This window comes from Pinus tabuliformis, chromosome X (assembly GCF_031772625.1).
Source record: "Pinus tabuliformis cultivar Carrire ecotype Pingquan chromosome X, CPIR1, whole genome shotgun sequence".
Taxonomy (NCBI): Eukaryota; Viridiplantae; Streptophyta; class Pinopsida; order Pinales; family Pinaceae; genus Pinus; species Pinus tabuliformis.
Genome location: NC_142308.1, coordinates 1,025,304,523 through 1,025,448,701, shown reverse-complemented (window position 1 = coordinate 1,025,448,701; position 144,179 = coordinate 1,025,304,523). Strand labels below are relative to the sequence as shown.

At 38.7% G+C, this 144,179-nt stretch overlaps 4 protein-coding genes across 4 annotated transcripts; 3 read left to right on the top strand and 1 right to left on the bottom strand.

Moving 5' to 3' along the window:
• Positions 1-20,045: 20,045 nt before the first annotated feature.
• Positions 20,046-22,924, top strand: LOC149143244 (glyceraldehyde-3-phosphate dehydrogenase A, chloroplastic-like). The gene is made up of 8 exons (XM_089451737.1): positions 20,046-20,180; positions 20,274-20,435; positions 20,556-20,741; positions 20,849-21,009; positions 21,335-21,399; positions 21,645-21,694; positions 21,912-22,333; positions 22,584-22,924. Exons 1-8 carry the CDS (start codon positions 20,046-20,048, stop codon positions 22,717-22,719), a joined length of 1,317 nt encoding a protein of 438 aa, XP_089307863.1. The 3' UTR covers positions 22,720-22,924.
• A 23,564-nt stretch (positions 22,925-46,488) lies between these two features.
• LOC149143243 (uncharacterized) lies at positions 46,489-89,248 on the top strand. Its single transcript, XM_089451736.1, has 14 exons — positions 46,489-46,602; positions 46,991-47,113; positions 47,214-47,294; positions 47,427-47,612; positions 47,721-47,808; positions 63,808-64,226; positions 65,321-65,593; positions 83,667-83,781; positions 86,732-86,916; positions 87,024-87,184; positions 87,515-87,579; positions 87,826-87,875; positions 88,093-88,514; positions 88,765-89,248. Exons 1-14 carry the CDS (start codon positions 46,489-46,491, stop codon positions 88,898-88,900), a joined length of 2,418 nt encoding a protein of 805 aa, XP_089307862.1. The 3' UTR covers positions 88,901-89,248.
• Positions 89,249-109,374: 20,126 nt separating this feature from the next.
• Positions 109,375-111,188, bottom strand: LOC149143242 (cyclin-B2-1-like). The gene is made up of 5 exons (XM_089451735.1): positions 111,111-111,188; positions 110,823-110,960; positions 110,372-110,461; positions 109,660-109,758; positions 109,375-109,470 (listed from the first exon to the last, which is right to left on the bottom strand). Exons 1-5 carry the CDS (start codon positions 111,186-111,188, stop codon positions 109,375-109,377), a joined length of 501 nt encoding a protein of 166 aa, XP_089307861.1.
• Positions 111,189-111,261: 73 nt separating this feature from the next.
• LOC149143241 (glyceraldehyde-3-phosphate dehydrogenase A, chloroplastic-like) lies at positions 111,262-120,792 on the top strand. The gene is made up of 9 exons (XM_089451734.1): positions 111,262-111,519; positions 118,192-118,314; positions 118,411-118,572; positions 118,654-118,829; positions 118,942-119,103; positions 119,429-119,493; positions 119,716-119,765; positions 119,959-120,380; positions 120,657-120,792. Exons 1-9 carry the CDS (start codon positions 111,262-111,264, stop codon positions 120,790-120,792), a joined length of 1,554 nt encoding a protein of 517 aa, XP_089307860.1.
• Positions 120,793-144,179: the final 23,387 nt, after the last annotated feature.

The window sequence follows — 144,179 nt, the reverse complement described above, 5'->3', positions numbered from 1 at the left end:
TGTTGATTCTCCTTTATTTTGGTCTTTGTATTTTGATGGTTGTAAGTCTAGTGAGGGATCAGGAGCAGGTTGCATTTTGGTTAGTCCGCAAGGCGAAAAAACAATGCTATCCTGTCGATTAGAATTTGAATGCACCAATAACACGGCCGAATACGAAGCTCTAGTGCAAGGACTATATAAGGCAATTGACCTTAAAGTCCAATATATAAAAGTATTCGGCGATAGTGAGATCATTGTTAAACAGGTAAGAAATGCAATTCATTGCCTTTCAAGCCACCTTAAGCATTATCAATCGCTAGTGCAAGATCTTACTTTACATTTCTCAGCATTCAACACTTCTTCAATTCCAAGATCACAAAACTCAGCAGCTGATTTGCTAGCCAACGTAGCTTCCAAACTCCTCCCTTCCGAAGACTATAGCCTTGATAGATTTTCTATAGAATTAATTTTTAGACCTTCAGTTCCTGATAACATCACTAAATGGAGGGTTTTCAACCATGACGAAGACATCTTGCAATTCTTAACCTCTGAAAAGTCTTATGACAATCAAATCATTGAAGAGCATGACCATGATTCTCAAATGAAAGAAACATCTCAAGATAACTCGATTCCTAAGCCTGTAGTAAAGCTCGAAGACCTTTATGACATTAAAGATAGGTTCAAACCTGTAATTAATGCAAAACTCCAAAGCTCTACTCTTAGGTTTGAATCGATCAATTTGGGAACAGATCAAGCTCCTCAAAATATCAACTTAGGACTAGGACTTTCTATAGAAGAGAAGGAAGCATTCATCAAACTCTTAAGGAAAAACAAGCAAGTTTTTGCTTGGAAGTATGACGACCTCAAGACATATGATACATCTATCATACAACATACTATTCCTATGCTTCCCCATCAAAAACCTATTCAGCAGAAGTTAAGAAAAATACACCCGAATTTGGAGAGCCAAATAAAGTCGGAACTTAATAAGCTCCTAAAAGCTAAGATTATCTTCCCTGTCCGACACTCAAACTGGGTCTCCAATATGGTACCAGTCAGGAAGAAAAATGGCGACATTCGAATCTGTATTGATTTCAGAAACTTGAATAAGGCAAGCTTGAAAGATAATTTCCCACTGCCTACCATGGAACAAATCCTCCAATCGGTAGCAGGATCTGAATTGATGTCCTTTCTTGACGGTTTCTCAGGATATAATCAAGTGCTGGTACATCCTGATGACCAACTAAAAACTACATTCAGAACAAAATGGGGGACTTACGCATATCAAAAGATGCCTTTTGGACTCATAAATGCAGGAGCGACATTCCAAAGAGCCATGGATACAGCCTTTAGAGGGTTAATTAACCGGACAGTAGTCGTCTACCTCGATGATATTACTGTGTATTCTAAAAAGAGATATAACCACTTGCATGATTTAAAACAGATTTTTCAACGATGCAAAACATATGGTATCTCTCTCAACCCGAAAAAGTCTTTCTTTGCTCTCAACCAGGGTAAGCTTCTAGGGTTTATTGTATCTAAGGATGGCATTTATGTAGATCCTGATCGAATTAAGGAAATTTCTGAAATTCCTTTTCCGCACAACAAAAAATCGATGCAGTCGTTTCTAGGGAAGATTAATTTCGTTAAACGATTTGTTCCAGATTTTTCACAGATTGTACTACCACTACAAACGATGATTAAAAAGAGTTCAACCTTCAGATGGGGATTAGAGGAAAAGCAAGCTTTTAATGATATTAAGCAATCAATAATCAATGTCCCAGCTCTGAATACTCCAAATCTGTCTAATCATTTTACATTATATACCATTGCATCCGACTTATCTTACGCAGCAGTGCTTACCCAGTTGAATGATCACAATTTGGAAGCGCCCATCTCGTTCTTCAGTTCAAACTTTCAAGGCGCCGAATTAAACTATTCCAATATTGAGAAACAAGCTTTTGCTGTCTTTAAAGCAGTCAAACATTATCGACCCTTTCTTTTGAAAACCCATACTAAAGTGATAGTTCCTTTCTCAGCAGTTAGGCAACTATTAATCCAAAAGGAATTGGGGGAAAAGAGGGCAAATTGGGTCGCAGCTCTCCAAGAATATGATCTAGAAATAAAGCCAGCAAAGTTTGTTAAAGGTCAAGGTTTTTGCAGGATATTAGCAGGAGCATCAAACATTCCGGAATCAAGTGATACAGAGCAAACCCAAGAAGTTAATCAGCTAAGTATTCCTGATTCCGAATCTCAATATGCAGATCTGATCTTTTATTTAAAGAATGGTTATTCACCTACCAATTTGTCCTACAAAAACAAAAGAGCCATTAGATTGAAAGCTGAGAGTTTTTCCATTATTGGCGATGTGCTCTTCAGAAGAAACTATGATTCTGTCCTATTAAGATGCCTTGAGAAACCTGAAGCTCAAAAGGTTTTGCAGGAGCTACACGACGGACCAGCAGGAGGACATTTCGGAGCTGATACAACAGCTCATAAAATCATTCATGCTGGATACTATTGGCCTACTTTGTTTAAGGACGCTCACGAATATGTAAGGAAATGCATCAAATGCCAAACTGCCAGTGGAAGACAACAAAAACCAGCTTTCCCTTTGCAACCAATCAACATTGAACAACCTTTTGAACAATGGGGATTGGACATCATTGGAGAAATTAATCCTTCTTCTTCCAAGCAGCACAAATATATTCTTACAGCAACTGATTACTTTACAAAGTGGGTAGAAGCAGTTTCGTTAAAAACAACAAACTCTGAGGCGATCATTGAATTTATAGATCAGTTCATCATTACCAGGTTTGGTGTTCCAAACGCTCTTGTCTTTGATAATGCTTCTTACTTCTCAGGTAATGCAATGATTGATTTCGCTATCAAAAGGGGATTTAAATTAAAGTATTCTGCTAATTACTATCCTCAGGGTAATGGCCTAGCAGAATCAACTAATAAAAACCTAATCAAAATCATTAAGCGAACAATCGAAGAGAATCATAAGAACTGGCACAAATCCTTGGTATTTGCATTATGGGCTGATAGGATAACACAGAAAGCTTCCATAGGGACCTCTCCGTTTAATCTTGTCTATGGAAAAGAAGCAATCGTACCAACCAATCTTCTTCTTCCATCTCTAGCCCTAGTGCAATTTATTGACGAAACTCCTTCTTCCTCTATCCAGTTTAGATATGATCAAATTCTTAAACTTGAAGAAGAAAGGGAAAAAGCCAAGGTTACACACGCTAAACATCAGCAAGTCATTAAAGCAGCTTTTGATCTAGCCTCATCTAGTCCTAAACAATTCCAAGTCGGAGATCTAGTCCTGAAATGGGACAAAGCCCATGAAGACAAAGGTAAACATTCCAAATTTCAAAAATTGTGGCTCGGACCATTTCAGATCTGTGAAAAAGTAGGCCATTCCACTTTTATACTGCAAAATCTATCCGGGGTGAGGGATTCTCTCCCTGTCAATGGTCTGATCTTGAAGAAATTCTTTAGTTGAGGAGGTAACCCCTTCTCTTTCTAGTTTGATAATTTTTATATAGTTTGTAGGATTTGTAGAAATAAGGACGTGGGACATCTTCCATTGACCTTTCGCTGCAATTAAAAGTTGTCTCGCCACCGCACTATTAATATTTACTTTTGGATAATAGCGTCTTAAACCAAGAAAGATCATTTCTAGGAAATTAGATATCTTTTTATTCTGAACATCACAGTCTAACTTTTGTAAACTTCACTCTGAATGAAGTTCTATGAGTCATCTTGGGTTTTCAAAATAAGTCTCCAAAGGTTATCTATATTAAAAGAGGAGCTAATCCATCTTCAGCATCTTTAACTCTTAAACCTGTCATCAATTTACTCTTAAGAAGATAGTTGTTCATCCCATTCACTAAAAGTTTATGATTTCTCAGAGTGTAATTCTAAAATATAAAAGATCAAAGATAAGAGGTCTTATTACAAGCCTGCTTACCATGTTCATAGGAAAATAATTTAACTGACATTACCAAAACTGCATACCAAACAGGGTAATGGCTTGAAATTTCAAGACAAGGGGTCTCATCACGAGCCAGCTTGTTCAGTTTGATTACTACCCGTGAATGGCATTGTCGTTATCTGGCCACCAAACCAGGACAATGGCTTTTATCTTAAGCAAAGAAGAAAGTGAAATTCAAAAAATACAAAAATATCTTTTGAATTCATTCTGTTTAGTCACACTCTTAAGTGAATGGAACAATGGACAATGACATGGTTAAAAGGTAACCCTGCCGAGACTATGAATGTTTGCTGGCAGCAGAGGCTCTACCTGTGACAGAGGAGTTTATTTTTAAAAAGTTGATATGGAGAAGTTTTCTATTTTACTTTTTATGAACCAATAAGGACTTGTTTTAAAACTCAAAGTGTGTTTATAAAAAGAGGAAGTCAAATGAAGAAACCTATTTTATTCAGAATCAATAGACATCTAGTTATATTAGAAGTTTCTTTTCTTTATAGAGATTCTATTTGAAAAGGTGTAAGTATATTTATTTGTCCAGAGATAACTGGTTCTACCAGCGAATCGCCAATTGTTGTGCCCTACAACAACCCCCCATTTCATAACATTTTTATCACAAACAATTAACATATGAAATGGGTCCCTTTTAAAAAATTTAATTGGCATTAATGAATTTGTTCGAAAAAGGTATGATAATCAAATGAATTTGTTAACAAAAGCCTTTTTGAACAAATAAATAAGCAATTTTTGGTTAAGTCCGAAAAAGCAATCACAAGATCGTTTGCTACCTTGGTTCTTTCCGATGCGATATCGCTATCGGCCATCGGCGATAGCCAATGCACACACAGAAAAAAGCAAATATCTTTTCCCCGATGCGACATGATATCGGTGATCAAATATCGGCGCTGCCTCTTATGAAAAGTCTTTTGAGCCTCGACCCGATGCGATATCGCTATCGGTAGTCGGCAGAATCCCATACATCTTCATAAGACGTTCAGATCTTTTTCCCGATGCGATGTGATATCGCTATCGGTAGTCGGTAAATCAATTGATATGCATTTAGGGATTAAGTTCGCGCGCTAATATGATACAATGTCGCATTCGGCATTCGCCAAGATCTCTCCCAAATGATAATGTCACTCACACTCCCGATGCGATGCGATGACGCTTAATGATGACCTGAATTCCTCAAAGGTGATTATTTCAAAGCATTAAAGTTATATTTAAATCCGATTTGACAAAAGCACAAATTTCAAAATGCCGTTAAGTAAAGGGATAAGGTAATGCATGCGTATTTAAAGCTTTGCCCCTTCGAATTAACGAGCAATTACGATTAGACCTTTGAAGAAATCTATTGCACGCTTTAAGGGGTCATTCGGTTTAATAACTTAAGTAATGGTCATTTATGGATCTGCAGGCTGTAAAATCACCATCATTGCATCTGCGGTGCCTTCTCAAATCATTAGATCCGCAGCCACTTTTAGAATTAATTTCACCACGCTTCAAGTTATATATCTATCCCGTTATGGATCGTCATTGTTATTTCTTCGATTACGATTTCTCTTGCATTTGTGTAGAATTCAACCGAGAGAAGTCTGAATATGATGGGAAAGAAGTTCAAAAAGGTGGCAGGTTCTACTCCGACACCTGTCTCAGGCCAAGTTGCTATGGTTTCAAAGAAAGGCTTAATCTCAGATACTACATGCACTGGTCTTCCTGGTACTACATGGCAAGGTACATACAATTTGCTAGAAGCAGAACAACCAGAAAAGACAGTAACGGAGGCTAGTGTGGATGAACTTAGAAAGTCTGAGGCAACTCTTAAAGATTTGGCTGATTCCTTTCTGCACAGAATAGCAGCCAGAGAACAAGTCTTGCCTTATACTAATGTGGTACGTTGGGCAATTGAAGAAATTACTCTTACTGATAGAACCTTCCATACTAAGGATGGAAGGATTTTCGGTTCCTTCAAGCCTGACGACTTGAGACGGATGTATCATTTGCCTCAACCCGAGCTAGTTTATAATAGAGCCTTTTTAGAGAAATTCGCGAAGGAGAATGAATCGCCATCCGAACCTCTCCGAGATTGGAGGCAGAATCCAGCTAAACACAAGCATGATATGTTGGGTAAGTACTCCAATGCTTCTTTGGCTTCACCTTATTGCTACGCCGGGATTATGATGTGTAGATTGTGGGGATTTCATGACTCTGCAAATATTCATATTGATATGGTTCCTTTAATGGAAGCGGCCGTCAATAGTATAATCATGGATTGGGCCACTATTTTGTCTGATAAATCGGTCATAGCTATTCGTGAGTTTAGGGCCAAAACCAGAGTCACTGAGAGAAAAATCCCACCCTTCTATTACTCTGCTTACATTATGGATACCCTTTGTTTTAATTCTGAGTTTCCTGTCCTTGGTTGGAGATGGACAACCCATGACCCAACACCCATTCACTTGTACCATCGGAAATTGTGGAAACCTTCCCACAAAGACCATCTGTATCAAATTTGCAATGGTTTTATGATTCCCGTTCACTATTCTATTTTTGACAGACCTATCCCTAGAATTTCCTATGAAGCTTCTTTTGACCTCCCAGCCGTAGCCCATTGGTTCGGCGAAGAGCATTTTACTTATATTAGAGTTTTTGGAAGCAAGGCTAGGCCACATGTCCTTCCCCTGTACGTCCCAGATAAACTGTTAGCCCGGGAAATCTCCTACCAGATTATGTCCGAGAGTGTCACACAAACTCTCAAGGAGGAGAAGAAGAGAGGATGGCCCTCTTTTCCTTTAAGAATTGGAGTATATACGCTGCTAAATTACAAACATGCAGAAACGGAAGCAGCAAAACTCCAATTGATATCTCTAGCTTCTATTCCAAATAGACTCTATGATCCAAAAAAGACTGCTTTTATTGCCTTAGAACAAGCCAAGCTGTCAAAGGTTGTTCATCAAGAAGACCAGTTTGACGACCTGTTCATGAGTGCCGATTCAATAAGCCAAGTCAGACAACTTGCTTCACTGAGATATGAAGATGTGGAGTTAACTGAATTTAATAAACTTAGAAAGCAAAGGTTGCAAACTTTGCCTCTAAATTTATTATCCACAACCCCAACATCATCCTCAAGGGAGCCAGATCAACAGGAAATAAATTCACCTCCTGTTACGATTAAAGAACAGGAGGAAAGACAAAACAAGCTGCAGGCAGAAAGGCATAGAAGGGAACAGATAGAAAGACAGCAAAAAGCACAAATTGAACAAGAGCAAAGAAGGCAGAAGGAGTTAGAAGAACAGAGGAAAAGAGAAGAAGAAGAGAAAGCAAAGAAAGAACTTGAAGATAGGCAGAAAAGGGAATTGGAGGAACAGCAGCAAAGAGCACAAGAGGAGCAACAGCGAAAGGCATTGGAGGAACAGCAGAGGATTCAACGGGAGAAAGAACAGAGTAAAGCTCACACAGAACAAAGTGAGCAAATCTCTACTGATTCTGAATTAATTAAAGAATGGAACCAATTCGATTCCATTATAAGTGGTAAGGAAGCTTCCAAAGACTCAGACGCCTCTAAGACTCCCGATACTACTTCTTCTCCGGTTCTAGAAGGAACCAACGGCCCACCCATGGTACAGAATGTAGAGGTAATCACTCAAGACCCATCCAATCAAATTGATCTTCAGGTGGAGGAAATTCCTCCTCTAGACATTTTCTACAGCCCAAAGCATAGAGCCGTTGTAAGGCGCTCGAGGAAAAGGCGAAGGCTTGATCAACCTTCGGTTTCATCTGAGCAAATAGTCACGGGCAATGTCGTCTGGAAGAGAGAATTGGATCCCTCTGAAGATTTGACAAAGCTATCGCAATTTGCGGGAGCTTATTCAGCGACAACTATTGACAAAGCATCCGAAGTAAGTCTTCTTTTGAAGACTAAAGAACATGAGATATACGCATTACAAGCAGAAGTGATAGAGGCAAGGAATAAGGCAGCGCAGGCAGAGGAACAATTGCTGGCCCAACAACAAGAGAATCATTTGTTAACCCAGCAAGTTGAACAACTGAGGATAGACCAAAGTGACATTCAGAAAGCAAAAGAATTGTCAGAGGCATTATCCCAGTTGAGGGCATCGAATGAGCTGGTGATACAAGCTAAAGATGAGCAAATAATTCAGCTATCAGCTCAGCTTGAAGGTATTAAGAGCACCAAGAGTATCAATGATTTCAGAGCAGAGGCAACTCGAATAAACAGTGCACTGATATCTCAAATCAGGATCTTATGCCAACAACTTGTTGAAGCTGAATCACTGTGTGAAACATCTACAGCAGTGTGTGAACAAATCGAGAAAGCCAGAAGTAAGTTGGATCAGGCTGAAGACGATATAACAGAGTATATTGAATGGCAAGACACTCCAGAAGGGCAAGCCGCAAATTTCTCCCGAATCTGTGTAACATACAAGGACATACTTTTCATGGAATGGAACACACAGATGATGAAAGCAGAAAGAGCAGCCTCCAGATGCAAAATGATTGCCAGTAACATAATCAATCTAGTCAATGATACATTGTATCTGGCAAACATGATTTCACAATGCACACCTGGAAACATAACAACGACAAACATGCTGGAGCACAGGAATTACCCTGATCTGGAGAAACAAGGGCAGTTAATTACTGGAGTAAATACCTTGACCGCCGATGCATACTGGCTTTTCCTGATTAAACCACATTCTCAAAGGTCGGCTCTTAATTGTCTAACAGATGCTCTCCGATACCTGATTGCCGATATTCGAGATGCCACATATGATGCACAGCTGACTTCATGCCTCAATACTCCACCAGAAGTAGAGCCAATGCTGGCGATATGTCAGCAAAGGAGTAAAGGCAAAGAGACTTCTGACTGAAGCATCGCCGCCGACTGCCGAATCACCCAAATGCAAAAATGATATTTGTTAATGCCGATTTATTAGTTTTCAGTTTTAGATATTTAGATATTTAGATTAGCATAGTATTTATAGACCCTTTCATTGTTTTGGAAAGGGTTGTAAAATTTTGTAAAAGACTTAAAGGCTGAAGTTTGCACTATTGTGCTTCAGTCTATATTCTTTTTGAAACTCGACCACTGGTTCTTAATTTTACTTGGAAGGCTGTTTTAAGTAAATTGTGCACTATTGTCGTTTGCTTGGAATGCTTTCTGGTCTGAAGGAATAACCGCGACATAGCGATTAATATATTGGATTGATCAAACAGCTTGCATGGTACTATTATCTGTATCTGTTCTCTTTCCTATTATATGAATTGCTGTGTTATTACTTTTGCTATTGTTGATTACATGTATGCAATATAACAGCAAGTCTGCATTTCATATCACTATTGAATGTTTTGTGATTTGTTATCTCTTTTAATCATGCGCGTAACAATGATATAAAGGACTGAGTGCAGTAATTCGCTATTATCGCTCTGCATAACTACTTATGCAGAGCAATCTTAAATGATTTAAACATTTATGCTTATTGTTAGTGTCATCTATATGCCTGCCAGTAAGCCTAAATTATCAAACGCTGTATTCAAATGAATCGATAAGTCCCGGGATTAGCTTATAGTTATTATATTTCTTTTGTAGTTTAGTTATTTATTTATTATCACCTTATATCGTAAATCATTCATCCATCCCGTTTACTTATAATCTTTGGGAAACTGGTCCCATTATCCCCAGTCGGAGCCACTATTCCAAACGGAAAAGGAGCTGCACTAAGTTCCGGACCGGGTGGTTTCCCCGATGTTGTTGCAACGAATTTCGGGGCATCAACACTCCTCTTTTGGACTCTTTGAACCTTCCTACTCATCTTGTCCTTCACTAACTTCTTGTTTAATTTCTAGTTAAATTCAACCTTCTTGTTCTTTGATGGTAGTTGAACCACTAAATTCTTCTCCTCTTTTGGTTGCTCAACTATGGGAGAAGGGACCACTTCTCCAAAAATGACATTTTTCTATACAAAAATTTTCTAACCAAAGGATCCCAAAGCTTGTACCCTTTCACACCAATACCATAGCCATTGACGACACATTTCACTGTGTTGTTATCCAATTTATATTGTTTCTCCTTAGCTACAAGAGAATAGGCCTCACAAGAAAAGACAAAAGATGTCGAAGATAGTGTTTCTTTCCCATTGAAGCATCCATATGGCTCTTATCCACATTAGCTAATGTGGGAGAACTATTAATAAAGTAACATGCAATAAAAAATGCTTCAACCAAAAACTTCTTCTCTAGGACAAATCCATTAAGCATACTCATTTCTCTCTCCAACAACTTCTGTTCATTTGTTTTGCAACTAAATTTTTCTAAGGTTTACATGAAGGTCTTATGTATTTCAATGCCACTCTCCTTGAAATAATGATCAAACTCTACAGAACAAAGTTCACTGCCATTAGCAGTCCTCAACACGTTAATCTTCATACGTATTTTAGTTTCCAACAAATATTTAAGTTCCTTAAATTGACTAGAAACCTCATATTTAGTTCTAAGGAAGTATACATGTGTCCATTTAGAATAATCATCAACAAATGACACGTAATATAAAGCCTTAGAAAACTAAAGGAAATTTAACTAGAATAAAACATTTAAATGAATTAAGTGCAATAACACATAAGATTTATGAGAACTAGAATAAAACTAAAAGTGGTTATGTTTTACATATATACAATGCCTGGTAGAAATCAAATTCAAAATAATAATCATTCAATCCATCAATAATATTTTTCTTTCAAGGACCATGGAACATTCTCACTTATATAACCGATATGTTTCACGATAACATTGTCTTCTTTGGAATTAATTTGATTTCTAAATTAAGAATTTTCTTAGGAGGTTTTGATTGTAAAAAAGTAGATCCTATACATTTATTTGCTACAAAAAAAATTACTCTTAATAGTGCATTCATTAAGATGAAACAATCTATCCACAAGAACATCCTTAGTGAATACCATAGCTCCATGAATTATTTTCACCCTTTGTTAGAGAAAACAATTTTCAACCTACATGATTAAGTGTTCTTATTGATACTATATTTCATGCTAAATACAAAAAAGTGCATAACTCCATTGATCCCCTTCACTTGGCCATCATGGAATCTAATGAAGACTTTACCACATCCAACTGCGCTGATAGGAGAGTCATTAATAATGTATACAAATTTGACATCATGTTTTTCATATGCTCAAAACCAATATTGATGAGAATTCGTATCAAAGGAAGTTCTAGACTTTATCGCCCATTCAATATGGCATGCACAAGTTGCCAAAGTTGTAAAAAATACATCTCCATCATCTTCTTGAGAATATTTTCTTGAATCATTATCAAAATCATTATTTTTCTTTATCTTTTCCTTCTTTTCTTCTTTGCAGTCCCTTTTAAAGTGACAAAATTTGTTGCAATTCCAACATTTTTCCTTTGAATTTCTATGAGACTTTCATCTCCCACATAATTTGGATATACTCCTTTCTCTTCTTTCTTTTATCCTTTTATCTTCAATGAATGGTGATCCAGGAGTATCTCTAAAACAAATTAAAATTGATGGAAACAATTTGTAATGTAAATTTACTCTTATCAAAGAGCTTCTCGAGATATTTCCAATTATGCTTAAATAGAGTTAAAATAGTGTCATAAGAGAAAGTTATGGCCTGTTGAAGCCTTGGAAAAACATGAAATAAAGATGTGCATGTGGGACAGATGGAATCACTAGGAGATGTCATGTTTATGTACCGACATTGTATGGATGCTGATACGGAAATATGATAGGATGACATGTGGAAGTATGATATTGAGGTGGACTGTACAGATATTGACATGACAGTACATATGGTGATGATGTGGCAATTTTGATCCAGGTGGATACTGGTGGCCACCCACCTATTCCACCTAGACCCCCTAATCAGTTTCATCTGTTTCCTGGTTCATTTTAGCATTTACTATTTTTAGCAGTTTTTCAGGTCCTAAACTTCCGGAGTAGTTTTGACCCCCTAAATGATATTTTTTTGGGGTCTGTGGCGAAACCTATAGTACTCGGTCAGACCTTTCCAGAAAAGTATTATACACGCCAAACGAAGATAATTTTACCAAGTTACGACCTCAGGAAGTGGAATGCCCCACTAACCCCAACAGCGCCCACAAAATCTTGGTGTTACATCTCCCGAGGTTAGGGTTTTGGTTGTTTAGGGTTTTCTCATTTTTTCCAATAATAAATAGGCCCTTGAGCCTCATTGTAACATAGTTCAGAGGCATGTAGTTGCCACATCTCTTCTTAGACATAAGCTACCATTGCCTGAGCTATCTTATTTCCATTCTGTTTGTAAGCATAGTTTAGTATTTTTCTATTAATGAAATGAACTGTTTTTCTACTGCATCTTTGTGTTTATGATTATATCTCTAAGTTGTTGCATTCCTATATAAGTTTAGATTAGTGGAATTAGAGCAGCCTTCTCTTTCTTTGTTTTTCTTTGCATGTCCCCATTGAGGTCAAGGTATAAGGAGTTAGGGCTTGATCTACTTGAACTATTGCAAGATCAACCTTGCAAAACCCGACGAACTCCCATGGTGGAAGAAAAGAAAGACGAGGGGTAGGAGATCCTTTCAAAATGTTGCTCGAGGAAGCCCTCGAGCGATAGAGGGACTCGATGATGGATAACTTTTCCCAGATCCTTCGAGAGCTACCCACAGGCGATGCATCTTCATCCAACAGCCACTCTGGAGGCACCACTCCTTTTAAGGTATAATTTAACTTTGATATTCCCATATTTGAAGGCCTGATAGATGTAGACACCATAGATAAATGGTTAAATCTGTTGGAAGGATATTTTTAATTTCACAACTTTTCCAATCGGGAAAAGATTACTTTTGCACTTCTCAAAGTTGCCCCACATGTCAAGGACTAGGGGGAAAGCTACTGTGAGCAAAAGGATGAGGGTGAACCCTTGTTGCTTTCAGCCGCACCCACTTGGCATTCTTTTTGAGACGCCATCAAGGAACAATATTACCCTGTCAAGAGCTATGAAGACAAATACATAAAGTGGACCATGCTACGATAGGGAAGGGACCAAGAAGTGCCAGAGTTAACAAATATTTTCCATACCCTTTGCACAGAGCTGGGTATCAAGGATACTGAGCAGAATTTGGTGCTCAAGTACCACAACTGTCTACATAAGTACATCTAGGATGAGATGGAGTTCCTGGACATTTCCTCACTTGACAGTATCGATACACTGTCAATATTGAGTAGAAGTTTAGAAAAAATAAGCGGGACTTTGGATCTACAAATCTAAAGCATGAAAAATGTGCCCCCAAACCATAGAACAAAGGACCAAGCCAAGGCAGGGCTACCCATGACAGTCCACCAAAGCCGTAAGCAAAGAACAATGCCACAAAGACAAAGGACACGGGAAAATCGTCTGAGTCCCATAAGAGCTCCACTCACAATACAAGTGGGTGTCGGGCCAAGTAGTCTTTGGTGGCCAAGCTAAAGGATTCTGAATAAGACACAAATTTCGACTCTAAATCAAAACTCCATAAGAGAAATGAAAAATGGAAACAGATCACTGATGTGGAGCTGAGTGCCACTGTGACCACCACAAAGATCGAAAATATTGAGCCTGAAGATCCAAAGGAGGGGGAATGCCTCTTCCAATCACAGATGTGGGTGAAGGGTTCTCTGTTGCAGTTCATTATTGACAGTGGGAGCCAAAAGAACCTCATTTCAGTAGAGGTTGTGAAGTGGTTGGGCCTAAAGACTACAATAGATACATAGCCGTACACCATCAGATGGCTTCAGCAAGGACGAGATCTTCGCGTCAGCCAACAATGTCGTTGTCCCTATAGCATCAAGCCCTTCACAAATGAGGTACTGTGTGATGTTGCTCCTCTTGAAGTTTGTGATGTATTGTTAGGAAAACCATACTTCTAGAAGCGACATGCTGTATATGAGTCTAGACCTCGCTCTGTGATTATTACTTTGGCTAATAAGTTGTACCAGATACTGGAGGTAGCCCCACCTACCGCTATCTCTTTGATCACTGCAAAGCAGTGCAGTGAAATAATTTCCTAGACGAGGAATTTTTTTTTCCTTATGATTCGCCCCTAGGGCAAGAAGAAGGTTGTGGCCATGGAATCCAGGCAGGGCTCCTTTGCATAGCAACAACAGATGGACAAGGTCATGGAGGAGTACAAGGATATTTTTTCCTCACCCATAGGGGTAACTCTACATTGTCACGCCAAGCATTCCATCGATCTGAGCTCGAGTATCAATGCCCAATGGACTGATCTATCGATGCTCTGTTCTGGAGAATGATGAGATCAAGGGGTCGATTCAGGAACTATTGTAGAAAGGGCACATCAGGCCAATCTCGCCACCTTATGGGAGCCTGATTGTAATGGTACAGAAGAAGGATGGGACTTGGAGGCTCTGTATTGACTATCGGGTTCTGAACAAGATCACTATCCGAAATAGGTACCTGCTCCCACGGATTAATGACCTTATGGACTAACTTAAAGGGGCAAAATATTTTAGCGAGATTGACTTGAATTCAGGTTATCACAAGGTGCCTATCAAACCCTCCGATGTGTGGAAGGTTGCCTTCAAATCCAAGGAGGGCCTTTTCGAATGGTTGGTCATGTCGTTCAGATTGACGAATGCCCCTCCAACCTTCATGAGACTAATGGAGGACATCTTGCGACCCTTCACCAATGCATTCGTGGTGGTGTATTTAGATGACATCTTGATATTCAGCCAAAGTTGGGAAGAGCACCTCCACCATATTCGGAGGTCCTTCAAACCCTGTGACAACACAAGTTGTGTGCTAACATGGAGAAATGCAACTCTGGCCTGACCTAGGTTAAATATTTGGGATACATCATTGATGAGCAAGGTGTACATGTGGACCCATCCAAGATATGAGTCATTCAGGATTTCCTAGCCCTAACCACTTTAACAGAGCTCCGCAGCTTTTTTGGTCTTGCCTATTTCTACACTAGGTTCCTGTTGGGGTTCTCTCATATCACTTGGACTTTAAGCCAATTCACCAAGGGAGGAGCGAAAACAAAGTTTTTTTGGTTAGAAACCCAACAAAAAGTGTTATCCTCCTTGAAGAATCGCCTCTATTTTGCACCAGTGCTCACATTACCAGACCTACAACAACCATTTGAGATTGAGATGGATGCCTCTGACTATGCTATTGGTGTGGTTATTACTGAGCATGGGCATCCAGTGGCTTACCACAGTGAGACACTTTCAGACACAGTCCGAAAGTACCCCACCTACGAAAAATAAATTTTTTCCGTTATGCGGGCCTATTATTAATGGAAGCATTAAATTATAGGGAAGGAAATGGTCATCCACATAGACCACCGACCTCTATAGTTCATACAGACACAAGGGAAGTTGTAGAATAATCGCCATCAGAAATGGTCCACCTATTTGCAACACTTCCATTTCAACATTAAGTATAAGAAGGGTAGCACCAATAACGTCGCTACTTGCCTCAACCGACCATCAGTCATTGTGCTAATCACTGTGGGCATGAGACATCGGGGTGGCAACATCTTTACAAGAGTGATCCAATATTCGACAACATATACCAGACACTTCTGGAAGGGAAGAAAGTTCCAAATTTTCACCTTAAGGATGCATTGTTATGACACCTAGGACACATCTATGTTCCTTCAAGTGAGCGTGCCACGATAATTTTGGAGGTGCACTACAATAGGGTCGCTGGACATTTAAGAGTAGAGAAAATAGTGGCGGTATTACAGAAGCGTTTTTATTGGCTGAAACTTCATCAGGATGTTGGGAACTACATTAGGTCCTACACCGCCTGTGCCATTTCCAAATCAACCATCAAGAAGAAAGGCCCGTATACTCCTCTACCTACTCCTAACTGACCTTGGGAATCTATCTCCATGGATTACATGTCGGGCCTTCCTTCTACTAAGCACAGTAATGATTGTGTTTTCATGGTCGAAGATAGATTCTCTAAGATGGCCATCATGACGGCCTACAAGAAGAGTATCACAGTAGAGGCCACTGCTAAACTCTTCTTTGAGAGAGTGTGGGTACACTCTGGGATCCCATAGTCCATTGTCTCAGATCAAGTCAACAGATTCCTGAGTGCATTGAGGTCATGTCTCTCGTCAATTCCTGATACAAAACTTACTAAGTCCATGACTTTCCATCCCAAAAATGACGGCCACATAGAGGTTGTCAACAAGATGATTATACACATTCTGTGCATTTACAACTCAAAGCATCCCCGCACGTGGGATGAAAGTCCCTCCTATGTCCAACACTGCTATAACAAAGCTCTCCATAACTCAACAAGCCACATCCCTTTTTAAGTAGGGCTAGGATTTCAACCATTATGCTCGATTGATGTGGCTATACCATTTGCAGCCACTCAAGTAGATTCGACTCACGTTCAATCCGAGGATGAAAGGGCTAACAACTTCATTGAGTTCATTCAACACATCTGCCAACAGGTCCATGATATATTGGACAGAGCCAATGCTAAGTAAAAGCAGCACCATGATTAACATCGAGTGTTGCACAAGTTCCAATTGGGTGACAAAGTTTGGCTACATTTGCAAAAGGAGAGCCTTGCTGTACCCCATCGTAAGCTTCGCCCATTCCGATATGGTCCATACACCATCACCAAGGTCGTTGGTGACAATGACTTCAAGATCAACATCCCACCATTCCTTGGTTTGCACCTAGTTTTCAATGCAGATCATCTTCGGCCATACTTTCCACCATTGTTGGACATGTGACATTACAAAATAGCTCACAAAAACATAGCTCAACCCGGACTGCATGGAACAGGCCACAACTGATCGGATCATGGACACACAGATGAAGAACACTCCCAAACAGAGGATACAGTTATACCAAGTTATCAAAGTAGGCTAAGTCCTTCACTAGGGCAAGTGGTTCACCAGCGACCGGGTTCAATAGAAATTTCCTCACCTCATGGAGGCTCTGCATGCAATGGGGACCATTGCTTCCTAAGGGGGGAGGAATGATCTAGGTAGATATTGGTGGCCACCCACCTATTCCACCTAGACCCCCCAGTCAGTTTCATCTATTTCTTGGTTCATTTCAAAATTTACTATTTTTAGTAGTTTTTCAGGTCCTAAACTTCTGGAGCAGTTTTGACCCCCTAAACGATGTTTCTGAGGTTCACGGCAAGTCCATAGCCATACGCAGGGGCTTGCGGTGAAACCTGCAGTACTGAGCGAGACCTTTCAAAAAAGGTATTGTATGCGCCAAACGAAGATAATATGACCAAGTTATGACCCCAAGAAGTTGGCTGCCCAACTAACCCCAACGGGGCCCAAAACCCTTGGTGTTACATCTCCTGGGGTTAGGGTTTTGGTTGTTTACGGTTTTCTGATGTTTTCCAATAATAAATAGTCCCTTGAGCCTCATTGTAACACAGTTCATAAGCATGTAGTCGCCACATCTCTTCTCAAAGATAAGCTACCATCGCTCGAGCTATCTTATTTCCATTCTGTTTGTAAGCATAATTCAATATTTTTCTATTAATGAAATGAAGTGTTTTTCTGTTGCATCTCTATATTTATGATTATATCTATAAGTTGTTGCGTTCCTATTTAAGTTCAGATCAAATGGAATGATTACTGGATTGCACATATGATGATGTGACATGACAGGTGGAAAAATTAGAGTGTGACACATGGGAAGGCGTGTTGACATGACTAATAGGTGGAAGCACCAGAACATGACACATGACAGAGCTAATGTGGAAAGGTAATGTGGAGAGTGAGTGGGCTAATTATGTGGCATACACATGGTCCAATTGAATACTCACATGTGATCCAATCATTCATTGCAATGTGTTAGCTTGAATTGAACAAAAAGGGCCTTATTGACCATGGAAGGACCATGTAGGAAGATCAAACCCTCGACCTAATTGGTACAAGTCAAACAATTTACCACAACAAAAATTGTTGTCTATTACAAGCATTATGGAACAAAATTTTATTTAATGTTGGTGAAACTATATTGTATTAAAAATGGCATTGGGCGAGATCGACCCCACGATGTTGACCTAATAGCCCAAACCAATTTACCAATGAATCAATGGTTGCAATTGGGTAGTGAGATGAAAAGTTATATATTTAAAGTTTATTGTTACCTAATTTCCCAAAATGGACCAACCTCAGGGTTGACCCTGTGACCTCCCCACCGACAGTTCAGTGACTTAACCAACATGCTACTAAACTACTTGAAATAACAAGTGTTGGTAATTTATATTTGAAGTTAAAATCTTACCAAAGCCCACAAAATTACCAAAGTCAACAGGTTCAACCTTGCAACTTGGTGTATATATAATAGGATTTTTTTGGCATTCCACCAAGGAGGCCGCAGGTTAATACGTTGTTGAGGATTTTTTTGCATTCCTCCAAGGATGTCCGAGGTTAAAAGTTATTGCAGGGGTATTCTTTTAGGCAAAGTTTAAATACCAAAGACCGAACAATCGGAAGGTTTGGATTTAACCCAAGACCTTTTGTTCAACAAATCTGTGCTTTTACCAATGCACAAGAAAGTGTGTTTTGTGGAAATGTTTTTTACCAAGAGTTTTTGGGCTATTAGTTCTCTGTGTAATTTTGAAGGAAATGAAATGATTCACATTATAATAATGGATCAAATGCATAAATGAGCGGGCCCAAAGATGTAGCCCAAATTGGGTGAACTATGTTATGAAGATGTGTCTCTCTGTCTTTCTTCTTACTATTCATTTCTGAATTCTACTTTTTAATTGCTCAATAACATTTTGAATTTATGATAAATGCATTCACACTTAAGTTATTGTGAATTAGTGAGTGTAATTTTAAGAAAAAATGGTCAAAGCTTCATTCATGGATTCAAAGGATTTTCACCTAACCTCCTATGATAATAAGGCAATTACCACCTCATCAACCACTAATTTTTCATAGTACTCTGAATGGTCATTACCAAGTTATCCCTTTAATATGTTAAAGACCAAAAAATAATCATAGATAGATCCTCCTCGTTTATCTCCACTCTAATTAAGATAAAGTAGGTCACAATAGTATTAAATGCATTCAGGTGCATAACCATAAAATTTATCTAGTGCTACAAAAGTTCTCTTTAATATTATAAGATTCTCATTAGCACTACATAAGTTATTCGCAAGATTATAGAATTCTTATAGGTGCTACAAAAGTTCTCTAACACTATAATATTTTCTCTACAATGTTGCATAAATACTCCACAATATTGTATTGAGATAATTTCTCCAAACCATTACAAGATATAAGCACTTTTCCTAACAATTAATGTTACTTTTTAAAACAAAAATATTATACTAATTAAATAACATTATTTAAAATATATATATGTTTATCTTGATGCTATACATCCATTATCACTTTAGCATGTATCAGATCAACTATTTAATCCACCTTGGTCACCATTGAGATAAAATTGTAGCCAAAACTCCTTATTTAATCCACCTTGGTCACCATTGAGATAAAATTGTAGCCAGAACTCCTTTGTAAAGTTCTTATTTTAATTGAAATTTTATTATTTATTAAACACTAACCTTCAAACAAAATATTAATAAAACATTAAACTTTATTTTAATATTTTATTATTAATTTTTAAATTTAAAATAATTTTCCAAATTTAAAAAATAAAATTAAAAATTTCCGTTACTTTTATTTTATATAAGTGTTTTTTAAAATCATTTTATTTTGATAATAAATTTATATAAACTAATATCTAAAAAGAATCCACGATAATACACTTTTTCTACCTACCATCGACTTCCATTGAAATTCTAACGTAATTTAAATATGATTGGTAATTATTATAGAATATTTTATTACACCATTATCTCAATGAAAACCCTTAGTGATAAAGTTATATATTTTCTTTATTCATTTTCCTTACAAAAATAATACACTTTTACTTTCACCTCCCACCTTAAGACTGAAAGCATGCTTTCGGTTTGATGTCCGACCTTCATTATGATAACATAATTTTAATTTAATGTCCCTGCAGAGAGCTGAAATATCAGAGTTTGCGGGGCTGAAAACGACATCTGGTTGTATCACATATGGAAGACAAGCACGGGAGAACAACCTCAGCCTCTTTGATGCGGTTGCCTCACAGGTTGTAGCTAAGGTGAGTCAATACTATTCCCAATCTTATCCACTCATCACAGCTCGCGCCGCCAATATTTGCTGATGCATTTTATTTGGTAACTGAAATAATCAGGCTGGAAACTCAGGAGCCGTGAGAGGAGAAACCGTTGCAAAGATGAAAGTCGCTATCAACGGATTCGGACGCATTGGCCGCAATTTTATGCGTTCCTGGCATGGCCACAAGCGCTCGCCTCTTGAAATCGTCGCCATCAATGATATTACTGGTGTTGAAAATGTATGTTATAATAGGGGAGGGGAGGCCGTTCATATATATATTCTCCATATGTTTAGATGGCATTTCTTTTCCATATTTATGAAACTGAGCGTATAGTTTTACTTTGAATTGTGAATGCAGGCTGCTCACCTTCTGAAGTATGACTCAATTCTGGGTAAATTTGATGCTGATGTGGAGGGCGTATTTAAAGCTGATGGGAGTGGCTACAGAAGCATGCACGTGGGTGGGAAGCCAATCTATGTTCTTTCTGAGAAAGACCCCTCGCAATTGCCATGGGCGAACCTCGGTGTTGACCTTGTCATCGAGGTAAGGGCTTATATATCTTGAAATACATATATTATGCTTCGAATACGTAGTAACTATAGTTGACATAGATATAGTTGAGCCTGAATTAATGCAATCCAATGATGCAGGCGACCGGAAAGTTTACAGAGAGAACCCAAGCTGAGAAGCACATTGGAGCGGGGGCTAAAAAGGTGATCATTACAGCACCTGGGAGGGGCGACGATATTCCCACATATGTTGTGGGAATCAATGACAGCGAATACTCTCACGACGAGCACAACATCATTAGGTTAAAAAAGCAAACCATCATTTCATTCCTTTCTCAGAGTCATGTCACTTTCATCAATCTTTATAATCTTTTGACCATTGAGTTTTACCAGGGCAAAACGAGAAAGATCTACAGGTTGCCCGAATGTGTTCCAATAATATTCGTCATAGATAGTTCCGATTCAAATTTTAGTGCTGTAGAATTATTTTGTGTGTGTGTTAAAGAAGATATTTGATTTCTGGTTTCTCACCGAAGTCTTTTTCTCTTTTCCAATCTTTACAAACACTAAAAGGTAATAATATCAATCCTTACTTGATTTTGACATAACATAACTTACGTTTTGCAGTAATGGCTCTGGCATAGTAAATTGCCTTGCTCCCTTAATCAAAATACTGAACGACGAGTTCGGTGGTAAGTAATTGCTTCCTGATTTATGGTATTTGTTTTAGGAGATTAATTCTGTTAGGGTGGCTACAAATATTTCGCTAAGGGCTTCATAGATCTATCTAAGTGCTTAATTGAATAAAACAAGAAAAAAATCGGCCCAGCTATATTGCAGGTATCCATGCAAATTTTGCATGGTTATAATTGTATGTCGTGGAAATCGGTCGAAGTGACCAATATAACATAAGAATGTTGTCATGTCGATGTTGCAGGTATAGCGAAAGGGAGTGTGACTGCAACACTTTCATACACCAGCGATCAGGTGATTGGATTCTGTAAAACCTTTTGAAAGAAAACTAGTGGCAAATTTTGAATAGATGGATTCCACAGTTCTTCATCACATTTTAATAAATCTAGTTCCACTAAATTGATGTTATTAACGTTAATAAAGAATTCGAACCAGACAACTCTTATTGTTTCATATAATTAGATGAACGGTTATGGAAAGGTTTCATTTAAATTTGGATGTCTCAATGCAGAGCCTGTTGGATGCAATACACTGTGACAAGAGAAGATCAAGGGCGGCGGCGCTAAACATAGTTCCAACAAACATCGATATATCCATTAATACACTCTCTCGAGTGCTGCCCAGCACTCTCAATCTCAACGATAAGTTCAACGGCATTGCTATGCGCGTGCCCACCCCCAACGTTTCTGTCGTGGACTTGGTGGTCACCGTGGGGAATAAGGGGTTTACTGTAGATGATGTGAAGAAAGCCTTCAAGAAGGCTGCTTCGGATGGACCCCTCCAAGGTATTGTTGCAGTGTGTGAAAATCCCTTGGTGTCCATGGACTTTCTCGGTTCCCACGCTTCGGCCACTGTAGATACTACACTCACCATGGTCATGGGAGAGGACATGATCAAAGTGGTCGCTTGGTTTGACAATGAATGGGCTTACAGGTATTCATCTCATAACACAAATATTATGCTTTTAGCAGCAGTGTATTAAATAAATATTGCTCATTTATCATTTTAAACGACTGAAAGTTTCAAACTGGTCAAGAATTAAACCATTAGATATATACACAAACATATATAGATAATCTGTTGATGCATTGCCTTCTCAGTCTATATTTTTTATTTACCCAACTTTTAGATTAAATAAATGGTTACTTAACTTTGATTATATGTTTCGTTTTGTAATAAACAGCCAAAGAGTTGTAGAGTTTGCACACACGGTGCATGCAAAATATGCAGCGACCTTGGGCGAAGTTCTTGTTCTTGAGGAAGAGGAAATGTGCAGGGTCGATATAGAGGACGTTGAATGCAAAATATACGACATTTAATTCTAGCGTTGGCTACTCCCTCTTTCGACCCTCCCCTTCCCTCATCTTTTAGTCACAGTGCATAATAAGAAGGAAAGAGGAAGAAAATAAAATTAATTTATGTTTTGGTGTTGTTTCGGTGTGATGTTAAAGATATTTGTGATACTCATTCCTTTCCATTGTTATTAATGTTCCCTCATTTTTGTAGTCACTCTGCGAAAGTAGAAATAAGTACATGTGGGAGGAAGGAAAAAACTGGTAATAAAGCTGTTATTTGAAGTCCCAGTTTATTCTGACATTTTCTACACCCTTGGATCGTTTTAGTTTTATGGTTTTGATACGGTGGAAAGACATGTTTCTCTAGTGTCACGCAGCGTCGATATAGATTTGTAATAATATATTTTCATATAAATAATAAATTTTTTATTTAAAAATCTGAGAACTTTATGAAGGATGGTATTATGACTGTTTATTGTAAAACCTTATTTTAAATAATGGATGACTTTAAAAAGCATTATTATGGTGTGTAGCTTCTCTTTATCAAGGATGGTATTATCACTGTTTATTGTAAAACTCTATTTTAATAATGGATGAATTTAAAAAGCAAGATTATGGTGTGTAGTTTTTTTTTTCAATTTAATTAAAAAAATAACAAAAATATATTAAAATAAAATATAAAAAATATTTTGATTGATATTGATATTTTTTCAATCTTAATTTAAGATTTTAATTTTTAATTTAATTAAAAAAAAAACAAAAATAAAATAAAAAAAATATAAAAAAAATAAAAATATTTTGATTGATATTGATAAGGGATGTATTGATTTCCTAATAACATTTATTTATACATTAAAAATGTCAACAGTAAAATGAGGTGAATCTTCATTGTTAAAAATATTCTTACATTTTTTAATATATATCTTTTATTCATATGTTCATTCTTTTATAATTAATAAAAATAATAATAATTTAAAATAAAATTTTAATTTTGTTAGTATTTATGATTTTTTTAACTTTGACAATATGGGATGTATGATGAGATGTTTTAATCTTGATTATAAATTGAGGTTTATCAACTCATTTAGTTAATATGATCGTGCTATTATATTTTTAAATTCAAGATTGAATATTTTTAATTAACTCTTTTATTATATTGTTTTCTTTTATTTTTATTTATTACAGCAAGAATGAGTATATAGATTATATTAAAAATCAACACCTCCATGGGGCAAGTACATCAAGAGATACATTGTTTTTGCCTCATAAAATTCTAGAAAGGCTAAAAATCAATATTCTCCCAATAAGAAAATGGGGGCCAAATTCCAAATACTAAATCTTCAAATGTTTATTCCTATAGAAAGTGTTTACAGAAAATGCAGAAGCAAGGAATTTCTATAAATTGCTAGAAGATGGTCCATAGTTGGACCCACAAGGAGCAAGATAGGGCTTAGAACCCAAGTTCTTTATCCTATAATCTTTCTTGCTTCTTGTGACTAGTGGGGAAGAACATTGACTTGTAAGCACATTGAAATAGGAAGGGGGAGAAGAACAAGTTTTATATTTCTTCTTGACCACCTTACCAACTTCTTCATCATTCAATGTAGGAGGAACCTATGGAGAAAACTTGTCCACCAGAAAAGTTTTCTTTGGAGAGTTTTAATTTGGATTTTCTTCATCTTTCGTTAGGATGGACCTTTGGAACATGAGTATTCTTTAAAGATACATGATCTGGTACTGGTTGATATGCTTGGACCTCAAGATTCTCACCTTCTTCCTCAAGGACCTTTAAGACTTCAAAGCTATTATTATGAAGGGGCTAATGCGGAGATTCAACCATACATCTTTGTTGCTTCTTATTTCCATGTTTATTATGTTTCCTTTTAACTAGAATGAATCCTTGCTTATTTTTTCGTTGCTCTTCTTTAGGAGGGGGCAATGGATTTGGAGAACTTCAATAAAATGAAGCTTTTGTATAATTTTTCTCAAAGCGTCCATACTCATGACAGATATTACACTTGAAACAAACCTGTTTATGAGACCAACCATCTAGATTTAGTTGAATCGCCTCAAGGAGGCCTTTTGAGAAAACCATTTCAACACAAATTACAACACATGTAAAGTTGTTCCCATGTCTCACATCACTAGTAATATATTGACCTAGTTTATCTCCTATATCCTTAAAAATATCTTCTCCCCAACAAAGAAGAAGGAGAAATCACATTCTGATCCACACAAGTGCAGATGAAATTTCCATCACATAATCAAATTCCATAGACCAATGAATGAGAAAAAAACCTCTGTTACCCATGAAATAAGGCCCTGACTTATAGATATGGTCCCTATCTCCCTACTTTTCAAAAAGGAATGTGTAATACCAATTTCCAAAATAGAAAACACCCAAGGGTTCATGATTTTCCCAATTGACAAAAATTCATTATACATGCATTAAACCAAACAACAAACCCAACACCCACGTGATATCCTTTAAACCTTATCCATGAGCAATGATGAACTAGATATCAATAGTGAAGTTTCCCTAAGAGTCTCCATGGAAGCTCAACATCGAGGTTTCAAGCAGCTATGGAAACCCTAGCCATGACATAACAGACCCACAGAGATCCAATTTGAATAATATTGGACATTTTGAGAAACCGGAAAAATACATACAAAACATAGGGACTTAACAAAAGGCTTTAAAAATGCAAAAAACCATCGCTAAAGAATTAGGAAAACAAGGTTTGTAAGTCATTTCATTTGTAGAGGATATCTATGAAACAAGGGAAAACAAATTTTCATGACGAGTTCCTGAATCTCTACGGAACCTCAGTGCCAAGCGTAGATGATTAGAGAAACCCTAGACAAAAGTTTTCTTTGGAGAGTTTTAATTTGGATCTTCTTCATCTTTTGTTAGGATGGACCTTTGGAACACAAGTATTCTTTAAAGATACATGATCTGGTGCTAGTTGATATGCTTGGACATCAAGATTCTCACTTTCTTCCTCAAGGACCTTTAAGAATTCAAAGCTATTATTATGAAGGGGCTAATGTGGAGATTCAACCATACATCTTGGTTGCTTCTTATCTCCATGTTTCTTATATTTCCTTTTAACTAGAATGAATCCTTGCTTATTTTTTCATTGCTCTTCTTTAGGAGGGGGCAATGGATTTGTAGAACTTCAATAAAATGAAGCTTTTGTATATTTTTTCTCAAAGCGTCCATACTCGTGATAGATATTACACTTGAAACGAACCTATTTATGAGACCAACCATCTAGATTTAGTTGAATTGCCTCAAGGAGGCCTTTTGAGAAAACCATTTCAACACAAATTACAACACATGTAAAGTTGTTCCCATGTCTCACATCACTAGTAATATATTGACCTAGTTCATCTCCTATATCCTTAAAAATATGTTCTCCTCAACAAAGAAGAGGGAGAAACCACATTCTGATCCACACAAGTGCAGATGAAATTTCCATCATAGAATCGAATTCCATAGACCAATGAATGAGAAACAAACCTCTGTTACCCATGAAATAAGCCCCTGACTTATAGATATGGTCTCTATCTCCCTGCTTTTCAAAAAGGAATGTGTAATGCCAATTTCCATAATAGAAAACACCCAAGGGTTCATGATTTTCCCAATTGACAAAAAGTCATTATGCATTAAACCAAACAACAAACCCAACAACCACGTGATATCCTTTAAACCTTATCCATGAGCAATGACGAACTAGATATCGATAGTGAAGTTTCCCTAAGAGTCTCCATGGAAGCTCAACATCGAGGTTTCAAGCAGCTATGGAAACCTTGGCCATGACATAACAAACCCACAGAGATCCAATTTGGATAATATTGGACATTCTGAGAAACAAAAAAAAATACATATAAAACATAGGGACTTAATAAAAGGCTTTAAAATGCAAAAAACATCGCTAAAGAATCATGAAAACAAGGATTGTAAGTCATTTCATTTGTAGAGGATAGCTACGAAACAAGGGGAAACAAATTTTCATGATGCGAGTTCCCGAATCTCTACGGAAGCTCAGTGCCAAGCATAAACGATTAGAGAAACCCTAGCCGCATTGGAGCAAGAACTCCATAAAAATAACCCAAACAACAAAACTACTTAAACTCTTTTATCATAAACACAATTATTTTGTTGAATTATGAAAATCTTAAAATAATGAAGTTATTTTAGGAATATTGAATAATTCTAAGTTTTTAATGTAGTGTGGTGAGAAGTTAATTAAATTTTAGCCATATTTTTTTTTTAAGTAATTGAGTTATATATATATATATATATATATAATTAATAAAAATTTTATTATTAAAATATATATTTAAAATTTTTATAAATATTTAATAATAATTAAGATAAATATGATTTCAACTCATCATTTAAATAATTTTATTTTAAATTATTAAAATTTCTTTATAATTTTATTTCTCTAAAACAAAAGTGTTTCAAAATTATATATATATATATATCCAATTATATTATAAAATGAGACAAATTCAAATTTATTATCTTCTCAACATTAAGTTTTTTCCTTTAATAAAATAATAATTTTAATATTTTTTTAAAATATAAAATTAATTAATTGTTTATAAATACTATTTTTTTCTTTATTTCTTATAATATATATATATATATATTTAAATTTAATATAATTAAACGCAATATATTTATTTTATATATAATACCAAATTCATATATATATATAAAATATAAAATTGGATTAATACTATTTTTCTAAAATGATATTTAATTGATTAAACCGCGTTTCAAATATGGTTTCTAACCATATAATTTTTCTTAAATAAGATTTGTAAGTATGTTAGGAAAAAAACACTCATTAATAATAATATATTAAAAGAAAATTATTTTGTTTTATTTTTATAAAAATAAAATGTAATTATTAAAATTATATTAATAAAACTTGAGTAATATTGCAATTAAAAATTGTATGCTATTATTATTTCACAGTTTTAAAAATGTTTCATTACAACTCCAAATCAATGTTTGGATTTAATCTTAATCTTATATATATTTTTAATAGGGCATGCCTAGGGATTTTTTAATCCTGAAACTACAGTAATTAACAATTGATCTATTTTAATAATTATATTGAGAGCACAATAATTAACAATAAATATAGTGATGATCTATTTTAATAATTATATTGAGAGCTTTATGATCTTAGTTTACGACCTTTATTTCCTCGTTAAGTTGGTGCATCGTTTCATTCTCATTTGGTTCCCCACATGTTATATCTAGGATGATTTTTTTTTTAAAGAATATAAACTGATGTCTTCTAATCAACTTGAATACCAAATTGCATAGGAGATTGTGTTATGCTTCAAAAAAAAATACTAACTACTACTTCAATTATGTAAGAGACCCCATGATTCTATTTATGGTGTGATTTGATGTTTTATATTCCCTTTCCGATGTGAAAATGTGAATTGAATTATTTTGTAATGGATATGTTCCTCATGATTTCGAAGGTCTTAGTAATTTTTTTTTTTGGGAGTTTTCTAAAACTCAACAAATACCCAATATCTTTAACTCTTTCTACTATAAATTCTTATAGTCCAATTCCAACTTTATGTTTCATATTTTCTATTTCTTGATTGTTTTCTAATGTCTCAGTTTCAAGAGCTAGAAACACTTCCTTGAAATTAAAGGATAGAAGATTCTCAAGATGAAAAAGTTTGCAAAAGCCCTATGTTTGGGTGTTAAAGTTCACACCATATTGAAGCCACCAATATATTTACATACAAACATAGTTCCAAGGGAGGGGGCAGGGGTTTCCTTGAAAACTTCCAACCAACCAACAAGAAAAAAAATACAAGCTAGAAGAAGCCTTTGAATATTCTTGCCACGAAACAAGAATCACATTTCTCTTGATGCATTTTAAGCAACAATGCCAATATCTAATCATAAATTAGAGCGATATGGAAGCACTAGACATAAGCATGTGCATCCATATCTTGGTGCATGTAAATCATGGGGGCGTTGCTCACTGAACCTATGACATAGTACGTGCATTCGTGGCATACTAAACAATACCCTTAATTTGACTACATATTGGAAAATACCTCTAAAAATCTCATTATTTAACCCCCTACCAATATAAATCCAATACACCTTCCCAATTTAAAAAACCCTTATTTTCACTAAATATTTTATGTATCCATTTTTTATTCACATTTTTTATACCCTTTTATTTTTATATCCCTGGTATAGTGACATGATGCCTCTCTTATGACCCCACATGCATTCTACAATGCACCTTTCTTCTTTTGATATACATTTTAAATTCATATTAGTTGCACCTTTCTTCTTTTGATATACATTGCAAATGCATATTAGTTCTCCCACAATGCAATTAATTAACCCACACTCAAGCACATCTCACTATGATTTGTGGCATTTGATGGTCTAAGGCACACAAAGATCAACCATGTTTTAGGAAGATTGAGTATGTGCATGCATATAAAATGAAATATAAATTGATCTATAAGATGATGAAAAATCAATTGATGAATCTTTATGAATAGGTTTGTGCCAAATAAGGTGTTCAAGCACAAGTCTAGACCCTCTAGATGCAAGACAACTATCTACAACCAAGGTTGGGGCCCCAAATCTCAAATCAAGGGTGCAATCCCAACCTAGACATGCTTAGAACAAGAGGATGGACAAGTCCCAACGCATGCGCTCTTAAGAGAAAAACACGAAAGTATGAAATCACATTTTGATTCACTGTCATCCCACCAATGAGATATGGGGTGTCACTCATAGACTATGTAAAATGCAACAATGGATTGGAGATAACACATAGGCATTAAATGAATGGAATACAACTAGAACATAAGACAATATTTTGGCTGTAGAGGTGATCTACTCCATTTGGCTAGCTCAAAATAGTGATGTATTCCAAAATAAACCTCCAAACTCTTACAAGATTTTCTACATGTTGAAGACAAGCATTATCTTATCATGCACCTCACTAAAGACAAGGCTTCCTTGCACTCTCATACCTTTAAAATACAATTCTAAAATTTCTGGAGGATATTTTGATTATCCAATTTTAAGGTCACAACCAAGCCAAACACCACATTGGTGTATGAGACCCCCTTACTTTTGTGACAAGGGACCCACCTCCACACAGTGATTTGAATGCTAAGTCAATGAAGGCATACATACTCTACCCCCTCTGGTTTTGAACCTGTGACCTCTTAGGAGGAAACACATGTTCTTAACCATTAGGCCCACTCAAGCTAGATATAGTGGATTTCTCCTTAAGGTCTCTTTTAAATAATGAGCGATTACATTAGAACTAACATTATATAGGAAATAGAAATGACCCTAGAAACAATATTAAGAACTAATATCACTTCCTTGAAATAGGAATGACCTTGGAATTTCTATAATCAAAGAATCACTTGAAAATTTAAGCTAAACAATATTAAAGTAGTGTCTTGAACACCAATAACCAAGATCCTTATCGCCCTATAACGAACCAACCTATGCAAGATCAAATTTACAAAAAATACCTGCCAGAGAACATCCATGTACACAATTCTGCTAGAGAAAACATCTATAATTTTAAATAATTCGAAAATCAGTTGAAAAGCATGATATGGGATTTTCAAATTCAAAAACCAGTTGAGAGGCATGAGATAAAACTTCCATGTTTTTATATAACGATTACATGAACTGAGGTGCTCACAAGATGGACTTAAATATCCAAGGAGGAAATGATAGGAGAAAAGCTTTGCCAAAAATTGAAAATAATCCTTTCACTGTTCTTTCCCAGGGGATTAAGCCAGTTGTTTATATAAACACTTTAGTTAATATTGTTGCATAGCACTTCAATTAATATTGTCTTCTCAGTGTCAAGATTAGAATAGAGAAAAATCATTTTCACTATATACAACCATGATTACAAATATCCCAAAGCTTCTATGGAAAACCTGTAGACCAGAGGTTATAAGAGGCCAATGAGGTTTGAGGACTTCTAAAAGAACAAGTGTAGGAATCTTCTTATTACTTTGGAAGCTCAAGTTGGGTAGGACTAGTAGGACTCACATCACCTTCCATGACATATATTATAGAATCTTCAAAGCTAAACCAGTTGTCCTTGATTTTGCTACATGAAATTGTTAAACTACTGACATGTCCAAAGATAATTTTGCGGCAGCTAGCGATTCTAAAAACACAAATTATTTATCAGAATAATGATCATTTTACCAATATGTCAGAATAAGTTGCAATAAATGGCTATGGCAGAATCAGTTGAAGAGAAGGCACACAATTTTCTTTCAGTACCTCTGAACTTAGTCTGAGACAAGAGAAATATGTTGCGTTTGATCAAACTTTGTTGTATCTAAAAAAAATAGAAGTTGGAAGAAAAATTCCACACTAAAAAGGTTTTGAACAACTCGAGTATAACTTATTTGCCTATAAAACACAGGATTTAGTCCAACTTAGTTTCCTCTAATTTAAGCAAAAGTTGAAAACATAATTCCGAGCTAATAGATTCTGACAACTCTAATTTAATTTCGTTGTAACTGTAAAATAGACCCCTAGAGCATGGGAGAATAAGCATAGACCTTTTGATGTAGTCCTAAGTCGTAGGTGACTAGCCATAATACATAATATCCATTCTTTGAACAATAAAGAGAGTGGAAAAGCCTAAAGAGACAAGCCCATCTGTATCAATATTCCATCTTACTAGCCTTGGTCCAAAAACTAGCTTTAAGAAAGTATCCATTGGAGTGAAGATATTCTTAAGAAACTGTAGAGTTCAAGCCCTATGAACTTCCTTTCTTAAGGGCTCTGAGCTTAGTCTATAGAAAGACCTCCATTTTCATCAATACCTTCTTGGGAACACCTTCTTTATCTTATTGCAGAGTTATTTAATATTCTATGATAGTTTGGTTCTTAGCATAGATTTATAACTGCTTATTGAGTATTGAGTTATAGAGTATTGAGTATTAAGAGAGAGAGAGAGAGGATGACAAAGGCTACTGGGGTTGACTGCTGTTAGACTGAAAACTTGTAGGTCTGTTGTACTGAAAAACTCCAAAATATGTTAACGACTGAAATATGAGTTTTGCGTTTACTAAGATCATGTCCTTAGTCTCCTCTCAAAGACCTTCTATTTACTCTGAAAATGTGTGTCTTTCACTGTGTTCACAACAAAGCTTCACAAACTTCAATTTCTCCCTAAATTATGCTCCAAATCTATGTTACCCTTCTCCACACAACTGACTCTCTTTTGTTGTCCATTCTAGACCTTCCCACTCACTGTTTTAGTGTTTGGAAACCTACACAAGGCACCCTACAACCCATGGTTTTGCTACAACAAGAGCTCCAAACTTTGTTCAAGGGTTAACACCCTTTTGTCCACCTGCGCTAGTATTTGTGCACCTGCAACTTGAAGAGAAGGCCCTACAATAGGTCTCTCAGCCCTCAAACAGTCCTCCATGTAGTGTTGCACCTGTGGCCCTGAAACCTTACCTCAGACCTATTATCACATATAGATTTTTGTTAAAAATGATTTATATGGGAAAAAAAATTGGTGTTTAAGGTTGCACTTTCTCTCAGTATTTTACACATGATTATTATTATGATGGTTTTCAAATTTGCAATTATCTCCCATGTCTACTAGTTCTCGGCCACACTCCAAATCACAACATAGATCATCAAAGAGACCATCGATTCTTTCTACTTCTCATGGTTTAGTTTATCCTGTTAACTTCAACCCAATGAAACTCTTGCATTGGGTGAGCTCTATTGTTTCCACAATTTTGGGCTTTTGAACCAGATTCGAGGTGTTGCGAAGAAATTATATGGTGAAAGGAATATTTCATCCAGATTCAGAGGAAATAGGAGGCTAAATCGAGGCATCACACATTTTTGAGAAACATTCCACTTCTTCAAATCGGGGTAATTTTGTTTCAAGGAACTATTCATGCATTTCAGATCCTATAATGGTGCCATCACATGATCATTGTACTCTAGGTTTACAATGAATTATTAAACATGACGTTGGATGGTGGGCTTGTTTGGCAGAGGGTGCAAATGATCCATATGACATAACCGTCCATATTGATTCTCAACATGAGAGATTTTTTGCCAAGGGTTACAATGCAAGGGAGCTGGCTGCAGGAGCTCCAGGCGTTCCTTTGTTTGAATTTTTTTTTAACAAAAGACAGTGATCAAAAATACAAGGAGCAGGTGGTCTACTTGCAGTGGAATGGACAATCTGCAGATGCTTCCTTTTTAGTATCACCTAAAGCTACCGAAGACTCAGATACCAACACAGAGAAAAATGATGATGCAGATGTGGGAGATGAGGGATTGAGATGAGTTCTTAAATTTATTAAAGCTGGGATGCCTGGCCTAAAATTCAAGGTGTTGAAAGTTGTGACTCTAGAACAGGAAAACACAGATATAATCTCAGGGGTTTTTGAGCAGTTAATCCAAGATGTCAATGAAGAGAAGGATGATGAAACTACTGGTGAAGATAAAACTGGAGGTGATCTACATAATGATAAAGCAACTGTAAGAGGCAATAGTGATTTTATGCAGCTTATCAAAATTGTTGTTGTGAAAGTTGCCAATTGTACTCTTTTACAGAGTATTGCAAAAGATGCACCTCCAATCCTTCTTGTATGCGTACTAGCAAAAATAGAGAGAAGGGGTCATGATTCGTTTTGTTTTCACATTAAGGATGATGGCTCTCGAGAATTTGTAAGAGGAAAGCAACTGAAACCTGCTTGGAAAGTTGCAACAGTTGCAAAACAGACATAGATAGATGACCATGTTGGCACTCAACATAGTGATGATGATTTTTTTCTCGCTCATTTCTCTCAGCTGCAATCTCTTTTAAGGAAGTTCCTAAGCTCTAAGATCTAGCATTGTCCAATGTGGGCTCCATTGAAAAACGTAAAGAAATTTGTAAGAGGCTTTTTGTTTTGTCTGGAGAATAACTTAAGGATGTTGTCTGTAATAAGCTTAAATTTCTTAAGGACACTGATCCATGTGTTGAAAGAATGGATTTCATTACCGAGGCAATGGTTTCTACTTTTGAGAAATGACAGTCTCAAAACAAAGCAATAAATTCTCTCCCTCTTTATCCAAATGAATAAGTCATGTGTGATGAAAGCATTGTACCCAGCATTAATTACACTGGTGAAGGATGCTTGCCTCTTCCAAAATGTAATCTACAATTTCTAACTCTCCATGACTACCTCCTAAGAATTTCAATCCTTTTCGCTTCGAATCAACATATGAAATTCAAGAAGATATCCAAGACGTGTTTCCTCGACTAGAAGAATATATTAATAATGAGGGAGAAACTCCCTTTCGAGGATGGTCTAGGATGGATGTTCCAATCAAGGAGTTAAAAATCACCGAAGTAAAGCAACCAAACATTGGAGAGGTGAAACCATCTGCTGTTACTGTAGAGGTTACATACAGTGTTTCAAGATACACATCACAGATAAGGTTTGAATGGAATGAACTGACCGAACATGATGTTCTCTTTTTGTTATATGTATGTCCTTTTTTAGAGTCGCTTAGTGGTGAGGAAGCATCAAAATTAAGTGTCCCATAAAGGTTTAGACTCCAGTATGTACGTGGATGTGAAGTCATTGAGATTCGGGATGAGGATGGAAACCTTATGAATGACTTTACAGGAAGGATAGAAAAATCCAAATGCATGAATTAAAGAATTACGAAAAAACGTGACAGAGCATTTGGAGGCAGGGGGAAACAGAGTTTTCATCAAATTCTACATATTTGTAAATGGGAGAAAGAGCAAGTCTAGCACAAATTTTTACCAGTTTGAAATAGTATAATAAGTCACAAGTAAATAGATTCCAAAATTCTAAGGGAGAAGAGTTTCGAGGCATAAAATTTGTAGCTCCAGATTTCAAATCAACAAATCATGCACCACTAAATCAAAAGCATTCAAGGTTAAACACAAAAAAAAAATAGCTTTAGGTCCCGCTCCAATAGTAAAACAGATATCAAAAATGCGGGAATTGTTTATTTTTAATTTTTAAGATGCTTTAAGGGTTCCCAATAAAATTCCTATAGATCAGCTATGTCATTAGAACAAAGAACATGATCCAACAACTTAAAACTGATACTAAAACAAATATAATGAAGCCTATCTTTGTAGAATAAGAAAGACAAATGAACCATGATCAAGAAGGTATTAGCAACACATAAATCCCAGAAAGACTCACCCCAAATAGATTATGCATCAGTGTTACATTTGAGATTTGCTCCTGAATCCTGCTCTATTTAGGTCTCAAACTTCATGAGATGCAACAAGATAGAGACCTCGTCTAGATTAAAAAGCTAAAATCAAAAAAATCTTGAACAAGAAAATTAGAATATTGGGGGTACACACAAGCACCTCTATGCTTTCAAAGCTATAGATATAATGGACTCTGAGAAATAACATTTTGCATCTCCTTGCTTGAGAGAATGCATAATAGGCAATAAAAACTACAAAGCATCTAAACCTAACCATTTTCCATACTACTGATAAATTGAATATATTGAGAACTAAATATAGCTACATAACAATTCATGGATAATTTGTTACAACATAAAGAAAAGATTAATAAAATCATATGCAAGAAGCTAAAAACTGTAGTGAACATTTATAAAAGGAACTAGATAAGTTAAATTTACAAAAAGTAAATTGATAAGAAATGCAAGTCAAAGAACCAAAACCATGGAAACTAATCGGTGACTATGCAACTGTAGCAAGAGTCTTTGTGAAAACCAGGTTCCATTTTCGCTATGATATGTAGGATAGCTATCATTGCAATATTAAAGAAACACTCCTAGTGTTTTCCTCCTCTCTTCAAAATCTAAACCTGGGGTAGAACTCCTAATAAATAATGTGTAGTTAATAAGCTAACCTCCAACAATGCACAAATTTAAACCATAGAAGTTCAACTAGATGCATTAAGTGGGGGATCAGGGGTCTGTTTTACTGCAGTGTGGTTGGAAAGTGAACCAATCTCGTCTGCCATTTGTCCTTCTTGACCTTCAAGTATTTTTTCCATCGAGTCATGCACTTCCTTCACTGGCTCTGCATGTTTGACCTTGGAACATTTCTCCAATGTACTTATACCATCAAAACCCTAGCACTGGATCTTTCTTTATGGCACCTTCTGCCCCTTGTGGTGCCATCTCTTCTACCTTCCCATCCATTTTATTTATTTCTTCAGTTTTGGACCCATGTATTTTTTCTTTGTTTCCTATTTCCCTTTTGTCATCACTCTCTTCTTCTGCTTCCTACTTCTTATCAAGATCATCTTCTCCCTTCCCTTCTTCTTCATTTTTGTGATTAGCATCTTCCCCTGTTTCAGCCATATCTTCCCCATGATGGGTATCATGCATTTCCTCTTCCTTACTAGATTCTACCTGTGATTCTCGTTTCTCTGCATCTTCTGAATCTCCTTTTGATTTTCTAGATCTCTTTGGTTTTTTCTTCGATTCACTTTCTGGTGTTTTGACTGGTGATTTCTTTACTTTTTCACTTATCCTTGAAGATCTCCTTGTTGGTGATACCTCACCTATGTTATAAATAAAATGTCAAATTATATTTTCTAAAAGATACATGTCAATATCCTCACATGCCAATATACATGCCAATACCCTCTTCTGCATTCTTATGGAATCCTGCAATCATATTAGCACATTCCCTGCACAAAGAAAAGCAAACGTTCAAACCCTCTTTCATATACGAGAGAATCAAATCATATAAAAAACAAATGACAAGAAATTCAAAAACTTTCTGCATAAAAATAAAGCATGTAATTCTAGCGTGTTTGCATGCACCATAAACTATTACAGACCCTGTACTTGAATAAAATCAAGTAGGAAATACTAGGATGTAAAAGACAATGGGTATTCAAGATTTACTTGAGTTCTGATTCTCTATAGTGTGCATGTTTCTGAAGCAGTCTTGTCCAAGCTGGCATCCTTTGCAGGATGTGTTGTGCCATGTATATAGCTGAGGCTGCCAGCATAGATGGTTTCCATTTCAATGCTTCATACTCAACCAGGCATAGTTCAAGAAGTTAGAATGCCAGCTTCTCAAGTTGATCCATGGAAACAAACCCAAAAGAACATTAAATTTATAAAGATCCCATTTATGGAAGACTATAGTTAGAACAAAATAGTGCATGATGTCTCTCATGCAACACATCGAAAATACAATGCATTTCATTACATAAGTGAGGCTCAATGCCATTTGAATATTCATCAAAATTTCAAGCAAAGTAGAATACTTGTTTATCAGCCTGAGCAGCCTTTAGAAACATTTTCATGAAAACAAAGGGAGTTGGTACAGCCAAATTGAATCTTGATTTGTTGAGCATCAATTTCTCCTGAAGAAAAATAAGCATACCATAAACATGAGAAAAGATAACAATTCCAAATATGAATTATTTAAACAATTAGAAATGTAAAGCTCAAAATATGGGAGACAAGTATGACATAATAATGTGAGAAAACAAAATCTCACCATGGATAGAAATTCACCACATGTGTAAAAATTGTTTGAGATTGTAATCAGTTCCTTAACTTGTAAAGCTCTTAAGGAAAATGAGTAAGAATGTGAAGCCTTATTCTAGATGCCAAATCAAGGGCACAGGAAACAAGTTTTTAGTCAAAACAAATCAATACAAAATTTCATCTTAACAACGAACTTTCCCTCTTGCCATTGTTTACCACCTTGGGAGCCCAAATTTCTTTATATTTGGTAGCGACTAGCATGGCAGTCAACCCCACTAGTTGAATATCCTTTCTTGTAATAGTGTACACCACAAAAACAAATCTATCAATAAGGTTAATCATGAGAAAAGTGTCTCATCCATTAAGTCAAGTTTTAGATGCACCTGTAACTGCAAATTGTTTATGTTAGAAAATTATCAACGGAAAGGTACAAAAAAAAATATTATTAGAAGAACGGGTAGATATCAATATGTATTAATCAAGTACATCAATCAGCCAGTCAATAAGTATTTTTCGCATCTTCTGGTTGATATCAACTTGGCTTGACATGTAGTTTGATGAGAGATTGTTGCATGCCTGCAATACAACAAACAAAATAGACCAAAATAGAAACAAATTAGACATAAAACTATTTATTCAGATTTGAATTTAAGCTATAGACATGGATCAAGGCTTGCATCAATGCTTGATCTAATGTCTTCATTCATAAAATATAACCTTCCATGATGCTTAAGTGGGCACTTTAATTCTCCAGTGGAGATATTCACGTATGGCATAGACACACGCTGCTCACATGTAATCACTGCATACTATATGCAATGAAAAGCTAGTGTCTGATTAAATTGTTTAAATGAAGTGTATTTTTCCAAGACAAGATGTTGTTATTTCGAATAGAACAAAAACAATTTGCAAGGCTCCCATGACAAAAGGGACATACCTCTGTATACCAATAGAAATGGTAAATGTCTTGAACATATTCAACTACAACAAGTTGATTTTCATTATCTCCTTTGTCAATGTTAAGAAGGTCCCCTTCCTCTTCCATGACATCCCGCTTAATGGCTCCAAATGTAAGCTATTTAAAAGAAACCATTGGATGGAAATTGGAGTTATGGCTTAGATAAACCCTTCACTTGTTTTTGCAAAATAACAGAGTAAAAATCTGTGAATAAAAAGCACCATCTACACATGATAAAATAAGGGCAGTGGACCAAATGCTCCTAACCTCACTTCTAGTAGTCAGTGTTGATGTAAAAGCTCGTGGAAGCCTTGTTTTCCTTTTTGATGCATCAGGAAATGGCATTCTTCTTGAGACACCTTTAGCTACAAGTGGGTAGAACCTAGACTTGGATGCATTTGAAGCATCTTTGCCTGAGATGTCAACATTTGAAGGCCTTGGTGGTCTCCCTGAAGGTGAAGTACATTTTCTAGAGAGGCCAGTAGTAGAAGGCCTCCTTGAAGCTGAAGCATGTTTACCTGAGAGGCCAGTAGTGGAAGACCTCCCTGAAGCTGAAATGTTTTTACCAGAGAGACTAGTAGTAGAAGGCCTATGTTGTATCCTTGAACTCGATGGATCATTACTTGAGACCTCAACATTCGAAACCCTGGGAAGTTTCCCTGAAACTGATTCATGTGTATGTAGGGTCCAACATTGGAAATACCAGGTGCTTTTCTTGAACCTGCTACATGCCTAGATTTTGAAACCAAAGTTGATCTAATGCTTCCATTTTCATATTTGTTTCTCTGTGGCCCTAGTGGCTGAATGGCAGCAAAACAAAACCAACAGAAGTAACATAAATACATGTAAACCATCCCAACTAAATATGCAAGCAAAGAGCCCTGTTCTTGACCTCAATATATCCACACACAGTTACCGATTTGAAACAGAGGCCAACATATAAATCCCAGTAGTAGTGAACTCAAATCATTCACCTCATGTTGCATACTAACATCTGGGGATTGATATATCATAAATAAATCAAACGGTTGTTTAATCACACACAATTTATAGAACCATGGATGATGTACATACCATGGACGATGAATTTTTTGTAGCACTCGTATTCTTAACATCAACACCAAACCTCCTACACACCCAATTCTAATTGTTAACTCTAACTGGTAAAAACCCGAAAATATCTACAAAAGACCAGAGCATCATATTGGGAAGCTGAAACTACCTGGGCATTTTCTTATCAACAAGCTAATTTTGCTTCCTAGATTTCCTGTGGAATGAAAAAGCCTACTTACTCTAGCTTGATCTCATCATCCCCATCGGGTTTTGAAGCATGGCACCCTAGGTTCCCAATTTCTGATAAAACCCTTCTAGGCCTCGTTTTGGCCCACGTCACCACTACATCATAGAGCATGCATATAACCTCTATCAGATCAATATCTATTTTACACTATACATATAGAGCCATCGATATTCATATAAACACTAATAAACATGTACTACATATTTGCTGATATTAGGTTTTGGTATGGGGTCTGGACAACAGAATACTGTAAAATACCTTTGCTATCCATGGGCCTATTGGGCTTCGCCGCCCTATTTTCGATTCCAATTTTGGTTTGCTGAAAAGACAAACATAAAGCATTCAGTAACTATTGGACAACAAACCCCTCCAAAACTGATAAGGAAGCCATAACTAAGCGCGATCCTGACCATTATACACCATACGTATCAAATTGAGGAGGCCGATGGGATTTGAACCCACGCCTCTCCATTATACACCATACATATCAAATTGAGAAGGTCGGTGGGAGTTGAACCCACGGCCGGTGGGAGGGCCGGCTCCACGGCACAACAACCATTAAACCATGTAACACCAAAACCATGTACCAACGAACCCACAGTTAATATGACAGCACCCCATTTAATGTGCCAACAACATTGCGGGAGTTATGGGGCGGGCTACCCAATGCGAGCCCGACACCCCCCCCAGCCACCCCCCCAAAACTATAATGTTGTGGATTTAAAAAAACTGCAATATATTAAAATGGGAGGGGTAGGGTTTGACCACCCGACCCCTCCTCAATAAATTGCCTTATTTACCATTACACCAAACTACTTTGTTGATAAATCTGTCGGAGAATTTATATAAACCTCATTTGCACAGTGTGCCCAGGTAGGCCCCTGGATGTGAGGAATATGCAATATGTTCATGCACTTCTTTTATTATGCATTTTGCTGCATAGATCCTTGTTTGATGTTTGATGTGGGATCTTGTTTCTTACACATTTTCATGATTCCTGCTTGACGTAATGCGGAATCATCTGTGTGATGTACTTGTTGTCATGATTTGTCATGTTTTGTTTGAGATCCCTTTGTCGTCATGTTGATGGGATACTATGTTGTTGCCATGTATGTTTGCATTGAGATCCCTTTTATGCCATGTTGGCAGGATGATCATCATGCATGAGTTTTGTGTTATATTGATAGGAGTCCTTTTGATTGAGAGTTCCTATAGCGGAACATCTCTTGGAGCCACTCCTTTTTGAGGCCATTTTCCTTGTGTTAGACTTTGTCTTGTATGTCAGTGTGAGATTGATTCTTTTTAAAGAAGAAATCATTAAATGTGTTTTCTAGAATATGTATCAAATTCTCCAGCTCTTCAAATGGCAGTGGTCTCATCAACTCCTATCCCTGCAAGCAGACAAAGAAAAAGCCCTCATTCAAAATCAGCAAAGAATATTGCAAAAAGGATTTCATCAGATGGTGGCAGTGTTCGCATCATTGATTATGGACAAATATGGAAGGCGCCCACTTCTAATGATTTATGTAGGAAGAATGCACAAACTACTTCACTTTTGAAGAAACAAGCTGAACAATTAGCTGAGATAGACTGGAGAGAGCCCTCTCCTGCCCCGTAGGGCTAGCTACGAGGCTAAGTGGTTTGATGTTGCCTTGAAGTTTACCTTTCTCAGCCTGAGGTGAAATTTCAAGCGCTAACATATTGGCGACCATATTGGGGAAAACATTCGACTTGTTGATTGTCTTGTCCCAGTACATGAAATCAAATTGCAGATCTGATGCTGATGGTGGACAGCAGTCAGACACATATGCAGGCTGAACCATTCACCTGGCGACTCCAACTCGATCCAGACAGTTCAGTGCTCGCTGATCCATTCATGCAATGGTGGGGTATGTGGCAAACCCTGCACTTTGTGAAGCTCTAAACGAAGTTAGAGAGTGGTTAGTGGATATTGAAATTAATGAAGAATTTTTCAGTGCCTTCTTTCAATGTTTGAAATCTCCGAAGTTTCATCTTGAAACTAAAACTGGTGCCTGTGAGTTAATTGTTGAAAAACTTGAAAAGGAGATTCAATGTTTAGATGAGCAGATCCAGTCATATGATTTCCAAGACCCTAAAAATTTCTTGGAAATCCTTCCTCCTCCGCAACAAGAAATCATAGACTTGCCTACAGATGTTTACATTGACAGTGTGCAGCTGGAAGTATGTATTGCAGAGTTGGGGCAGCCAACAGAGTCCGGCTTCCGCGATCCAATGGCAACATACATGGACACATTTTTCAGTTTGATTGATAGATCAGGCTGTCTTTTCCGTGACCAGGCTCATTACGTGCATGAAGGGCTGCCAGCAATAACATCTCCGTCCTGGTGGAAGCATTCTAAAGCGGCATCATTTTCAGGTTTACTTGAATGGTTAATCTGGCATTTTAGTATTACCTGATCTATTGTTTGTACAGCAAAGTAGGGTAGATTTTGTAAATAAATAAGCAGCCAAAAGGGCAGCATCTTGTTCTAGTTTCATTACAGTTTAGTTTGAAGTTTGCCGAATCAGTCTTTCAATCAATTCAGTCAGTTTCCAGTTAATAAGTTGAGTCTACAGTTGTGTCGATTTGTTGAAATAATGGCCTCCATTGCCCAATGGATGGAGGCACTGTCTGCTCTCCCAAATTTCTGCGGTTCTTGGCACCTCCAAGAAGCGGCAGCTGCCATCCTAAGTGGAGCCAATGTTAGACTCTGTCTTGTATGTCAGTGTGAGATTGATTCTTCTTCAAAACCCTGTTTTGAAGAAGAAATCATTAAATGTGTTTTATAGAATATGTATCAAATTCTCTAGCTCTTCAAATGGCAGTGGTCTCATCAACTCCTATCCTTGCAAGCAGACAAAGAAAAAGCCCTCATTCAAAATTAGCAAAGAATATTGCAAATAGGATTTCATCAGATGGTGGCAGTGTTCGCATCATTGATTATGGACAAATATGGAAGGCGCCCACTTCTAATGATTGTTGTAGGAAGAATGCACAAACTGCTTCACTTTTGAAGAAACAAGCTGAACAATTAGCTGAGATAGACTGGAGAGATCCCTCTCCTGCCCCGTAGGGCTAGCTACGAGGCTAAGTGGTTTGATGTTGCCTTGAAGTTTACCTTTCTCAGCCTGAGGTGAAATTTCAAGCGCTAACACCTTGTATGATATCGACATCACCTCTTATGTCCATCATCACTATTAACAACACTTAATGCAGCGGCCTACACCATCTTAACACTAGGGCCCAGAGACATAGTCCCTCCTGGATGAACTTTGTTATCAACGGCTTATGTTTTCATGTGTTGATGATTGTCATGTTCCTTCTTCTTTACAGCATGCACATGTATTCATTGATGTTCTTTTAAAAAATGCAATTTAACACATCACGAAAGTAAAAGGTCTTGGAAGTGTCCTTTGTCACACCCGAACCTGGATCATGCCAACAATGGATCCAGCTATATCGAGTTGTTAAAGCAGGGTAACTCCTTCACCAGGGATCAGGTTCAACAAAAATTTCCTCACCTCATGGAGGCTCTGCACGCAATGGGGACAATTGCTTCCTAAGAGGGGAGGACTAATCCAGGTAGATATTGGTGGCCACCCGGCTATTCCACCTAGCCCTCCAGTTGGTTTCCTCTATTTCCTTGTTTCTTTTAGCATTTACTATTTTTAACATTTTTTCAGGGCTTGAACTTCCGGAGCAGTTTTGATCCCCTAAACGATATTTTTTTGAGGTCCACAATAGGCCAATATCCATATCTAGGGGCCTGCTACAAATCTTGTAGTACTTAAAGAGACCTTTCCAACAAAGTATCGTACGTGCAAAACAAAGATAATATGACCAAGTTACGACCCAGGGAAGTTGGCTGCCCAACTAACCCCAATGGAGCCAACAAACTCTTATTGTTACATCTCTTTGGGTTAGGGTTTTGGTTGTTTATGGCTTTCCCTTGTCGTTCAATAATAAATAGGCCCTTGAGCCTCATTGAACACAGTTCAGAGGCATGTAGATGCCACATCTCTTCTAAGAGATAAGCTACCATCGCCCGAGCTAGTTTATTTCCATTGTGTTTGTAAGCATATTTTAGTATTTTGATATTAATGAAATAAAGTGTTATTTATGTTGCATTTCTTTATTTATGGTTATACCTATAATTTGTTGCGTTCCTGTTTAAGTTCGGATCAACTGCGTCAACCCTTAATACCAACAAGGGCATCTAGAGACTGAACCGCCTCAACCCTTAATATTAACAACAAGGGCCTAGACAATCCCATACATGCCTATCGCATCATATTATTGTACAATGCATACTCATACATAATGTACAACACAACACATACACCTATACCCGATGTATAACACAACACATACACCTACACCTGGTGCACAAAATGACACATACACCTACACCCGATGTACAACATGATACATACACCTACACTACAACATGACACATACACCTACACTTGGTTCATAACATGACACATACAACTACACCCGGTGTACAACACTACACATACACCTACACCTAGTGTACAACACAAAACATATAATTACACACCATACAATACTATGAATACACATGTCATGATACAATGACTACACAATACCCATAACAACGTACCACATGTACATAACACTACATACACAATGTGCACACAATGCCTTATGTACATAGCACCACTTGTGCAATGTGTACACAACACCACTTGCACGATGTGCACACAAAACCACATGCACACAACAACACATGTACCACATGTACACATCACAACATGCACACGACGCCACATGTATAACATGCACACAATACCGTATGTACACAACACTGCATATACAACATGTATATAGCACCATATGTACATAGTACCAGTTATACAACATGTACACAACACCAGTACTGCACATCTAGAGACCACACACTCTTTACCAAACAACCTTGTTTCTAGTGTCTCTCTACTATGCATGCTTATCCCAGCATGCTGCAGATCGCACTGTTATCATTCAGCTGATATATCCCTAAGCATTACATGCTATAACATAAACATAGGCATAAGCACATAATATCAGATCATATCCACATGATACTAACCTGCTACTCTTCCCATTTGATTCATAATAGCCCAAACCAATTTACCAATGCATCAATGGTTACAATTGGGTAGTGAGCTGAAAGGTTCTATATTTAAAGTTTATTGTTACCTAATTTCCCAAAATAGAGGTTTTATATTTAAAGTTTATTGTTACATAATTTCCCAAAATGGACCAACCTCAGGCTTGACCCTGTGACCTCCCACCGACAGTCCAATGACTTAACCAACATGCTACCAAACTACTTGAAATAACAAGTGCTGGCAATTTATATTTGAAGTGTAACCTGCTACTCTTCCCATTTGATTCATAATAGCCCAAACCAATTTACCAATGCATCAATGGTTACAATTGGGTAGTGAGCTGAAAGGATCTATATTTAAAGTTTATTGTTACCTAATTTCCAAAAATGGAGGTTCTATATTTAAAGTTTACTGTTACCTAATTTCCCAAAATGGACCAACCTCAGGCTTGAGCTTGTGACCTCCCATTTGATTCATAATATCCCAAACCAATTTACGAATGCATCAATGGTTACAATTGGGTAGTGAGCTGAAAGGATCTATATTTAAAGTTTATTGTTACCTAATTTCCCAAAATGGAGGTTCTATATTTAAAGTTTACTGTTACCTAATTTCCCAAAATGGACCAACCTCAGGCTTGACCCTGTGACCTCCCACCAACAGTCCAATAACTTAACCAACATGCTACCAAACTACTTGAAACAACAAGTGCTAGCAATTTATATTTGAAGTGTAAGTCTGACCAAAGGCCACAAAATTACCAAGGTCAACGCCTTGGACTTAACCAACATACTACAAAACTACTTGAAATAACAACTGCTAGCAATTTATATTTAAAGTGTAAATTTGACCAAAACCCACAAAATTACCAAGGTCAATGGGTTCAACCACGCAACCTCTCCCACCTGACCAAAGCCCACAAAAATTCCTAAAACATTGCTGCAAGGGTATGATTTTATGCAGAGTTTGAGGACCAAAAACCAAATAATGGGAAGGTTGGGATTGAACCCAAAACCTTCTATTCAACAACTCTGTGCTTTTACCAATACACAAGAAAGTGTGTTTTGTAAAATCAGTTTATTTTTTTTTTGTAATAAATTTATATAAACCAATGTTAAAAAAAAACCACGATAATACACTTTTTCTATATACCATCGACTTCCATTGAAATTCTAAGGTACTTTAAATATAATTGGTAATTATTATATATTACACCATTATCTCAACGACAACCTTTAGTGATAAAGTTGTATATTTTCCTTATTCATTTTTCTTATAAAAATAATACACTTTTACTTTAACCTCCCACGTTTTCTTAAGCCCGAGAGCATACTTTCGCTTTGATGTCCGACAACCTTTAGTGATAAAGTTGTATATTTTCCTTATTCATTTTTCTTATAAAAATAATACACTTTTACTTTAACCTCCCACGTTTTCTTAAGCCCGAGGGCATACTTTCGCTTTGATGTCCGACCTTCAGGATGATAACAGAGTTTTACTTTAATGGCCCATTTACAAATGCACACATATTTTTACTTTAAATTTCCATTTATAGGCGCACACACGCTTTACTTTAGTGTGTCATTTATAGACACTCACATGGAAAAATCAAAGAAAGTCCACGGTTGCGTGGAAGAAACCGAGAATAACCCTTCCTGCAAAGAAAAAGAACCCCGAATATCGAATATTGTCGTAACAGAAGTAAAGCATATCCAATATCATATGGTAGGCTGCCTAGGGTATTCTACTTTCTGCGTGTCTCTATATATAGAGACACAGATGGATGGATCGATCAGTGATTGCATACAATCCCTGATCGCATACACAACGTCGAGAATGGCTTTAGCTTCATCCGCCCAAGCAGTGAACATTGCAGCTCCCGTTCCTACGCATCGCCCTGCAGCTGCTAGATCCTCATCTTTGAGCCGCTCACTTCCCTCTGTCTTTAAGGTTTGTTTCCTTAGCATTCATATATTTTTACTTTCTAATACAATAAGTGGTTCAGGTTCATTTCCACTGTAGCGACTGAGATTTTATAATTATCAATAATTATTATTTTTATAATGAGATTGTTTTTTGGTTTAATTATATTATGAAGATTTGAGTTTCAAATTTTTGTTTTGAAGATAAATCACATTAAATCATATTAAATAGTTTAAAATTTCCATTAAATTTTTATAATATAATTAATCCAAAAAATAATTATTTTATCAATATAAATCATAAAAATCTAAAATCTATTATCAACAATATATATTGTGTGCATTGCAAAGAGCTGAAATATCAGAGTTAAAAATCTAAAATCTATTATCAACCATATATCTTGTGTGCATTGCAGAGGGCTAAAATCTCAGAGTTTGCGGGGTTGAAGTCTACATCTAGTTGTCACACATATGAAAGACAAGCAGGGGAGAACAACCTCAACCTCTTTGATGCGGTTGCCTCACAGGTTGTAGCTAAGGTGAGTCAATACTAGTCCCTACAATTGTATCCACTCATCACATCTCACGTAGCCATTCGTATTTGTTGATTACTTTTTCTCTGGTAACTGAAATAATCAGGCTGCGAACTCAAGAGCCGTGAGAGGAGAAACCGTCGTAGAGATGAATGTCGCCATCAATGATATTACTGGTGTTGAAAATGTATGTTATAATAGGGGAGGGGAGGTGGTTCATATATATATATATATATATATATTCGAGATGTTTAGATGGCATTTCTTTTCCATATTTATGAAACTGAGTGTATAGTTTTACTTTACATTGTGAATGCAGGCTGCTCACCTTCTGAAGTATGACTCAATTCTGGGTATATTTGATGTTGATGTGGAGGGCGTATTTAAAGTTGATGTGAATGGCTACAAAAGCATGCACGTGGGTGGGAAAGAAATCTATGTTCTTTCTGAGAAAGACTCCTCGCCATTGACATGGGCGAACCTCTGTGTTGACCTTGTCATCGAGGTAGGGGCACATATATTTTGAAATACATATATATATGCTTCGAATACTTAGTAACTATAGTTGACAAAGATATGGTTGAGCTTGAATTCATGCAATCCAATGATGCAGGCGACCGGAAAGTTTACAGAGAGAACCCAAGCTGAGAAGCACATTGGAGTGGGGGCTAAAAAGGTGATCATTACAGCACCTGGGAGGGGTGAAGATATTCCCACATATGTTGTGGGAATCAATGACAACGAATACTCTCACGATGAGCATAACATCATTAGGTTAAAAAAACAAACCATCATTTCATTCCTTTCTTAGAGTCATGTCACTTTCATCAATCTTTATAATCTTTTGACCATTGAGTTTTACCAAGGCAAAACAGAGAAAGATCTGCAAGTGGCCCGAATCTGTTCCAATTATATTCGTCATAGATAGTGTAAATGTGTTAGAAAACCTGCACAGATGAATCTAGCTAGTAAAGGTTGAACACACAGCTTTGCAGAGCAAAAACACTAAAAGAAAATCGAAAGAACAAAAGAATGATTCATTTAAAAATAGGTTACAATGCTCATGATATAGCATTACTGGGTGAGGATCCCAAGGTAATGCACCATAATGGTGATCAATGAGAAGACTCAACACCTACAACAAGTTCCGGAGAGAACTAGCGAGTTGCGAAGTGAAATAAGGAGCAAATTAGGGAGTAAATCATGTAGAAGAACTAACCAGTTGCGGAGTTAAAGAAGGAGCAAATCAAGGAGTAAATCATGCAGAAAGAATCTTGCATGTAGTCCCATGCTCTAACTAAGAGTCCACATGTAGGTGTGTAGTAGTTCCAACACCCCCCCTGAACACTGCTATGGGGAAAATAGAAAATGGGCCCTGGCTACTAAGGCCAAAGGTCACCCAAAATACAGTGCAACTTGTACTAAAATTGAGGAAAGAGGGAAAACCTCGTGGGAAAACCCCCCCTCAAAATACAATGTAATCAAAAGAAAAGAGGAAGAAAATACAGTTGCTAAGCAACTGTGTCCTTCACTCCAAGACGGTCACGCAGAGAGCGAAACTTCTTCTCAGTGAATGTCTTGTTGAAGATGTCTGCAGTATGTTCTGTCGAAGGACAGAACTGCAAATCAATGACCCAATCATGTACTAAGTCTCTGATGTAGTGCATATGGATCTCTATGTGCTTTTTCCGCTGCCGTTGTACTAGATCATTGCAAAATTTGAGAGTGCTTTGGTTGTCACACCAGATGACAATGGGCTGGTGGAACTGGATGCCCAACTCAGTGAGGAAGTGCTGTAGCCACAGATCCTGAATGGCGATGTTGACTACTCATCTGTACTCGGCCTCAGCTGAAGAGAGAGCAATAGCAGCCTACTTCTTGATCGACCAACAGATAGGGCCAGATCGTAGACTGACTAAATATACAGAGGTGGACTTGCGATCAATGCTGTCTCTCGCCCAATCAGAATCTGTGAAGCCAAGGAGATTCAATGCAGTGCCTGCTGCATAGTGAATCCTGAAGGTGATGGTGCCCTAGACATATCAGAGGATGTGCTTAGCAGCATTCCAATGTAGCTCATGTGGCTCCTGCATGTATCTGGAAACTGCCCCTACTGCATATGAGAGATCTGGTCTGGAGTGGGTGAGGTACAATAAGCTCCCCACTAGCTATTGGTAGAGAGTGTTGTCAACTAATGGAGTGTCACCTCCATCCTCAAGGTGGACCCCAGACAGAAAAGGAGTCGGTGCTGGCTTGCAGTCAGTCATGTGAAATCTCTCGAGGAGATCCCGTGCATACTTAGCCTGAGAGAGTTTGATGCCTATGGCATCCTGGATGATCTCAAGACCAAGAAAGAAGTGTAATGGACCCATGTCCGTCATCAAGAACCTATCATGCAAGGCCCTCTTGACTGTAGCAATGGCTGAAACCGAGTTGCCGGTGATTAGGAGATCATCCACATACAAAACTAAGATAAGAAGAGAATCATGTGTCCTAAGCATGTAAACATTCAGATCAGACTTACATCTTTCAAAGTTTTGTGATAAGAGAAAAGAATCCATCTTCGCGTACCAAGCTCTTGGGGCTTGCTTAAGGCCGTAGAGAGATTTCTTCAGTTTGTAGACCAAAGATGAATCCTGAATGAAACCATGTGGATGCTCCATGTAGATCTACTCAGATAGGTCTCTGTGAAGAAAGGCATTCTTCACATCCATCTGATGTACTTCCCACTCCTAGGCAGTCGCAATGGCAAGTGTAAGGCGTATGGAATCCATCTTTGCTACTGGAGCAAAGGTATCGTCATAATCAATGCCATGCACTTGTTGGAAGCCTTTGGCTACTAGCCTTGCTTTCTGTGTGGTGGTTTGCCCATATGTAGCACTCTTGGTCCTGTAGACCCATTTGCATCGGACAAGTTTCCTTCTTGAAGGAAGGGGGACCAGATCCCAGGTCTGGTTCTCAAGGAGGGAGTTATACTCCTCCTCCATGGCGGACTCCCAAGCTGGATGCCCAGCAGCCTCAGCATAAGATTGTGGATCAGAAGACTGAACCAAATGACAATGCTAGGATGGCGATGGTTCAGTGGCAGTGAGGACAAGAGGAGGCTCAATAAACTCTGAGCTAGTCCTCTGCAGATCAGAATTGTCCCCCATAAGACCATTTCTAGTAGCTGGGTGATCTTGTGCATATATCTCATGTAAGCTCCTTGTTCTCTGATTTATGACAGGGGAATTTGATTCACCGCTGGAAGCTCAATCTGGGCTTGGATGTGGATCATCATATGCATGCACTGGATTTATATCTGAAGACTTTGTCTCTGCATCTGCATGCTATGTATCTGCATCTGAGTGTACTGAATCATCATCTCGGACATGAGGTAGATAAAAGGTGTCTTCATGCGGCAATTGAGGTGCATGCAAGAGACTTTCCTCAAATTTGACACTTCGCTCAATGATGAGCTTGTCCGTAGAGGAAATCAGGAGTTGGTATCCCTTCACACCATCAGGGTATCCAACAAAGATGCACTCAATGCTCTGTGGATCAAGAGCTTTCCTCTTTTCAGAGGGGATCTTGGCCCATGCTCGGGAGCCGAAAACACGGAAGTGGGTGACCTCTGGTTTAGTGCTGCTCCAGGCCTCAAAGGGGGTCTGATCCTTGACAAACCTATGAGGAGATCTGTTCTGGATGTAGTTAGCACAATTAAATGCTTCAACCCATAGCCTACGAGGCAGTGACTTAGCATGTAACATGCAGGAAGCCATCTCTTTGAGAGATTAGTTCTTTCTCTCAACAACTCCATTCTGCTACGGAGTGTATGGAACCGTGTATTGCAACTGTATCCAGAATCAAGGCAAAGGTTTTGAAGTGCTGTGTTAACATATTCCCCCCCATTGTCTGTATGGAGGGCTTTGATCTTTCTCTCTGACTGTGTCTCAACTAGTACTTTGAAATCTTCAAAGTGCCCAAAAACTTCATATTTGTTCCTGAGAAGATACACCCAAGTATACCATGAGAAATCATCAATAAATGTAAGCACATACCTTTCTTTGTTGATGGAAGGATGAGGAAAAGGCCCCATGAGATCACTATGGATCAGATCTAGAGGAGAGAATGCTTTGTGAGTCTTGCCAGTGTCAAACTTTTCTCTAGGATTTTTGCCAAGGACACACCCTTCACAAACTCCTTTGGAGAAACTGATATTTGGCAAGCCTTCCACCATCTCATGCTTGCTTATCTGCTGCATATACCTATAATTTAAGTGACCAAACCTCTCGTGCCAAAGCCTACTACTATCATCAGCATGTGTAAGCAATAAGGAGGATTCAGATTCAATAAATTTAGAAAATGTATACAGTCTGGCTCCATTGTTTACCTCACTAGTTGCAATTTTGGAGCTGCTATGTAGGTCATATATGTTCACTGCATCTGGACTAAATTCCACTCTCTTTCCGGTGCTGAAATGAGTGATCTGATAAACTAAAAGCAGGTTTACCGAAAGTTTTGGAACATGAAGCACATCTTCAAAGCTTCCGTGTAAAAGTTCCACTCTACCTTTTCTAGCGACCTCAATAGGTGAGTCATCTCCCATAAGGATGGGAGGTCCTTTGCATGCATCCAAAGAGGAATAGACTTCCTTTACAACAACCATATGATGTGATGCACCATAATCTATAATCCATGCATCAGGGGAAGAATTAATTGCAACTAAAACATGAAAATTGTTACCTTTCCCATGTGGCGGATCCTCAATTTTCTTCTTGGCACCCTGAGGGCTGTGGTCCCCAAGGTTGTGCCTCTGAAGGATTTCTGCCATTTGGTCAATTTGTTTCTTCATGCAAGAGGATTTTGGATGGAATCCTCTTTGACAGTAGGTGCATATGTTTCCTTTCTTCCCTTTCTCATTTCTCAAGCCGAAGGAGTCATTGAAGGGCTTGGTGTACCCTTCCTTCTTTGGATACGAATGTGATTTTCCCTTGTCTTTTTGCTGCTGATTTTTCAGATTTGAATTAGATCTGTGATTTTTATTGTGGCTGCCATCATGCACAGCAAGTGCATGCGCTTTTGGAGGTTTGATTTTCCCCATGTCAATGAGTTTATCTTGCTCAAAAGTAAGGGACTCAATGAACTCTTTGAGAGAAGGCATAGTGTAGGATTTACCTATTGCAAGCCTTATTGAATGAAATGTAGACACAAAGACGGAGTACTCTGGGCCGAGATTTGACATAATAGAGAGAACTTGGTGACTCTCCTCCTTGGATTTGTCAATTCCACAACCCTTGAGTCGCAGCACTAGATCATTATATTTGGTGAAGAAGTCTTGAATTCTGTCATAGTTCCATGGATCCAATGATAGCAGCTCCACTTCGAGCAGATGTCCTTTCATCTCATCCTGTTTCCCGTAGAGTTCTTCAACCTTTTTCCAAATCTCATTGGGAGTATTGCAGGCAGATAGATGAAACTACAACTCTGGAGAGATGCACATGCATATGGATCCGTGGGCCTCATTCATGCGGTTGAGGTACCTGGATTTCTCTATGGCTGAAGTGGGTTCCACTTCTGTAGCCATGGTAATCCTATACAACCCTTTTTGACGAAGGTATCGAGCCTTTTGGTACTTCCATTCGTGATATTTGTATGGTGTTAGGATCGATGCTTTGGGAAACTCCATTTTTTTGTCGATATTTGATCTCCAAGCTGTAATACCTACAAAATAAAGTACTAGCGCGCCTTTTATCTAGCAACCTGTGGGCTCTGATACCATGTAAATGTGTTAGAAAACCTACACAGATGAATCTAGCTAGTAAAGGTTGAACACACAGCTTTGCAGAGAAAAAACACTAAAAGAAAATCGAAAGAACAAAAGAATGATTCATTTGAAAATAGGTTACAATGCTCATGATATAGCATTAATGGGTGAAGATCCCAAGGTAATGCACCATAGTGGTGATCAGTGAGAAGACTCAACACCTACAACAAGTTTAAGAGAGAACTAGCTAGTTGTGGAGTGAAAGAAGGAGCAAATCATGGAGTAAATCATGCAGAAGAACTAACCAGTTGCGGAGTTAAAGAAGGAGCAAATCAAAGAGTAAATCATACAGAAGGAATCTTGCATGTAGTCCCATGCTCTAACTAAAAGTCCACATGTAGGTGTGTAGTAGTTCCAACATATAGTTCCGATTCAAATTTTAGTGTTGTAGACTCTAGAGTTATTTTGTGTGTGTGTGTGTGAATGATCTTTGATTTCTGGTTTCTCACCGGAGTCTTTTTCTCTTTTCCATTATTTACAAATAGAAAATGATAATAATATCAATCCTTACTTGATTTTGACATAACATAACTTACGTTTTGCAGTAATGGCTCTGGCATAGTAAAATGTCTTGCTCCATTAATCAAAATACTGAACGACGAGTTCGATGGTAAGTAATTGCTTCTCGATTTATGGTATTTGTTTTAGGAGATTACTTCTGTTAAGGGTGGCTACAAATATTTTGGTGAGGGCATAATAGATCTGTCTAAGTTCTTAATTGAATAAAACAAGAAAAGTTATATTGCAGGTATCCATGGAAATTTTGCATGGTTATAATTGTATGTCATGGAAATCGGTCGAAGTGACCAATATAACATAAGAATGGTGTCATGTTGTTATAGACATTTTTGTGCCTTACAGCTATAAGCATGAAATGTCCATAATCTAAGGGATCCAAAGTCCCTAAACATGTTGTTCCTACCCCTAGAGGAACAAGGCTAACAAACCACAACAATTCACAGAAGTTCTCCACCAGAAACTGCTCAAAAACAAGTCAATTCAGGATCAATTCAGAGGCTCCACTAGCTGTCTGCGCTGAAATGCAAAGTCTGCACTGGCTACCTGCACTGCAGCGCAGGTAGAAGCACTACCAGGGTGCGCTGAGCGGGAATTGACAAATGGCAAGTTCATTCAACAAGGTGTCAAGACCCTGGAAGCTTCCAGAATCTTCCTCAATGACACTTGCCTCAGTGAATTCAACTAGTGATGAGTAAGAGGTTCTCAATCTCCAAGTGGAAGCAAGGACCTCCAAGTGGAAGCAAGAACTCACAGAGGGAGAGGACACTAGTCAGATCTCAAGCTGACTCATCCTCTCTCCAAACATCTATATATGGATCTCTCCTCCATGAGATCTAGAGGCTGGAATTTTGTTATTGCAAAGAATTGCTGTTGGTTTGAGGTTGGAATCATTGGGTGCTTAATGCTTTGAAGAAAGGTGAAGATAGGAATTTCATTTGCTGGGAAGGAGATGCTGGATTGGAGCCCTCTGGGTTGCATCTCTTCCTGAACCTTGTTATTCATCAATAAAGCTATCTTGGTTTCTCCTATATACTGGTGTATCTTTGATGTATGATTGCATTAGTATGTTTAGTTTATTTCTAATCCTGAACTAGTTATGAATATGAATCTATGTCTTTGTGTAGTGTTCTCTTCTTGTGATCTTGCAGAAACCTCTTGAAGCTGGGTGAGCGAGAAGGCAAGTAGCTGGGAACTCCCAAAGAGAAGAGAAACCGGATCGAGGGACAAACGGAAGACACCGGTTAGTCCATCCATCTCTCTTCATTCTTAATTCATAAAGGAAGAATACTAGAATAGCTGTTTCTGTTTGTTGCTAAGGCACTGTCACACCTTAGGTGGATAGGATCGTCCTGCATAGGCATTTTTCCCCACAACAAATTGGCGACTCCACTGGGGAGATCTGTTTAGTCATTTTATTTGTGTCTATATCATTGTTTGTTTCATAGACTCAACAGCAACAATCGAACTGCATCTGCTATTCTCAGATGCAAAGTAGACAGCTGCTGCTTTGATCCAATCACTGGATTTGTCTATGATCTGAACAATGGATTCACAAATGATTTGATGATCCTTTCTGATAGATCTTAGCCCTTCCTCAAAGCATCCCTTTGAGTGTACCTTGCTTTTTGCTTTTATTTGGCCTGAAACGGTAGATTAATCAGCAAACTGTGACCCAGAACCCAGTGAGAAACTCTCGTTTCTCCTTCAACGCAGACCCTGTGAAGAGTTTCTGCATTTCAACGCAGGTCCCGTGAAGGCTACCTGCGCTGAATGTCAAAACCCCTGTGTTGAGGGTGCGTTGATCCAGTTAGGCCTTGTGCAGCTGGGGTTCTCTCCTCTATTTTGCCTTGTTTTGATCTCTGATTTTTGCAGCCTCTAACCAGCATAGGTACCTGTCTGATAACTCCTTTTCTCTGCTTAAATTCCGCCTCCTTTTGTACAAAAAGACTGTGAGTGTTTTTATGCGTTTGTGGCGTCATTTACAGTTTTCCTTTGCAAGAGTGAAATAGTCATCCTATAGCCCTTAATTCAGATCTGTTGATTGTGATCTTAGGAGAGAGTTCATTGGCTGTTTGCAGTTGATTATACATTCATTTTTGCTTTTGGTTTGAGTTTGTCTCTTTTAAGTGTCGAAACAAGTATTCATTTCGAAAATCGTTAAGTGTTGTAATCTCTTCTACCCTTTCTGATTTCGAAAAAATAAACTTGTTTGTATTTTTCATTTAAAAGCAAATTCAAAGTTGTACAAAAAGCTTTCTTTTTAGGCATCAATATTAAGAAAGCGGAAAACAAACACCTACATTGTGCATTTGCATATTGATAGTTTGCATGCTTGATTTAGGAAAAGTGCATTAGAGTGTGCTGATTGCTCTTTGAGAAAAGATGGTGTCTTTCTTTTCCCTTTGTAGCTAGGATTTTCATGGTTGAAAAGATATAAAAAGCTTGCTTATCATCTTTAGACTGCATTTAGGAATTGTATCATACATCTCGTGGTGAACCTCAAAAGGCAAACTTCTAAAAGATCAACATAAATAAATTGAATGAACCTAACAATGCTTTGTAACTTAACGCACAACATAGAGGTCTAGGCTAGAGACGTGTTCCGGCGTCGTAAAGCCTGGTGACTGTCGATCTCGTTGATGGTGGGTGATTCCTCCTGAGGGACGATAGCGCCAGTACGGATTGTGCTCCCACGTACCGTCGAGTATATATTGGGAGACCCCTATAGGCATAAAACCTTTATCCTTGGGAAGCCGTGTCGGCCGCCCTACTAATCGCAATGCACTGAACACAGCATTCAGGAAGATCGACCGCCCGTACCTTAAAAAGTATTTTGCGGTTTTGCGAAAAGTTTGGCACACCCTCTACCTAGAACTCCAGAGCAGTTCCTTTTGGCCTTTTTCAGACTCTATAACAGAAAAAGTCCATCCGAGCATTTGTCACTTCTGGCTCGTTAAAACATCGAAGGAGACTAGAGTCATCTTTAGCTTTTTCTCAACTCTTTAAAATTGAAAAAGCAAGTTGTGTCTAAAGCGTCGTTAAAATTTATTTTAAACAGAACAATCACCCCTTATTCCTGCGTTGATCTTTAGGTCGAGAAAATGGAGCACACCAACTAAGGAATTCCCCTTGGTGGAAATCCTAGTCCCTTCTCCTCTTGGGGAGATGTTGGTGCGCCCCATATGGCCACATTGTCACTTCCAGGACTGACAATTGGCCTGCCGGTCTGGCTCTTCTCGATCAATGTCGTTCAGAACACCACTATTCCTGAACAGTCAAATCAACAGTTAGACCAGACCAGAGTTGCCCACCAGCCTTCTACTTCATCTAATTCTTCCTCTCCTCCTTCCTCTTCGCTTGACGGAACTGGTAAAACAAAAAACCAAGTTCCTAAGGAGAAGAAGGAAAAGAAGAAGAAAGAGAAGAAGAAGAAAGAGCCAAAAGCAACTGGGGGCAAACAAGTGTCGTGTGACAGAAATCCACACACAACACTGACTAGGCCTAAATCGCCATGTGTCATATGCAAGGGAGACCACTTCCACAGAGATTGTCCCTGCATCCCTCGGATACTAAGGGACTGGTCTCCCCATTTGCACAATTCGGTGGCGTCAACCTCTGATAGCCATGTTGACAGCTCACCGTCAACTAGTGAAAGTGAAGTCACAGGACAAAGAAGGAAAGCTAGATTTCCCTGCAAACTGTGTGAATGCGACCATGCCATGCACCGTTGTCCCTTCTTAGACGAGGCTAAAAGAGTTTTGGAAGATCGCCCGGTTTTACCAGTGTAACTTCCTCCTGGATATCAAAAACTCCTGCCAAGTCCTTCACTAGTTGAGAACCCGGCTGGCCCGCTCAGGTGGTCAGCCGAAGCACCTATCATTGAGGATGAACCGTCTGAATCCATACCTGACGAAATTCGAAAGGTTGAGGCGGCAGTTGACCCGGTTGTGCCTTCAGAGGCTCTATCTTCGAATGATACCATCACAGAAGAGAATAAAGACAACACCGTCCAAATTCTCTTCATCAACACAGACTCCGACGAACAAGGGGGCAATTCGCCCATTCCTTTATCGCAGGAAGGAACTTCGTCAGAGTCATACCCGACTATCTATTCGGTCCCACCACCAAGCAACCTAGTTGTCTCGTTCGACTGGAACCAACTAGGCAGACCCCGGTTGCGAGCAAGCATACCATTCAGAATTATCATTCAAATATATAGAATGGTAATGGCTGGCACCATCATTGATGAGGGGGCATCTGTGAGTATCCTTTCCTCTATTGCTTGGAAAGCGCTTGGTTCGCCGGCGCTTTTGCCTGAAATGAGAAATCTGACAGGCTTTGATAAAGGAACCAGTTGACCTTTAGGGATCCTCCCCAATGTGCCTATCACATTGAAAGGGAAGACCGTTCAAATGAACGTGATGGTCGTTCAAGGACCCTTGGATTATAACCTACTCCTTGGACGAGACTATATATATTGCATGGGAGCCATCGTCTCCTCACTCTTTAGAGTAATGTGTTTTCCACACGAAGGAAGAGTGGTCAAGCTCATGGACCAGCTTTCATTTCCCGGATCACGCATCGCAAATAGTCATATACCATCCCTAAATGGTCTCTTCACACAAGAAATGTCTCAACCCATGGTCCGTCCTCCTGATGAGCGCGAGTAATCCGGGAGGATATGACTGGAACCCAGGGGGCATGCGTCCTGGTCTACTTCGGCAGGAAAACCTTGGGTATACGGTAGGTTTCCGCGGGAGAATATGACTAGTTTGTACCCCGCCCATGCTGGAAGAGGGTTATTCTAGAATAAGATTCTTTTTTCAAAGCTACGTGTTTGGCACTAAGGTCATTCACCTTTGTCTATCTCGGTAGATATCGCCGAGGAAGTGTTTTGTTTGAAAGATTAACGAGACAATCTTTGGGTAGCCTGAAAGAGGTAGGCCTTTCCTGCTTAAACAAATGTTTTGGCAGACAAAGTAAGGGTAACCTTGAAATCATATTTTATACCTGGGGGCATGCAAACCTTTTGGAGTGCAAGCAAGGGGCAGCTATTTATTTTTTAAATTTTTAGGTCCTCCCTTTAAACCTGTATGTCTAACCCTTTAAACTCGTAGGATTAGTCGTTTCCAAACTTGCATAACGAAAGGATCCGGAGCAAAGCTTTGTAAGATGAAGCTCCATAAAAAATAGAATCTTAATGAGACATTCTTATCATATGACTGGATTAATCGAGCAGTTTTAGCACACAGTTCATGCTCGTTAAAAAATAAATGCAAGATCCGAGCAGTTTTAGCACATAGTTCATGCTCGTTAAAAAATAAACATAAGATCGAGCAAATGTTTCCACCCGCGTTTAAGATCGTTAAAAAATGAACTATCCCGGTAAATGACCACAGTGAATGTAATACCATCAGCCATTAAAGCCTTGGTCGTGTTTGCACCGTCACCTCCACTTTTCCATTGGCCGATCGTTCACCTCCATATGATTGTTTACCCATTTTGAGGAACAACTGCGAAGAGTGATTTCACTTAGCCATCCTTGTGACACTGCCGTGATTGGAAAATTCCAAGCCTTACCTGGAATCAGCTGCTAACCCGTTTTATCACTCGTTCCTCAAAAGACGAGTCTTCTTTAAGCTCTTTTCATCTGACTCGTAAAATATGAAAAGATTGCCGAGTTTTGGCCTTCCAGCTCATTAAAGCGACCGGAAGAGCTATCCCTCCTCTAGATTTTAATCTTTTTGGACCTGAGGGATTATTGCACAAAAAGATCGAGTGCTTTTTTTCTTCGGCTCGTTAAAACTATCAAAAACTCATCCCTTCTGTATTGTTTTATACTTTTTCGGACTTAAGGGATTAGATGACGAAAAAGGGCTTTTGGAGTTAACTTTATGTACCTTTTTAGACTCTCTAAAAATGAAAAGGACCGAGTTATCCTTGTTGTTAGACTCGTTAAATGCATTAAATAGCAACAAACTTGTCTTTAGACGAGAACGAGTTTCACTATCGCTAGGCTCGTTAAAACATAGCGATGGGCTTGCCCGAAGGGCAAGTTATAGAACAAGCATATGTTATCCTCCTCAAGCTTGACAAAAATAAAGAGGTACTGGTCAGCAATGACTGGGGAAAAATTGGGAGAAACTCAAGAAAACTTTAATGGTAGCAAGTCGCTCTTGAACATGACACTTTTCCTCCGTACCACAATCGGGTTGGGTTGTTTCATTCACCGGTCACATCACCATGGTCTCGCCATACCATCCATATTTGGGGTAATGCTACCGATCCATCGCATAAGTGTCGCCATATGTTCAAGAGAAGTCATTCAGAGGAGTCAACCGCGTCCCATCCACTGCCATACATTATCCTTCATCCTTTCATGACCGCCACCCTGAATCATATGTCATCAGATCGTTTTCACCTCCATCAAAATCATTTGCTCCATTCCGTGTCACTGATGTGGGATTCATTAAGGCCCTCCTTTGACGGATCACTTCTTGTCGACATCAGCTCATTATCCAAGAAGCTGATCTAGGAACAACCCCTTCAGTACTTTGAAGCTTGCATGCCTCAATGGCAAGTTTCTCACTTCCGGCGACACGTATACATCAATGACCTTCGACCGAAATATTTTGCATGGTGTTCGATGCCAAGTCCTTTATTCACACCACGTGAATTGTACTGCAGTACCTTGAGGGTCATTATCATTATCGGTGATTCCTCTCGCGCTTGTTAACGGTTTACCTCATTGACCGGTAATCAAGTGATGTCTTTCCATGTTCGACTTCAGAACATTTCTCACATGGATCAACTTGTACTTAGAGTGAAGATCGAATGAGTTTGAAGACCCCGGATCTAGTTTCATCCATCCGGGCTGCGATATATATTCAGGAAAAATAAATACATCGACATGTACATCATTGCAGCAGATAATCATCCTACCCAAAGGATGATAATTTCATCAAAATTATCAGTCTACCATCAGACGATTGTCTATTCTATGTACAGAAAAATGAATTTATAAAGCTGAGCATGGGAATGCCCGCCTCAGCTAGATCATGAAAACAGTATGAAAAATAATGTATTGTATTGTATCTTATTACAGGTCTCCTCCCAGCAATGAATGAACTTCGGATCCTCCTGATAAAGCATTTCACCCGATAAACGACCTCATACTTTAGGGGCCAACTGTTATAGACATTTTTGTGCCTTACAACTATAAGAATGAAATGTCCATAATCTAAGGGATCCAAAGTCCCTAAACATGTTGTTCCTACCCCTAGAGGAACAAGGCTAACAAACCACAACAATTCACAGAAGTTCTCCACCAGAAACTGCTCAAAAACAAGTCAATTCAGGATCAATTCAGAGGCTCCACTAGTTGTCTGCGCTGAAATGCAAAGTTTGCACTGGCTACCTGCACTGCAACGCAGGTAGAAGCACTACCAGGGTGCGTTGAGCAGGAATTGACAAATGGCAAGTTCATTCAACAAGGTGTCAAGACCCTGGAAGCTTCCAGAATCTTCCTCAATGACACTTGCCTCAGTGAATTCGACTAGTGATGAGTAAGAGGTTCTCAATCTCCAAGTGGAAGCAAGGACCTCCAAGTGGAAGCAAGAACTGACAGAGGGAGAGGACACTAGTCAGATCTCAAGCTGACTCATCCTCTCTCCAAACATCTATATATGGATCTCTCCTTCATGAGATCTAGAGGCTGGAATTTTGTTATTGCAAAGAATTGCTGTTGGTTTGAGGTTGGAATCATTGGGTGCTTAATGCTTTGAAGAAAGGTGAAGATAGGAATTTCATTTGCTGGGAAGGAGATGCTGGATTGGAGCCCTCTGGGTTGTATCTCTTCCTGAACCTTGTTATTCATCAATAAATCTATCTTGGTTTCTCCTATATACTAGTGTATCTTTGATGTATGATTGCATTAGTATGTTTAGTTTATTTCTAATCCTGAACTAGTTATGAATATGAATCTATGTCTTTGTGTAGTGTTCTCTTCTTGTGATCTTGCAGAAACCTCTTGAAGTTGGGCGAGCGAGAAGGCAAGTAGCTGGGAACTCCCAAAGAGAAGAGAAACCGGATTGAGGGACAAACAGAAGACACCGGTTAGTCCATCCATCTCTCTTCATTCTTAATTCATAAAGGAAGAATACTAGAATAGTTGTCTCTGTTTGTTGCTAAGGCACTGTCACACCTTAAGTGGATAGGATCGTCCTGCATAGGCATTTTTCCCCACAACACATGTGGATGTTGCAGGTATAGCGAAAGGGAGTGTGACTGCAACACTTTCATACACCAGCGATCAGGTGATTGGATTCTGTAAAACCTTTTGAAAGAAAACTAGTGTGAAATTTTGAATAGATGGATTCCGCAGTTCTTAATCACATTTAATAAATCTAGCTCCACTAAATTAATGTTATTAACGTTAATAAAGAATTCAAACTGGACAACTCTTATTGTTTCATATAATTAGATGAATGGTTGTGGAATGGATTCATTTAAATTAGGAACTAATTCCAACCACCCGCATTAATGTAGTTGCTAGATTAATCTAGATAATACAACAGATGTTTCAAAGTGCAGGTTCTAGAAGTCAGTGAGTCATCAATGTTAGTTGGCAGCAAGCGGTGGTAGTCGGCCATTGTTGTTGAACCATAAATGTTAGTCGGCAGATTGTTGTAGCATTTACGACTGTCTCTATGTATAAATTTCTATGTTTGTAATGTAATGAACAAGCTCATTCTATGAGTCTTCCGTTCTCTCTGATATGGTATCAGAGCCGAGGGGCTGTGAGGTAGCGATCTTCTATCCATAGTGAGCGTTGTTCGTGAAAGAGTAAACCCTGTAGCGCCAGGCTTTAGGTGAGCTGTGTTTGGCCATAGTTGAGTGTGCTCATGAGCCAAGGTGTGCAGAGGGCTCTGTGGTGTGAAATGCAGGTAGAGTCTGCCCGTGGTGTGTAGATTGGTGTGGCCAATCAAGCCGTAGTGTGGAGTGCGTAGCGCTATCTAGAAGTGTTGATGTCGTGTTTGTGTTGGCTGTTAGAGTGCTGAGGTGAGTGCCAAGAGGAGGCGTTGTTAAAAAAAGGGTGTGAGGCTTTGTGCCAAGTCTAATTGTAGTGGTGAGTGTTTAGTGAAGCCCAAGTTGCCTGGTGTTGTGGAGTGCTAGTGAGTCCTAAAGGCTCGGTAGTGTGAATGCTGAGTGGAGAGCAATATAGCTCTATATGAGAGTAGGAGAAGTGCACCAGTTTGTGCGTACCCTGTTTTTTGTATTCTGAGAAAGAGTTGTTGTGTATTTTTGGTTTGGAGGCATTGAGGAGTCGTTGATCGACCTATAGTGCTATTAGGTTTGGGGGCAGTGTGTTGTGAATCGAGAGTTGTCAAAGCCGGATCTAGCCATCGAGGAGCACCAAGAAAGAAGTGCTGAGGAGAGCCGAGGGCTGCGGATGCCATTTGAGCAGCATTGCTCTTATCGAATCTGAGAGCCCAAAATTGAGTTGTGTGGGAACTACGAGTTCCAGCGAGAAAAATTTAAGAGCGTGTGAGGCTAGCTTTGGAGCCTCTGAGTTGGAGTTGTGTGTCGTTTCTTTTGGTGCATAGAATTGTTGTTATATCCACCGTATGTGAAGTGGTGGGTTATGTGCCACCTAGACGAGAATAGCAGCTGCTTCGTCTAGCGATTGGAGCCTGTATGAAATAGGCTTCCTGCAAGAGTTGTGTCTCTAGTTTGGCTCGAGTAAGTTGCGGTGTATCGATGTCATGGTTGTTTTCAACTATATGAGCCTTGGAAGAATTATAGTGTAAGAGCGTGTGAACGCTGACTTGACGAGTTTGGTGTGTTGAGTAATCTGCTAGCTTTGCGCAGTGGTGTGGGAACTGGGTGGACGATGATATTGTCGAAATTTTTGAGTTCTATTCTCTGATGGGAGAATGAGAGAACATGCGGTAAGCCTGGAGCAATCCAGCCTGGTGCAGTCCTGTTGAAGAAATTGGAAGGGTTGCGGATCTCACTGTTGGAAGAAATTGATCTGCTGCGTGTGGAATCACAAAGTGTATTTTGAAATCTTGCCTTGCATGTTGTATTGTGCCTTCTAATATGTTGTTGGATGCCAATATTGTCAGAAGATAAGCATTGCGTGTGGTCCTTGGAGTGTTGTTGGTGTGGCCTATTGTGTGGACCTAGTTGGTGATGACTGTGGAGTAAAAGCTTGTGGCTTGGCATAGCGTGGCAGTTGAATTTTCTCAAATGGCAATAGTTGCAGAAGAATATGAAATGCTTCAACCAAAAGTAGATCTGAATCAGATAGAAGAATTTGAAGACACTGATGCAATACTAAAATGATTAATGTCGGTTTTGCAATTTTTCTCAGGTAAAAATTTTAAGCTTTGGGCAATTAAAATGGAAGGATTGCTTGGTTCAGTAGATTTATGGAAATTTGTCCAAGAAACTTCTATGAATTTGAATGATAATTGTAGAAGTGCAATAGCATTACTTCTCATTATATCAGCTCTAGATGAAAACATTTTGTCTAGTATTTTACATGAATTTGGTGAAATGCATAATGCAAAAATATTTTGGAATGTTCTTGAAATGAAGTACAGTATGGAGGGGAGTGAGAAAGTTGAAGATGATGAAAGTGGTGGTGTTAAAAATGGTTATTGTGTTGAAAGCATCATAACTGGGATCAAGACTGAAAGTATATCTGTAGTTGACAATATAGTAGCATGTGATAGTGAGGAAATTACCTATGATGCAGAAACATATGAAGTCAAATTTGATGATAATTATGTGTCTCATGAAGAGTGGTTCAATCTCATGCAAAAAAAAACATATTATTGATGAGTTGTTGTTTGGTGAGAAGAGTTGCCTACCTCCATACACAAATCAAATGCAGGAAAACATGTTTGCAACAACAAAAGAATTGAAAAAAGAGGTTGAAGACATGAATCAATCAACTATGTCAACAAAGAAAAATGAAGGAAGCAAAGCTCTCTTCAAAGAGCACAATGACAAGAATCAGTATGGTTACCTTTATGAATCTAATGTTGTTTTTAAGTGTGCAGATATTGACAGCCAAGAAGAAACAATAAAAGAAGAAATTGCAAGCATTAAGGACAAGTATATAAGTCTCAAGAACGTGAAGCAATATTGAATACAAAGAATGTTAATCTGCAATCAAGAAAGGAGAATCTCAATCACTATCTTATGACAAGAAAGGTGAAAATGAAACGGCACCAGCAAAGGAAAAGGAACAAGCATGGACCCCTTAGCAAGAAGTCAAAAATGAAATGTTTTGTTGTAAGCCTAGCTGAGACTTAGACCAGCAGGCATGTCAATTAAGAGTATAGTGTCTTATAGTATATTTGTCATATGGTTGGAATTAAGGGGGAGTGTTGGAAGGAACTAATTCCAACCACCCGCATTAATGTAGTTGCTAGATTAATCTAGATAATACAACAGATGTTTCAAAGTGCAGGTTATAAAAGTTGGTGGGTCATCAATGTTAGTCAGCAACAAGCCGCAGTAGTCGGCCATTGTTGTTGAACCATAAATGTCAGTCGTCAGATTGCTGTAGCATCTACGGCTGTCTCTATGTATAAATTTCTATGTTTGTAATGTAATGAACAAGCTCATTCTATGAGTCTTCTGCTCTCTCTGATAATCAGGTGACTGGATTTTGTAAAACCTTTTGAAAGAAAACTAGTGCAAAATTTTGAATAGATGGATTCCACAGTTCTTAATCACATTAAATAAATCTAGTTCCACTAAATTAATGTTATTAATGTTAATAAAGAATTCGAACCGGACAACTCTTATTGTTTCATATAATTAGATGAATGGTTGTGGAATGGATTCATTTAAATTTGGATGACTCAATGCAGAGTCTGTTGGATGAAATACACTGTGACAAGAGAAGAGCAAGGGGGGCAGCGCTAAACATAGTTCCAACAAACATCGATATATCCATTAATACACTATCTCGAGTGCTTCCCAACACTCTCAATCTCAACGACAAGTTCAACGGCATTGTTATGCGCGTGCCCACCTCCAACGTTTCTGTGGTGGACTTGGTGGTCAACGTGGGGAATAAGGGATTCACCGTAGATGATGTGAAGAAAGCCTTCAAGAAAGCTGCTTCGGATGGACCCTCCAAGGTATTGTTGCAGTGTGTGACAATCCCTTGGTGTCCATGGACTTTCTTTTTTCCCACGCTTCGGCAACTGTAGATAATACACTCACCATGATCATGGGAGAGGACATGATCATGTTGGGAATTTCTGGTAATTCCAAACAAAAATAACTTGAATAGAACAGAGATGCTCCGTTTTAACATAGGATCTTAACACAGGGAAGCAAAAATTGTTTTCAAAACAGAGTTTCACATATGCACAACGAAATTTGCATTCATTAATAAAACTTGTTGTTACAACAAGAAGATCTTCCTCTTAACAGAGGGATTACAACAGGAAAGCTTTAGTTCCACACAAAAAGGAATTTACTCTATCTCTTTGAAAATTTATTCTGTCTCTGCTTTGAAATTTTTTTCACTGCTGTGTGAAAAATTTCTTACATTACATTCACTTCTGTGTGAAAAAAAAAATCTTACATTTACTGCTGTAAAGAAAAATTTATTTTACATATGTTGTTGTGCATTACATTTCATATTAACCAAAAAAAATACATTAGTGCTGCTGTGCATTGCCTTTCGTTTTCTCAATGAATAATCCTTACAGTCACACTGTTGTGTGTGTTTCACCTGCGCACTGCTATATGTGCTTCCCCTTGCATTTCATTACATATTCCATTCAAAGAGCAAAATTTACTTTCACTCACGCTACTGTGTGCTCCATTACTAGTTCAACAACAAAACTAAAACAAAAATAACAATACATATTCCTATGAAATACACCCGTGAATAAAAAACATTAAAATTAAAATTTTACCTACGTTCTACCAATCACATTAAATTCCATTAATTTCTTTTATGACAAAGCTGGTGGTCAAACAAAATTTACTTCACGCAATGTCATTTGTTGCAGGCCTGTACATTCAGTCGTTGACTTCCATCGAACGGCTCCAAACCAAGATTTCAATCGAACGATTATCGCTCACTCAATCCACATGAACTTTATGCTCCGATGAAAACCGTTTTTGCAAAACTGCTGTGCACGTGTCAGCTGGTGTACATTATCGCTGCCATTTGAGGAAAAACCACCAACTCGTGAAAAGCGGTGTGATAAAGACAAGTGGTTTTCTGGAGTAATTACGCGGCAGGTGAAATTATAATTTCAACACTCCCCTTTAATTTCAACTGCTGGGTTATCAGTCATACCCAGACATTTCCTCAAAAATTCAAAACTTTTTTGCCCTAATGGTTTGGTCAGAATGCCTGCAACCTGCTCCTGAGTTCTACAGTGTTGTAAAACAATTTATCCATTGTTTACCAATTCCCTGATGTAGTGAAACTTTGTGTCAATGTGTTTCGTTCTCTTATGAAACACAACATTCTTGGATAATGCAATAGCTGAGCTATTGTCACAAAAAATCGCAGTTCCTTTTGTTTGCTCTTGACATAAACTCCTTAACATTCTTCTCATCCAAACTGCTTGACATGTTGCTGCTGTAGCTGCCACATATTCTGCCTCTGCTGTAGACAACGCTACAATAGGCTGTTTTTTAGAAGCCCATGAAATGGCTCCTGAACCCATGTGAAAAACATAACCGGATGTGCTTTTCCGATCATCTACACTTCCAGCCCAATCACTATCAGTGTATCCAATTAAATATGAACATTTTGAAACAGTATATAAAATGCCAAACCTTTTAGTACCTTTAACATATCTCAGAATCCTTTTTGTTGCCTGCCAATGTGCTTGTTTTGGCCTCTCCATGAATCTGGAAATTAAACTAACAACATGCATTATATCCGGCCTAGTTGCAGTGAAATACATGAGGCTGCCAACTATGATCTTGTACAAACAAGGATAAAAATCCTTGCTACTGTCCTCTTTGTTGAGTTTTAATCCCATCATTGTGGGAGTGATTGCTGCCTTGATCTCCTTCATGTTAAATCTTTCCAACACTTCATTAACATATTTTGCTTGTGAGATAAAAATCCCATTTCCTTTTTTTTCTACTTTTATTCCTAAGAAGTATCTCAGCAAAGCCATGTCAGTCATTTCAAATTCTTCTTTCATGACTGCTTTGAAATTTTTAATAAGATAATCATCATTACCTGCGAAAATAACATCATCAACATATAGCACAACAATTAGTATTTTACCATCCTTTTCTTTGATGTAGAGGGTGGATTCTCCCTCACACTTTTCAAATCCATTTTCCAGTAGATAGGAATCTATCCTACTGTACCACGCTCTTGGTGCTTGCTTAAGCCCATAAAGATCTTTCTTCAATCTGCACACTTCGTGTTCTTGGCCTTTCTTTTCATAGCCTAGAGGTTGCTCAATGTAAACCTCTTCCATTAACACTCCATTTAGAAATGCTGACTTCACGTCCATTTGGTAAAATTTCCACTTGTTTTGTGCTGCTATGGACAACATTGCTCTCACGGTTTCCATTCTAGCAACCAGTGCAAAAGTTTCCTCATAATCTCTCCCATACTGCTGCCTGTATCCTTTGACAACCAATCTTGCCTTGTGTCTTTCTATTTTGCCTTCAGCATTACTCTTGGTCTTGTAGACCCATTTAACTCCAATGACTTCTTTTGTTTTTGGTAGCTCAACTAAGTCCCATGTCTTATTTCTTTCTATGGAATTAATGTCCTCATCCATAGCTTCTATCCATTTCCTATCCTTAATTGCATCTTCGAAATGAACAGGGTCATCAACATGACAATATAAAGCAAACAAAGAGTTCATACCTTCATTTGCTTCCTCTTTTTCATAAATGTCACTTAAATTTATGAAATTCTTACCTCTTTCATTTGGTGTACAAGTGCTTGAAGAAGCACTTGAATTTCCTCCTGGTGGTGTGCTTGTAAAAGCACTTTCATTTCTCCTCAAGGGTGTCCCTTGCTGTCCTTGTGTTGGTGCTGCTGTTTGGGGATCTATTTCAGCCATCTCCTCATCATTTTCATCATGTGACAAAGAGGTTTTAACATTCACTGTCTTCTCTATGCTTCCATCCCAAGCTGCATCCTCAATGAACTGAACATCTCTACTCATAATAAGCTTCTTCGTGGATGGGTTATACAACTTGTAAGCTTTGGATTCCTCACTTTATCCAATGAAAATACATTTCTCCCCTTTGCTGTCCAACTTCTTCCTTAGTTGATCTGGAATGTGTGCATAAGCCACACATCCAAAAAATTTCATGTGGGTGACTCCTTGCTTTGTCCCACTCCATGCTTCTTCCGGCACTCTGTTCATGACTGCTTTTGTAGGGCATCTATTCAAAATGTACGCTGTACAGTGTATATCTTCAGCCCAATAATCATTTGGCAAATGCTTTGCCTTTAACATACTCCTCGCCATATCCATGAATGTTCTATTCTTCCTTTTGGCAACACCATTTTGCTGCTGAGTGTACCTAGTGGTAAACTGCTTGTGAATTCCATTTTCTCTACAAAAATGTAGAAATTCTTTGGAGATATACTCACCTCCTCTATCAGTTCTTAAAACTTTGATATGCAGCCTGCTTTGGTTTTCAACAAGTGCTTTGAAATTGCAAAATCTTTCAAACACTTCACATTTGTTCTTCAGGAAATAAACCCAAGTTTTTCTAGTAAAATCATCAATGAATGTTAGAATATAGTGGCTTCCTGCAAGTGATGGAGTTTGCATTGGTCCACATAAATCTGAGTGGACAATATCTAAGGGTGCTTTTGCCCTTATGCTTTTCCCTGATGGAAAACTTTCTCTGTGTTGTTTCCCAAGATACAACCTTCACAAAGGTTGTCTGGTTTCTCTATCAATGGTAATCCTTTTACCATTCCTTTTCTGTTCAACAAATTAAGACCTCCAAAGTTGAGATGTCCAAATCTCAAGTGCCACAACCAATTTTCATCCTTTGGTTCGCTTTGGTAAGCCTCTTATGTCACTGTTGCTATTACTTCTTTATTTTTCAAATCTGTTTTCATTCTGAGAGGGAACATCCTGTTCCTTGTCATCTTTAATTCAGCAATACATCGTTTGCTGGGTGCTCTATCCATGATGGTGCATACATCATTCACAAAGAAAACATCATACCCCTTTTGAACAAGCTGTCCAATACTTAAGAGATTACATTTCATTCCAGGAACATAATAAACATCTGCTATGGTTTTCTTTTCACCTTTCTTTGTCAAGACTTTTACTTCTCATTTTCCCATAACAGAAACTTTATTATCAGTCCCTAGTGTGACTTGAGACTTCACACTCTGATCTAACATAGAAAACAGGGCTATGTTTCATGTCATATGGTTGCTGCAACCAGAGTCTAGAAACCATATTTCTTCACTCTTTTCTTCAGCCATATTACAGGCTAAAAACAAATTGCTTTGGCTGATATTTTCTCTAGTGAAATTTGCACTAGTTCTATTACTCATATCATGTTGCTTCTTCCTACATTCATTTGCATAATGCCCATATTTTTTACAATAGTGACATTGGACATTGGATTTATCATACCTTTGTCCTTGAGCGTGATGTTGTCCACTTTGTTAGGTGCTGCCTTGGCCTTGGTTATGATTTGGATTGTTGCCTCTTCCTTTCTTGTTTCCTCTGCCTTGACCTCTTCCTCTTCCAAATAACATCTGGGTCTTAAAGGCATGTTCTAGAGATGAGTTTTCATTTCTACTCAATCTTTGTTCATGTGTTATTAGTGACGCATGTAGTTCATCAACTGAAAAGTTTGTGAGATCCTTTGTCTCTTCTATGGTGGTGACAATCACATTGAACCTTGAGGGTAGGATCCTCAATAGTTTCTCCACAATCATCCTTTCTTCAAGAATCTCTCCATGAGACCTTATCTGTGTGACCAGACCAATGACATGTGTGAAGAATGAGTCAATATTATCTGACTCCTTCATGCAAAGAATCTCAAAATATCTTCTCAGCAATTGTAGTTTTGCTGTCTTCACTTTCTCCATGCCTTGATAGGCTGTCTTGAGAGTTTTCCATGCTTCTTTGGCTGTCTTTGCTGCTGCTATCCTTGGAAACACAATCTCATGCACTACTTGATACAAAAAGCAGAGGGCTTTAGAATCCTTATTCTTATAGCTCTTCAACAGATATTTCTCTGCGTGAGTTAACCTATTAAACACATTTTCATTTGCTGGTTCTTCAAAACCATCCTCATCAAATTTCCATAAGTCTTGAGAAGCAAGCAAAGCTTTCATAGTTATTTCTCAATAGTCATAGTTCTTTCCATTAAACCGTGGAAGATGAGTATTAAAAATACCCATGCTAGTGCTGGCTTCAGCCATTCTTGCACTCTCAACTATGCTTTAAAATACTTTGACTGTGTATTTAAAATAGTAGACTGTCTAGGACAATCTTCACTGTTGAGGACACAAAAAAAACTTGAGAAATACCTTAGATTTTTTTCTTGACTGAGTCTTCACTCTGCTGGAAAAGCTGCTGCAACAAGAAACCCTCCTTCAGATTCTTTGACACCTTCAAAGAGCTTGGACAAGCTTTGATACCATGTTGGGAATTTCTGGTAATTCCAAACAAAAATAACTTGAACAGAACAGAGATGCTCTATTTTAACACAGGATCTCAACACAGGGAAGCAAAAATTGTTTTCAAAATAGAGTTTCACATATGCAAAATGAAATTTGCATTCATTAATAAAACTTGTTGTTACAACAAGAATATCTTCCTCTTAACAGAGGGATTACAACAGGAACGCTTCAGTTCCACACAAAAAGGAATTTACTCTGTCTCTTTGCAAATTTACTCTGTCTCTGCTTTGAAATTTTTTACACTGCTGTGTGAAAAATTTCTTACATTACATTCACTGTTGTGTGAAAACAAAATCTTACATTTACGGCTGTAAAGAAAAATTTCTTTTACATATGCTGTTGTACATTACATTTCATATTAACAAAAAAAATACATTAGCACTGTTGCGCATTGCCTTTCGTTTTCTCAACGAACAATCCTTACATTCACACTGTTGTGTGTGTTTCACCTACAAGGTGCTATATGTGATTCCCCTTACATTTCATTACATATTCCATTCAACCAGCAAAATTTACTTTCACTCACGCTGCTGCGTGCTCCATTACTAGTTCAACAACAAAACTAAAACAAAAATAACAATACATATTTCCTATGCAATACACCCGTGAATAAAAAACATTAAAATTAAAATTTTACCTACGTTCTAACAATCACATTAGATTCCATTAATTTTTTTTATGATAGCGCTGGTGGTCAAACAAAATTTACTTCACGCAATGTCATTTGTTGCAGGCCTGTACATTCAGTCGATGACTTCCATCGAACGGCTCCAAACCAAGATTTCAATCGAACGGTTATCGCTCGCTCAATCTACAGGAAGTTTATGCTCCGATGAAAACCGTTTTTGCAAAACTGCTGTTTATCACTGCCATTTGAGGAAAAACCACCAACTCGTGAAAAGCAGTGCGATAAAAGTGGTTTTCTGGAGTAATTACGCCGCAGGTGAAATTATAATTTCAATAGATCAAAGTGGTCGCTTGGTTTGACAATGAATGGGCTTACATGTATTCATCTCATAACACAAATATTATGGATTTAGCAGCAGTGTATTAAATAAAGATTGCTCATTTATCATTTTAAACAACTGAAAGTTTCAAACAGGTCAAGAATTAAACCATTGGATATATACACAAACATATATATAGATAATTTGTTACGCATGGTCTTCTCAGTCTATATTTTTTATTTACCAAACTTTTAGATAAATGGTTATTTAACTTTGATTATTTGTTTGGTTTTGATTGTAATAAACAGCCAAAGAGTTGTAGAATTTTGTAGAATTTGCACACACGGTGCATGCAAAATATGCAGCGACCTTGGGCGAAGTTCTTGTTTTTGAGGAAGAGGAAATGTGCAGGGTCGATATAGAGGACGTTGAATGCAAAATATACGACATTTAATTCTAGCGTTGGCTGCTCCCTTTTTCCACCCTCCCCTTCCATATCTTTTAGTCACAGTTCAAAATAAAAAAGAAAGAGGAAGAAAATAAAATAAATTTATGTTTTCGTGTTGTTTCGGTGTGATGTTAAAGATATTTGTAATACTCCTTCCTCTCCATTGTTGTTAATGTTCCCTCATCTTTGTAGTTACTCTGCGAAATTAGAAATAAGTGCATGTGGGAGGAAAGAAAAAACCGGTAACAAAGCTGTTATTTGAAGTGTCAGTTTATTCTGAGATTTTCTACACCCTTCGATCGTTTTAGTTTTATGGTTTTGATACATTCGAAAGATATGTTTGATGCTCCTCTCCATTGTCACTCACGGTTGATATAGATTTATAATAATATATTTTCATATAAATAATACATTTATTATTTAAAAATCTGAACAGATTATCAAGGATGGTATTATGACTGTTTAATGTAAACCTTATTTCAAATATCCGTAATTAATAGATGGATGACTTTGAAAGGCAAGATTATGGCGTGTAAGATTTTAATTTTCAATTTAATTAAAAAATTTACAAAATTAAATTAAAATTAAATATAAAAAATTATTTTGATTGGTATTGATAAATTATGTGGTTTTTTAATAAAAAAAAACTGATACCCTAAAAATATCATTTTCTTTATTGTTAAAAATATTTTTTATTTTCTTAATATATATATCTTTAATTCATATATTAATTTTTTTATAATTAATAAAAATAAAAATAATTTAAAATAAAACTATAATTTAGTTAGTATTTATGATTTTTTAAATTTTGGCAATATGGAATATATAATGAAATAAGTGTTTTAATGCTGATTATAAATTGATGTTTATGAAATCATTTAATTAATATGATTGTGCTATTATATTTTTAAATTTAAAATAGAATATTTTTAATCTATTCTTTTATTATATGGTTTTTTATTTTTTATTTTTATTATTATTATAGTAAGAGTGATTATATAGATTATATTAAAAATCAACACCTCAATGGGGCAAGTACATCAAGAGTACATTAAGTGATTGCTTTTCCCTCACAAAATTCTAGAAAGGCTAAAAACCAATCTCCTCCCAATAAGAACATGGGGGCCAAAGGCTGAAAACTAAATCTTCAAATGTTTATTCCTAAAGAAAATGCTTATAGAAAATGTAGAAACAAGGCATTTCTACAAATTGTTAGGCGATGGTCCACAACTGGACTGACGAAGCAAGATAGGGCTCAGAACCCAAGTTCTCTATACTATGATATTTCCTGCTTCTTCTAACCAGTGGGGAAGAAAATTGATTTGTAAGCACATCTTAATAGGAAGGGGGATAAGAAGAGGTTCTGTATTTCTTCTCGAACACCTTACCAACCTCTTCATCATTCAATGTAGGAGGAACCTGTTGTAGCTGCTGCAACACCCTCCAAAATTTTGGCTTACACTCAATTTCGAAGCCTTGTCTTTTATATTGTTGTTGCAAACACTAGAGCTCATTTCATGAGCTTTCTTGTAGTGCTTTGGTACCGTTTTCATGTTGGGCTAACTATTATGTTTTGACATGTTTTTCTGTTGTGCAATGTTAGCAAGTCTATTTTAATGCTTTCAAAGGTCAGTGTTTGTGTATATGAGGTGTCCTAACAATGTAAAAATATGTCGCATTCATACATAAAATTCTTGAGCACTATTGCACAAGTGTCGTCACTGTCATCCTAAATATCTTAAGTGTCGCACTTGTTGTATCTTGTCATGAGGTAGCCATATAAAGGAAAATGATTTGTTCATGTGTTCTGATGATCTATGTTGTCGTGTCATCAAAGTATGCTAAGTGTGTGATCACAGTCAAGCTTCATCACAGTTCATTACCTATCCCACACTTAGCCATTTTCGGAAAAACTTCCTCACCGAGCAACTTAGCTTCACTGGGCCCCAACTAAATTGCACACTGTGCAGTCTCAACGCTCTAAGTTGTGACTTTTCTCCTTGAAACTGCACAATGCGTAGTCCCTGTCCCCCAAGGCTATTTCTTTGTGCAATTTTTGTACCCAGCTCCCCACTTTGACCCCTAGAATTGCAAAGTTATGTCTCATGGACTGGCATGAACTGCGCATTTTGCATCTTCAACCCTCAAGCTTTTCCTTTGGCGGCCGGAATTTCACAATGCGCAGAATCCCAACCTCTCTTGACATCCAAAACTGTGTAGTTGGATTTTCTAGTGTCCTTTCCCTAAGCTTGAATCCACTACCTTAGAAATTGCATAGTCTTGTCCTTCAAGCCTCCTTGAGCTGCGCACTATGCAGTCTCAAAGCTCAAGCTCTCCCTCCTGATTGTTGGAATTGCACAATGTACATCCACTGAGCAATAGTGACTTAACATTACCACATCCTCAACATGATTGTGATATTAGATACTAAAAGGATCTATGAAAATAAGATATGCCTCAAAATCCTTTGTACAACATGAATATAGTCACTAGTACAAAAATAATGTCGAAACTTAGAAACCATTATGATTGCATATTAATGCCTTGGACTAGTAGTATGGAAAGGTAAAAAATATTTCCTTTGTCCTCCATTATTGGATCCTCATTTTTATCGACAATATACACATTGCACTGAGGATCTACACTAATGCAATGGATTTATTATTAACGGTGTCCTTAAACGAGTGGCGCTTAGATATGGAGGGTATGGCCTTTCCCCATCCTCCATAAAGTTGCAAAACTAGATATAACATTGAATTCATACTAATACCATAGTCTAGAAGCAAATAAGGGTCATTTTATGACTTACGAACATATAGAAGGAACTATTGGGTCATTGATATCCCGAACTTTAATGTAATGTAAGCTTAATGGAGGAAACATGTTCCAATGACTTAAGTGGAAAATTGATTGTGTTACCCTGATATGATTACATTAATATTTTAAAAATCCTCATGTTTTCTTTAGGTATTTTGTCAAACCCTTGTCTTGAAGCTTCAATTCTTTGGTACTAAGAAAATAGGTTAACAAACGGTTTCCTCAAAATTGATATTGCTCAAAATTGATGTTGACAATGGGAGTAGCATAATGGTTATCCTATATGAAATCATCAAGCATCCTAGACCCTACAATATATGCTGTCATGAAGGCCATAATTCATGTAAATATTTGGTCAAACACTATTTTGACAACATCATTATTGTGGTACCTAGCATACTTATTGACCAATTTATCATCCAACTATAGACAAGTAGATAGAGAGGTATCACCATAGTTGTTAATAAAATTTCCAAACATCTTGAAATAAAACTCGTATCTTGCATATGTATGGGTGTAGTAAAACACTACTCAATTGAAACATTAGTACCCACATAAATTAGAGTTGTTAATGGTTTTCCATCTACCATCTAGAAACATTGTAACACAACTTTTACAGATTTATTTTGGCTCAACCAAATTATTTTATTTCCTTTGTCTCTCCTAATATCCATTCCTAGGATACATTTTACAACCTCCAAGTTCTTATTTTAAAATTGTGTTAAAAGACAAGACTTTAAATCAGAAATCACATCCTTATTATTAACAAATAATAACATATCATCAACATATAGAGTGATAATAGGAAAACAACCACTTTCATTTTCGTAATACACACAGTGAGTTGATTTGAACCTTAGAAAGCTAACCTCAACACAAAGGAATCAAAATTTTGTACCACATTCTAGGATACTATTTGAGACCATATAAATACTATTCTAACTTGCAAACTAATGACTATTTACTTATTTCAATATAGTTCTCTAGTTGTGTCATGATGATCTCCTCCTTTAAGTAACCATGAACGAATACAATTTTCATATCCATTTGTTCTCTCTCTAAATCAAAGATTTATGCAACAAATAATAGAAAACTAATAGATGTTAACTTAATATTACTTGGGAATATCTCACCAAAATGTATTCCCTCAACTTGGGAATATCCTTTTGCAACCAACCTTACTTTAAGCTTTTCAACAATGCCATCCGAACTGATCTTATTCTTGAACACCCATTTACATCTAATGTGTTTTCTTCCATCAAGCAATGGGACTAAGTCTCGTGTATCATTTTTTTTTTTCTGCATCCATTTCCTCATCCATGGCTACTCTCTACAACTCCTCATCTTCCATCTCCATTTTCTCTTTCATAGTTATAGGCTCATTAATGTTATTACATAAAGAAAATATATATCAAAATTAAGAATGGCTATAATTATACTATCGTAATTGTCTTCTTTTCCAGGTGGACCTCCTCTAAGTTTGAGGTGTAGTTTCTTCCTCCTCTTTTGGACTCTTTGAACCTTCCTAATCATCTTGTCCTTCACTAACTTCTTATTCAATTTCTAGTTAAATTGACCCTTCTTGTTCTTTGATGGTAGTTGAACCACTAAATTCTTCTCATCCTCTTTTGGTTGCTCAACTATGGGAGAAGGGACCACTTCTCCAAAAATGACATTTTTCTATACAAAAATTTTCTAACCAAAGGATCCCAAAGCTTTTACCCTTTCACACCAATACCATAGCCATTGAAAACACATTTCACTGTGTTGTTATCCAATTTATATTGTTTCTCCTTAGCTACAAGAGAATAGGCCTCACAAGAAAAGAGAAAAGATGCCGAAGATAGTGCTTCTTTCCCATCGAAGCATCCATATGGCTCTTATCAACATTAGGTAATGTGGGAGAACTATTAATAAAGTAAAATGTAATAAAAAATGCTTCAACAAAAAACTTCTTCTCTAGGACAAATCCATTAAGCATACTCGTTGCTCTCTCCAACAACTTCTGTTGATTTGTTTTGCAGCTCAATTTTTCTAAGGTTTACATGAAGTTGTCTTATGTATTTCAATGCCACTCTCCTTGAAATAATGATCAAACTCTACAGAACAAAGTTCACCGCCATTAGCAGTGCTCAACACGTTAATCTTCATACATATTTTAGTTTCCAACAAATATTTAAGTTCCTTAAATTGACTAAAAACCTCATATTTAGTTCTAAGGAAATATACATGTGTCCATTTAGAATAATCATCAACAAATGACACGTAATATAAAGCCTTAGAAAACTGAAGGAAATTTAACTAGAATGAAACATTAAAATGAATTAAGTGCAATAACACATAAGATTTATGAGAACTAGAATAAAACTAAAAGTGGTTATGTTTTACATATATACAATGCCTGGCAGAAATCAAATTCAAAATAATAATCATTCAATCCATCAATAATATTTTTCTTTCAAGGACCATGGAACATTCTCACTTATATAACCAATATGTTTCACGATAACATTGTCTTCTTTGGAATTAATTTGATTTCTAAATTAAGAATTTTCTTAGGAGGTTTTGATTGTAAAAAATTAGATCCTATAGATTTATTTGCTACAAAAAAAATTACTCTTAATAGTGCATTCATTAAGATGAAACAATCTATCCACATGAACATCCTTAGTGAATACCATAGCTCCATGAATTATTTTTCACCCTTTGTTAGAGAAAACAATTTTCACACCTACATCATTAAGTGTTCTTATTGATACTATATTTCATGCTAAATAAAAAAAAGTGCATAAATCCATTGATCCCCTTCACTTTGCCATCATGGAATCTAATGAATACTTTACCACATCCAACTGTGCTGATAGGAGAGTCATTAATAATGTAAACAAATTTGACATCATGTTTTTCATATGCTCAAAACCAATATTGATGAGAATTCGTATCAAAGGAAGTTCTAGACTTTATCGCCCATTCAATATGGCATGCACAAGTTGCCAAAGTTGTAAAAAATACATCTCCATCATCTTCTTGAGAATATTTTCTTGAATCATTATCAAAATCATTATTTTTCTTTATCTTTCTCTTATTTTCTTCTTTGCAGTCCCTTTTAAAGTGACAAAATTTGTTGCAATTCCAACATTTTTCCTTTGAATTTCTATGAGACTTTCATCTCCCACATAATTTGGATATACTCCTTTCTCTTCTTTCCTTTATCCTTTTATCTTCAATGAATGGTGATCCAGGAGGATCTCTAAAACAAATTAAAATTGATGGAAACAATTTGTAATGTAAATGTACTCTTATCAAAGAGCATCTCTAGATATTTCCAATTATGCTTAAATAGAGTTAAAATAGTGTCATAAGAGAATGTTATGGCCTACTGAAACCCTGGAAAAACATGAAATAAAGATGTGCATGTGGGACACATGGAATCACTAGGAGATGTCATGTTTATGTACCGACATTGTATGGATGCTGATACAGAAATATGATAGGATGACATGTGGAAGTATGATATTGAGGTGGACTGTACAGATATTGACATGACAGTACATATGGTGTTGATGTGGAAATTTTGATCCAGGTGGATACTGGTGGCCACCCACCTATTCCACCTAGACCCCCTAATCAATTTCATATGTTTCCTGGTTCATTTTAGCATTTACTATTTTTAGCAGTTTTTCAAGTCCTAAACTTCCGGAGTAGTTTTGACCCCCTAAATGATGTTTTTTTGGGGTCTGTGGCGAAACCTGTAGTACTCAGTGAGACCTTTCCAACAAGGTATTGTACACACCAAACGAAGATAATTTGACCAAGTTACAACCTCAGGAAGTGGACAGCCCCACTAACCCCAACAAGGACCACAAAATCTTGGTGTTACATCTCCCGAGGTTAGGGTTTTGGTTGTTTAGGGTTTTCTCATTTTTTCTAATAATAAATAGGCCCTTGAGTCTCATTGTAACATAGTTCAGAGGCATGTAGCTGCCACATCTCTTCTTAGACATAAGCTACCATCGCCTGAGCTATCTTATTTCCATTCTGTTTATAAGCATAGTTTAGTATTTTTCTATTAATGAAATGAACTGTTTTTCTACTGCATCTTTGTGTTTATGATTATATCTCTAAGTTGTTGCATTCTTGTATAAGTTTAGATTAGTGGTATTAGAGCATTCTTCCCTTTCTTTGTTTTTCTTTGCATGTCCCCAACGAGGTCAAGGTATAAGGAGTGAGGGCTTGATCTAGTTGAACTATTGCAAGATCAACCTTACAAAACCTGACGACCTCCCATGGTGGAAGAAAAGAAAGACGAGGGGCAGGAGATCCTTTCAAAATGTTGCTCGAGGAAGCCCTCGAGCGATAGAGGGACGCGATGATGGATAACTTTTCCCAGATCCTTCGACGGCTACCCACAGGCGATGCATCTTCATCCAACAACCACTATGGAGGCACCACTCCTTTTAAGGTACAATTTAACTTTGATATTCCCATATTTGAAGGCCTGATAGATGTAGACATCGTAGATAAATGGTTAAATCTGTTCGAAGGATATTTTTAAGTTCGCAACTTTTCCAATTGGGAAAAGATTACTTTTGCACTTCTAAAAGTTGCCCCACATGTCAAGGACTAGTGGGAAACCTACTATGAACAAAAGGATGAGGGTGAACCCTTGTTGTTTTCAACCACACCCACTTGGCATTCTTTCTAAGACGCCATCAAGGAACAATATTACCCTGTCAAGAGCTATGAAGACAAATACATAAAGTGGACCATGCTACGATAGGGAAGGGACCAAGATGTGCCAGAGTTGACAAATATTTTCCATACCCTTCGCACAAAGTTGGGTATCAAGGATACTGAGCAGCATTTGGTGCTCAAGTACCGCAACTGTCTACATAAGTACATCCAGGATGAGATGGAGTTCCTGGACATTTCCTCGCTTGACACGGCGTATCGGTACACTGTCAAGATTGAGTAGAAGTTTAGAAAAAATAAGCGGGACTTTTGGATCTACAAATCTAAAGCATGGAAAATGTGCCCCCAAACCATAGAACAAAGGACCAAGCCCAGGCAGGGCTACCCATGACAGTCCACCAAAGCCGTAAGCAAAGAACAATGCCACGAAGATGAAGGACACGGGAAAATGGTCTGAGTTCCATAAGAGCTCCACTCACAATACAAGTGGGTGTCGGGCCAAGCAGTCAATGGTGGCCAAGCTGAAGGATTCTGAATAAGACACAAATTTCGACTCTAAATCAAAACTCCATAAGAGAAATGACAAAGGGAAACAGATCACTGATGTGGAGCCCAGTGCGACTATGACCACCATAAAGATCCAAAAGATTGAGCCTGAAGATCCAAAGGAGGGGGAATGCCTCTTCCAATCACAGATGTGGGTGAAGGGTTCTCTGTTGCAGTTCATTATTGACAGTGGGAGCCAAAGGAACCTCATTTCAGTATAGGTCATGAAGTGGTTGGGCCTAAAGACTACAACACATACATAGCCGTACACCATCAAATGGCTTCACCAAGGACGAGATCTTCGCGTCAGCCAACAATGTCGCCTTCCCTATAGCATCAAGCCCTTCACAAATGAGGTACTATGTGATGTTGCTCCTCTTGAAGTTTGTGATGTATTGTTAGGAAAACCATACTTGTGGAAGCGACATGCTGTATATGAGTCTAGACCTCGCTCTGTGATTATTACTTTGGCTAATAAGTTGTACAGGATACTGGAGGTAGCCCCGCCTACCGCCATCTCTTTGATCACTGCAAAGCAATGCAGTAAGATCATTTCCTAGACCAGGAAATTTGTTTTCCTTATGATTCACCCCTAGGGCAAGAAGAAGGTTGTGGCCATGGATTCTAGGCAGGGCTCCTTTGCATAGCAACAACAGATGGACAAGGTCATGGAGGAGTACAAGGATATTTTTTCCTCACCCACAGGGGTACCTCTACATTGTCACGTCAAGCATTCCATCGATCTGAGCTCGAGCATCAATGCCAAATGGACTGATCTATCGATGCTCTATTCTAGAGAATGATGAGATCAAGAGGTCAATTAAGGAACTATTGTAGAAAGGGCACATCAGGCCAATCTCGCCACCTTATGGGAGCCTGATTGTATTGGTACAGAAGAAGGATGGGACCTGGAGGCTCTGTATTGACTATCGGGTGCTGAACAAGATCACTATCCGAAATAGGTACCTGATCCCGCGGATTAATGACCTTATGGACTAACTTAAAGGGGAAAAATATTTTAGCAAGATTGACTTGAATTCAGGTTATCACAAGGTGCCTATCGAACCCTCCGATGTGTGGAAGGGTGCCTTCAAATCCAAGGAGGGCCTTTTCGAATGGTTGGTCATGTCGTTCAGATTGACGAACGCTCCTCCAACCTTCATGAGACTAATGGAGGACATCTTGCAACCCTTCACCAATGCATTCGTGGTGGTGTATTTAGATGACATCTTGATCTTCATCCAAAGTTGGGAAGAGCACCTCCACCATATTCAAAGGTCCTTCAAACCCTGTGACAACACAAGTTGTGTGCTAACATGGAGAAATGCACCTCTGGCCTGACCCAGGTTAAATATCTGGGATACATCATTGGTGAGAAAGGTGTACATGTGGACCCATCCAAGATACGAGTCGTTTAGGATTTCCTAGCCCCAACCACTTTAACAAAGCTCTGCAACTTTTTTGGTCTTGCCTATTTCTACGCTAGGTTCGTGTTGGGGTTCTCTCATATCACTTAGCCTTTAAGTAAATTCACCAAGGGAGGAGCGAAAACAAAGTTTTTTTGGTCGGAAACCCAACAAAAAGTGTTATCCTCCTTGAAGAATCGCCTCTATTTTGCACTAGTGCTCACATTACCAGACCTACAACAACCATTTGAGATTGAGATGGATGCCTCTGACTATGCTATTGGTGTGGTTATTACTGAGCATGGGCATCCAGTGGCTTACCACAATGAGACACTTTCAGACACAGTCCGAAAGTGCCCCACCTACAAAAAATAAATTTATTCCATTATGCGGGCCTACCGTTAATGGAAGCATTAAATTATAGGGAAGGAAACGGTCATCCACATAGACCACTCACCTCTATAGTTCATCAGACACAAGGGAATTTGCAGAATAATCGCCATCAGAAATGGTCCACCTATTTGCAACACTTCCATTTGAACATTAAGTATAAGAAGGGTAGCACCAATAACATCGCTACTTGCCTCAACCGACCATCAGTCATTGTGCTAATCACTGTGGGCATGAGACATTAGGGTGGAAACATCTTTACAAGAGCGATCCAGAATTCGACAACATATACCAAAGAATTCTAGAAGGGAATAAAGTTCCAAATTTTCACCTTCAGGATGCACTGTTATGACACCTAGGACACATCTATGTTACTTCAAGTGAGCGTGCCAAGATAATTTTTGAGGTGCACTACAATAGGGTCGCTGGACATTTCAAAGTAGAGAAAATAGTGGCGGTATTACAGAAGCATTTTTATTGGCTGAAACTTCATCAGGATGTTGGGAAGTACATTAGGTACTGCACCACCTGTGCCATTTCCAAATCAACCATCAAGAAGAAAGGCCTTTATACTCCTCTACCTACTCCTAACTGACCTTGGGAATCTGTCTCCATGGATTACATGTCGGGCCTTCCTTCTACTAAGCACAGTAATGATTGTGTTGTCATGGTCGAAGATAGATTCTCTAAGATGGCCATCATGACGGCCTACAAGAAGAGTATCACAGTAGAGGCCACTGCTAAACTCTTCTTTGAGCGAGTGTGGGTACACTCTGGGATCCCATAGTCCATTGTCTCAGATCAAGTCAACAGATTCTTGAGTGCATTGTGGTCATGTCTCTTGTCAATTCTTGATACAAAACTTACTAAGTCCATGACTTTCCATCCCAAAAATGACGGCCACATAGAGGTTGTCAACAAGATGATTATACACATTCTTCGCATGTACAACTCAAAGCATCCACGCACGTGGGATGAAAGTCCCTCCTATGTCCAACATAGCTATAACAAAGCTCTCCATAACTCAACAAGCCACATCCCCTTTTAGGTAGGGCTAGGATTTCAACCATTATGCTCGATTGATGTGGCCATACCATTTGCAGCCACTCAGGTAGATTTGACTCACATTCAATCTGAGGATGAAAGGGCTAACAACTTCATTGAGTGCATTCAACACATCCGCCAACAGGTCCATGATATATTGGACAGAACCAATGCTAAGTAAAAGCAGCACCATGATTAACATCGAGTGTCGCACAAGTTCTAATTGGATGACAAATTTGGCTACATTTGCAGAAGGAGAGCCTTGCTGTACCCCATCGTAAGATTCGCCTGTTCCGATATGGTCCATACACCATCACTAAGGTCGTTGGTGATAATAACTTCAAGATCAACATCCCTCCATTCCTTGGTTTGCACCCAGCTTTCAATGCAGATTGTCTTCGGCCATACTTTCCACCATTGTTGGATATGTGACATTACAAAATAGCTCACAAAAACATAGCTCAACCCGGACTGCATGGAACAGGCCACAACTGATCGGATCATGGACAGACAGATGAAGAACACTCGCGAACAGAGGATACAGTTATACTGAGTTATCAAAGTAGGCTAACTCCTTCACTAGGGCAAGTGGTTCACCAGGGACCGGGTTCAATAGAAATTTACTCACCTCATGCAGTCTCTGCATGCAATGGGGACCATTGCTTCCTAAGGGGGGAGGAATGATCCAGGTAGATATTGGTGGCCACCCACCTATTCCACCTAGACCCCGTAGTCAGTTTCATCTATTTCTTGGTTCATTTCAACATTTACTATTTTTAGTAGTTTTTCAGGTCCTAAACTTCTCGAGCAGTTTTGACCCCCTAAATGACGTTTCTGAGGTTCACGGCAAGTCCATAGCCATATGTAGGGGCTTGCGGTGAAACCTGTAGTACTCAGCGAAACCTTTCAAAAAAGGTATTGTATGCGCCAAACGAACATAATATGACCAAGTTATGACCCCAAGAAGTTGGCTGCCCAACTAACCCCAACGGGGCCCAAAACCCTTGGTGTTACATCTCCTGGGGTTAGGGTTTTGATTGCTTACGCTTTTCTGATGTTTTCCAATAATAAATAGTCCCTTGAGCCTCATTGTAAAACAGTTCATAGGCATGTAGTCGCCACATCTCTTCTCAAAGATAAACTACCATCGTTCGAGCTATCTTATTTCCATTCTGTTTCTAAGCATAGTTCAATATTTTTCTATTAATGAAATGAAGTATTTTCTGTTGCATCTCTATGTTTATGATTATATCTATAAGTTGTTGCGTTCCTATTTAAGTTCAGATCAAATGGAATGATTACTGGATTGCACATATGATGATGTGACATGATAGGTGGAAAAATTAGAGTGTGACACATGGGAAGGCGTGTTGACATGACTAGTAGGTGGAAGCACCATAATGTGAGACATGACAGAGCTAATGTGGCACAAATTTGGTGCTAATGTGGAAAGGTAATGTGGAGAGTGAGTGGGCTAATTATGTGGCATACACATGGTCCAATTGAATACTCACATGTGGTCCAATCATTCATTGCAATGTGGTAGCTTGAATTGAACAAAAAGGGCCTTATTGACCATGGAAGGACCATGTAGGAAGATCAAACCCTCAACCTAATTGGTACAAGTCAAACAATTTACCACAACACAAATTGTTGTCTATTACAAGCATTATGGAACAAAATTTTATTTAAAGTTGGTGAAACTATATTGTATTAAAAATGGCATTGGGCGAGATCGACCCCATGATGTTGACCTAATAGCCCAAACCAATTTACCAATGAATCAATGGTTGCAATTGGGTAGTGAGATGAAAGGTTATATATTTAAAGTTTATTGTTACCTAATTTCCCAAAATGGACCAACCTCAAGTTTGACCGTGTGACCTCCCCACCAACAGTTCAATGACTTGACCAACATGCTACTAAACTACTTGAAATAACAAGTGCTAGTAATTTATGTTTGAAGTGTAAATCTTACCAAAGACCACAAAATTACCAAAGTCAACAGGTTCAACCTTGCAACTTGGTGTATATATAATAGGATTTTTTTTGCATTCCACCAAGGAGGCCGTAGGTTAATACGTTGTTGAGGATTTTTTTTGCATTACTCCAAGGATGTCCGAGGTTAAAAATTATTGCAGGGGTATTATTTTACGCAAAGTTTGAATACCAAGGATTGAACAATGGGAAGGTTTGGATTTAACCCAAGACCTTTTGTTCAACAAATCTGTGCTTTTACCAATGCACAAGAAAGTGTGTTTTGTGGAAATGTTTTTTACCAAGAGTTTTTGGGCTATTAGTTCTCTGTGTAATTTTGAAGGAAATGAAATGATTCACATTATAATAATAGATCAAATGCATAAATGAGTGGGCCCAAAGATGTAGCCCAAATTGGGTGAACTATGTTACCAAGATGTGTCTCTCTGTCTTTCTTCTTACTATTCATTTCTGAATTCTACTTTTTAATTGCTCAATAACATTTTGAATTTATGATAAATGCATTCACACTTAAGTTATTGTGAATTCGTGAGTGTAATTTTAAGAAAAAATGGTCAAAGCTTCATTCATGGATTCAAAGGATTTTCACCTAACCTCCTATGATAATAAGGCAATTACCACCTCATCAACCGCTAATTTTTTTATAGTACTTTGAATGGTCATTACCAAGTTATCCCTTTAATATGTTAAAGACCACAAAATAATCATAGATAGATCCTCCTCTTTTATCTCCACTCTAATTAAGATAAAGTAGGTCACAATAGTATTAAATGCATTCAGGTGCATAACTATAAAAGTTATATGGTGCTACAAAAGTTCTCTTTAATATTATAAGATTCTTATTAACACTACATAAGTTATTCGCAAGATTATAGAATTCTTATAGGTGCTACAAAAGTTCTCTAACACTATAATGTTTTCTCTACAATGTTGCATAAATACTCCACAATATTGTATTGAGATAATTTCTCCAAACCATTACAAGGTATAAGCACTTTTCCTAACAATTAATGTTACTTTTTAAAACAAAAATATTATACTAATTAAATAACATTATTTAAAATATATATATGTTTATCTTGATGCCTATACATCCATTATCACTTTAGCATGTATCAGATCAACTATTTAATCTACCTTGGTCACCATTGAGATAAAATTGTAGCCATAACTCCTTTGGAAAGTTCTTATTTTAATTGAAATTTTATTATTTATTAAACACTAACTTTCATATATATATTCTCCATATGTTTAGATGGCATTTCTTTTCCATATTTATGAAACTGAGCGTATAGTTTTACTTTGAATTGTGAATGCAGGCTGCTCACCTTCTAAGTATGACTCAATTCTGGGTAAATTTGATGCTGATGTGGAGGGCGTATTTAAAGCTGATGGGAGTGGCTACAGAAGCATGCACGTGGGTGGGAAGCCAATCTATGTTCTTTCTGAGAAAGACCCCTCGCAATTGCCATGGGCGAACCTCGGTGTTGACCTTGTCATCGAGGTAAGGGCTTATATATCTTGAAATACATATATTATGCCTCGAGTACGTAGTAACTATAGTTGACATAGATATAGTTGAGCCTGAATTAATGCAATCCAATGATGCAGGCGACCGGAAAGTTTACAGAGAGAACCCAAGCTGAGAAGCACATTGGAGCGGGGGCTAAAAAGGTGATCATTACAGCACCTGGGAGGGGCGACGATATTCCCACATATGTTGTGGGAATCAATGACAGCGAATTCTCTCACGACGAGCACAACATCATTAGGTTAAAAAAAGCAAATCATCATTTCATTCCTTTCTCAGAGTCATGTCACTTTCATGAATCTTTATAATCTTTTGACCATTGAGTTTTACCAGGGCAAAACGGAGAAAGATCTGCAGGTGGCCCGAATGTGTTCCAATAATATTCGTCATAGATAGTTCCGATTCAATCTTAGTGTTGTAGACTCTAGAGTTATTTTGTGTGTGTGTGAAATATCTTTGATTTCTGGTTTCTCACCGAAGACTTTTTCTCTTTTCCAATCTTTACAACCAGACAATGATAATAATATCAATCCTTACTTGACTTTGACATAACATAACCTACATTTTGCAGTAATGGCTCTGGCATAGTAAATTGCATTGCTCCATTAATCAAAATTCTGAACGACGAGTTCGGTGGTAAGTGATTGCTTCCTGATTTGTGGTATTTGTTTTAGGAGATTAATTCTGTTAAGGGTGGTTACAAATATTTCGCTGATGGCTTAATAGATCTGTCTAAGTGCTTAATTGAATAAAACAAGAAAAAAATCGGCCCAGCTATATTGCAGGTATCCATGCAAATTTTGCATGGTTATAATTGTATGTCGTGGAAATCGGTCGAAGTGACCAATATAACATAAGAATGTTGTCATGTCGATGTTGCAGGTATAGCGAAAGGGAGTGTGACTGCAACACTTTCATACACCAGCGATCAGGTGATTGGATTCTGTAAAACCTTTTGAAAGAAAACTAGTGGCAAATTTTGAATAGATGGATTCCACAGTTCTTCATCACATTTTAATAAATCTAGTTCCACTAAATTGATGTTATTAACGTTAATAAAGAATTCGAACCAGACAACTCTTATTGTTTCATATAATTAGATGAACGGTTATGGAAAGGTTTCATTTAAATTTGGATGTCTCAATGCAGAGCCTGTTGGATGCAATACACTGTGACAAGAGAAGATCAAGGGCGGCGGCGCTAAACATAGTTCCAACAAACATCGATATATCCATTAATACACTCTCTCGAGTGCTGCCCAGCACTCTCAATCTCAACGATAAGTTCAACGGCATTGCTATGCGCGTGCCCACCCCCAACGTTTCTGTCGTGGACTTGGTGGTCACCGTGGGGAATAAGGGGTTTACCGTAGATGATGTGAAGAAAGCCTTCAAGAAGGGTGCTTCGGATGGACCCCTCCAAGGTATTGTTGCAGTGTGTGAAAATCCCTTGGTGTCCATGGACTTTCTCGGTTCCCACGCTTCGGCCACTGTAGATACTACACTCACCATGGTCATGGGAGAGGACATGATCAAAGTGGTCGCTTGGTTTGACAATGAATGGGCTGACAGGTATTCATCTCATAACACAAATATTATGCTTTTAGCAGCAGTGTATTAAATAAATATTGCTCATTTATCATTTTAAACGACTGAAAGTTTCAAACTGGTCAAGAATTAAACCATTAGATATATACACAAACATATATAGATAATCTGTTGATGCATTGCCTTCTCAGTCTATATTTTTTATTTACCCAACTTTTAGATTAAATAAATGGTTACTTAACTTTGATTATATGTTTCGTTTTGTAATAAACAGCCAAAGAGTTGTAGAGTTTGCACACACGGTGCATGCAAAATATGCAGCGACCTTGGGCGAAGTTCTTGTTCTTGAGGAAGAGGAAATGTGCAGGGTCGATATAGAGGACGTTGAATGCAAAATATACGACATTTAATTCTAGCGTTGGCTACTCCCTCTTTCGACCCTCCCCTTCCCTCGTCTTTTAGTCACAGTGCATAATAAAAAAGAAAGAGGAAGAAAATAAAATTAATTTATGTTTTGGTGTTGTTTCGGTGTGATGTTAAAGATATTTGTGATACTCCTTCCTTTCCATTGTTATTAATGTTCCCTCATCTTTGTAGTCACTCTGCGAAAGTAGAAATAAGTGCATGTGGGAGGAAGGAAAAAACTGGTAACAAAGCTGTTACTTGAAGTCCCAGTTTATTCTGACATTTTCTACACCCTTGGATCGTTTTAGTTTTATGGTTTTGATACGGTGGAAAGACATGTTTCTCCAGTGTCACGCAGCGTTGATATAGATTTGTAATAATTTATTTTCATATAAATAATAAATTTTTTATTTAAAAATCTGAAAACTTTATGAAGGATGGTATTATGACTGTTTATTGTAAAACCTTATTTTAGATAATGGATGACTTTAAAAAGCATTATTATGGTGTGTAGCTTCTCTTTATCAAGGATGGTATTATCACTGTTTAGTGTAAAACTCTATTTTAATAAGGGATGAATTTAAAAAGCAAGATTATGGCGTGTAGTTTTTTTTTTCAATTTAAGTAAAAAAATAACAAAATTAAATTAAAATAAAATATAAAAAATATTTCGATTGATATTGATATTTTTTCAATCTTAATTTAAGATTTTAATTTTTAATTTAATTAAAAAAAAACAAAAATAAATTAAAATAAAATATAAAAAAAAAATATTTTGATTGATATTGATAAGGGATGTATTGATTTCTTAATAACATTTATTTATACATTAAAAATGTCAACAGTAAAATGAGATGAATTTTCATTGTTAAAATTATTCTTACATTTTTTAATATATATCTTTAATTCATATGTTCATTCTTTTATAATTAATAAAAATAATAATAATTTAAAATAAAATTTTAATTTTGTTAGTATTTATGATTTTTTTAATTTTGACAATATGCGATGTATGATGAGATGTTTTAATGTTGATTATAAATTGAGGTTTATCAAGTCATTTAGTTAATATGATTGTGCTATTATATTTTTAAATTCAAGATTGAATATTTTTAATTAACTCTTTGACTATATTGTTTTCTTTTATTTTTATTTATTATAGCAAGAAGGAGTATGTAGATTATATTAAAAATCAACACCTCTATGGGGCAAGTACATCAAGAGATACATTGCTTTTGCCTCATAAAATTCTAGAAAGGCTAAAAACCAATCTCCTCCCAATAAGAAAATGGGGACCAAATTCCAAAAACTAAATCTTCAAATGTTTATTCCTATAGAAAATGTTTACAAAAAATGCAGAAACAAGGCATTTCTATAAATTGCTAGAATATGGTCCACAGTTGGACCCACAAGGAGCAAGATAGGGCTCAGAACCCAAGTTCTTTATCCTATGATCTTTCTTGCTTCTTGTGACTAGTGGGGAAGAACATTGACTTGTAAGCACATCTAAATAGGAAGCGGGAGAAGAACAAGTTTTGTATTTCTTCTTGACCACCTTACCAACTTCTTCATCATTCAATGTAGGAGAAACCTTTGGAGAAAACTTGTCCACCACAAAAGTTTTCTTTGGAGAGTTTTAATTTGGATTTTCTTCATCTTTCGTTAGGATGGACCTTTGGAACATGAGTATTCTTTAAAGATACATGATCTGGTACTGGTTGATATGCTTGGACCTCAAGATTCTCACCTTCTTCCTCAAGGACCTTTAAGACTTCAAAGCTATTATTATGAAGGGGCTAATGTGGAGATTCAACCATACATATTTGTTGCTTCTTATTTCCATGTTTCTTATGTTTCCTTTTAACTAGAATGAATCCTTGCTTATTTTTTCGTTGCTCTTCTTCAGGAGGGGGCAATGGATTTGGAGAACTTCAATAAAATGAAGCTTTTGTATAATTTTTCTCAAAGCGTCCATACTCATGACAGATATTACACCTGAAACGAACCTGTTTATGTGACCAACCATCTAGATTTAGTTGAATCACCTCAAGGAGGCCTTTTGAGAAAACCATTTCAACACAAACTACAACACATGTAAAGTTGTTCCCATGTCTCACATCACTAGTAATATATTGACCTAGTTTATCTCCTATATCCTTAAAAATATCTTCTCCCCAACAAAGAAGAGGGAGAAATCACATTCTCATCCACACAAGTGCAGATGAAATTTCCATCACAGAATCAAATTCCATAGACCAATGAATGAGAAACAAACCTCTGTTACCCATGAAATAAGGCCCTGACTTATAGATATGGTCTCTATCTCTCTACTTTTCAAAAAGGAATTTGTAATACCAACTTCCAAAATAGAAAACACCCAAGGTTTCATGATTTTCCCAAATGACAAAAATTCATTATACATGCATTAAACCAAACAACAAACCCAACACCCACGTGATATCCTTTAAACCTTATCCATGAGAAATGACGAACTAGATATCGATAGTGAAGTTTCCCTAAGAGTCTCCATGGAAGCTCAACATCGAGGTTTCAAGCAGCTATGGAAACCTTAGCCATGACATAACAGACCCACAGAGATCCAATTTGGATAATATTGGACATTCTGAGAAACCAAAAAAATACATATAAAACATAGGGACTTAACAAAAGGCTTTAAAATGCAAAAAGCATCGCTAAAGAATCAGGAAAACAAGGTTTGTAAGTCATTTCATTTGTAGAGGATAGCTACGAAACAAGGGAACACGAATTTTCATGATGCGAGTTCCTGAATCTCTAAGGAAGCTCAGTGCCAAAGCATAGACGATTAGAGAAACCCTAGCCGCAATGGAGCAAGAACGCCATAAAAATAACCCAAACTACAAAACTACTTAAACTCTTTTATCATAAACACAATTATTTTGTTGAATTATGAAAATCTTAAAATAATGAAGTTATTTTAGGAATATTGAATAATTCTAAGTTTTTAATGTAGTGTGGTGAGAAGTTACTTAATTAAATTTTAGCCATATTTATTTTTTTAAGTAATTGAGTTATATATATATATATAATTAATAAAAAATTTATTATTAAAATATATATTTAAAATTTTTATAAATATTTAATAATAATTAATATAAATATGATTTTGACTCATCATTTAAATAATTTTATTTTAAATTATTAAAATTTCTTTATAATTTTATTTCTCTAAAACAAAAGTGTTTCAAAATTAATCAATTAATTAATTTTATATATATATATATATATATATATATATATATATATATATATATATATATATATATATATATCCAATTTTATTATAAAATCAGACAAATTCAAATTTATTATCTTCTCAATATTAAGTTTTTTCCTTTAATAAAATAATAATTTTCATATTTTTTTTAATAATAAAATTAATTAATTGTTTATAAATACTATTTTTTTCTTTATTTCTTATTATATATATATTTTTATATTTAATATAATTAAACGCAATATATTTATTTTAAATATAATACCAAATTCATATATATATATATATATATATATATATATATATATATATATATATATATATATATATATTTTTTTTCCACTGGAAAAATCCGTAACATTTCATTAATATGAAAGATTACATATGTAGATGCTTAACGCATATGCCATGATCACTGTTTCTCTGTACATTTTACTCAAAATTGCATGTCTATGCTGATTTGATTTCTGCTCAGATTGCTATGTAGGCTGTATAGATTATGATGCCTTTTTTTTGGCATCCTTCAGTCTGTTACAAAAAAGATTTATACATATAAACTGTCATATATAAAACTGCTGTCATACTGCTAGTTATAATTAAGTCGCATGTAGACCCGCTGTAGGGTATGACGGGTCTATGTATGGGCGATGATAAAATTTTTGTTCCTGCTGATCCAAAAACTCGGTTATCTCCCAGAGTCCTTGCTCCATCAGCGCGGCCTCCTTGGAAAATTTGTCAGCATCCTGGTTATGTTCCCTGTAGATGTGAGAAACATTGATATGGTTAAATGCCTCTTTGAGCTGAAAGACTTCATCAAGAATGACGCTGAGTGTGTGCGAGTGACATGTAGAAATTCTATTGAACCAATTTATGATAATCTGTGAATCTCCAAAAATGTTGATGCTAGTGCAATGATGGCTTAATGCAAAGTGCAGCAGATGACGCAAGGTTATGAGCTCAGCGAAATTGTTAGTTCCAGCACCCAGACCCGCTTTGATGTTGTAGAAATGGTTTTCAGATATATGCAGGATGATGCCTCCCCCACAGCTTTGTACATTGGCAGCTCCGTCAAAAAAGGCCCATGGGGTACCCTGATCGATGATGGGAGGAGGGTTTGTTCTGTGCTGTTTTGGGGGAGGCGGATCAGGTAGCTCGTTAAATGCTGTGATAATGCCAGCTTCTATAAGGGGCCAGTGGATCGCCCTCTCTTCGAAAATCAATTGGTTCCTTGTCTTCCAAATGGACCAATTGACTATAATGGGTAAGTTCACTGCTTTCGACCCCTTGTTCTGATTGCCCCATTCTATCCAGGCATTTATAAGATCAGTGCCACTCCAATCCCCTGAGAAGTGAGTAAATGGTTTTATGTTTTTCCATACTTGCTGTACAGAGATGCATCGCAAGAATAGGTGTTCTGTAGATTCACTATCAGCTTTACACAGTACACATCTCGTCGGACCATATATGGCACGGCGCATGAGGTATTCCCCTGTGGGTATTTTATTCCGGAGAACACACCATGTGAAGAGTTTCGATCGAGGCGAGGCTGATAGCTTCCAAATATTCTGCCACCATCTGTCTAATACCTCCGGTTTTCTCTGCTTGATTATCTGTATATAACCCTCCTTTGGGGTATATATCCCACTTTCTGCCTGTTGCCAGATAAGTTCATCTGGACCCTCCACTATTCTGATGTGGGATTCTGTCAGTGCTGCACAGTATTCTCGCCAGGTTGTGTGCCATCTTTGCGGGAGGTTAAGTTGGGTGGCTGTCTTCCAAGCCTGGTGGAAGATATCAGATTGCTCTTGATCTGCTATCTGTGCAATCACCCTAATGCCTTGAGTTGTGAGGAATTCTACCAGCGCTTGTGGAAGCAGATGTCTCCCCCCGCAACCACTCCAGGGGTCTAATCCTATTCGAGCTCTGCATCCATTCCTTATTCGCCATACAATGTTGTTCCTGATGAGCGGAAGAGAGTGAAGGAGAGCTTTCCAGATTGAAGAGATGCCAATTTTGTTCCATGTGGGGAGCCTGGCCCATTCGATAATGTTGAGAGGCCAAATATATTTATGGTAGGTGATATTTGTCCATAGACTATGAGAGGTCAGCAGAGCCCAGCCCATTTTGGCTGCCAGAGCACTGGCAAATGAGGGAAGATCCTTCAAGCCCCAGCCACCCCATTTCTTGGGTAGGGCAATCTTGCTCCAGCCAATCCATGCAAATGTGCGCTTTTCTTCATTGCCTGCCCATAGATATCTATTGCAGAGTTTCTGGAGCTTTGAAAGGATATTCCGGGGGATCCATGCGAGTGCCATCCAAAAGACCGGTGTTGCTTCCAATACTGATTTGATCAGTGTTAGTCTGCCTGCTCTGGAGAGATATCTATAGCACCAGCAGGATATCCGCTTTTCCACTTTAGTGACCAGCCATACCCAATCCGCAATCTTTTGGTTGGTGGGTTTTAGCCAGTAACCAAGATATTTTAACCCCCTGTCCATGGGCTGAGTGGTGTAAGGGAATGCTTGACTGGCTGAGAAGGATTCATTAACTGTGGTGCCAACCAATGTGATGGTGGACTTTTCCCTGTTGACCTCCATCCCAGTGGCATGAGCAAAAAGCTTAAGGATCCTGTTGAAAGTGGATGTATCTTGTATGCTGCCATCTAGTAGGATAAGGACATCATCTACGAACAACAGATGTGTAAGAAAACACTCCTCTGATAGTTCCATCCCTTTTAGCTGAAATAATGAGGCGGCTGAGAGCTTCCATTACCAGGAGGAAAAGCAGGGGAGATAGTGGGCAGCCTTGTCGCAGCCCTCTCTCAGAGTGGAAGAAGTGTGAGGCTGCTCCATTAATCAGAATGTTGTAGGTGGGGGAAGTGATGCATGCCATGATCCAGTTGATGAGCAGATGAGGGAAGCCCAGATGAATAAGAATCATCTTAATATAGAGCCAGCTAACACGATCAAAAGCCTTGGAGAGGTCGATTTTGAGGAGGATGCATTTGAGATGCTTGGTCCATATGGAGTGTATAGCTTCCTGTGCAGATCCTATGGCTTCATGAATCTGTCTGTTCTCCAAGAAAGCAAACTGCTGGGGGGCAATATGCTTAGACAGAATGGGCCTAATCCGGTTTGCAATGATTTTGGAGATTATTTTATAGAGGACATTACACAGTGAGATAGGTCGAAAGTCGGCAAAGGATGTAGGAGAGTCCGATTTGGGGATGAGTGCAATGAAGGTGGAATTTATGGCATGGTAGAGCTGACCCGAGGTTCTACTCTCCTCAACCACCTTCAGGATATCTTCACCAATGATGTCAAAGAATGCAATATAGAACTCAATAGACCATCCATCTAGGCCTGGACTCTTTTCCTTTTGAAACCACTTGATGGTATTTTCTAATTCTTCCATGGTGACCGGATCAGTGAGAGCATCAATATCTTCATTGTTTACAAACCTAGGAAAATGAGAGGCCACATTAATGATTTCAGCTAGGTTTGTTCCAGCAGGATTCTTGAATATTCCCTTGAAATGGGTCGTGCCAAGATGGGAGAGCTTATTGAAGGTATCCGCCAGTCCTCCATCCGGGAGGGGGAGGTTCCAGATGGTATTTGCCACTCTCCTCCCTTTTGCGAAGTTATGGAAGAATCTTGAGTTCTCATCCCCAGCTTTTAGCCACAAAGCCCTGCTCCTCAGCCGGAGCGATTCCTCCCTGTGCTTGAGGATATTTTGCTTTTGCTTCTCCAAGTCAACTAGACGAGTCTTGTTCACCCCTGAGATGAATCCCAAGTTTCTCTCATCCAAAAGGGCTTTAAGTTCTGCTTCCACCGAGCTGAGCTGTTCATCCTCCCTTGCCTTTTTTGTCTTAGCCCATTCAATCACTATGTGTTTGAGTTCTGTTAGATTTTTGACAAAGCCCCTTGCCATCGAAGTTTCTCTATTAATGGGATGGGCTTGCCAATATTCCGAGACAATTTTGGAGAAGCTTGGATCCTGGAGCCAAAGGTGGTTAAACTTGAAAGGAGCTTTTGGCTTTGGATGGGGACCCATGATCTCCATTAAAATTGGAGAGTGATCCGAAATGCCTCCAGATCCAACCCACTGCTTGTAATGGTGTAGCTGGTGAACCAGCGGGCCTTTCATCAGGAATCGATCTAACCTACGAGCCAGAGCTGCTGTCCCAATCCTTCTGTTCCTCCACGTTGGGAGAGGGTTCTGCATAGGAATGTCGATTAGATCATATTGCTCTAGAATGCTTCTCATAAAATCTGATATGGGATCTACTTGTGCCGAAGAGCCCCAAGACTCCCGAAACCCTATTGAGAAGTTTAGATCACCCCCCAGGATTATGCGCTCCAGAGACATCAGACTCCTGCTGAGTAGATTTCTCCAAAAGCTTTCCCTCTGCTGACATGGCCCATAAATATTGATGATGCGCAGAGGCAGACCCAGGTCCATTGAAAAAATGTCAGCTCCCATAAAACCATGACCTCCCCAGGAAGAGTCCAATCTGATGGTTTTAGGATTGAAACCCATTGCCAGTCCTCCTGATCTGCCCATGGCATCCAAAGCTATGAAATGCCACCTAGTCGATATAGCGCTCAGGATGTGAGATATGGACTCAGCAGGACCTAGCGTTTCTTGAAGGAGAATGACATCCGGGTGTTCGACCTCAAAAAGTCGTTTGAGAGCTAGTTTTTTGGGGGAACTAGCCAAACCCCTGCAATTAAAAGAAAGGCACTTCATGGGGGACCCCTCTTCGGGGGGTTTGTTGCTCTAAGGACCCCAACAATAGTGGATTGACGACCGGAAGCCACTTCAGCTCCAGCACGTCTGATAGCCTTGTTTAGATCAGATTTCCTTCCCCTGGTGGAGGAGGGTCCCGAGCCTAAAGGAACAATGCCCAGCCCACTCTGGGGATCAGAGGATACCGGGTGAGAGGTCCGGGGTCGGAGGGAGTAAGGGTGTGGGGGGATATGCCTTACAGGAGACTCAGGGGGAGGTGATGAAGGTGGCGATTGAGCGAGTGAGAGAGAAGGTGGAACAGTGGAGGGTATCATTGGGGGAGGTGGAATAGTGCAATGCGCCATAGAGCATGTAAAAGAATTTAAAAATTCTGATGAATGAGCAGATGAGATAGATGGAAAAGTAAGATTTGTACCCGAGGATTGTGCAGCTGCAGCAGCTGCCCGAGCCCGCGTCATAGGAGGAGAGGACGAATCCTTGTTGATCTTCGCTGGGCTTTCCTGAGCACCTTGAGGTACCGAGAATCCTTGCGACGGAGGTGGAATATATGGCGCGGTCCCTCTGGAGGCAATGGGGGAGATCTTTGGAGAACTGTCCGGGCGCTTGATCATTGGGCAATCCTTGTATAGATGCCCCACTTGATGGCACCGGTTGCACCGGAATGGGACTCCTTCATAATCCAAAATCTGATTGCGCCTATGCTTCCCCCATTGCAGAGTGATTTCTTCCTCCAATCCCTCCCTGGTATCGAGATGTACCAGAATACGGGCCACTGTTCTCTTTCGTGTGTCAATATAGGATCGATCGTGATCCAAATAAGTCCCCAGAGCATTTCCGATTCTGATGAAGGCTTCTTCACTCCAGTATTGTAAGGGAAGCCCCGGAAGTCGCACCCACAGTGGCCCTGCAGCAATTTGTTCTCTCTCAGGATCGAATAATGGGGTCCATCTCTTTAACAGCACAGGTGCAGTCTCAATGTGCCAATATCTTTCAAGTACCGCATTCGTGTGCCCTTCGCTTGCGAAATGGAGGGAGAACCACCCTCGTGGGAGAACCTGTACCTCCGGCAGTTGTGGGAGCAGGGCTCCCCAGATCTCTTTTACCCAGCGTAGCAGCCTTTCCGCCGTGAAGGTACGCCCTCGCACATGACCAACCAACACTGTGCGTGCTAAAGCCATTGTTTCCTCAAAATCCGGAGAGTTGCCGAAGGTGACAGTGATGTCTTTCCTGGTTGCCCTAACACACTTTGATTTCTGCTTCTTGGAGCGTGGTGCCGACGGGTGATCCGTGAACGGGTTTGTATCCCCAGCCGGTGAGGGTTTTGTGGGATTTATGTTAATAACCGGCGTACCGAAGCACCCAGAGGGTTTTGCCCCATTGATCGGGGGGGGATTTGTCGAAATAGCCCTCTGGTTAGATTGAACCCTCGGATCTTCCAGAGCAATATGAGTGTCGGGCAGCGGAGATGGGATCTCATCAAGAGTCAGTGTATCAGGTGGTAAGGAGGCAAGGAGAAAAGCAGTACCGGGCGAGAGAGGCGGTGCCTCCAGACCGATGGAAGATGGTGTAGGGTCCGGCAAGGAAACCACCGGCAAAAAGTCCAGTGCGCGTGATGCCTCAGTGGTCGGTGGAGCGAAACCCGGAGAAACTAGGTTAGGGTTAGCGAAAATTGACTGACCTTCCAACGGATCCTCGGAATAATCCACGAGGTCCGTTTCCCGTTGACCCTCCATGCCGGACAGCGACTGCAGTTCCCCGTCGATGGCGTCGATCTGGCAGCAGCACCGGAGCCCTAACTTCCGAAAACCCTCGAGCCTGTGGTCCTGCAGCTGCGGACTGCGGCTTATCCTAATCCCTCGCGGTTTTGGTTAACGAACGGCGTCAGAGCCATTTTCTCTCTCTCTCTCTCTCTCTCTCTCTCTCTCTCTCTCTCTCTATATATATATATATATATATATATATATATAATATAAAATTGGATTAATACTATTTTTCTAAAATGATATTTAATTGATTAAACCGCGTTTCAAATATGGTTTCTAACCATATAATTTTTCTTAAATAAGATTTGTAAGTATGTTATGAAAAAAACACTCATTAATAATAATATATTAAAAGAAAATTATTTTGTTTTGTTTTTATAAAAATAAAATGTAATTATTAAAATTATATTAATAAAACTGGAGTAATATTGCAATTAAAAATTTTATGCTATTATTATTTCATAGTTTTAAAAATGTTTCATTACAACTCCAAATCAATGTTTGATTTAATCTCCCCCGGATGCAGGTGTATGACGGCAAGAAAGGCAGGCACGTGGTCAGGCCCATGGGCACCTGTCCGAACGTGCCTGTCACGAGGAGCTGTACAAAGACAGCAAGCTGGGCTCGCACAGGGCTCTTAATGAGAAACATTAACTCTTCCACCAGCTTCCCAGGTTATTGTGCCAAGGTGAACCATATCTGTGGCTTGCTCGCTGCTTCAATGTTCATTTCCGCTGTTACAGTCTCTTGGATTATGGTGGTCTGGGGAACGCAAAGCCTCTCCCTCAGCGAGGCAGTGTTAAACTCCTTTCCTGGCTCTGTAGCTCAACCTTGGGGCGGTGCCATGCAGCGTGAAAGGCAACGGATGTTAAGTCGGCGAGGAGGCTCAAGGGGACGCGCCATCTCGCAGCAGACCACCTCTCCGACGCGTTCCTTCATGGAGATGATTGATTCTGGGCGCAGTAGTCCTCCGGCCACAAGATCTGGTCGTGGCAGAAGTCGAGGGCACGGGAGCAGGAACAATTGTGAGCATGAGGCTCACCCCACAGTACGATTTCGAATCCCCTGCACTCTCGCTCACGCAACCTTTATCGTTTCAGTCACAATTGAGCAATGTGAAGATTCCAGAGACCAGGATGACGCTCCTCCGGAAACGTCGGCCGTCTAAAGAATGGCAACTCCAACGGATAGTCAGCAACCGCTTTTATGCAGCTCCACACTGGCGAACCAAACTGTTTCTGCAGGTCCTAGTGAACCAATGCCGAGAGAACCAACAGGCGTGGCGGCTCAGCATTTTGATTCGGAGGACTCGCTACAATATAGTTGCCGAGTAGTTGAGGAACCTTATACCACTGATGAGGACTGATCACCACCGGCTCTCTGCTAAAGGCAGTTTTGGTCGCAGGCATACTACTCTGTTCAGTTTCTTAAATCAAGCTCGTAACAGGTTTTCATATTGTATCTTGTTCTGTTCTAAGTCGGATGCAAAGTTGTCTCTAATTAGTTTTTGGATACTTACTGTCTCTGTTCAGCTATGTAAATGTGTCGGGTCCTATAAGAGGCCACAACAAAACTGGAAGTCCTATGATAACTATCAATGGAAAACTTGTGCAAATCGCCAACTTCTTGGCAAGACTCTCAAGGCCAAGGCCTTGCTGTAATTTTTTATCTTTTTGTATAATAATAGAAGTAGTCAAATTCAAAAAAAAAAAAAAAAAAATGTTTGATTTAATCTTAATATTATATATATTTTTAATAGGGCATACGTAGGGATTTTTTAATCCTGAAACTATAGTAATTAACAATAAATATAGTGATGATCTATTTTAATAATTATATTGAGAGCTTTATGATCTTAGTTTACGACCTTTATTTCCTCGTTAAGTTGGTGCATCATTTCATTCTCATTTGGTTCCCCACATGTTATATCTAGGATGATTTTTTTTTTTTAAAGAATATAAACTGATGTCTTCTAATCAACTTGAATACCAAATTGCATAGGAGATTGTGTTATGATTCAAAAAAAATACTAACTACTACTTCAATTATGTAAGAGACCCCATGATTCTATTTATGGTGTTATTTGATGTTTTATATTCCCTTTTCGATGTGAAAATGTGAATTGAATTATTTTGTAATGGATATGTTCCTCATGATTTCGAAGGTCTTAGTATTTTTTTTTTTGGAGTTTTCTAAAACTCAACAAATACCCAATATATTTAACTCTTTCTACTATAAATTCTTATAGTCCAATTCCAACTTTATGTTTCATATTTTCTATTTCTTGATTTTTTTCTAATGTCTCAGTTTCAAGAGCTAGAAACACTTCCTTGAAATTAAAGGATAGAAGATTCTCAAGATGAAAAAATTTGCAAAAGCCCTATGTTTGGGTGTTAAAGTTCACACCATATTGAAGCCACCAATATATTTACATACAAACATAGTTCCAAGGGAGGGGGCAGGGGTTTCTTTGAAAACTTCCAACCAACCAACAAGAAAAAAAATACAAGCTAGAAGAAGTCTTTGAATATTCTTGCCACGAAACAAGAATCACATTTCTCTTGATGCATTTTAAGCAACAATGCCAATATCTAATCATAAATTAGAGCGATATGGAAGCACTAGACATAAGCATGTGCATCCATATCTTGGTGCATGTAAATCATGGGGGCTTCGCTCACTGAACCTATGACATAGCACGTGCATTCGTGACATACTAAACAATACCCTTAATTTGACTACATATTGGAAAATACCTCTAAAAATCCCATTATTTAACCCCCTACCAATATAAATCCAATACACCTTCCCAATTTAAAAAACCCTTATTTTAACTAAATATTTTATGTATCCATTTTTTTATTCACATTTTTTATACCCTTTTATTTTTATATCCCTGGTATAGTGACATGATGCCTCTCTTATGACCCCACATGCATTCTACAATGCACCTTTCTTCTTTTGATATACATTTTAAATTCATATTAGTTGCACCTTTCTTCTTTTGATATACATTGCAAATGCATATTAGTTCTCCCACAATGTAATTACTTAACCCACACTCAAGCACATCTCACTATGATTTGTGGCATTTAATGGTCTAAGGCACACAAAGATCAACCATGTTTTAGGAAGATTGATTATGTTCATGCATATAAAATGAAATATAAATTGATCTATAGGATGATGAAAAATCAATTGATGAATATTTATGAATAGGTTTGTACCAAATAAGGTGTTCAAGCACAAGTCTAGACCCTCTAGATGCAAGACAACTATCTACAACCAAGGTTGGGGCCCCAAATCTCAAATCAAGGGTGCAATCCCAACCTAGACATGCTTAGAAGAAGAGGATGGACAAGTACCCAACGCATGCGCTCTTAAGAGAATAACACGAAAGCATGAAATCACATTTTGATTCACTGTCATCTCACGAATGAGATATGGGGTATCACTCATAGACTATGTAAAATGCAACACTGGATTGGAGATAACACATAGGCATTAAATGAATGGAATACAACTAGAACATAAGACAATATTTTGGCTGTAGAGGTGATCTGCTCCATTTGGCTAGCTCAAAATAGTGATGTATTCCAAAATAAACCTCCAAACACTTACAAGATTTTCTACATGTTGAAGACAAGCATTTCCTTATCATGCACCTCACTAAAGACAAGGCTTCCTTGCACTCTCATACCTTTGAAATACAATTCTAAAATTTCTAGAGGATATTTTCATTATCCAATTTTAAGGTCACAACCAAGCCAAACACCACATTGGTGTATGAGACCCCCTTACTTGTGTGACAAGGGACCCACCTCCACACAGTGATTTGAATGCTAAGTCAATGAAGGCATACATACTCTACCCCCTCTGGTTTTGAACCTGTGACCTCTTAGGAGGAAACACATGTTATTAACCATTAGGCCCACTCAAGCTAGATATAGTGGATTTCTCCTTAAGGTCTCTTTTAAATAATGAGCGATTACATTGGAACTAACATTATATAGGAAATAGAAATGACCCTAGAAACAATATTAAGAACTAATATCACTTCCTTGAAATAGGAATGACCCTGGAATTTCTATAATCAGAGAATCACTTGAAAATTTACGCTAAACAATATTAAAGTAGTGTCTTGAACATCAATAACCAAGATCCTTATCGCCCTATAACGAACCAACCTATGCAAGATCAAATTTACAAAAAATACCTGCCAGAGAACATCCATGTACACAATTCTACTAGAGAAAACATCTATAATTTGAAATAATTCGAAAATCAATTGAAAAGCATGATATGGGATTTTCAAATTCAAAAACCAGTTGAGAGGCATGAGATAACACTTCCAAGTTTTTATATAACGATTACATGAACTGAGGTGCTCACAAGATGGACTTAAATATCCAAGGAGGAAATGATAGGAGAAAAGCTTTGCCAAAAATTGAAAATAATCCTTTCACTGTTCTTTCCCAGGGGATTAAGCCAGTTGTTTATATAAACACTTTAGTTAATATTGTTGCATAGCACTTCAATTAATATTGTCTTCTCAGTGTCAAGATTAGAATAGAGAAAAATCATTTTCGCTATATACAACCATGATTACAAATATCCCAATGCTTCTATGGAAAACCTATAGACCAGAGGTTATAAGAGGCCAATGAGGCGTGAGGACTTCTAAAAGAACAAGTGTAGGAATCTTCTTATTACCTTGGAAGCTCAAGTTGGGCAGGACCAGTAGGACTCACATCACCTTCCATGACATATATTATAGAATCTTCAAAGCTAAACGAGTTGTCCTTGATTTTGCTACAGGAAATTGTGAAACTACTGACATGTCCAAAGATAATTTTGCGGCAACTAGCGAATCTAAAAACACAAATTATTTATCAGAATAATGATCATTTTACCAATATGTCAGAATAAGTTGCAATAAATGGCTATGTCAGAATCAGTTGAAGAGAAGGCACACAATTTTCTTTCAGTACCTCTGAACTTAGTCTGAGACAAGAGAAATATGTAGCGTTTGATCAAACTTTGTTGTATCTAAAAAAAATAGAAGTTGGAAATAAAATTCCACACTAAAAAGGTTTTGAACAACTCTAGTATAACTTGTTTGCCTATAAAACATAGGATTTAGTCCAACTTAGTTTCCTCTAATTGAAGCAAAAGTTGAAAACATAATTCCGAGCTAATAGATTCCGACAACTCTAATTTAATTTCGTTGTAACTGTAAATTAGACCCCTAGAGCATGGGAGAATAAGCATAGACCTGTTGATGTAGTCCTAAGTCGTAGGTGACTAGCCATAATACATAATATCCATTCTTTGAACAATAAAGAGAGTGGAAAGCCTAAAGAGACAAGCCCATCTGTATCAATATTCCATCTTACTAGCCTTGGTCCAAAAACTAGCTTTAAGAAAGTATCCATTGGAGTGAAGATTGTCTTAAGAAACTGTAGAGTTCAAGCCCTATGAACTGACTTCCTTAAGAGCTCTGAGCTTAGTCTATAGAAAGACCTCCATTTTCATCAATACCTTCTTGGGAACACCTTCTTTATCTTATTGCAAAGTTATTTAATATTCTATGATAGTTTGGTTCTTGGCATGGATTTATAACTGCTTATTGAGTATTGGGTTATAGAGTATTGAGTATTAAGAGAGAGAGAGAGAGGATGACAAAGCCTGCTGGGGCTCACTGCTGTTAGACTGAAAACCTGCAGGTCTGTTGTACTGAAAAACTCCAAAATATGTTGATGACTGAAATATGAGTTTTGCGTTTACTAAGATCATGTGCTTAGTCTCCTCTCAAAGACCTTCTATTTACTCTGAAAATGTGTGTCTTTCACTATGTTCACAACAAAGCTTCACAAACTTCAATTTCTCCCTAAATTATGCTCCAAATCTATGTTACCCTTCTCCACACAACTGACTCTCTTTTGTTGTCCATTCTAGACCTTCCCACTCACTGTTTTAGTGTTTGGAAACCTACACAAGGCACCCTACAACCCATGGTTTTGCTACAACAAGAGCTCCAAACTTTGTTCAAGGGTTAACACCATTTTCTCCACCTGCGCTAGTATTTGTGCACCTGCAACTTGAGGAGAAGGCCCTACAATAGGTTTCTCAACCCTCAAATAGCCCTCCATGTAGTGTTGCACCTGTGTCCCTGAAACCTTACCTCAGACCTGTTATCACATATAGATTTTTGTTAAAAATGATTTATATGGGAAAAAAAATTGGTGTTTAAGGTTGCACTTTCTCTCAGTATTTTACACATGATTATTATTATGATGGTTTTCAAATTTGCAATTATCTCCCATGTCTACTAGTTCTCGGCCACACTCCAAATCACAACATAGATCATCAAAGAGACCATCGATTCTTTCTACCTCTCATGGTTTAGTTTATCCTGTTAACTGCAACCCAATGAAACTCTTGCATTGGGTGAGCTCTATTGTTTCCACAATTCTGGGATTTTGAACCAGATTCGAGGTGTTGCGAAGAAATTATATGGTGAAAGGAAGATTTCATCCATATTCAGAGGAAATAGGAGGCTAAATCGAGGCATCACACATTTTTGAGAAACATTCCACTTCTTCAAATTGGGCTAATTCTGTTTCAAGGAACTATTCATGCATTTCAGATCCTATAATGGTGCCATCACATGATCATTGTACTCTAGGTTTACAATGAATGATTAAACATTACGGTGGATGGTGGGCTTGTTTGGCAGAGGGTGCAAATTATCCATATGACATAACCGTCCATATTGATTCTCAACATGAGAGATTTTTTGCCAAGGGTTACAATGCAAGGCAGCTGGCTGCAGGAGCTCCAGGCGTTCCTTTGTTTGAAATTTTTATAACAAAAGACAGTGATCAAAAATACAAGGAGCAGGTGGTCTACTTGCAGTGGAATGGACAATCTGCAGATGCTTCCTTTTTAGTATCACCTAAAGCTACTGAAGACTCAGATACTGACATAGAGAAAAATGATGATGCAGATGTGGGAGATGAGGGATTGAGATGAGTTCTTAAATTTCTTAAAGCTGGGATGCCTGGCCTAAAATTCAAGGTGTTGAAAGTTGTGACTCTAGAACAGGAAAACACAGATATAATCTCAGGGGTTTTTGAGCAGTTAATCCAAGATGTCAATAAAGAGAAGGATGATGAAACTACTGGTGAAGATAAAACTGGAGGTGATCTACATAATGATAAAGCAACTGTAAGAGGCAATAGTGATTTTATGCAACTTATTAAAATTGTTGTTGTGAAAGTTTCCAATTGTACTCTTTTACAGAGTATTGCAAAAGATGCACCTCCAAGCCTTCCTGTATGCATACTAGCCAAAATAGAGAGAAGGGGTCATGATTCCTTTTGTTTTCACATTAAGGATGATGGCTCTCGACAATCTGTAAGAGGAAAGCAACTGACACCTGCTTGGAAAGTTGCAACAGTTGCAAAACAGACATAGATAGATGACCATGTTGGCACTCAACATAGTGATGATGATTTTTTTCTCGCTCATTTCTCTCAGCTGCAATCTTTTCAACTTTTGGCTTTTAAGGAAATTCCTAAGCTCTAAGATCTACCATTGGCTAATGTGGGCTCCATTGAAAAACGTAAAGAAATTTGTAAGAGGCTTTTTGTTTTGTCTGGAGAATAACTTAAGGATGTTTTCTGTAATAAGCTTAAATTTCTTAAGGACACTGATCCATGTGTTGAAAGAATGGATTTCCTTACCGAGGCAATGGTTTCTACTTTTGAGAAATGACAGTCTCAAAAGGAAGCGATAAATTCTCTCCCTCTTTATCCAAATGAACAAGTCATGTGTGATGAAAGCATTGTACCCAGCATTAATTACACTGGTGAAGGATGCTTTCCTCTTCCAAAATGTAATCTACAATTTCTAACTCTCCATGACTACCTCCTAAGAATTTCAATCCTTTTCGCTTCGAATCGACATATGAAATTCAAGAAGATATCCAAGACGTGTTTCCTCGACTGGCAGCATATATTAATAATGAGGGAGAAACTCCCTTTCAAGGATGGTCTAGGATGGATGCTCCAATCAAGGAGTTAAAAATCACCGAAGTAAAGCAACCAAACATTGGAGAGGTGAAACCATCTTCTGTTACTGGAGAGGTTACATACAGTGTTATCAAGATACACATCACAGATAAGGTTTGAATGGAATGAACTCAAGGAACATGATGTTCTCTTTTTGTTATCTGTATGTCCTTTTTTAGAGCCGCTTAGTGGTGAGGAAGCATCAAAATTAAGTGTCCCATAAAGGTTTGGGCTCCAGTATGTACGTGGATGTGAAGTCATTGAGATTCGGGATGAGGATGGAAACCTTATGAATGACTTTACAGGAAGGATAGAAAAATCCAAATGCATGAATTAAAGAATTATGACAAAACGTGACAGAGCATTTGGAGGCAGGGGGAAACATAGTTTTCATCAAATTCTACATATTTTTCAATGGGAGAAAGAGCAAGTCTAGCGCAAATTTTTACCAATTTGAAATAGTATAATAAGTCACAAGTAAATAGATTCCAAAATTCTAAGGGAGAAGAGTTTCGAGGCATAAAATTTGTAGCTCCAGATTTCAAATCAACAAATCATGCACCACTAAATCAAAAGCATTCAGGGTTAAACACAAAAACATAGCTTTAGGTCCCGCTCCAATAGTAAAACAGATATCAAAAATGCGGGAATTGTTTATTTTTAATTTTTAAGATGCTTTAAGGGTTCCCAATAAAATTCCTATAAATCAGCTATCTCATTAAAACAAAGAACATGATCCAACAACTTAAAACTGATACTAAAACAAATATAATGAAGCCTATCTTTGTAGAATAAGAAAGACAAATGAACCATAATCAAGAAGGTATTAGCAACACATAATTCCCAGAAAGACTCACCCCAAATAGATTCTGCATCAGTGTTACATTTGAGATTTGCTCCTGAATCCTGCTCTGTTTAGGTCTCAAGCTTCATGAGATGCAACAAGATAGAGACCTCGTCTAGGTTAAAAAGCTAAAATCAACAAAATCTTGAACAAGAAAATTAGAATATTGGGGGTACACACAAGCACCTCTATGCTTTCAAAGCTACAGATATAATGGACTCTGAGAAATAACATTTTCCATCTCCTTGCTTCAGAGAATGCATAACAGGAAATAAGAACTACAAAGCATCTAAACCTAACCATTTTCCATACTACTGATAAATTGAATATATTGAGAACTAAATATAGCTACATAACAATTCATGGATAATTTGTTACATCATAAAGAAAAGATTAATAAAATCATATGCAAGAAGCTAAAAACTGTAGTGAACATTTATAGAAGGAACTAGATAAGTTAAATTTACAAAAAGTAAATTCATAAAAATGCAAGTCAAAGAACCAAAACCATGGAAACTAATCGGTGACTATGCAACTGTAGCAAGAGTCTTTGCGAAAACCAGGTTCCATTTTCGCTATGATATGTAGGATAGCTATCATTGCAATATTAGAAAAACACTCCTAGTGTTTTCCTCCTCTCTTCAAAATCTAAACCTAGGGTAGAACTCCCAATAAATAATGTCTAAGTTAATAAGATAACCTCCAACAACGTACAAATTTAAACCATAGAAGTTCAACTAGATGCATTAAGTGGGGGATCAGGGGTCTGTTTTACTGCAGTGTGGTTGGAAAGTGAACCAATCTTGTCTGCCATTTGTCCTTCTTGACCTTCAAGTATTTTTTAAATCGGGTCATGCACTTCCTTCACTGGCTCTGCATGTTTGACCTGGGAACATTTCTCCAATGTACCTATACCATCAAAACCCCAGCACTAGATCTTTCTTTAAGGCAACTTCTGCCCCTTGTGGTGCCATCTCTTCTGCCTTCCCATCCATTTTATTTATTTCTTCAGTTTTGGACCCATGTATTTTTTCTTTGTTTTCTATTTCCCTTTTGTCATCACTCTCTTCTTCTGCTTCCTACTTATTATCAAGATCATCTTCTCCCTTCCCTTGTTCTTCATTTTTGTGATCAACATCTTCCCCTGTTTCGGCCATATCTTCCCCATGATGGGTATCATGCATTTCCTCTTCCTTACTAGATTCCACCTGTGATTCTCGTTTCTCTGCATCTTCTTAATCTGCTTTTGATTTTCTAGATCTCTTTGGTTTTTTCTTCGATTCAATTTCTGGTGTTTTCACTCGTGATTTCTTTACCTTTTCACTTATCCTTGAAGAACTCCTTGTTGGTGTTACCTCACCTATGTTATAAAGAAAATGTCAAATTATATTTTCTAAAAGATACATGCCAATATCCTCACATGCCAATATACATGCCAATACCCTCTTCTGCATTCTTATGGAACCTTGCAATCATATTAGCACATTCTCTGTACAAAGAAAAGCAAATGTTCAAACCCTCTTTCATATACGATAGAATCAAATCATATAAAAAACAAATGACAAGAAATTCAAAAACTTTCTGCATAAAAAGAAAGCATGTAATTCTAGCATGTTTGCATGCACCATAAACTATTACAGACCCTGTACTTGAATAAAATCAAGTAGGAAATACTAGGATGTAAAAGACAATGGGTATTCAAGATTTACTTGAGTTCAGATTCTCTATAGTGTGCATGTTTCTGAAGCAGTCTTGTCCAAGCTAGGATCCTTTGCAGGATGTGTTGTGCCATCTATATAGCTAAGGCTGCCAGCATATATGGTTTCCATTTCAATGCTTCATACTCAACCAGGCATAGTTCAAGAAGATAGAATGCCAGCTTCTCAAGCTGATCCATGGAAACAAACCCAAAAGAGCATTAAATTTATAAAGATCCCATTTATGGAAGCTTATAGTTAGAACAAAATAGTGCATGATGCCTCTCATGCAACACATCGAAAATACAATGCATTTCATAACATAAGTGAGGCTCAATGCCATTTGAATATTCATCAAAATTTCAAGCAAAGTAGAATACCTGTTTATCAGCCTGAGCAGCCTTTAGAAACCTTTTCATGAAAACAAAGGGAGTTGGTACAACCAAATTGAATCTTAATTTGTTGAGCATCAATTTCTCCTGAAGAAAATGAAACATACCATAAACATGAGAAAAGATAACAATTCCAAATATGAATTATTTAAACAATTAGAAATATAAAGCTCGAAATATGGGAGACACGTATGACATAATAATGTGAGAAAACAAAATCTCACCATGGAGAGAAATTCACCACATGTGTAAAAATTGTTTGAGATTGTAATCAGTTCCTTAAATTGTAAAGCCCTTAAGGAAAATGAGTTAGAATGTAAAGCCTTATTCTAGATGCCAAATCAAGGGCACAGGAAACAAGTTTTTAGTCAAAACAAATCAATACAAAATTTCATCTTAACAACGAACTTTCCCTCTTGCCATTGTTTACCACCTTGGGAGCCCAAATTTCTTTATATTTGGCAACGACTAGCATGGCAGTCAACCCCACTATTTGAATATCCTTTCTTGTAATAGTGTACACCACAAAAACAAATCTATCAATAAGGTTAATCATGAGAAAAGTGTCTCATCCATTAAGTCAAGTTTTAGATGCACCTGTAACTGCAAATTGTTTATGTTAGAAAATTATCAATGGAAAGGTACAAAAAAAAATATTATTAGAAGAACGGGTAGATATCAATATGTATCAATCAAGTACATCAATCAGCCAGTCAATAAGTATTTCTCGCATCTTCTGGTTGATATCAACATTGCTTGACATGTAGTTTGATGAGAGATTGTTGCATGCCTGCAATACAACAAACACAATAGACCAAAATAGAAACAAATTAGACATACAACTATTTATTCAGAGTTGAATCTAAACTATAGACATGGATCAAGGCTTGCATCAATGCTTGATCTAATGTCCTCATTCATAAATAATGGCCTTCCATGATGCTTAAGTGCGCACTTTAATTCTCCAGTGGAGATATTCATGTATGGCATAGACACACGCTGCTCACATGTAATCACTGCATACTATATGCAGTGAAAAGCTAGTGTCCGATTAAATTGTTTAAATGAAGTGTATTATTCCAAGACAAGATGTTGTTATTTCGAATAGAACAAAAAAAGTTTGCAAGGCTCACATGACAAAAGGGACGGACCTCTGTATACCAATAGAAATGGTAAATGGCTTGAACATATTCAACTACAACAAGTTGATTTTCATTATCTCCTTTGTCAATGTTGGGAAAGTCCCCTTCCTCTTCCATGACATCCTGCTTAATGGCTCCAAATGTAAGCTATTTAAAAGAAACCATTGGATGGAAATTGGAGTTATAGCTTAGATAAACCCTTCACTTGTTTTTGCAAAATAACAGAGTAAAAATCTATGAATAAAAAGCACCATCTAGACATGCTAAAATAAGGGCAGTTGACCAAATGCTCCTAACCTCACTTCTAGCAGTCAGTGTTGATGTCAAAGCTCGTGGAAGCCTTGTTTTCCTTTTTGATGCATCAGGAAATGGCATTCTTCTTGAGACACCTTTAGCTACAGGTGGGTAGAACCTAGACTTGGATGCATTTGAAGCATCTTTGCCTGAGATGTCAACATTTGAAGGCCTTGGTGGTCTCCCTGAAGCTGAAGTACATTTGCTAGAGAGGCCAGTAGTAGAAGGCCTCCTTGAAGCTGAAACATGTTTACCTGAGAGGCCAGTAGTAGAAGACCTCCCTGAAGCTGAAATGTTTTTACCAGAGAGACCAGTAGTAGAATGCCTATGTTGTATCCTTGAACTCGATGGATCATTACTTGAGACCTCAACATTCGAAACCCTGGGAAGTTTCCCTGAAACTGATTCACGTGTATGTAGGGTCCAACATTGGAAATACCAGGTGCTTTTCTTGAACCTGCTACATGCTTAGATTTTGAAACCAAAGTTGATCTAATGCTTCCCTTTTCATATTTGTTTCTATGTGCCCCAATGGCTGAATGGCAGCAAAACAAAACCAAGAGAAGTAACATAAATACATGTAAACCATCCCAACTAAATATGCAAGCAAAGAGCCTTATTATTGACCTCAATATATCCACACACAGTTACTGATTTGAAACAGAGGCCAACGTATAAATCCCAGTAGTAGTGAACTCAAATCATTCACCTCATGTTGCATACTAACATCTGGGGATTGATATATCATAAATAAATCAAACGGCTGTTTAATCACACACAATTTATAGAACCATGGGTGATGTACATACCATGGACGATGAATTTGTTGTAGCACTCGTATTCTTAACATCAACACCAAACCTCCTACGCACCCAATTCTAATTGTTAACTCTAACTGGTAAAAACCCTAAAATATCTACAAAAGACCAGATCATCATATTGGGAAGTTGAAACTACCTGGGCATTTGCTTATCAACAAGCTAATTTTGCTTCCTAGATTTCCTGTGGAATGAAAAAGCCTACTTACTCTAGCTTGATCTCATCACCCCCATTTGGTTTTGAAGCATGGCACCCTAGGTTCCCAATTTCTGATAAAACCCTTCTAGGCCTCGTTTTGGCCCGCGTCACCACTACATCATAGGGCATGCATATAACCTCTATCATATCGATATCTGTTTTACACTATACATATAGAGCCATCGATATTCATATAAACACTAATAAACATGTACTACATATTTGTTGATATTAGGTTTTGGTATGGGGTCTGGACAATAGAATACTGTAAAATACCTTTGCTATCCATGGGCCTATTGGGCTTTGCCGCCCTATTTTCGATTCCAATTTTGGTTTGCTGAAAAGAAAAACATAAATCATTCAGTAACTATTGGACAATCAAACCCCTACAAAACTGATAAGGAAGCCATAACTAAGCGCGATCCTGACCATTATACACCATACGTATCAAATTGAGGAGGCCGATGGGAGTTGAACCCACGCCTCTCCATTATACACCATACTTATCAAATTGAGGAGGCCAGTGGGAGTTGAACCCACGGCCGGCGAGAGGGCCGGCTCCACGGCACAACAACCATTAAACCATGTAACACCAAAACCATGTACCAACGAACCCACAGTTAATATGACAACACCCCATTTAATGTGCCAACAACATTGCGGGAGTTATGGGGCGGGCTACCCAATGCGGGCCCGACACCCCTCCCGGCCGCCCCCCCAAAACTATAATGTTGTGGATTTAAAAAAAACTGCAATATATTAAAATGGGCGGGGCGGGGTTTAACCACCCGACCCCTCCTCAATAAATTGCCTTATTTACCATTACGCCAAACTACTTTGTTGATAAATCTGTCGGAGAATTTATATAAACCTCATTTGCACAGTGTGCCCAGGCAGCATGGAGGAACTAGGAGTGGGCACAGAAATCGAGGCGATATTTTTTTAATTAATTTATTGTAAGTGGACCATGACTGAGCGAAACTTCTAGGAGGGTGAAATTTTTGCAGTGTCCAAATTGGACGAAATTTATGTCAATTTTACATCTCTCAGCGACATGAACCCGATGGCGCAGTCAGTTTCTTGATCTGAGCAGCCGATTTGCAGAGGCCCTGGAGGAGGAAATCTTGGAGGAATCTAGGGGGAATCTAAAAGATTCCTTGAGCCCCAGATTTTCACTTTCCCAGAATTCAAAAATTTGACAGTCGATTTTGCACTATTCGACGCCACAAATCTGATGGTGTGTTCAGATTTTCCATTTGCTCATTTAATTTTTTGGCCACTTTTCTAAGTGGAGTGCAGGTGTCAACATTCATGTGAGAGCAACCATTTTCATGAGATTCGACGATGTGAGATCGATGGTACGAAAAACTTCAACAGTTTGACATCCTCTTCTTCAGATGGCCCTTGGATGTGAAGGATATGCAGTATGTTCATGTACTTCTTTTATTATGCATTGTGATGCACAGATCCTTGTTTGATGTTTGATGTGGGATCTTGTTTCTTACCCATTTTCATGATTCCTGCTTGATGTAATGCGGAATCATCTGTGTGATGTGCTTGTTGTCATGATTTGTCATGTTTTGTTCGAGATCCCTTTGTCGTCATGTTGATGGGATACTCATGTTGTCGCCATGTATGTTTGCATTGAGATCCCTTTTATGCCATGTTGGCGGGATGATCATCATGCATGAGTTTTGTGTCATGCTGATAGGAGTCCTTTTGATTGAGAGTTCCTATAGTGGAACATCTCTTTGAGCCACTCCTATGTGAGGGCATTTTCCTTGTATGATAGCGACATCACCTCTTATGTACATCATCACTATTGACAGCACTTAATGCAGCAACCTACACCATCTTAACACCGGGGCCCGGAGACATAGTCCCTCCTGGACAAACTCTGTTATCAATGGTTTATGTTTTCATGTGTTGATGATTTTCATGTTCCTTCTTCTTTACAACATGCACATGTATTCATTGATGTTCTTTTAAAAAATGCAATTTAACACATCACGAAAGTAAAAGGTCTTGAAAGGGTCCTTTGTCACAGCCGAACCTGGATCATGCCAACAAAGGATCCAGCTATATCGAGTTGTTAAAGCAGGCCAAATCCTTCACCAGGGACCAGGTTCGACAAAAATTTCCTCACCTCATGGAGGCTCTGCACACAATGGGGACCATTGCTTCCTAAGAGGGGAGGACTAATCTAGGTGGATATTGGTGGCCACCTATCCCTCCATTTGGTTTCCTCTATTTCCTTGTTTCTTTCAGCATTACTATTTTTAGCAGTTTTTCAGGTCTTGAACTTCCGAAGCAGTTTTGACCCCCTAAACGATATTTTTTTGAGGTCCGCAACAGGCCCATAACCATAGCTAGGGGCCTACTACAAATCTTGTAGTACTCAAAGAGGCCTTTCAAACAAGGTATCGTACGCACAAAACGGAGATAATATGACCAAGTTATGACCCAGGGAAGTTGGTTGCCCAACTAACCCCAATGGGGCCAACAAAATCTTGGTGTTACATCTCCTGGGGTTAGGGTTTCGGTTGTTTATGGTTTTCCCTTGTCGTTCAATAATAAATAGGCCCTTGAGCCTCACTGTAACATAGTTCAGAGGCATGTAGATGCCACATCTCTTCTAAGAGATAAGCTACGATCGCTCGAGCTATTTTATTTCCATTGTGTTTGTAAGCATATTTTAGTATTTTGATATTAATGAAATAAAATGTTATTTCTGCTACATTTCTTTGTTTATGGTTATATCTATAATTTGTTGCGTTCCTGTTTAAGTTCGGATCAACTGTGTCAACCCTTAATAGCAACAAGAGTATCTTGAGACTAAACCACCTCAACCCTTAATACCAACAAGGACATCCAGAGACTGAACCACCTCAACCCTTAATATTAACAACAAGGGCCTAGACAATCCCATACATGCCTATCCCATCATATTATTGTAAAATGCATACTCATACATAATGTACAACACAACACATACACCTATACCTGATGTATAACACAACAAATACACCTACACCTGGTGCACAAAATGACACATACACCTACATCCAATGTACAACATGATACATACACCTACACTATAAATGACACATACACTTACACTCGTTTCATAACACGACACATACAACTACACCTGGTGTACAACACTACACATACACCTACACCTAGTGTACAACACAAAACATATAATTACACACCATACAATACTATGAATACACATGTCATGATATAATAACTACACAATACCCATAACAAAGTACCACATGTACATAACACTACATACACAAAGTGCACACAACACCTTATGTACGTAGCACCACTTGCGCAATGTGTACACAACACCACTTGCAAAATGTGCACACAAAACCACATGCACACGATGCCACATGTATAACATGCACACAGTACCATATGTACAGAAAACTGCATATATAACATGTACATAGCACCATATGTACATAGTACCGGTTATACAACATGTACATAGCACCATATGTACACAGTACTGGTTATACAACATGTACACAACACCAGTACTGCACATCTAGAGATCACACACTCTCTACCAAACAACCTTGTTTCTAGTATCTCTCCACTATCCATGCTTATCCCAGCATGCCGCAGATCGCACTGTTATCATTCCGCTGATATATCCCTAAGCATTACAGGCTATAACATAAACAAAAGCATAAGCACATAATATCATATCATATCCACATGATACTAACCTGCTACTGTTCCCATTTGATTCATAATAGCCCAAACTAATTTACCAATGCATCAATGGTTACAATTGGGTCGTGAGCTGAAAGGTTCTATATTTAAAGTTTATTGTTACCTAATTTCCCAAAATGGAGGTTCTATATTTAAAGTTTATTGTTACCTAATTTCCCAAAATGGACCAACCTCGGGCTTGACCCTGTGACCTCCCACCGACAATCCAATGACTTAACCAACATGCTACCAAACTACTTGAAATAGCAAGTGCTAGAAATTTATATTTGAAGTGTAACCTACTACTCCTCCCATTTGATTCATAATAGTCCAAACCAATTTACTTACTAATGCATCAATGGTTACAATTGGGTAGTGAGCTTAAAGGATTTATATTTAAAGTTTACCTAATTTCCCAAAATGGACCAACCTCGGCCTTCACCCTGTGACCTCCCACCAACAGTCTAATAACTTAACCAACATGCTACCAAACTACTTGAAATAACAAGTGCTGGCAATTTATATTTGAAGTGTAAATCTGACCAAAGCCCACAAAATTACCAAGGTCAACGGGTTCAACCATGCAACCTCTTACACCTTGGACTTAACCAACATGGTACCAAACTAATTGAAAAAACAAGTGACCTCAATTTAGCCCACAAAATTACCAAGGTCAATGGGTTCAACCATGCAACCTCTCCCACCTTGGACTTAACCAACATGGTACCAAACTAACCTCTCCCACCTTGGACTTAACCAACATGGTACTAAACTACAAAATTACCAAGGTCAACGGGTTCAACCATGCAACCTCTCCCACCTTGGACTTAACCAACATGATACCAAACTACTTGAAATAACAAAATGGACCAACCTCGGCCTTCACCCTGTGACCTCCCACCAACAGTCTAATAACTTAACCAACATGCTACCAAACTACTTGAAATAACAAGTGCTGGCAATTTATATTTGAAGTGTAAATCTGACCAAAGCCCACAAAATTACCAAGGTCAACGGGTTCAACCATGCAACCTCTTACACCTTGGACTTAACCAACATGGTACCAAACTACTTGAAAAAACAAGTGACCTCAATTTAGCCCACAAAATTACCAAGGTCAATGGGTTCAACCATGCAACCTCTCCCACCTTGGACTTAACCAACATGGTACCAAACTAACCTCTCCCACCTTGGACTTAACCAACATGGTACTAAACTACAAAATTACCAAGGTCAACGGGTTCAACCATGCAACCTCTCCCATCTTGGACTTAACCAACATGATACCAAACTACTTGAAATAACAAGTGCTGGCAATTTATATTTGAAGTGTAAATCTGACCAAGGATATGATTTTATGCAGAGTTTGAAGACCAACAACCAGATAATGGGAAGGTTGGGATTGAACCCAAAACCTTTTGTTCAACAACTTTGTGCTTTACCAATGCACAAGAAAGTGTGTTTTGTAAAATCATTTTATTTTGATAATAAATTTATATAAACCAATGTTTAAAAAAAAACCACGGTAATAGACTTTTTCTATATACCATCGACTTCCATTGAAATTCTAACGTACTTTAAATATGATTGGTAATTATTATATAATATTTTATTACACCATCATCTCAATGACAACCTTTAGTGATAAAGTTGTATATTTTCTTTATAAAAATAATACACTTTTAGTTTAGCCTCCCATCTTAAGCCCGAGAGCATACTTTCGCTTTGATGTCCGACTTCAGGATGATAACAGACTTTTACTTTAATGTCCCATTTACAGACCGCACACATACTTTTACTTTAAATTTCCATTTATAGGCACGCACACGCATTACTTTAGTGTGTCATTTATAGACACTCACATGGAAAAATCAAAGAAAGTCCACGGTCGCGCGGAAGAAACCGAGAATAACCCTTCCTGCAAACAAAAGAACCTTCTGCAAAGAAAAGAACACCGAATATCGAATATCGTTGTAACAGAAGTAAAGCATATCCAATATCATATGGTAGGCTGCCTAGGGTACTCTACTCTCTGCACGTCTCTATATATAGAGACACAGACGGATATTTTATTTTTGGTTTAATTATATTATGAAGATTTGAGTTTCAAATTTTTGTTTCGGATAAATTACATTAAATCATATTAAATAGTTTAAAATGTCCACTAAATCTTTATAATATAATTAATCCAAAAAATAATTATATTATCAATATAAATCATAAAAATCTAAAATCTATTATCAACCATATATCTTGTTTGCATTGCAGAGAGCTGAAATATCAGAGTTAAAAATCTAAAATCTGTTATCAACCATATATCTTGTGTGCATTGCAGAGAGGTGAAATATCAGAGTTTGCGGGGCTGAAGTCTACATCTAGTTGTATCACATATGGAAGACATGTACGGGAGAACAACCTCAGCCTCTTTGATGCGGTTGCCTCACAGGTTGTAGCTAAGGTGAGTCAATACTATTCCCAATCGTATCCACTCATCACAGCTCGCGTCGCCATTCGTATTGCTGATTACTTTTTATCTGGTAACTGAAATAATCAGGCTGGAAACTCGGGAGCCGTGAGAGGAGAAACCGTTGCAAAGATGAAAGTCGCTATCAACGGATTCGGACGCATTGGCCACAAGCGCTCGCCCCTTGAAATCGTCGCCATCAATGATATTACTGGTGTTGAAAATGTAGGTTATAATAGGGGAGGGGAGGTGGTTCATATATATATATATATATATATATTCCAGATGTTTAGATGCCATTTCTTTTCCATATTTATGAAACTGAGTGTATAGTTTTACTTTGAATTTATGAAACTGGGTAAATTTGATGCTGATGTGGAGGGCGTATTTAAAGCTGATGTGAATGGGTACAGAAGCATGCACGTGGGTGGGAAACAAATCTATGTTCTTTCTGAGAAAGACCCCTCGCAATTGCCATGGTCGAACCTCGGTGTTGACCTTGTCATCGAGGTAGGAGCATATATATTTTGAAATACATATATATATATATGCTTGGAATACTTAGTAACTATAGTTGACAAAGATATGGTTGAGCTTCAATTAATGCAATCGAATGATGCCGGCGACTGGAACGTTTACAGAGAGAACCCTAGCTGAGAAGCACATTGGAGCGGGGGCTAAAAAGGTGATCATTACAGCACCTGGGAGGGGCGACGATATTCCCACGCATGTTGTGGGAATCAATGACAGCGAATACTCTCACCACGAGCACAACATCATTAGGTTAAAAAAGCAAACCATCCTTTCATTCCTTTCTCAGAGGCATGTCACTTTCATCAATCTTTATAATCTTTTGACCATTGAGTTTTACCAGGGCAAAACGGAGAAAGATCTCCAGGTGGCCCGAACGTGTTCCAATAATATTCGTCATAGATAGTTCCGATTCAAATTTTAGTTGTGTAGAATTATTTTGTGCGTGTGTTAAAGAAGATATTTGATTTCTGGTTTCTCACCAAAATCTTTTCTCTTTTCCAATCCTTACAAACACTAAATGATAATAATAGGAATCCTTACTTGATTTTGACATAACATAACTTCCGTTTTGCAGTAATGGATCTGGCATAGTAAATTGCCTTGCTCCATTAATCAAAATACTGAACGACGAGTTCGTTGGTAAGTAATTGCTTCCTGATTTATGGTATTTGTTTTAGGAGATTAATTCTGTTAAGGGCTTAATAGATCTATCTAAGTGCTTAATTGATTAAAACAAGAACAAAATCGGCCCAGCTATATTGCAGGTATTCATTGAAATTTTGCATGGTTATAATTGTAGGTCGTGGAAATCGGTCGAAGTGACCAATATAACATAAGAATGGTGTCATCTCGATGTTGCAGGTATAGCGAAAGGGAGTGTGACTGCAACACTTCCATACACCAGCGATCAGGTGATTGGATCGTGTAAAACTTTTTGAATTGATGGATTCCACAGTTCTTCATCACATTTTAATAAATCTAGTTCCACTAAATTGATGTTATTAACGTTAATAAGAAATTCGAACCAGACAACTCTTATTGTTTCATATGATTAGATGAATGGTTATGGAAAGGATTCATTTAAATTTGGGTGAATCAATGCAGAGTCTGTTGGATGCAATACACTGTGACAAGAGAAGAGCAAGGGGGGCAGCGCTAAACATAGTTCCAACAAACATCGATATATCCATTAATACACTCTCTCGAGTGCTGCCCAGCACTATCAATCTCAACGACAAGTTCAACGGCATTGCTATGCGCGTGCCCAACCCCAACGTTTCTGTGGTGGACTTGGTGGTCAACGTGGGGAATAAGGGGTTCACCGTAGATGATGTGAAGAAAGCCTTCAAGAAAGCTGCTTCGGATGGACCCCTCCAAGGTATTGTTGCAGTGTGTGACAATCCCTTGGTGTCCGTGGACTTTCTCTGTTGCCACGCTTCGGCAACTGTAGATACAACACTCACCATGGTCATGGGAGAGGACATGATCAAAGTGGTCGCTTGGTTTGACAATGAATGGGCTTACAGGTATTCATCTCATAACACAAATATTATGGATTTAGCAGCAGTGTATTAAATAAATATTGCTCATTTATCATTTTAAACAACTGAAAGTTTCAAACAGGTCAAGAATTAAACCATTGGATGTATACACAAACATATATATATATATATATATATATATATATATATATATAGATAATCTGTTATGCATTGCCTTCTCAGTCTATTTTATTTACCCAACTTTTAGATAAATGGTTATTTAACTTCGATTATTTGTTTGGTTTTGATTGTAATAAACAGCCAAAGAGTTGTAGAGTTTGCACACACGGTGCATGCAAAATATGCAGCGACCTTGGGCAAAGTTCTTGTTCTTGAGGTAGAGGAAATGTGCAGGGTCGATATAGAGGACGTTGAATGCAAAATATACGACATCTAACTCTAGCGTTGGCTACTCCCTCTTTCGACCCTCCCTGTAAGGCCCTCGCAATTCGGGCAGGTGCACGACGAGCGAGCGCCCCTTCATATGGTGGTTGGGCAGTGGGCACGACCCGGGCGGGCGCCCTTGCACGGTGGATGGGCGGCCCGACGAGTTGATGTGCGACGGGCACGACGAGCCGAGGCGCAGGTGCGGTCACCAAAGCTGGTGGATAGGCACGACGAACCATAGTGCGGTCACCCGAGTTGGCGGATAGGCATGGCGAACCGAGGTGCGGTCACCCGAGCTGACAAGCAGGCGGCGAGTTGGTATGTGGGTGCGGCCACCCGACGAGCCGATAAACGGGCGACCCGTGGGCGACCCGCGCACGATGGGCGGGCGACCCGTGGGCGACCCGCGCCCGATGGACGGACGACCCGAGCAACAGACATGGCGATGGCGGTTATGTGGAACGCGGGCATGGTTCGACATAGGCGGGCGCGACTTAACGAAGGCGGACCTGGTTCAACAGCAGCGGGCACGCAGGTGCGAAGGAAGGGCGACCCGGGCGGGCGCCCCTTCACATGACGGGCGGCAGCAACGCGACGAACAGCGGGCGGACTGCGGTTATGTTGCGACGATAATGTGCGACATTTCAGAAGCGACGAAGGGAAACACTTGAAATAAAATTAAGTGCTGAAAATGGCTTATATGCGTTGTCAAATGGAGTGAGGCCGACATGTTATTATGTATGTTGCGGGCGTATGTGGTGAAGCCTTAAGGCTAGACACCCTTCCATAAACCCACAATGGAGTACGTATAAACATAAAAGCTTGGGCTCATTTGGAGCAACGAATAAACACATAAACATATTATATGGAGACTTGTACAGATATATGTGTGTGGTTAATTAAATAAAATATAATATAATAATAATATATACGTGGGCATGTATGTGAAATAGTGGGGTCGGCCATGAGTGGTGCACCCCCCTTAAAACACATGGAGAAGAGCGTATATATGATGGAGGATGGAGCTTCATTTCTCCATCGAACTTCACTGGCTCTCCTTCGCATAAGGACAAGAGGAAAGTGCGAAATTCTTGAGATATGCGCATATCTCATGCGCATGAAGGTTAAGGAGATCTCGCATATCTTAAGATTGGGTTATGTGAAGTGTTATCTCGGTTGAGGAGGATTTGTACACGGGATTTGTGTAGAATTGTATGAGCGTCTTGGTGACCCGTGTGGGTACCCGCTCTTGGGTAAAGGTGCACAAATGTGTATGTAAAAGGCTGTCTTGCCGTGGTTGTAATATTTTCTAAGTGTTGGCCTTGGACTTTGCCAGGCACACTTGTATGATGTATTATTGAAATCTTTCATAATATATTATTATCGGGTGGACTTGTTCGGGAGTTGCCCCTCCCTCTATAATTGTGTGCAATTGTTATGTTCTTGGTTTAATTGCATATTGGTTATGAACGTGTATGAAGATTAATGCATTTTACTTAATTGAGAAAGATGAATTAAGTATGTTAATGTGGAGAGGCGTAGTCCATGTGCATGAGTATTGTTAAAAAGAAAGTGCAGGGTGGTGCCGCACCTCGCAGACACGGTTGGAAGACTACTGTAGGCCTGGGGGTGTGACAGGTGGTATCAGAGCAAGGGTTGCTCGTGGAAACTTGAACAAGGTTCAGGTGTTGAAGCATATCAGAGCTCTATCTAGAGCTGGTGAGCAGGGTTGCTCGTGAAGATCTCAAGACTCGGTTTGAGCAGGGTTGCTCGTGATGAAGGTTATGGAGAACAGGTTGGGTTACATAGACTTGATGGTTTGTGGTAAAACCATTCAAGCCCTGGTAGACACGAATGTTGTACATAACTTTGTGACTACACGGTTAGCAAAAGAGACGGGGCTGACATCTATTATGAAGGTCGAGACAGTGGACTCCAGAGCTAAGGTGGTCGGGTTGGTACACGATGTACCTATACAGATAGAAGAATGGAGAGGTCAGTTAGACTTCATAGTGATGAAGTTGAATGGCTTCGACATGATACTTGGGCGGGATTTCTTGAAGGGCATCAATGCTGTTGTTGTCCCCCTCTGTGATGAAGGATGGACTTGAGGATGATCAGGCCGACCCAGGATCGTGCAGTTTGTCAACATATATGGATGGGGTCACTCACATGGAGGAGCCTCATGATAATGAAGTAAGTATTGACGCTTATGTTTCATTTGGGCATTTGGTAGATGGACCATGTGTAGTGAAGGGAAAAATCAGTTTGCCTATGCTATGGAGGATCTTGCCATGGATGACTATGATGGAACCTTGTATGGAGAAGCAAGGATTGTCGACTATTGCAGGACTTGTTGGGGCTACTTGTGACCTTATGGTTGAAGGTGCAAAGGCCCGTGACAAGGGTGGAACTTGATGATCGTTGTGGATGAGTGGGTCATGCTTTAGCCACTTTGGCTAAGTGCTCGGCATGACTCATGGACAGTTTGAAGGGCACACTTTTGGGTGGACTTCTCATGGCCGAGACCAAGAGATAGTCTTGATGGACACCTTGGTAGAGAAGCTGTGATGGAAGGGACTCGTGATGATGATGCTTAGATGAACTTCTCATGGCCGAGACCAAGAGATAGTCTTGGTGGACCTTTGGTGGAGGAGCTCATGATGACATGAGATCGTTGTGACTTTTGGGAGACTTCATACATGGTGGACTTAGAGGATTCGATGCATTGAGGAGCCGAGGTCAGGAGACTTTGATGCAGTATGGGATGCATACTTCCAAAGTACATGTATGGGCATGGCTTGGAAGGGTGACTTGATGTGGAGGATCGATATGAGACACTTTGGAGCGATGGAGTTACGATGATGATGCCTTGGTGGACGTACTTGGGCATGGGTTGAGCCGAGACTCAACTACTTTACGCACATGATGATGTTGGGATAGATGTGGCTGATCACTTGTAGCACATTGACACCAACACACCGTGGACAGCATGTTGTAGATGAGGTGGATGGAGTTCCATGGACCTGAGCATGGATTATGGAGGTTGATTCTTGATGAGTCGAGGATGTGACAGACGCCTTGAGGAACGACTGATGGTGACATGAGGATGTGCATTAGCTACCCAACTAGTTCAGATATGAGGGTCGACAGTGTACAAAGATGTGTTGGCATTTGTTGGAGTATCATGGCAGCAGTTCACATGAGGACGACACATGGTGGTTGATCATCATGGATTGAGATGACTTCCTGTTGATGTTGATCTTGGTGGAGAGCTACCGAGATGGTATGTTGTCGAGGACGACAACGATTTCAGGTGGAGGAGAATGTAAGGCCCTCGCAATTCGGGCAGGTGCACGACGAGTGAGCGACCCTTCACATGGCGGTTGGGCAGTGGGCACGACCCAGGCGGGCGGCCCGACGAGTTGATGTGCGACGGGCACGATGAGCCGAGGCGCAGGTGTGGTCACCAAAGCTGGCGGATAGGCACGACGAACCAAGGTGCGGTCACCCGAGCTGGCAGATAGGCATGGCGACCCGAGGTGCGGTCACCCGAGCTGACAAGCAGGCGGCGAGTTGGTATGCGGGTGCGGCCACCCGACGAGCCGATAAACGGGCGACCCGTGGGCAACCCACGCACGATGGGCGGGTGACCCGTGGGCGACCCGCGCCCGATGGACGGACGACCCGAGCAACAGACATGGCGATGGCGGTTATGTGGAACACGGGCACGGTTCGACATAGGCGGGCGCGACTTAACGAAGGCGGACGCGGTTCAACAGCAGCGGGCGGGCGCCCCTTCACACGACGGGCGGCAGCAACGCGACGAATAGCGGGCGGACTGCGGTTATGTTGCGACGACAATGTGCGACATTTCAGAAGCGACAAAGGGAAACACTTGAAATAAAATTAAGTGTTGAAAATGGCTTATATGCGTTGTCAAATGGAGTGAGGCTGACATGTTATTATGTATGTTGCGGGCGTATGTGGTGAAGCCTTAAAGCTAGACATCCTTCCATAAACCCACAATGGAGTACGTATAAACATAAAAGCTTGGGCTCATTTGGAGCAACGAATAAACACATAAACATATATTATATGGAGACTTGTACACATATATATATATGTGTGGTTAATTAAATAAAATAAAATATAATAATATATATACGTGGGCATGTATGTGAAATAGTGGGGTCGGCCATGAGTGGTGCACCCCCCCTTAAAACACATGGAGAAGAGCGTATATATGATGGAGGATGGAGCTTCATTTCTCCATCGAACTTCACTTGCTCTCCTTCGCATAAGGACAAGAGGAAAGTGCGAAATTCTTGAGATATGCGCATATCTCATGCGCATGAAGGTTAAGGAGATCTCACATATCTTAAGGCTTGGTTATGTGAAGTATTGCCTCGGTTGAGGAAGATTTGTACACGGGATTTGGGTAGGATTGTATGAGCGTCTTGGTGACCCGTGTGGGTACCCGCTCTTTGGCAAAGGTGCACAAATGTGTATGTAAAAGGCTGTCTTGCAGTGGTTGTAATATTTTCTAAGTGTTGGCCTTGGACTTTGCCAGGCACACTTGTATGATGTATTATTGAAATCTTTCATAATATATTATTATCGGGCGGACTTGTTCGGGAGTTGCCCCTTCCTCTATAATTGTGTGCAATTGTTATGTTCTTGGTTTAATTGCATATTGGTTATGAACGTGTATGAAGATTAATGCATTTTACTTAATTAAGAAAGCTGAATTAAGTATGTTAATGTGGAGAGGCGTAGTCCATGTGCATGAGTATTGTTAAAAAGAAAGTGCAGGGTGGTGCCGCACCTCGCCAGACACGGTTGAAAGACTACCGTAGGCCTGGGGGCATGACACTCCCCTTCCATATCTTTTAGTCACAGTGCAAAATAAAAAAGAAAGAGGAAGAAAATAAAATAAATTTATGTTTTCGTGTTGTTTCGGTGTGATGTTAAAGATATTTGTAATACTCCTTCCTCTCCATTGTTGTTAATGTTCCCTCATATTTGTAGTTACTCTGCGAAATTAGAAATAAGTGCATGTGGGAGGAAAGAAAAAACCGGTAACAAAGTTGTTATTTGAAGTGCCAGTTTATTCTGAGATTTTCTACACCCTTGGATCGTTTTAGTTTTATGGTTTTGATACAGTCGAAAGACATGTTTGATGCTCCTCTCCATTGTCACGCAGCGTTGATATAGGCTTATAATAATATATTTTCATATAAATAATACATTTATTATTTAAAAATCTGAACACATTATCAAGGATGGTATTATGACTGTTTAATGTAAAACCTTATTTCAAATATCCGCAATTAATAGATGGATGACTTTGATAGGCAAGATTATGGCGTGTAAGATTTTAATTTTCAATTTAATTAAAATTAAATATAAAAAATATTTTGATTGGTATTGATAAATTATGTGGTATTTTTTAATAAAAAATACTGATGCACTAAAAATATCTATAATAAAATGAGGTGAATTTTTATTATTAAAAATATTTTTAATTATATATATATATATAATTCACATATTAATTCTTTTATAATTAATAAAAATAAAAATAATTTAAAATAAAACTATAATTTAGTTAGTATTTATGGTTTTTTTAAATTTTGGCAATATGGAATATATAGTGAAATAAGTGTTTTAATGCTTATTATAAATTGATGTTTATGAAATCATTTAATTAATATGATTGTGCTATTATATATTTAAATTTAAAATAGAATATTTTTAATTATTTCTTTTATTATATTGTTGTTTTTTTATTTTTTATTTTTATTATTATTATAGTAAGAGTGAGTATATAGATTATATTAAAAATCAACACCTCAATGGGGCAAGCACATCAATAGTACATCAAGAGATTGTTTTTCCCTCACAAAATTCTAGAAAGGCTAAAAACCAATGTCCTCCCAATAAGAACATGGGGCCAAAGGCCGAAAACTAAATCTTCAAATGTTTATTCCTAAAGAAAATGCTTATAGAAAATGTAGAAACAAGGCATTTCTACAAATTGCTAGGCGATGGTCCACAACTGGATTGATGAAGCAAGATAGGGCTCAGAACCCAAGTTCTCTATACTATGATATTTCTTGCTTCTTATGACTGGTGGGGAAGAAAATTGATTTGTAAGCACATCTAAATAGGAAGGGGGAGAAGAAGAGGTTCTATATTTCTTCTCGAACACCTTACCAACCTCTTCATCATTCAATGTAGGAGGAACCTGTTGTAGCTGCTACAACACCCTCCAAAATTTTGGCTTACACTTAGTTTCGAAGCCTTCCTTGGTCTTATATATTGTTGTTGCAAACACTAGAGCTCATTTCATGAGCTTTCTTGTAGTGCTTTGGTCCCCTTTTCATGTTGGGCTAACTATTATGTTTTGGCATGTTTTTCTGTCGTGCAATGTTAGCAAGTCTATTTTAATGCTTTCAAAGGTTGGTGTTTGTGTATATGAGGTGTCCTAACAATGTAAAAATATGTCGCATTCATACATAAATTCTTGAGCGCTATCGCACAAGTGTCGTCACTGTCATCCTAAATATCTTAAGTGTCGCACTTGTTGTATCTTGTCATGAGGCAGTCATATAAAAGAAAATGATTTGTTCATGTGTTCTGATGATCTATGTTGTTGTGTCATCAAAGTATGCTAAGTGTGTGATCACAGTCAAGGTTCATCATAGTTCATTACCTATCCCACACTTAGCCATTTTCGGAAAACCTTCCTGACCGAGCAACTTAGCTTCACCGGGCCCCAACTAAATTGCACACTGTGCAGTCTCAACCCTCTAAGTTGTGACTTTTATGCTTGAAACTACGCAATGCGTAGTCCCTGTCCCCCAGGACTATTTCTTTGTGCAATTCTTGTAACCAGCTCCCCACCTTGACCCCTAGAATTGCATAGTTATGTCCCACGGACTGGCATGAACTGCGCATTTTGCATCTTCAACCCTCAAGCTTTTCCCTTGGCTGCTGGAATTGCACAATGCGCAGAATCCCAACCTCTCTTGACATCCAAAACTGTGTAGTTGGATTTTCTAGTGTCCTTTCCCTTAGCTTGAATCCACTACCTTAGAAACTGCGTAGTCTTGTCCTTCAAGCCTCCTTGAGCTGCGCACTGTGTAGTCTCAAAGCTCAAGCTCTTCCTCCTGATTGTTGGAACTGCACAATGTACATCCACTGAGCAATAGTGACTTAACATTACCACATCCTCAACATGATTGTGATATTAGATACTAAAAGGATCTCTGAAAATAAGATATGCCTCAAAATCCTTTGTACAACATGAATATAGTCACTAGTACAAAAATAATGTCGAAACTTAGAAACCATTATGCTTGCATATTAATGCCTTGGACTAGTAGTATGGAAAGGTAAAAAATATTTCCTTTGTCCTCCATTATTGGATCCTCATTTTTTTCGACAATATACACATTGCACTGAGGATCTACACTAATGCAATGGATTTTATTATTAACGGTGTCCTTAAACGAGTGGCCCTTAGATATCGAGGGTATGGCCTTTCCTCATCCTCCATAAAGTTGCAAAACTAGATATAACATTGAATTCATACTAATACCATAATCTAGAAGCAAACAAGGGTCATTTTATGACTTACCAACATATAGAAGGAACTATTGGGTCATTGATATCCCCAAATTTAATATAATGTAAGCTTAATGGAGGAAACATGTTCCAATGACTTAAATGGAAAATTGATTGTGTTACCCTGATATGATTACATTAATATTTTAAAAATCCTCATGTTTTCTTTAGGTATTTTGTCAAACCCTTGTCTTGAAGCTTCAATTCTTTGGTACTAAGAAAATAGGTTAACACATGGTTTCCTCAAAATTGATATTGCTCAAAATTGATGTTGACAATAGGAGTAGCATAATGGTTATCCTATATGAAATCATCAAGCATCCTAGACCCTACAATATATGCTGTCAGGAAGGCCATAATTCATGTAAATATTTGGTCAAACACTATTTTGACAACATCATTATTGTGGTACCTAGCATACTTATTGACCAATTTATCATCCAACTATAGACAAGTAGATAGAGAGGTATCACCATAGCTGTTAATAAAATTTCCAAACATCTTGGAATAAAACTCGTATCTTGCATATGTATGGGTGTAGTAAAACACTACTCAATTGAAACATTAGAACCCACATAAATTAGAGTTGTTAATGGTTTTCCATTTACCATCTAGAAACATTGTAGCACAACTTTTACAGATTTATTTTGGCTCAACCAAATTATTTTATTTCCTTTGTCTCTCCTAATATCCATTCCTAGGATACATTTTACAACCTCCAATTTCTTATTTTAAAATTGTGTTAAAAGACAAGACTTTAAATCAGAAATCACATCCTTATTATTAACAAATAATAACATATCATCAACATATAGAGTGATAATAGGAAAACAACCACTTTCATTTTTGTAATACACACAATGATTTGATTTGAACCTTAGAAAGCTAACCTCAACACAAAGGAATCAAAATTTTGTACCACATTCTAGGATACTATTTGAGACCATATAAATACTATTCTAACTTGCAAACTAATGACTATTTACTTATTTCAATATAGTTCTCTAGTTGTGTCATGATGATCTCCTCCTTTAAGTAACCATGAATGAATGCAATTTTCATATCCATTTGTTCTATCTCTAAATCAAGGATTTATGCAACAAATAATAGAAAACTAATAGATGTTAACTTAATATTACTTGGGAATATCTCACCAAAATGTATTCCCTCAACTTTGGGAGTATCCTTTTGCAACCAAACTTACTTTATGCTTTTCAACAATGCCATCCAAACTGATCTTATTCTTGAAAACCCATTTACATCTAATGTGTTTTCTTCCATCAAGCAATGGGACTAAGTCTCGTGTATCATTTTTTTCCTGCATCCATTTCCTCATCCATGGCTACTCTCTACAACTCCTCATCTTCCATCTCCATTTTCTCTTTCATAGTTATAGGCTCATTAATGTTATTACATAAAGAAAATATATATCAAAATTAAGAATGGCTATAATTATACTATCGTAATTGTCTTCTTTTCCAGGTGGACCTCCTCTAAGTTTGAGGTGTAGTTTCTTCCTCCTCTTTTGGACTCTTTGAACCTTCCTACTCATCTTGTCCTTCACTAACTTCTTGTTCAATTTCCAGTTAAACTCAACCTTCTTGTTCTTTGATGGTAGTTGAACCACTAAATTCTTCTCATCCTCTTTTGGTTGCTCAACTATGGGAGAAGGGACCACTTCTCCAAAAATGACATTTTTCTATACAACAATTTTCTAACCAAAGGATCCCAAAGCTTGTACCCTTTCACACCAATACCATAGCCATTGAAGACACATTTCACTGTGTTTTTATCCAATTTATATTGTTTCTCCTTAGCTACAAGAGAATAGGCCTCACAAGAAAAGACAAAAGATGTTGAAGATAGTGTTTCTTTCCCATCGAAGCATCCATATGGCTCTTATCCACATTAGCTAATGTGGGAGAACTATTAATAAAGTAACATGCAATCAAAAATGCTTCAACCAAAAACTTCTTCTCCAGGACAAATCCATTAAGCATACTCGTTGCTCTCTCCAACAACTTCTATTGATTTGTTTTGCAACTCAATTTTTCTAAGGTTTACATGAAGTTGTCTTATGTATTTCAATGCCACTCTCCTTGAAATAATGATCAAACTCTACAGAACAAAGTTCATCGCCATTAGCAGTCCTCAACACGTTAATCTTCATACATATTTTAGTTTCCAACAAATATTTAAGTTCCTTAAATTGACTAAAAACCTCATATTTAGTTCTAAGGAAGTATACATGTGTCCATTTAGAATAATCATCAACAAATGACACATAATATAAAGCCTTAGAAAACTGAAGGAAATTTAACTAGAATAAAACATTAAAATGAATTAAGTGCAATAACACATAAGATTTATGAGAACTAGAATAAAACTAAAAGTGGTTATGTTTTACATATATACAATGCCTGGCAGAAATCAAATTCAAAATAATAATCATTCAATCCATCAATAATATTTTTCTTTCAAGGACCATGGAACATTCTCACTTATATAACCAATATGTTTCATGATAACATTGTCTTCTTTGGAATTAATTTGATTTCTAAATTAAGAATTTTCTTAGGAGGTTTTGATTGTAAAAAAGTAGATCCTATAGATTTATTTGCTACAAAAAAATTACTCTTAATAGTGCATTCATTAAGATGAAACAATCTATCCACATGAACATCCTTAGTGAATACGATAGCTCCATGAATTATTTTTCACCCTTTGTTAGAGAAAACAATTTTCACACCTACATCATTAAGTGTTCTTATTGATACCTATATTTCATGTTAAATACAAAAAAGTGCATAACTCTATTGATCCCCTTCACTTTGCCATCATGGAATCTAATGAAGACTTTACCACATCCAACTGTGCTGATAGGAGAGTCATTAATAATGTATACAAATTTGACATCATGTTTTTCATATGCTCAAAACCAATATTGATGAGAATTCGTATCAAAGGAAGTTCTAGACTTTATCGCCCATTCAATATGGCATGCACAAGTTGCCAAAGTTGTAAAAAATACATCTTCATCATCTTATTGAGAATATTTTCTTGAATCATTATCAAAATCATTATTTTTCTTTATCTTATCCTTCTTTTCTTCTTTGTAGTCCCTTTTAAAGTGACAAAATTGGTTGCAATTCCAACATTTTTCCTTTGAATTTCTATGAGACTTTCATCTCCCACATAATTTGGATATACTCCTTTCTCTTCTTTCCTTTATCCTTTTATCTTCAATGAATGGTGATCCAGGAGGATCTCTAAAACAAATTGAAATTGATGGAAACAATTTGTAATGTAAATGTACTCTTATCAAAGAGCTTCTCGAAATATTTCCAATTATGCTAAATAGAGTTACAATAGTGTCATAAGAGAAAGTTATGGCCTGCTGAAGCCCTAGAAAAACATGAAATAAAGATGTGCATGTGGGACACATGGAATCACTAGGAGATGTCATGTTTATGTACCGACATTGTATGGATGCTGATACGGAAATATGATAGGATGACATGTGGAAGTATGATATTGAGGTGGACTGTACAGATATTGACATGACAGTACATATGGTGATGATGTGGAAATTTTGATCTAGGTGGATACTGGTGGCCACCCACCTATTCCACATAGACCCCCTAATCAATTTCATCTGTTTCCTGGTTCATTTTAGCATTTACTATTTTTAGCAGTTTTTCAAGTCCTAAACTTCTGGAGTAGTTTTGACCCCCTAAATGATGTTTTTTTGGGGTCTGTGGCGAAACCTGTAGTACTCGGTGAGACCTTTCCAAAAAAGTATTGTACATGCCAAACGAAGATAATTTGACCAAGTTACGACCTCAGGAAGTGGACTGCCCCACTAACCCCAACAGGGCCCACAAAATCTTGGTGTTACATCTCCCGAGGTTAGGGTTTTGGTTGTTTAGGGTTTTCTCATTTTTTCCAATAATAAATAGGCCCTTGAGCCTCATTGTAACTTAGTTCAGAGGCATGTAGCTGCCACATCTCTTCTTAGACATAAGCTACCATCTCCTGAGCTATCTTATTTCCATTCTGTTTGTAAGCATAGTTTAGTATTTTTCTATTAATGAAATGAACTGTTTTTCTACTGCATCTTTGTGTTTATGATTATATCTCTAAGTTGTTGCATTCCTGTATAAGTTTAGATTAGTGGTATTAGAGCAGTCTTCTCTTTCTTTGTTTTTCTTTGCATGTCCCCAATGAGGTCAAGGTATAAGGAGTTAGGGCTTGATCTAGTTGAACTATTGCAAGATCAACCTTGCAAAACCCGACGACCTCCCATGGTGGAAGTAAAGAAAGATGAGGGGTAGGAGATCCTTTCAAAATGTTGCTCGAGGAAGCCCTCGAGCGATAGAGGGACCCGATGATGGATAACTTTTCCCAGATCCTTCGAGGGCTACCCACAGGCGATGCATCTTCATCCAAAAGCCACTCTGGAGGCACCAGTCCTTTTAAGGTACAATTTAACTTTGATATTCCCATATTTGAAGGCTTGATAGATGTAGACACCGTAGATAAATGGTTAAATCTATTGGAAGGATATTTTTAAGTTCACAACTTTTCCAATCGGGAAAAGATTACTTTTGCACTTCTCAAAGTTGCCCCACATGTCAAGGACTAGTGGGAAACCTACTGTGAACAAAAGGATGAGGGTGAACCCTTGTTGTTTTCAGCCGCACCCACTTGGCATTCTTTCTGAGACGCCATCAAGGAACAATATTACCCTATCAAGAGCTATGAAGACAAATACATAAAGTGGACCATGCTACGATGGGGAAGGGACCAAGATGTGCTAGAGTTAACAAATATTTTCCATACCCTTTGCACAGAGCTGGGTATCAAGGATACTGAGCAGCATTTGGTGCTCAAGTACTGCAACTATCTACATAAGTACATCCAGGATGAGATGGAGTTCCTGGACATTTCCTCGCTTGACACAGCGTATCGATACACTGTCAAGATTGAGTAGAAGTTTAGAAAAAATAAGCGGGACTTTGGATCTACAAATCTAAAGCATGGAAAATGTGCCCACAAACCATAGAACAAAGGACCAAGCCAAGGCAGGGCTACCCATGACATTCCACCAAAGCCGTAAGCAAAGAACAATGCCACGAAGACAAAGGACACGGGAAAATGGTCTGAGTTCCATAAGAGCTCCACTCACAATACAAGTGGGTGTCGTGCCAAGTAGTCATTGGTGGCCAAGCTAAAGGATTCTGAATAAGACAAAAATTTCGACTCTAAATCAAAACTCCATAAGAGAAATGACAAAGGGAAACAGATCACTGATGTGGAGCCCAGTGCCACTGTGACCACCACAAAGATCCAAAAGATTGAGCCTGAAGATCCAAAGGAGGGGGAACGCCTCTTCCAATCACAGATGTGGGTGAATGTTTCTCTGTTGCAGTTCATTATTGATAGTGGGAGCCAGAAGAACCTCATTTCAGTAGAGGTCGTGAAGTGGTTGGGCCTAAAGACTACAACACATACATAGTCGTACACTATCAGATGGCTTCACCAAGGACGAGATCTTCGCGTCAGCCAACAATGTCACCTTCCCTATAGCATCAAGCCCTTCACAAATGAGGTACTGTGTGATGTTGCTCCTCTTGAAGCTTGTGATGTATTGTTAGGAAAACCATACTTCGGTAAGCGACATGCTGTATATGAGTCTAGACCTCGCTCTATGATTATTACTTTGGCTAATAAGTTGTACAGGATACTGGAGGTAGCCCCGCCTACCGCCATCTCTTTAATCACTGCAAAGCAATGCAGTGAGATCATTTCCTAGACCAGGAAATTTGTTTTCCTTATGATTCGCCCCTAGGGCAAGAAGAAGGTTATGGCCATGGAATCTAGGCAGGGCTCCTTTGCATAGCAACAATAGATGGACAAGGTCATGGAGGAGTACAAGGATTCTTTTCCTCACCCACAGGGGTACCTCTGCATTGTCACGTCAAGCATTCCATCGATCTGAGCTCGAGCATCAATGCTCAATGGACTGATCTATCGATGCTCTGTTATGGAGAATGATGAGATCAAGAGGTCGATTCAGGAACTATTGTAGAAAGGGCACATCAGGCCAATCTCGCAACCTTATGGGAGCCTGATTGTATTGGTACAGAAGAAGGATGGGACTTGGAGGCTCTGTATTGACTATCGGGTGCTGAACAAGATCACTATCCAAAATAGGTACCTGATCTCGCGGATTAATGACCTTCTGGACTAAATTAAAGGGGCAAAATATTTTAGCAAGATTGACTTGAATTCAGGTTATCACAAGGTGCTTATCGAACCCTCCGATGTGTGGAAGGTTGCCTTCAAATCCAAGGAGGGCCTTTTCGAATGGTTGGTCATGTCGTTCAGATTGACGAATTGATCCAGGTGGATATTGGTGGCCACCTGCCAAGTCCACCTGGACCCCCACCATTGTCTTTCTCAGCATTTTCAGTTTCCTTAATTGTAGCACAACTTACTATTTTTAGCAGTTTTTTGGGTCCTGAACTTCCGGAGCCGTTTTGAGGCCCTAAACGACGTTTTTTGGGGAATCCAGGGGCGACATGGGTCCATGGGATGGACCGATGTGGCCCGTTCCAACAATGATAGTGCTCGGATAGATCTTTCTAATGAGATATTGTACGCGTCAAACGGAGATCATATGCCAAAGTTACGACCCCGGGAATTTGATGTACCAATTTACCCCCAAACGGGGCCCACAGTTTGGCGTTTCATCTCCTAGGGTTAGGTTTTGGAATGTTAAGGGTTTTCCATTGTTTCTCAACAATAAATAGGCCTTCGAGCCTCATTGTAACACAGTTCAGAGGCATGTAGCCATCACATCTCTTCTCAGAGATAAGCTACCATCGCCCTAGCTGGTTTATTTCCATTTCTGGTTGTAAGCATTTTCAGTATTTCCCATTAATGAAATGAAGTATTATTTCCGCTGCATCTTTGTGTATATGGTTATCTCTGTAATTTTTTGCGTTCCTGTTTAAATCCAGATCAGTGGTATCAGAGCGGTCTGCTTTTTCTTTGTTTTTCTTTGCATGTCCCCAACAAGGTCGGGATATAAGGAGTTAGGGCTTGAACTGGTTGAACCTTTGCAAGACCAGCCGCGCAAATCCCGACGGCCTCCCGTGGCGGACGAGAAGAAAGACGAGGGGGTAGGAGATCCCATCAAAATCTTGCTCGAAGAAGCCCTCGAGCGACAACGGAACACGATGATGGACAGCTTTGCCCAGATCCTTCAGCGGCTACCCAGAAGCAACGCATCAGTTTCCAGCAGCTACTCTGGAAACGCCACACCCTTTAAGGTACAAGTTAATTTTGAAATCCCCATATTCGAGGGTCAGATAGACGCAGATGCAGTAGATAAATGGTTAAATCTGCTAGAGGGTTATTTTTCTGTTCATGAATTTTCGAGTCGGGAAAAGATTGTTTTTGCTCTTCTCAAAGCAGCCCCCCATGTCAAGGACTGGTGGGAAACCTACTGCGAGCAGAAGGATGAAAGTACTGGCTCACTATTTTCAGCCGTACCCACCTGGGATTCATTCCGGGATGCCATCAAGGAGCAGTACTACCCTGTCGGAAGCTATGAGGATGAATACATAAAGTGGACCACGCTGCAGCAGGGAAGGGACCAAGACGTGCCGGAGTTCACCAATATTTTCCATACCCTTCGCACAAAGTTGGGTATCAAGGATTCGGAGCAACATTTGATACTCAAATACCGTGGCTGCCTGCACAAGTACATCCAGGAAGAAATACAATTCCTAAACATCCCCTCGCTCGGCGCAGCATACTGATATGCCGTCAAGGTCGAGCAAAAGTTTAAACAAAAGAAGCGAGACTTTGGATCTGCGAATCCAAAGCAGGGGAAAGGTGCCCCTAAACTGCAGAACAAAGGAAAAAGCTAAGGCGGGACAGCCCAAGGCAACCAGCCGAAGCTACAAGCAAAGAATAGCGCCGCGAAGCCGAGAAAGGACACTGGAAAATGGTGCGAGTTCCATAAGAGCTCCACTCACAACACAAGTGAGTGTCGGGCCAAGCAGTCACTGGTGGCTGAGCTAAAGGTTTCAGAATCAGATGCATGTTCCGACTATGAGTCAGAACCCGATAAGGGGTATGAAAAAGGGAAGCAGATCATTGATGCGGATCCCAGCGCCACTGTTGCTACCGCAAAGATCCAGAAAAATTAACCCGAAGATCCAGAGGAGGAGGAGCGTCTCTTCCACTCCCAGATGTGGGTAAAGGGCTCCCCGATACAGTTCATTGTTGATAGCGGGAGTCAAAAGAACCTCATTTCGGCAGAGGTCGTGAAGCGGTTGGGCTTACCGACCACAGCACATCCACAACCATACACCATTGGGTGGCTTCACCAAGGACGAGATCTTCGCGTGAGCCAGCAGTGTCGCCTTCCATACAACATCAAGCCCTTCACGGATGAGGTATTGTGTGACATTGCTCCCCTTGAAGTTTGTGATGTATTACTAGGACAACCATACTTCTGGAAGCGACATGCTGTGTATGAATCAAGGCCCCGTGTTGTTATTATTACATTGGGAAATAAGTTGTTCAGGATACCAGAGGTAGCACCACCTGCCACCATCTCTTTGATTACTGCAAAACAATGCAGTAAGATCATTTCCAAAACAAGGAAATTTGTTTTCCTGATGATATGCCCTCAAGGAAAGAAGAAGACAGTGGCCGCGGCCTCCAAACGGGGTCCCTCTGCACGACAACTATAGATGGACAAGGTTGTGGAGGAGTACGAGGACATCTTCACCTCCCTGGCAGGGGTTCCTCTGCACTGTCAAGTTAAGCACTCCATCGATCTGACCCCAGGTGCGCCACTACCCAATGGACCAATTTATCGGCGCTCCGTTCTGGAGAACAATGAAATCAAGAGGCATATTCAGGAGCTCCTGCAGAAAGGTCACATCCGTCTGAGTTCATCGCCTTGTGGGAGCCCGATCGTGTTGGTACAGAAGAAGGATGGGACGTGGAGACTCTGTATTGACTATCGTGTGCTGAACAAGATCACTGTCCGTAATAGGTACCTGATCCCACGGATTGATGACCTCCTAGACCAACTAAAGGGGGCGAAATATTTCAGCAAGATCGATCTGAAGTCAGGATATCACCAGGTACCAATCGAACCCTCCGATGTGTGGAAGACTGCCTTCAAATCCAAGGAGGGCCTCTTCGAATGGTTGGTCATGCCTTTCGGATTGACGAATGCTCCTGCAACCTTTATGAAGCTAATGGATGACATCTTGCGGCCATTCACCAACTCCTTTGTAGTAGTATACTTGGATGACATCCTGATCTTCAGCCAGAGTTGGGAAGAGCACCTCCACCACATCCGACAGGTTCTCCAAACACTGCGGCAACACAAGCTATGTGCCAATTTGGAGAAATGCACTTTTGGCATGACCCAGGTTCAGTATCTAGGATACATCATTGATGAACAGGGGGTGCATGTCGATCCAGCCAAGATCCAAGTCATTCAGGATTGGCCCTCTCCAACCACCCTAACAGAGCTCCGCAGCTTTCTGGGTCTTGCCAACTTCTACCGCAGGTTTGTGTTGGGGTTTTCTCATATTTCTTGGCCCTTGAGTCAAGTCACCAAGGGTGGGGAAAAAGCAAAATTCTTTTGGTCTGAATCTCAACAGAAGGCATTCAGGGAGTTGAAGGATCGCCTCTGCACGGCACCAGTGCTCGCGTTACCAGATTTACAACAACCATTTGAGGTCGAGACAGATGCCTCTGACTATGCTATTGGGGCAGTCCTTACTAAACATGGACATCCAGTGGCATATCACAGTGAAACACTTTCAGACACAGTCCGGAAGTACCCCACTTATGATAAAGAGATGTATTCCATTGTACAGGCCTGCCGACAATGGAAGCATTACATTTTGGGGAAGGAAACGGTCATCCACACAGATCACCGACCTCTGCAGTTCATACAGACCCAAGGGAAATTGCAGAATGATCGCCATCAGAAGTGGTCTACATACCTGCAACAGTTTCACTTGAATATCAAGTATAAAAAGGGCAGCACCAATAATGTTGCAGATTGCCTCAATCGGCCACCGATCATGGCGCTAACCACCGTGCTCAACTCTTGTGGGCACGAGACTTCTGATTGGCCACTTCTCTACAAAAGCGACCCAGAATTCGGCCACACATACCAGACACTCTTGGAGGGTCGGCATGTTGCAGATTTTCACCTCCAGGACACCCTATTATGCCACCTCGGTCACCTTTGTGTTCCTTCAAGCGAGCGTGCCAAGATGATTTGGGAAGCACACTACAGTCGGGCTGCTGGGCATTTCGGGGTCGAGAAAACAGTGGCAGTACTGCAAAATTATTTCTATTGGCTGAATCTTCGACAGGATATTGGGAAGTACATCCGATCATGTACTGCCTGTGCCATTGCCAAACCGACCATTAAGAAGCACGACCTCTATACTCCGTTGCCTACCCCTAGTCGACCTTGGGAATCCATCTCCATGGATTACATGTCAGGCCTTCCTTCCACTAAGCATGGAAATGACTGTGTTTTTGTGGTCGTCGACAGGTTCTCGAAGATGGCCATTATGATGGCCTGCAAGAAGAATATCACAGCAGAAGCCACTGCTAAACTCTTCTTTGAACGAGTGTGGGTGCACTTTGGGATCCCACAGTCTATCATCTCAGATCGGGACAGTCGGTTTCTCAGCACATTTTGGTCCAGTCTCTGGTCAATGCTGGACACCAAACTCACGAAGTCCACAGCCTTCCATCCTCAAACTGATGGCCAGACAGAGGTTGTCAACAGGATGATTGTGCACATTCTGCGCATGTATAACTCAAAGCATCCACGCACATGGGACGAGAGCCTCCCCTATGTTCAGCATAGCTACAACCGAGCTCTTCACAGCTCCACTGGCCATAGCCCTTTTCAGGTGGGTTTGGGATTCCAGCCACTATGCCCCATTGATGTGGCCATGCCCCTTGCAGCTACTCACATGAATTCAGCTCATGTCCAGTCCGAAACAGATAAGGCCACCAGCTTCATTGAGCGCATCCAACATATTCGCCAGCAGGTCCATGACATTCTTGAGAAATCAAATGCCAAGTACAAGCAGCGACATGATCAACACCAGGTGCCACACAAGTTTCAGGTGGGCGACAAAGTCTGGTTGCATTTGCAAAAGGAACGCCTTACTGGAGCCTATCGGAAATTGAGACCACTCTGATATGGTCCTTACACCATTACTAAGGCTATGGGAGACAATGCATTTGAGCTCAGCATTCCCCCATTCCTTGGCCTGCACCCAGTGTTCAATGTGGACCGCCTTCGGCCATACTTTCCACCATTGCTAGACACATCCGACATTGCAGAACAGCTCAAACCCAAAGAATTAAATCCAGATTGCATGGAACAAGCTGCAACTGATCGGATCATGGACACACAGATCAAGAACACTCGCCAACAGAATATCCAACTATATCGAGTTGTCAAAGCAGGCCAACTCCTTCAGCAGGGCAAGTGGCTCACCAGGGAACAAGTTCAGCAGAAGTTTCCTCATCTCATGGAGGAGCTCAACGCAATGGGGACCATTGCTTCCTAAGGGGGGAGGAATGATCCAGGTGGATATTGGTGGCCACCTGCCAAGTCCACCTGGACCCCCACCATTGTCTTTCTCAGCATTTTCAGTTTCCTTAATTGTAGCACAACTTACTATTTTTAGCAGTTTTTCGGGTCCTGAACTTCCGGAGCCGTTTTGAGGCCCTAAACGACGTTTTTTGGGGAATCCGGGGGCAACATGGGTCCATAGAATGGAACGATGTTGCACGTTCCAACAATGATAGTGCTCGGATAGATATTTCTAATGAGCTATTGTACGCGTCAAACGGAGATCATATGCCAAAGTTACAACCCCGGGAAGTTGATGTACCAATTTACCCCCAAACGGGGCCCACAGTTTGGCGTTTCATCTCCTAGGGTTAGGTTTTGGAATGTTAAGGGTTTTCCATTGTTTCTCAACAATAAATAGGCCTTCGAGCCTCATTGTAACACAGGTAAGAGGCATGTAGCCATCACATCTCTTCTCAGAGATAAGCTACCATCGCCCTAGCTGGTTTATTTCCATTTCTGGTTGTAAGCATTTTTCAGTATTTCCCATTAATGAAATGAAGTATTATTTCCACTGCATATTTGTGTATATGGTTATCTCTGTAATTTGTTGCGTTCCTGTTTAAATCCGGATCACGAATGCCCCTCCAACCTTCATGAGACTAATGGAGGACATCTTGCGACCCTTCACCAATGCATTCATGGTGGTGTATTTAGATGACAACTTGATCTTCAGCCAAAGTTGGGAAGAGCATCTCCACCATATTCAAAGGTCCTTCAAACCCTGTGACAACCCAAGCTGTGTGCTAACATGGAGAAATGCACCTCTGGCCTGACCCAGGTTAAATATCTGGGATACATCATTGATGAGCAAGGTGTACATGTGGACCCATCTAAGATATGAGTCATTCAGGATTTCCTAACCCCAACCACTTTAACAGAGCTCCGCAACTTTTTTGGTCTTGCCTATTTCTACACTAGGTTCGTGTTGGGGTTCTCTCATATCACTTGGCCTTTAAGTAAATTCACCAAGGGAGGAGCAAAAACAAAGTTTTTTTGGTCGAAAACCCAACAAAAAGTGTTATCCTCCTTGAAGAATCGCCTCTATTTTGCACCAGTGCTCACATTACCAAACCTACAACAACCATTTGAGATTGAGATGGATGCCTCTGACTATGCTATTGGTGTGGTTATTACTGAGCATGGGCATCCAGTGGCTTACCACAGTGAGACACTTTCAGACACAGTCCGAAAGTACCCCACCTACGAAAAGTAAATTTCTTCCATTATGCGGGCCTATCGTTAATGGAAGCATTAAATTATAGGGAAGGAAACGGTCATCCACATAGACCACCGATCTCTATAGTTCATACAGACACAAGGGAAGTTGCAGAATAATCGCCATCAGAAATGGTCCACCTATTTGCAACACTTCCATTTGAACATTAAGTATAAGAAGGGTAGCACCAATAACGTCGCTACTTGCCTCAATCGACCATCGGTCATTGTGCTAATCATTGTGAGCATGAGACATCGGGGTGGCAACTCTTTACAAGAGCGATCCAGAATTTGACAACATATACCAGACACTTCTGGAAGGGAAGAAAGTTCCAAATTTTCACCTACAGGATGCACTGTTATGACACCTAGGACACATCTATGTTCCTTCACGTGAGCGTGCCAAGATAATTTTGGAGGTGCACTACGATAGGTTCGATGGACATTTCAGAGTAGAGAAAATAGTGGCGGTATTACAGAAGCATTTTTATTGGCTGAAACTTCATCAGGATGTTGGGAAGTACATTAGGTCCTGCACCGCCTGTGCCATTTCCAAATCAACCATTAAGAAGAAAGGCCTGTATACTCCTCTACCTACTCCTAACTGACCTTGGGAATCTATCTCCATGGATTACATGTTGGGCCTTCCTTCTACTAAGCACAGTAACGATTGTGTTTTCATGGTCGAAGATAGATTCTCTAAGATGGCCATCATGACAGCCTACAAGAAGAGTATCACAGTAGAGGCCGCTGCTAAACTCTTCTTTGAGCGAGTGTGGGTACACTCTGGGATCCCATAGTCCATTGTCTCAGATCAAGTCAACAAATTCCTGAGTGCATTGCGGTCATGTCTCTCGTCAATTCTTGATACAAAGCTTACTAAGTCCACGACTTTCCATCCCAAAAATGATGGCCACATAGAGGTTTTCAACAAGATGATTATACACATTCTGCGCATGTACAACTCAAAGCATCCTTGCACGTGGGACGAAAGTCCCACCTATGTCCAACACAGCTATAACAAAGCTCTCCATAACTCAACAAGCCACATCCCCTTTTAGGTAGGGCTCGGATTTCAACCATTATGCTCGATTGATGTGGCCATACCATTTGCAGCCACTCAGGTAGATTCGACTCACGTTCAATCCGAGGATGAAAGGGCTAACAACTTCATTGAGTGCATTCAACACATCCACCAACAGGTCCATGATATATTGGACAGAGCCAATGCTAAGTAAAAGCAGCACCATGATTAACATCGAGTGTCGCATAAGTTCCAATTGGGTGACAAAGTTTCGCTACATTTGCAGAAGGAGAGCCTTGCTGTACCCCATCGTAAGCTTCGCCCGTTCCGATATGGTCCATACACCATCACCAAGGTCATTGGTGACAATGCCTTCAAGATCAACATCCCACCATTCCTTGGTTTGCACCCAGTTTTCAATGCAGATCGCCTTCGGCCATACTTTCCACCATTGTTGGACATGCGACATTACAAAATAGCTCACAAAAACATAGCTCAACCCGGACTGCATGCAACAGGCCACAACTGATCGGATCATGGACATATAGATGAAGAACACTTGCGAACAGAGGATACAGTTATACTGAGTTATCAAAGTAGGCTAACTCCTTCACTAGGGCAAGTGGTTCACCAGGGACCGGGTTCAATAGAAATTTCCTCACCTCATGGAGGCTCTGCATGCAATGGGGACCATTGCTTCCTAAGGGGGGAGGAATGACCCAGGTAGATATTGGTGGCCACCCACCTATTCCACCTAGACTCCCCAGTCAATTTCATCTATTTCTTGGTTCATTTTAACATTTACTATTTTTAGTAGTTTTTCAGGTCCTAAACTTCTGGAGCAGTTTTGATCCCCTAAACGACGTTTCTAAGGTTCACGGCAAGTCCATAGCCATACATAGGGGCTTGCAGTGAAACCTGTAGTACTCAGCGAGACCTTTCAAAAAAGGTATTGTACGTGCCAAATGAAGATAATATGACCAAGTTTATGACCGCAAGAAGTTGGCTGCCCAACTAACCCCAACGGGGCCCAAAACCCTTGGTGTTACATCTCTTGGGGTTAGGGTTTTGGTTGTTTACAGTTTTCTGATGTTTTCCAATAATAAATAGTCCCTTGAGCCTCATTGTAACACAATTCATAGGCATGTAGTCGCCACATCTCTTCTCAAAGATAAACTACCATCGCTCGAGCTATCTTATTTCCATTCTGTTTGTAAGCATAGTTCAATATTTTTCTATTAATGAAATGAAGTATTTTCTGTTGCATCTCTATGTTTATGATTATATCTATAATTTGTTGCGTTCCTATTTAAGTTTAGATCAAATGGAATGATTACTGGATTGCACATATGATGATGTGACATGATAGGTGAAAAAATTAGAGTGTGACACATGGGAAGGCGTGTTGACATGACTAATAGGTGGAAGCACCAGAACGTGACACATGACAGAGCTAATGTGGCACAAATTTGGTGCTAATGTGGAAAGGTAATGTGGAGAATCAGCGGGCTAATTATGTGGCATACACATGGTCCAGTTGAATACTCACATGTGGTCCAATCATTCATTGCAATGTGGTAGCTTGAATTGAACAAAAAGGGCCTTATTGACCATGGAAGGACCATGTAGGAAGATCAAACCCTCAACCTAATTGGTACAACTCAAACAATTTACCACAACACAAATTGTTGTCTATTACAAGCATTATGGAACAAAATTTTATTTAAAGTTCGTGAAACTATATTGTATTCAAAATGGCATTGGGCGAGATCGACCCCACGACGTTGACCTAATAGCCCAAACCAATTTATCA

What these genes read in the sequence shown, in the direction of transcription:
- LOC149143244 (XM_089451737.1), top strand. Translation starts at nt 20,046, where the DNA reads ATGTCCCTGCAGAGAGCTGAAATATCAGAGTTTGCGGGGCTGAAAACG. An exon ending in CCTCACAGGTTGTAGCTAAG is followed by an intron (nt 20,181 to 20,273) that starts GTGAGTCAATAC and finishes TGAAATAATCAG; the next exon opens with GCTGGAAACTCAGGAGCCGT. An exon ending in ATATTACTGGTGTTGAAAAT is followed by an intron (nt 20,436 to 20,555) that starts GTATGTTATAAT and finishes TTGTGAATGCAG; the next exon opens with GCTGCTCACCTTCTGAAGTA.
- LOC149143243 (XM_089451736.1), top strand. Translation starts at nt 46,489, where the DNA reads ATGGCTTTAGCTTCATCCGCCCAAGCAGTGAACATTGCAGCTCCCGTT. An exon ending in TCAAATTTGATGATAATTAT is followed by an intron (nt 64,227 to 65,320) that starts GTGTCTCATGAA and finishes GACTCAATGCAG; the next exon opens with AGTCTGTTGGATGAAATACA. An exon ending in GACAATGAATGGGCTGACAG is followed by an intron (nt 88,515 to 88,764) that starts GTATTCATCTCA and finishes TGTAATAAACAG; the next exon opens with CCAAAGAGTTGTAGAGTTTG.
- LOC149143242 (XM_089451735.1), bottom strand. Translation starts at nt 111,188, where the DNA reads ATGCCATTTCCTGATGCATCAAAAAGGAAAACAAGGCTTCCACGAGCT. An exon ending in CACTGACTGCTAGAAGTGAG is followed by an intron (nt 110,961 to 111,110) that starts GTTAGGAGCATT and finishes TCTTTTAAATAG; the next exon opens with CTTACATTTGGAGCCATTAA. An exon ending in TTATTGACTGGCTGATTGAT is followed by an intron (nt 109,759 to 110,371) that starts GTACTTGATTGA and finishes CATTTTCTTCAG; the next exon opens with GAGAAATTGATGCTCAACAA.
- LOC149143241 (XM_089451734.1), top strand. Translation starts at nt 111,262, where the DNA reads ATGTCAACATTTGAAGGCCTTGGTGGTCTCCCTGAAGCTGAAGTACAT. An exon ending in TCCCTGAAACTGATTCACGT is followed by an intron (nt 111,520 to 118,191) that starts GTATGTAGGGTC and finishes TGTGCATTGCAG; the next exon opens with AGAGGTGAAATATCAGAGTT. An exon ending in GACAATGAATGGGCTTACAG is followed by an intron (nt 120,381 to 120,656) that starts GTATTCATCTCA and finishes TGTAATAAACAG; the next exon opens with CCAAAGAGTTGTAGAGTTTG.